The sequence below is a fragment of the Tiliqua scincoides genome, chromosome 2 (genome assembly GCF_035046505.1).
Source record: "Tiliqua scincoides isolate rTilSci1 chromosome 2, rTilSci1.hap2, whole genome shotgun sequence".
In the NCBI taxonomy this organism is placed as follows: Eukaryota; Metazoa; Chordata; class Lepidosauria; order Squamata; family Scincidae; genus Tiliqua; species Tiliqua scincoides.
Window position 1 is genome coordinate 264,337,070 of NC_089822.1, and position 133,167 is coordinate 264,470,236.

Genomic DNA, 133,167 nt, shown 5'->3' on the forward strand with positions numbered 1-133,167 from the left:
GTTCCATCCCTCCTGATGCAGTATCATCATCCTTATCAGTATCCCTCCTTATCAGTATCATCATGCTTCGAATTACAAAGTAACAGCAAAAGAGAGGTCCCTGCCCCAAGGAGCTTACAATTTCATATACATTTGCCTTTTAAAAAAACATTCAAATAATTCATGATACGTAATCAGCACACTGGATGGTATGCAGATATAGGCTCCAAGTTGATGTTATAGACCCCATACGAAGTGTGTGCTAAGCCCCCTGCTTCCCACTGGCTTCCCACTCAAGGCAGCTCCTGTCCCTGTTGCACCTTCCCTGGTCTTCCTGCGCCTGAGTCCCCTTGGGGTGCTTGCAAGACTCCCTGCAAAGACCTTCCAGCCCCTCCACTCAGGGATAGGAAAAGAGACCCTGGAAAGAGTTTTGGTCCGAAGTGGCCACTTGCAGCTTTCGAGGAGAGGAGAGGAGAAGCTCATCAGCCCCAGGAAAAGTAGCAGAGTCTGTGCTGAGCATGTTGCATGAGATGCTGCATTGGGGAAGAGGAGGAGGGAATGCCGGGCTGGAGGAGATCAGCTTGGGAATTGGAGGGTCCAAGACTTGGATCCTCTGCAGGGAGTTTCCTCTTGCCTGACTGGCACTCAAGGGGTTAATAGGAGCGACTCCAGATTCCTAGAGGGGTGACGGGGGAGGAGTAAGAGAGTGGGGAAGCCACTTCCTGCTCTGCCCCTTTCCATTTCCTTCCCCCAGCTGTTGGTGGAGGAAAGGAATACAGAGGTGAGTCCCCCAGGTGGGCAGACAGCCAGGCTCAAATACAGCCAGGGGAGGGGCCGAGAAGAGGAATTGTGACAATCCTCCCCTTACATGCTAAGCTTTGGGTCTGCCCTTAAAGGACTTGGTTTCTGTGGTGGGGTTTTTGACAGAGACAGTGTAAGAGCTGGAATAGGGGGGGCAGGAAGGGGCCATGCAGCACTGAAGTCCATGCCAAAAACAGGATTGTGGAAAGGACTCTGGAGAACATCATTTTAGGCTCCTGCTGTAAACAGAGGTGGGTGGCATAAAAGTTGTAAGAAAGAGCTGGAGTTTGAGGCGGATAAAGATCCTTGCAGTGTTCAGGCCTGATCCAGGGAGCTTGTTAGGGAGCTGATCCCTTCAGAAGAAGGAGCTGAGGAGGAAAGACAAAGCCCCAAGTGTCTGCCCTTCCTTTACACAGCCTGCATCAAAGCATCTGCATCATTCCACCACCTGCATTTGCAAATCAGAGTCCCTACCCCACCTCAACTCAAATGGTCTGAGTTACAGGACATTACCTAGAATCAGTACAGCACCTGTCTTGCATGTTGCTAAAATTCCGTCTTAGTGACAGGACTTCCTGAAATAACAGAGACAGGAGGGCTGGGTGATGCAGAAATTACAGTGGGTCTTGGTGTGCCTGACATATGTGGAAGGAATAAGTATTGTAATTAGATTCCAAGGAGAAGAGGGAGGTACCTGGAGAGGGGAAGGAACAGGAGCAAAGGAAGGAAGGAAGAAGTGGCAGAAGGAAGAAGTGGAGAAAGGGAATGAGGATGTGTGGGAGTCACCCACTAAGGCATTCCTGTTTCAGAACCAGAGGTATGGAGCAAACATGACAATACAGGGGGCCCCTGTATCTGCAGATCCTGTATCTGCGGTTACACTTAACCATGGATGTGGGAGGAAAGTGACTATTTTTTTTGCCTAGATAGCCATTTTGAGACCGACAGAGGCAGCAGGCAAATGTGCATGGCCTCTGCAGGGCTCAGAAGACCCTCCAGAGGCAAGGGGAACACAGTTCCAGGGAGGCGTCCCCGGTATCAGCAGATTCACGTATCCGTGGGGGGGGTGTTCTCGAATGGAACCCCCGTGGATACCAGGGTATGTTTGTAGTGTCAAATTGCATAAGAAAGTCAAGCTTGAAGAGGGCATGAAGTCTTCCTTTCACATTTGTACCCCTCACAGGCAGTGGGATGGCATCAGGGTCACCTTCTCGACCGTTCCCTCTTTTCCATGGAGCAGAACTGACAACCATGCAGCCTGCTCAGGTAAGGGGCAGATCATCAGGGCAACATGGAAGAAGGAGCTTGGCTGTCTTCTTGAAGAGACACTTTTGTTTCTGTTGTTGTGAGATCTCTTATTTGGCCACTCAGAAGAAAAGTGTGTGCAAACACTGGAGAACTCCAGGGGTCAGAGTGCCGGTCAGTTGATCAATAGAATCTTGTAGTTTGCCCTCTATACTTCAACCTCTCTTGCATATTCTGAGATGTTCCTTGGAGTCGAGAATTCCATTCTCTTCCTTTCTCAAAGCGACAGGGGCTGTTCGATTTCACTGGCTGGAGTGAGGAGAGGCAGGATTCAAAGTCACACGCAACTCCCTAACCTTAGCAATCGTTTTTTGTTTCTGGCCTTCCAGGTTACTACTGTTGGTGTGATCACTCAATGAGCGATTTGGTATTTTATTTCAGGACCCCAAATGTCAAGTAGGGGGCATTTATCCTGTCAGAAAAAGCCCAGGCAACTGGCTGGTCTGATTTGCCAAATATACTGCAGGAAAATTCAGTCTGTGGGCAAAAGAGGTGGAAGGTGTTGTATCAAAAGAGTGGGACATTATTTATAAGACTACCTTTTCCTTGCAGGGTCTGGTGTCCTTTTTGGAGGTGGTTGTGTGCTTCACAGAGGAGGAGTGGGCTCTGCTGGACCCAAGCCAAAAGGCTCTGTACAGAGAAGTCATGCTGGAGAATTATGGGATCGTGTCTTCTCTGGGTAAGGATGTTCTTTCTCCCCGTGGGTAGGAACAAAAGGGATGAGCTGTTCTTCTAATTTCACACAGTCAGGATTGCAGTATAGAAGTGGGACATGTGGAATCTGGAACATATGCCCTTGGTGTGCCAGCTGTGCCTTGCTGTTACAGAACTGAGCCTGGCCTCACTTGGCCTCGCTCATTGCTTGTTGCACAGACCAACCCTATTGTCACAGGTTCGTTGCACAGGAGTGCGCACTGTTCCAAAGGTGCTCTGGGTTTTATACTTTCACCTGTATCCATCCCTCCACCTTCTTTGGAATATAATTGTTAAATAAAAATAAGCTTATGCAGTGAGCTTCCCCCCCCCCCAAATTCTTGTTATAGAAGATTTGACATGCATAACAAGCATGTTTTTTAATTTTCATTTCTCTAGGTGAGTTTTAAGCATAAACTGAACTGTGCAATATATCATGCCAAAATGTTAGGAGAAAGTCAAAGCACGTTCTCTTCAGTAGAGAAAGCATTTTCAACTAACAGGTATCCCTTTTCAAGTTTGTAACAAGAAAATAGTTAAAGATAGAATTTACAGATTTTACAATGCACTGGAAAAGTTTATGACATATCATATACACTCATTTGTAGATTCATGTCTAGAATTTAGCCATTTTAGGGTCACTAAGGTCACAGTATAGGTGCAGCCTATTTATCCTTGAAGTTTTTTATCTGTGAATTTATCTCAACCCGAATGGGGTGGGGGGAACTGAAAGTCACACACACCTTTGCCCTGCACTGGCATCTCTCTCCTTTTCCAGGCAGCCCAAAACACTGCAAAAAGGCTCTGCCTCAACCAGGCAGGGAAATAACCCTGGAGCCATGGAAGAGGTTCCCCTTTCGAAGGAACAGTAAGATTCCTGAGCCGGGGAAGAGGGGGCAGAAAACCTCTGTAGCCAGAGCATGTGCAGCAAGCTGGAGCTCTCTCTCTCTCTCTCTCTCACTCGCACACACACACACGCGCACACACACGCAGGCAGTTGCAGTAGCAACAGAGGGGATTACTTTAAAAAAACCAGGGAGTGTTTGCCCAATTCCCCCCACCCCCATGGTGCAGGCTCTCCTGCTCCAGCCTATGAAAACAAAACAGCAAGGCTACAATCCTCTCCACACTTTCCTGGGAATAAGCCCCATTGACTAGAATGGGACTTACTTCTGAGTAGAAACGCATAGGACTGGACTCTTAAAGGTCACCATCCCACCTGTGAAAGAAGCAGGGACAGCTGGCAATGGGAGGGCTGAGTACAGAGGAGGGGAGGGGATTGAGAACAACTGCCTTAGTTTCCTTCCATTCGGAAGTGTCAGGCTGTAGCGTGTTTGCTCTATGGACTCTATGGAATTTAGCACAACGTGTTTTTTGTTAATCACGCCGAGTCACAAAACGGAACTAACACAGATAAATAGACTCCACCTGTACTACCCTTGCTTTCTTTAACCTTCATTTCCATGACAGCCCAATGTTGTTCTCATCCGGTTACTCACATGGGAGGTTTTACATTTAAGTAGAAGTAGAAACAGCAGTTTATTTGTATCTTCTTCTGCTACCAAAAGACACGCCCGTTTGCCAGATCACCTCCAGGGCCTGGCAAAATTCTCGAGTCAAGTCTCAAGTCAGAACCCCTCAAGTTGCGAGTATCAAGTCTGAGCCTTAAATGTATAGAATAAAGGGAGGTGGTGGTATTTGAGGAGGGGAGAGGTAAATAATTGGATTTTGACACAAGGTCAGCTAGAGGTTAATCCAACAGAGTTATCCAAAGCTCCACCCAAATTTTACAGAACAGCAGCAAAAACAGTAATGGAACTTTATTGGGCAGGATTTTTTCAAAGGAATGCTTCTGCTTGTTTTGTTTAATGCAGAGTAGAGAGACTGTTACTTTCTCTACCATGGTATTTGGAGCAGCATCCTTGCATTTGATTTCCCTTCCGTTTTATCCCTCACTCTCTTGGTAACTTGCTTCTTCCTCCTAGAATTGTAGGTTTATTGAGTTTCCCCATTAATATACGTTATAGTTGAACCACTGCACCCATGTCCCATACATGCTCTAATAGGTTATACTGAGCCCATGGTGTACTTATACTTTGCCTTTGGAATTGTGAATCAGTTAGTTTCTGATAAATGGAGCCAACATATACAATTAACATTGTTAGGAATATTTATATACTGCTTTTCAGCTAAAACTAGTTCAAAGTGATTTACATAAATGGTTCATGTTCTCAAAGGGTTCACAATCAAATAAAATATGGGGGGGAAAAATCACCAGCTGATGGACACAGGTTGGAGTACAGACTATTCCTTCCTGAAGTACAGTCCTTTGGAACGTACTTCCCCCCCCACCTGCATCCCCATTAGAATTATCTTTGATTTTTGCAGTCACTGCAAGCACAAGTGCATCTTGCTAAACTGAAGAACAGAGCATGCAGGGCAATGCTGCAGAAAGGAAACTGCCTGAACATTCTTCTGCTTCCTGGTCACGTTCAGTTAGTTGTCCTCTAGTGTTCAGGCTGGTTGCCTGCCTTCTGTTCTTCAGTTTAGCAAGAAAGTAAAGCAAGATACACTCACAGCTTCTCCTGTGTGCCTGCTCCTCACTGCCTAGCTGATTGGTGGTGATTAAAGAAAAAGGTAAGCAAGCACAAACATGAACATACACACTATAGATAGGGACTCTGAGCTGAAATGGTTCCAAGTCGATAGCTGAGTTGCGAGGCCCTGACTTCAAGTCATAAGTGGAGTCTGGTTCTTTGACGGCTGCGACTTAAGTGCAACATAGGGATGAATCCTGTGAGTTGTGCCCACCCCTGCTGTATTCCCAGCCTGTTTGCAGAATTGCCTCAGAAGAAGGAGGGGGAATGTTGGCCTTCTGGCTGAGGCTTCCCTTCCATGTGTTGAGAGGTGAGTGGAAGAAACATGGCTAGTTTTACCCTCATAGCTGGATGCTCAACTGGTCATTCATTACAGCTGTGCAGTGAGCCTGCACCCACATAAGCCAGACTGGCACTTTGGGGTCCATGCAGTTGGTCCTGCAGCACATCCATGTGTGAGAGTTCTGCAAGGTCCCTGATTGTCCTTTCATGTCCCCTTTTGGTGATTAAGGGGCAATTCAGAGTCAGGTTGCTTTGGAAAGCCTTGATATATTGTAGTTGGAAGGATCTCATCTCTTGTTTATTTCTTAGAGGATGTTCCCAAACCTGCCTTCATTTCCCAGCTGGAACAAGGGGAGTGTGCATTTTTCCAGGATCTCCAGGACTTGGCAGGTAACCTGCTTATGCACAATACTACTTAACACAGCAGTAGCTTCAGACTAGAGGGTGCTAGGTGAATTGGAACTCTTCACAACAGACACTCCCCTCCTTTCTGGGGAGACTTGGCACTGGTTAGGATGATGAGTCAGCAAAGTACATCTCTGCCATTCTGACCTCAGCTTGCAAGCCATGACCGCAACTTGGTTGAGCTCTAGACTGAAAGTGCCATTGTGACCTGAGTGAATGATGCTTTGGCCCTCCCTCTTCCACTGTACATCACAACCTCCTCAAAGAGTCTTGCAGAGGGGTCAAAAGGATTTAAATCCCCTTTTCCCTCTGAAGCCTTCTGATTTGCCCACCCCCCCTACAACACACTCCTCTGGCACAGCTGCACAAGTGGTTTGGGAACTGGGGGGCTTCTGGCAGCAGCAACCTTTCCAGCCCCTAAGCCATCCCAAGAGCAAAAAAAGGGTAGTTTCTATTTAGAGCATGGTCTGTAAACCCACCTTGGATGTGACTGAAGCATGTGTAACACTGCCCAGATTGGATTCCACTGCAAGGAGTTGGCACCTCAGCCAAAGAATTGCAAGAACCCATCCCACTTGCTCTTGTGCCCTCAGAAATGTCATCCAGTTGTTTTGTCTCAAATCTGCCCTGCCTTTTCTGCTACAAATCTCATGTGGGAGCTACAAGTGCTTGGCTCTGGGTGAGAGTGTGTTGGAGTAGATGGACATAAAGTGCCGAGATGTTGCAGTCAGAAGTAACGATTCTCTTTATTTTCTCTAAAGAATTTCCCAAAGCTGACTTTGTCTCCTGGCTAGAAGTTGGCAAGAGAACTTCATTAGTGGATATGAATGGGACTCATTTCAGCTGATATGGATAGACTAGCAGCAAGTCAAAATGAGACTGAAAATCATTTTTGAAATGAGATGGGAAATCTCATAGGCAAATTTCTGTTTGCCAGCACATACTATCATACCTGCTTCCCCTGCCAGTCAAGAGATTGCAGAAAAACAATGCCATCAATCTGGTTTTTCTCCAGTTTATGCCTGGGACATGTTTGGTCTGTGCCAGAGATTCACTACCCCAAGATGGGTGTTTAAAAGAGCCAGTGGAAATCTGCTCCTGATGTTTGCTGTGCCACTGAGCTCTGTACCATCTATGTGCCATTGAAACAAGAATCGGTGCCAGTGAATCTACAGGGGTTTACTTATGAGTATACAGTGGACCTTTAGCATCCCTCAGAGGATCTGTTCCAGGACCACCTGCAGATTCCAAATTCTGTGGATAATTAAATCCATGGAGAGGCCTGACTGGAAAAACCAGAAGTGCCTTTCAGAAGCCTCCATATGCTCCAGTAGGTGTGACCTCCCTGCACCTCAGAAGATTTCCCAGACCCAACTAGAAGGTACTTCTGATCATGTCCAGAGGTCCACTGAGGCCCTCCAGCTGTGGAGTCAACAGCCACAGTTGGTCAAATCCACAGATGCCAAACTCATGGATAAGGAGGGCCTGCTGTATACGCCCAGGTGTATGTGCTGGAGATCCCATTTCTCTACTGCACTGCTAATCAGCTTTTTCCTCTCTGTTCTAGGAAACGAAAAACAAGACAATGAGGGTCAGAGGGAGCCTTGTGGGGTGTTCCCGGAATCAACAATTTTTGGTGTAGAAGAACAGACTTTTAGAGACCAGGACAGATCAGGGAGACAGGAGGGAATCACAGAACCTGTGTGCAGGACCACATCTGTTGATTCTCAGGGTTATGACCTCCCTGATATCCCAATTCAACAGGAATATCCTGAAGGGAATAGAAGGAAGAAGCAGAGTTTGAACATGGACACAATCAAATGTAAATCCAGCATTACCAACCAAATCCGCATAGGGAAGAAATGGCTTAAATGCTCTTGGACGAAAGGCTTCAGTGCAAGCACAAATCTTACATCCCACAAAAAGAGCTCAATTCTGACTTTACATCAAAGAACTCACTCAGGGGAGAAACAATATAAATGCCTGGAGTGCGGAAAGAGCTTCAGTGACAGGAAAAGTCTGACTGTGCATCAAAGAACCCACACAAGAGAGAAACCGTATAAATGCTTAGAGTGTGGAAAGAGCTTCAATAGGAGTGATAGCCTGATCTTGCATCATAGAACCCATACAGGGGAGAAGCCATACAAATGTCTGGAGTGTGGAAAGAGCTTCAGTCGTAGCTCACACCTGACTGAGCATCAAAGAACCCACACAGGGGAGAAACCATATAAGTGCTTGGAGTGTGGAAGGAGCTTCAGTAACAGTTCAAGCCTGACCATTCATCAAACAACCCACTCAGAGGAGAAACCATACAAATGCTTGGAGTGTGGAAAGAGCTTCATTCGGTGCTGGTCCCTGACCTATCATCAAAGAACTCACACAGGGGAGAAACCATACAAATGCTTGGAGTGTGGAAAAAGCTTTGTTCGGAGCTGGGACCTGACCTATCATCAAAGAATCCACACAGGGGAGAAACCATACAAATGTTTGGAGTGTGGGAAGAGCTTCATTCGGAGGTGGTCCCTGACTTCTCATCAAAGAACCCACACAGGGGAGAAACCATATAAATGCTTGGTGTGTGGAAAGAGCTTCAATCGGAGGTTAAACCTTACTGTACATCAAAAAACCCACCCAGTTGAGATGCCATATATATGCTTGGAGTGTGGAATGAGATTCATTCAGAGCACAAACCTGGCTGTGCATCAAACATCCCATACAGGGGAAAAACCATATAAAGAATCCACACAGGAAGAGAAACCACCTAAATGCTTGGAATGTGGAAGAAGCTTCAGTAACCGCTCAAGCCTGACTTTTCATCAAAGAACCCACACAGGAGAGAAACCCTACAAATGTTTGCAGTGTGGCAAGGGTTTCATTCGGAGCTCAGACCTGATTGCACATCTCAGAACCCACACAGGGGAGAAACCATTTAAATGCTTGGAATGTGGAAAGAGCTTTAGCCAGAACTCACACCTGACTTCACATCAAAAATCCCACACAGGTGAGAAACCATTTAAATGCTTGGAATGTGGAAAGAGCTTTGTTAGGAGGTGTCACCTGACTACTCATCAAAGAACCCACACAGGCGAGAGACCATATAAATGCTTGGAGTGTGGGAAGAGCTTCACTGTGAGCATAAACCTGACTGTGCATCAAAGAACCCACACAGGGGAGAAGCCGTATAAATGCTTGGAGTGTGGGAAGTGTTTCAGTAGGAGTGACAGTCTGAGTTTGCATCAAAGAACCCACACAGGGGAGAAACTGCCTAAATGCTTGGAGTGTGGAAAGGGTTTCATTAGCAGCTCACACCTGACTATGCATCAAAGAACCCACACAGGAGAGAAACCATACAAATGTTTGCAGTGTGGCAAGGGTTTTATTCGGAGCGCAGACCTGATTGCACATCACAGAACCCATTCAGGGGAGAAACCATTTCAATGCTTAGAGTGTGGAAAGAGCTTCAGCCAGAACTCACACCTGACTTCGCATCAAAAATCCCACACGGGTGAGAAACCATTTCAATGCTTGGACTGTGGAAAGAGCTTTGTGCGGAGGAGTCACCTGACTACTCATCAAAGAACCCACACAGGCGAGAGACCATATAAATGCTTGGAGTGTGGGAAGAGCTTCGCTGTGAGCATAAACCTGACTGCCCATCAAAGAACCCACACAGGGGAGAAACCGTATAAATGCTTAGAATGTGGAAAGAGCTTCAGTCGGAGTTCAAACCTGAGTGCACATCAAAGAACCCACACAGGTGAGAAACTATATAAATGCTTGGAGTGTGAAAAGAGCTTCATTTCAAGCTCAGAGCTGACAAGGCATCAAAGAACCCACACAGGAGAGAAGGCATATAATTGATTGGAGGGTGGAAGAAGCTTATGTTGGATCTCTTATCCAGTGTTTGTCATTGCGCTCTCTCATCCTCATCCTGGTTATTGTGGCCTCTTGCATCTTAGAAATATTTTCAAGATATGCATATTTTTTCTTCTGTTATTTACACAATGAGTTCCTACTTGATAGCAAAGTGCTTGTTTCTGTCCATCCTCTGATGCCAATGTCACTTCCTGCTTATGTTGTTACTTTCATCCCTCAACCTATTCCATAATTGCTATTTGGCGTGCTGTATGAAACGAGTATGATATACCGGTTACAGATGGATCATCTCTTTCCCCCACCCATGTTTTTTCTTGTTAAGCGCACTCTGCCCCTCCTGCATTATTTCCCTTTTTCGTTATGTCCTCACATTTTAATATAGAGCAATATGGACCTTGATACTGAGCAACAGAGCTTCAGATGCCAACGTCAGTGGATGGCAGCGCACAAGATGAACTGTTTTCCCAGAACTTCTGTACACAAAATGGATAGTAAAGATACAACTTTTCTGACATACAAATCATGCTTCTAGAGGAATGGTAAAGCCTCAAATTCTTTGTGTACATATGTCCCTACCTCCACCACCACCAGAATTGCATATCCTGGGAGGAAGAGGATAATTTCACTTTGTATCTCCAGCTAAATGCAATTTTTCAGTCTTTTTTCTACATCTTCTGCCTGTATTTACATTTTGTATTTGCCCATCTTGAATCCAGCTTCAGTATTCTTTGTTTTGTGTACTAACACATATGCGTTTTGCCTGTTGTATTGTACCTGGAACTTGCACATAGCTGTGTAAACCTCATTTCAAGATGCCAGACATCTCCCCCCTGGCCCCACTGTGTGGTGACCATTGTGTATTTGCATTTTAATTGACAGTTATAAGCTTTTGACCTACATCTTTCCTGAATTCCCTTCCCTTTTGCACTCAAAGCTACACATTTGTACATTATTAAACAGCCCTCCTGATCACCCCCAAATCCCTGATAATTAGTCTGCCCCCAGTTCTGCACTTAGCAGCAACTCCAAGAATCCATAAATGATAAGGGATTTTGCTCAGTAATGGGTCACTCTACTCCAGGGGTCTCTAAACTTTTCAACCAAAGGACTGCATCAAATATCTGGCACAGTGTCTAGGGCTGGAAAAAAAATATAAAATTTAAATAAATACATTAGAGATGGAACTTAGATGAATGAGTAAATGAATGGGCTCAAATGCCCAGGATTTCTCCAAGCACCAACAGAGCCCAAGAAATAAATCACATACTTAAATGGACCCCCATTCCCCCACCCCACAAGCACAACTCTGGTTGTGTTTGGTCAACTGGCCAGAGGCTCTCAGTAGATAGAGACTGGCCGCGGGCTGCATTTGGCCCCCGGGCTGGGGTTTGGAGACCCCTGCTCTACTCTAATACAACATTCCCATGTTGTGTCCTGTGACACAAGATTTAACACAAGCTGCTCAAAGGATCTCCGTATCCTTTTCAGGAACTCAGGTAGCTCAATTACAAAACTCCTCCATTCCTTATCTCTCCCCCCCTTTCACTTCTCTCTCCTCATCTCTAGTGGCCAGCAGCTGGGGTGGAAGAGCAGGGATTCCTAAAGCTCCTTTCCCTTACAGTGACCTTTTTGCCTGACTTCTGATGTACCAAGTATGCTGCAACACAAGGGATCTCCACCTTAAGGTAGGAACACAGTACAGGTGGAGCCTATTTATCCACATTAGTTCTGTTCCATGACTCTCAAGTTGTGCTAAATTCCATAGAGTTATGCGAATATGCTGCTGCCTGACACTTCCAGATGGAAGGAAACTAAGGCAGCTGTTCTCAATCCTCTTCCCTCTGCCATACTCGGCCCTCCCGTTGCCAGCTGTCCCTGCTTCTTTCACAGGTGGGATGCTGAACTTTTGAGAGTCCAGTCCTATGCCTGCCTATTCAGAAGAAAGCCCCGTTGTAGTCAGTGGGGCTTACTCCCAGGAAAGTGTGGATCATTTTGTTTGTGTCTGATGGAGCAGGAGATCCTGCACCATCTGGGGGTGGGGGGTGGGAATTGGGCAAACACTCCCTGGGTTTTTTAAAGCAATCCCCTCTGTTGCTACTGCACCTGCCTGCCTCTCTCTCTCTCTCTCTCTCTGTCTGTCTGTCTGTCTGTGTGTGTGTGTGAGAGAGAGAGAGAGAGAGAGAGAGTGCACATACTCCGCTGCACGTGCTCTGACTACAGAGGTTTTCTGCCCCCCCTTCCCCTCTTCAGCCTCTTTGCTGGCTCAGGTGCTCCAGGAGTCTTACTGTTCCGTTCCAAGGGGAACCTCTTCCAGGACTCCAGGGCTATTTCCCTGCCTGGTCTAGGCAGAGCCTTTTTGCAGTGTTTTGGGCTGCCTGGAAAAGGAGAAAGATACCAGTGGAGGCAAAGGTGTGTGTGACTTTCAGTTCCCCCACCCCATTCTCCTCTGTGGATAAATAGGCTGCACCTGTAAGCTATTTCTGGTCAGTGAAACATATCACTTATTTGCATGCAACCTTTTTATCTATTTTACAGTAAAACTGTAATCTTTGAGTGAGGTCATCTCAGTCTCTTCTTGGAGGGAAGGAGATTCTCTGCATTACCCCGATCTATCCAGACTATAAAGATGGTGCTGTGCAACACGTTGTGCTCCCTGTAATCTGTTTTTCTGGTGCCCCCAAAGTTTCTCTGCATTCTTCTTGTGTGACCATCTCACCTGTTTTTTCAGAGGACACTCCTGTCTTCCAAGGGTTAAACAGAAGGAGTCCAGGTTCAGGTGACTGCAGAGGCCTCTTGAGGGAAGCCCAGGAAGGAGTTGGGGTGGTCATTTGCCTTCCGCACCCCTTGTGCGAAAGTTACCTTCGAAATTCCCACACAGGAGTGTCATGGAAGTGGGTTTCCCCCCTTCTTCTTTGTCAGTTTGTTACAGAGGAAACAGGAGATGGTGCTGTGGAAGGTAAAATTTGGAACGTTTGGATAAAGAATATTTTGTAATGCCTTACAAAATAAATGTAAATGTACAAAATAAATGCACTAAATGTAACATCTATTATTAAGAACATAAGAACAGCCCCACTGGATCAGGCCATAGGCCCATCTAGTCCAGCTTCCTGTATCTCACAGCGGCCCACCAAGTGCCCCAGGGAGCACACCAGATAACAAGTCTGCATCCTGCATCCTGGTGCCCTCCCTTGCATCTGACACAGCCCATTTCTAAAATCAGGAGGTCACACATACACATCATGGCTTGTAACCCATAGTGGATTATCCTGGAATATGGGGGGAGACCTTGAAATAGAGCAGTGGTCTCCAAACTGCAGACTGCTGTGTGCTGGGAAAGGCGTCCCCAGTGTGGTTCTGCTGGGGATTCTCCTTTCCCCACCACCAGTCTCCCTCGAACTGTGCCTCAGCCAGCTGTGCCTGCCTGGAAATCCAGGTACAATGGTTGTTGGGGCGACAGAACCTGGAAGTGGCTGGCCAGAGCACAGTTTGGGGGAGATTGGTGGCAGGGAAAGGAGGCTCCCCCATGGAAGAGCAGCATGTAAGTGCTGCTCACACAAGGGAGAGTAGACAGGGCACCGGATCCAGACTGCGGGCTGGAGGGCCCTGAAATAGAGCTTAGAGACAGTGGCATCACTAGGATTGGCGTCACCCGGTGTGGGAGGCCTGCACTTCACCCCATGCAGTGGGCGGGGCAACTCCCCAGGTGGTGGGTGTGGTGATGTACCATCGCCCTGCCCCCACTGGTTTTTTGACTGTATCTTTTGTTAGAACACAGATATTTCAGTGTGGTTTGTTCCATTGCATTCTGCATGAAATTACGCATTGATTGATATATAACATGATGGGATTATTCCTCCAAACTGATTTTAGTGATTTTGAAAACTTGTAGAGCAGCGGTTTTCATCCACTGTGCCGCGGCACACTGGTGTGCCGTGAAGCTGCCTCAGGTGTGTCGCGGGACCAAGGAGTCAGGCAGCAGCGGCAGCAGTGGTGATGGCGGCGGCGGCAGCAGCTGCGCATGTGGGAGAAGCCACTGCTTGGAGCCTCGCAGCAGGAGAAAAAGGGGCAGCCCGTGGAATGCTCCTGCTGTTGCTGGCCTGAAAGAGCTCCCAGCCTGCAGGAACGTGGAGGGAGTGAGGGCCAGCAGCGAGAGCGAGGAGGGAGTACGGGCAAGCCAGAGGGTAGAATAGGGTCCAGAGCCAGAAGCAGCTGGCTGGAAAAGGATCCCTGAGTGACCCTCTTCCTTGCCTGCAACGCCCCAAAGTGACCCTGCAAGCGTTACCTCCACTGGCAGGGCTTGGGCAGTAAGGGCGCTGGGCCACAATCCTGTCCACACTTACCTAGGAGTAAGCCCCATTGACTATAATGGGGCTTACTTCCAAGTAGGTGTACAAGGCTTGGTCACACTCTTTCTTGAATACATGAGCAGGCAAGTGATACTTTTCTCTTCCCCCACCCCACCTCCTTCTCTCCTGCACACACATCCCCCCATCATAACTGCAGTTAATTCCTCTCTTTCCGCCCTGTCCTGCCCTGCCCTCCCTCTTCCCCACCTTCCAACGTCCAGTTGCCTCTTAGTTATATTAATTAAATTAATTGTAACATAATAATGTAATTAAAAACTAGTAGTGTGCCTTGACAACTTTAGTGCCTTGTCAGTGTGCAGTGAGCTGAAAAAGGTTGAAATGGCTGTTGTAGAGTTACACACACACCCTGTCAACCTACTAACACCTTATTGCAGCAGTTCTCAAACTTTTAGCGCCAGGACCCACTTTTTAGAATGACAATCTGTCCAGGACCCATTAGAAGTAATGTTGTGGCCAGAAGTGACATCATCAAGCAAATTAAAATAATTGTGACTAATTAAATTAAAATAAAAGAACTAATTAAATAAGGGGGAGCCAGTCCTGTTCCACCAAGTGAATCTACTCTGAAGTAAGTCCCATAGTGGTCAATGGGGCTTACTCTCAGGAAAGTGTGGGTAGAATTGCAGCCTGTGAGCCCAATCCTATGCATGTCTACTCAGAAGTAAGTCCCACAGTGGTCAATGGAGCTTACTCTGTAATCTGCCTACAATAACAACCCCCCCAAAAAGAATCAGTGAGATTTCCAGCCCTCCCCGGTGCCCAGTTTAAAGTTCTTCTATTTCAGGCTTATCAATACAAAGACCCACCTGGCTTTGCAAGTGCAAAATAGAAAACTTCCCCTTACCAGCTGAAGCCTCTTTTTGGTCCTTTTTAGTGGGGGGGCGGGGGGGGGCTGCCTTCTGTTGCAGTCCAGCTCCATCTGATCAGGACCCCTCTGGTGTCCTCGCATTCCCCTTTGCCTGGCCTGACCACCAGCCAAGGCACGCCTGCCTACTCATGAGTAAACATGACAGTGAAGCTGCTTTGCTTTCCATAAGGCCCCATAGACTGCAGCTGGGAGGGAGGAACCCCCTTCTCCGGTGTTTTTGGGCACTGCACTCATTGGATCAGGACCATTCTGACGTTCTTGGAGTCCTCTCAGCCTGCCCTTTCTGATGGACTAAGGCAAGTACGCCTACTCACGAGTAAACATGCGATACGGCTCACTTTCCATAGGGATCCATTCATTTTTTCTTCTGGTTTTTTGGCCATAACCTTTGAGCAAAAGGAGTGATTTCAATTCAGCTTTTTGCACTACACTCTGCTGGACATTCCGCATCCAACGGTGTATGGCACGATGGGGTAGCTCCTATGGCCCCGCGAAGTTAGCGCATCCTCCCCCCAGGGCGCCTCACCCCCCCAGGCGCGTCACCTGGTGCAGCCTGCACCGCCCTAGCAATGCCAGTGCTTAGAGAAGCATACTTTCCTTTGGATAGCAGTGGGTGATTTCAAGTGTGAATTGTGCTGAAGTTGGTTGAGAATGGAGAGGGAAGCGAGTGATGGGTGCAGGGAATTACAGGGCTGTCTGATCTACCAAGCAAAAAGAAGAACTTCCCCAGATGGAATTAATGATATTTAGGTCAAGGTATCTTAAGTGTGAATTAGGGCACAAGCCTAACCAGGTCTACTCAGAAGTAATCCTATTTTATTCAGTGGAGCTTACTCTCAGGAAAGTGTGGTTAGGATTGCAGCCTCAGGGCCCAATCCTATTCAATTTTCCAGTGCTGGTGCAGCCTTGCCAATGGGGCATGGATTGCATCCTGTGGTGGGGAGGCAGTCACAGAGGCCTCCTCAAGGTATGGGAACATTTGTTCCCTTATCCCGGGGCTGCATTGTAGTTGCATCAGTGCTAGAAAGTTGGATAGGATTGGGCTCTCAGTTATCTTATGGGTCAGTGTAAGTTCAGTAACTTGCTGATGCATTGTAATTGGGTAAAAACTCCATAAGGGAAGGATTTCTGGGTATATAAGAGAGCCAGGATATGTCCGTTGCTTGAGCAGCAGGCTGTTAAAATGGCCATTCTAGCCATATGGTGGGGCTTAGAGCTGTGCAAGTAAATGGTTTGTGGATTAGCTAGTGTTGTTGTTCTCTTTCCTTCCTATTATGCCTTGTTCCTGTGGGAAATCTTCCTTTTTGGTTTATTTAATTTTACTCTTAAATAAATGGTCTTTTAAGGTTACGTTGGAGTGCATATTTTTCACTTGACCTGGAGGTAGTGAGTTGCCTCAAGGGACCTGGAGAGTTTGGATAAACACCCACAAGTTGAACAATCTTGTCTTCCACCACCACGATGTTTCTGTTGCTGAGCTTCTGGGTAACTTGAAAGGCACATAGTGGAAGGGACATGTGTGTGATTGAAAGGTGCTTGTGGGTTAGGGTTAGGTGGACCATGCCGCCAGAGGATCTGGGTGAGCTGAACTAATTGGGGGATTGCAGATTATGTGCCCTTGGGGATTGCAGACTCTTAAGGTGACTGGCCCCTCAGCAGAACAAGTATGAGTACAAGAGTGTGACAGCAGAGGACTGGCTGGGTGTAAGCTGAGGTTGTGCAGGGGGAGCTCCACCTGCATGCAGATGGAGTACGAAGAAAGCTCAGACGCAGCAGGACTCTTCAGAGTGGGGTGGCACAGCTCTGAGACAGGGAAGGGACTGAGGACTAGATCCCACTCACAGGTTACATGGCGGCTGATCCAGGCACTCAAGCTGAAGGCCATCCTGGGTTAGTGGACACGTTTCACAGCTGTCCGTTGCAGTAGCTAAGAGCAGAGCCTTTGCGGTTGCTAGAAGGCTGCCCCTGAATTTCTGCATGTTGGGGGGGAATCCAATCAAGGGTGAGGCTGTTGCTGTTGGTGGTGTGTTAGAGAGAGGTACGTTTGGGGTGAAATATACCTCAAATCCACTGCTCCCTTGGATCCTTTGCTAAGGGCCATTGATGCAACCCATGTCAGCTGTCCTTATGGATGGGCTGGCCCTGTAAGGGGAAAGAGGGAGACAAGGCAGAGCCATTAAAGAGACAGAAGTGAGTTTGGTGCTTTTCCACTGTATAGGCAGGTGTGTTCCTTTTCACCACAACATTTCCTGGGATTGGAAGTGACATGGGGCTGTCCTTCTCCTTGTGCCGGGAAAGCGTTGTGCGAATTCTCTGGGATGTTTTCCCCTCAGTTCAAGCTAGGTTAAGGCTTTGTAGGATTAGGACAAAAGCACAACAAACAGCTTTGCTTTCTCAGCTGAATCAACAGACTGCTAAGGGTATCCTCCCACCCGCTTCATTTTATGTCTCCATCTCCCCTTCTTCTCCGCCGGCCTCTCCCCATTTGAGCAGCTGCATAGAAAGGAAAGAAAACAAATACGCTGAAAAAGACCATGAGGCAAAAAAAAGAGACAGGTGAGGAGGAGAAGGTGGTAGAGAGGGAAGGCAATGAGCAAGGTCACGAAGAGGTGTGCCACACCACACTCATCCCCACATGTTGTGGCAAGGAGTTCCACGGATTAATCCAGGAGTGGCTGACCTTTCCACTTGAGGGCTCCTGGACTCTTAACAATTGTAGGTGAGGGAATTTCAGCAAATGCCGCTTGTCTGCACCTGCTGAAATTCCCCCCTCTGCACAAGTGTTAAAGTCCAGGAGCCCTAAAGTGGAAAGGTTGGCTACCCCTGAATTACTCGTTGGGTCAAAATACATTTCTCACTTGCCCGCCACTTCATTTAGTGAATGACCCCTGGTTCTGGTGTTGTACAAATTTGAAAATAACGTCCCTTTTTCCACTCTCTGCATCCCAAGCATCATTTTATACATCTTGGTCATGATCCCCCTCAGTTGCCTTCTTTTTAGACTGAACAGCCCCAAATGTTGTGGACTTTCCTCATAAGGAAGGTGCCGCAGCCCACTCACCCTTTTGGTCACTCTCCTCTATACCTTTTTCACTATATCCTTTTGTGACGTGGCAACTAGAACTGGACACAATCAAATGTGGCCTTACCATCATCCATTCGTGCCATTGACCATTTTATTCTCAATCCCCTTCTTAATTATCCCAAGCATGGAATTGCCCTTCTTCACAGTTGCCAACGCTTTCATTGAGCTGTCCTCCAACTCCCTCATATTTCTCTCCTGATCTGTCAGCCAGCAGCTCAGAGCCCATCAGCATGTATACGCAGTTGTAATTTCTTGTTCCAGTGTGCATTACTTACTGACATGGAGGTACATATGCCATGTTGCTTCCCATTCCCAGTTTGAAGAGATCCTTCTGGAACTCTTCACAATCCATTCTGGACTTTACCATCTGGAAAACAGCAGTGTCATCTTAAAACGTGGCCGCCTTGCTTCTTATCCCCATTACAGAAGTTACTCAGTAGCTAAAGTATTACAACCCCGTTGTGAATCCCATTAGGTGACTTGACACAAACCAGCTTCTGCCATACTCAGTGCCTTCCATCTGTGATACGGTACTGGACTACCTTACAGAGCTGTTTTGTAAGAGACAGTCCATATGTGAAACCAAACAATGAAGAGGATCAGGGATAGCTGTACACTTAGAATAAACATGTATGTAGAACCGTGTAGGAATTGATGCCCCCAAAGTGTTTTGATATGAATTTTGATTCGGCTGCCTTCCAAAGGAGTTACATGGATATTAATCTTTCTCATAGGTGTGCAGGTGGGAGGTTCTCTTGCATCTTTGTGTCAGATGCAAATAGATTGTCTTGTCATTCCCAGTGCGGACATGTAGCAAAATAAGCTGTTGCCCAAGGACGATGATTGGATCTCTGTGAGTCACTGCTCTGGTCTGGCCTGCCCTCTTTACAACCAGCCTCTGCTGGAGACGTGGCAGATTCCCCATATTTTGCATCTGGGGTGATTGGCATCTGGGGTGATTGGCAGAGCCGCCACCTTAGGGGCCACTGGTGCTTCGTTCTGGGCAGGAAGTGCTGCTCTAAGTTGGTCTCCTTTCTAGTCAGGGGCCATGTGCAGATATTAGTGCTTCTACTGTTATACAAGAGCCATTGTTCATCCTCGGCGATTTCAATGCTAGAGTTGTTGCTGATAACAGTTCATGGCCCACTTGCTTAGGTCAGTTTGGCACTGGGAAGATGAACGAAAATGGCCAACGCCTGCTAGAGTTTTGCTGTCATCACGGTCTCTGTGTCAGCAACACGTTCTTCAACACAAAGCCCCAACATAGAGTCTCTTGGAGACATCCAAGATCAAAGCACTGGCACCAGCTCGACCTGATCCTCACCAGACGCTCCGGCCTTCCCAGCATCAAGATCACACGCAGTTATCATGGTGCTGCCTGCGACACTGACCACTCCCTGGTGTGCAGCAGAGTGAAACTGCAAACAAAGCGACTGCATCACACGAAAAAGGAAGGAAGACCTCGCATTGATACCAGCAAGACCCGGGATCAGAGAAAAGTGGAGGAATTTGCACAAGCGCTTGAGGAATCTCTTCCAGGCCCGGCCGACGCAAATGCATCCAACAGATGGGAACATTTCAAGAATACTGTTTACAACACCGCCTTGTCCATATTCGGCAAGAAGACCAACAAGGCGGCAGACTGGTTTGAAGCCCACTCTGAGGAGTTGACACCAGTCATTGAGGAAAAGAGGAGAGCTCAAGCAGCATACAAGGCCTGTCCCAGTGAGCGCAACCTGCAGGTCCTCCGAACTGCTCGCAGCAAAGTCCAACAGACTGCCAGGAGATGTGCTAACGACTACTGGCTCCAGCTATGTTCTGAGATACAGATAGCAGCTGACACGGGCAACATCAAGGGGATGTATGATGGTATCAAGCAGGCCCTAGGTCCAACACAGAGGAAAATTGCCCCTCTGAAGTCTGCCACAGGCGAGGTCATCCAGGATCGGGCACAGCAGATGGAACGCTGGGTGCAGCACTACTCTGAGCTATATTCCAGAGAAAATGTAGTCACCGAAGAAGCACTGAACAACATTGAGTGCCTGCCTGTGCTGGAAGAGCTTGACAGTGAACCAACCCTAGAAGAACTTCACGTGGCCCTGGACTCCCTTGCCTTTGGCAAGGCACCTGGAAAAGACAGCATCCCTGCTGAAGTCCTAAAATGCTGCAAAGAGATCATCGTCACTGAGCTGCATGAAATCCTCTGTCTCTGCTGGAGAGAAGGTGGAGTACCTCAAGACATGAGGGATGCAAACATCATCACGCTGTACAAGAACAAAGGTGACAGGGGTGACTGCAACAACTACCGCGGCATCTCTCTCCTTAGCGTTGTAGGAAAGCTGTTTGCCCGAGTTGTACTAAAGAGGCTCCAGGTACTTGCAGAGAGCGTCTATCCAGAATCGCAGTGTGGATTCCGAGCCAACAGGTCCACCACTGATATGGTATTCTCCCTTAGACAACTGCAGGAGAAATGCAGGGAACAACGACAGCCACTCTTTATAGCCTTCATAGATCTCACAAAGGCTTTCGACCTGGTCAGCAGGGACGGCCTCTTCAAGATTCTCCCCAAGATTGGATGTCCACCCAGGCTCCTCAGCATCATCAGATCTTTCCACAAGGACATGAAGGGCACTGTTGTCTTCGATGGCTCCACATCAGACCCTTTTGACATCCGAAGCGGAGTGAAGCAGGGCTGTGTTCTTGCACCAACCTTGTTTGGGATTTTCTTCGCTGTCCTGCTGAAGCAGGCCTTTGGAACTGCAACAGAAGGCATCTATCTCCGGACCAGATCAGATGGAAAGCTCTTCAACCTCTCCAGACTGAGAGCAAAATCCAAAGTCCAGCTGAAATGTCTGCGTGACTTCCTCTTTGCCGACGATGCAGCTGTCACTACCCATTCTGCCAAAGATCTCCAGCAGCTCATGGATCGTTTTAGCAAGGCCTGCCAAGATTTTGGACTGACAATCAGCCTGAAGAAAACACAGGTCATGGTTCAGGATGTGGACTCACCTCCCTGCATTACAATCTCTGCACATGAACTGGAGGTTGTCCATGACTTTGTGTACCTTGGCTCAACGATCTCCGACACTCATTCTCTCGATACCGAGCTAAACAAGCGCATCGGTAAAGCAGCTACCACGTTTTCCAGACTCACAAAGAGAGTCTGGTCCAACAAGAAGCTGACGGAACATACCAAGATCCAGGTCTACAGAGCTTGCGTCCTGAGTACACTTCTGTACTGCAGCGAGTCATGGACTCTTCGCTCACAACAGGAGAGGAAACTGAGCGCTTTCCACATGCGCTGCCTCCGACGCATCCTCGGCATCACCTGGCAGGACAAAGTTCCAAACAACACAGTCCTGGAACGTGCTGGAATCCCTAGCATGTATTCACTGCTGAAACAGAGACGCCTGCGTTGGCTTGGTCATGTCGTGAGAATGGATGATGGCCGGATCCCAAAGGATCTCCTCTATGGAGAACTCGTGCAAGGAAAGCGCCCTACAGGTAGACCACAGCTGCGATACAAGGACATCTGCAAGAGGGATCTGAAGGCCTTAGGGATGGACCTCAACAAGTGGGAAACCCTGGCCTCTGAGCGGCCCGCTTGGAGGCAGGCTGTGCAGCATGGCCTTTCCCAGTTTGAAGAGACACTTTGCCAACAGTCTGAGGCTAAGAGGCAAAGAAGGAAGGCCCATAGCCAGGGAGACAGACCAGGGACAGACTGCACTTGCTCCCGGTGTGGAAGGGATTGTCACTCCCGGATTGGCCTTTTCAGCCACACTAGACGCTGTGCCGGAACCACCTTTCAGAGCGCGATACCATAGTCTTTCGAGACTGAAGGTTGCCAATACAATACTGTTATACATCAATTACTATCTTCATACTTGGTGCTTTATAAATTAACAGTCAACGAGAGGTCGCTGCTCCAAGAAGCTTACAATATTCAATACCTCTGCTTTTTGAGGGGGGGGGATTCAAATAGTTAATTGTGTCTGCACACTAGATTAAGTGTGTCAAATATAAGGCTCATGGACTGGATGTGGCCTGCAGAAGCTCTTTATTTGGCCCACGTGTTAGTTGGGCTCTCCCAGCACCGCCATCAGCTGCTGAGCTACAAAGTGGTGTTTTGGCAGAAGTGGCACTGTCATGAATATGTACAGTTTAGGCCTAGTAGCATGTAAAGCCTGTAACCAGTAACAAGCTAAACCAGTAACAAAGAAGTGGCTTGCAGTTCCTAGCTGCAAGGAATTTACAATTCAATGGAAGGTGATAATGTAGCACCTAAGCAGACAGAGAGGCGCCCATGAATCTCCAGGGGGAGGGGAAGAGCTAGGAGGACTAGCATCCAGCCCCACTTGGGAAGATTCCGGCCCCAAGGGTCTCTGATTGGACAGTTTAAAAGAGCACAGAGTCACCTCAGACCTGTTAGCATGAGAAGTATAAGAACAAAGCCCAAAGGGTGTGTCTGAGTCTTTGTCTTTTGTCTGTTTGGTGGAAAAGGTTGTGAGTGCAACATCCTGGAGGGAGAGCCTAATCCCAGGGCCATGTGGCCTGTTAGGTAACTGGGACCTGAAAGATCTACAAAGAAAGCTGCCCCAGGTGAGAGTTAGGGAAAAATAGAGATAGCCAGTTAGCTTTGTTATTTTAATGCTGATACATTTCCTAGATGTTTTATGCCTCTAGCATTTGCTGCCTTTTGTAACTTTATGTAGCCCTATGTATTTAATAAAGTAAAAATCCTTTTACTAAGTTGTTTATTGTCTGTTGGGGACAAAGGTTCAGAATCCTGCCTAGCCGTTCAGCAAGCTAGCAAATACTCATTGAGGACTAGTAACTTGAGGACTGAGGCTTTAATAAAAGAAAGTGCTCAGTGCCTGCAAGGGATAGAATTAAGCCTAGAGGGTCTCAGTGTCCCTGGACTGAGACACTGGCACATACAGGGTGGTGGCAGTACTACCGAACAAGGGTCCTTGAGGGCTCTAGGGTTCAAGAACCAAGAACTCTGAGCACCCCAAAACCCTGGCAGTTTACGACAGGTACTGCTGAAAGGGTGGTGCTGGGAGAGCTCAGTTTTCATTCAGGTCACCCTTTTAGCAGTGCTGAGTCAGTGCTAAGTCACTGCTGAAAGGGGGCTCCCCATGTGATAGTTGGGCTCTCCCAGCGCAGCCCTTTCAGCAGTGCCGCTTCTGCCAAGGTGCTGGGCATGAGAGATGGAAGGAGGCCTCAAAAGATGAGGAACTGTCCTGGAGGGGGGGGGCAGATCAAGAGGGGTGAGAAAGAGAGATGCTGTGGGTGCTCTGGGTGAACCCAATTCTCTTGTGGACGGTCTTTAACAGCACTGCTTCTGTCCTAGGCATGACTTTGCAGAGCATCTCTCAGCTGCTGAGCTGGAAGTGATGCCTCTTGAGTGGTATTCAGCCTGCTGTGTGAAAGGAGTGTGATCCCCCCCTGCACCTAGATGTTGTTAGGCGGGTTCCAGCTTGATGTTATATACTCCATACAAGCTAGTGCTGAGCCCCTCCTCTCCACTGGCTTCCCACTCAAGTCAGCTCCTGTCCCTGTTGCACCTTTGGGGTGCTCTGAAGACTCCCTGCAAAGACCTTCCAGCCCCTCCACTCAGAGACAGTATCTCACTGTCTCTTCAGTAACCCACTGAAGGCGGCTCCTGTCCCTGTTGCACCTGCCCTGGTCCTCCTTCACCTGAGTCCCCCTAGGGTGCTTGCAAGAGTCCCTGCAAAGACCCCAGCCCCTCCCTCCCAGCCCCTCCACTCATCCCTCCTGCAGGCTTAGAAGAACCTCTGCTGCAATCTTTCCTCTCGGCTCTCTAAGGGTTAAGAGAAGCAACTCCATATTCCTAGAGGAGTGAATGGGAAGGGGGGGAATGGGTGGGAAGCCACTTCCTGCTCTCCCTTCCTTTACTTTCTTTACTAGAAGAAGCAGCCTTCTCTGGTGAGTCCATTTGGGGGGCAGAGTGGGTGGAAGGGAAAGGAAGGAGGGGGAAAGTAAAGGGAGGGTAGGAGAGAAGCCCATAGAGGAGTAGGCAGAGGATTGGGCTCAAAGCCCAGCCAGTGGGGGTGGGGGGCAACTGAGAAGACAGACAGTGACACTCCCCATTTGCATGGAGGCAAATGGGGGTCCCAGGCTGAAGTGGGTGGAAAAGAAGAGGGAGGGGAGAAGCCCCCGGGGGGGGGAGACAGACAGGCTCAGAGCCCAGCTGGTGAAGGACAGCAGGGAGAAGGCTGAGAAGAGGAGCTGTGACGAACTCCCTCCCCTAATTGCATGCCAGGCTTTGGGTCTGCTCTGGAATGGCTTCATTTCTATGATGGGGGTTTTGACAGGGACTCTGTAAGAGCCAGAACAGTGAGGGCCAGAAGGGGCCATTCAGTACTGAAATCCGTGCAAAAAAACAGCTGGATGTAGGAGGGACGCTGGAGGACAATGTTTTAGGCCTGGGACTGTTCCTGAAACAGAGTCAGTGAGTACTTTTAACTGTGTTTTTAACCTATGCTGAATTGTTGATTCTGTTTATTGTTTGAACTGTTGTCACTTGCTTGTTCCAGGTTTTAAAAGAGGCAGGTGGGATAAACATCATAGGAAGGAGAGCTGGAGTTTGCCGCTAAAAAGGATCCTTCCAGCATCCACGTCTAATACAGGGAGCTTATTAGAGAGCTGATCACTTCAGAAATAGGAACTGAAGAAGACAAAGCAAGGTGAGGCCCCCCAGTAAGTAAGCAGATAAAGATTAAAAGCCTCAAATGTCTGCCCTGCAGAGAATGACATCCTTACATAGCCAGTGTCAAAACATCTGCATTGTTCAAGGTGTGTGTGTGTATGTTTTTTTTTTTGGGGGGGGGGGGTTTCTTGGAAGATGAACTTCCACCCAGGACTGAAGCATTTGTTCCAGGAAACAGTCCTGCCGGATGCCCCCATTGCATAGGACTCCCAGCCCCTGCATCTGCATATCAGAATTTTCCCCAACATTAGCTCACATGGTCTGAGTGACAGGACATCACCTGGAATTGACACAGCACCTGCCTTGCATGCTGCTAAACTTTGTCTTAGGGACTGGGCTTCATGCAAGGGTATGAATAGGAGGAAGGAACTGAGGCAGAGAATGCAGCAGGAAAGGCAGATCCTGGCAGGCCTGGAAAGGAGAGGGTGGACAAGAGAGCCACCCAAGAGAGGGTGGACCCCTAGATGGGCAGAGGGGGGAATAAACAGGGACAAAGTGGTCAAAGGATTTGAAGAACGTGAATGAAGATGTGTGGGACTCGTCCCACTGGGGCATTTCTGAATCAGAACCTGAGCTATGGAGCAAATAAGGAAACTGCGAAATTGCACATGGAAGGGAAGTTGGACACTAAAGATTAAAGTCTTCCCATTGTGTTTGTCTCCCCCACAGGTAGTGGGATGGCATCAGGGTCATGTTCCCGACCGTCTCCTCTTTCCTGTGGAGCGGAATTGGCAGCTAAGCAGCCTGTTCAGGTAAGAGGCAGATCACCGGAGCAACATGTAAGAAACGGCTTGGCTGCCTCCTCCTTTCTTTTAGGCCTTGAAAGAAACCTTTTTATCTGGGACTGAAAGAAATCATATTTGACCCTTCAGAAGAATAGTGTGTGTGAACACCAAAAAAACTCCAATGCTGGTCAGTTGACCAAATCAATCTTGTAATTTGTCCCCTGTTATTAAACTAGCCTCACATATTGTCAGATGTTCCAGAATTTATGTAAGGTGCCTGGCATGAAGGAGTCCAGAATTCCTTTCTCTACGTGGCACGCTCCCCTTTTCAGGACATCAAAGGGTCCTGCGATTGCACTGGCTGGAGTAAGGAGAGGCAGGGAGCCTTTTCTCCCCAGCCTTTCTGGAGTCACACACAACACTGATGGTTTGTTAAGGAACAGAAATATGATTTCATGAACAAGGAAAGCATTTAGGGTTGAATCCAATCCAACTTTCCAGCACCAATGTGGCCGTGCCAACGAGGCCTGTGCTGTGTCCTGCGATGGAGAAGCAGTCATGGAGACCTCCTCAAGGTAAAGGAACATTTGTTGCCTTTCCTCAGGGCTGCATTGTGGTTTGCAGGATTCTGGAAAGTTGGATAGGATCAGGCCCTTTGTTACTTAAGAGAATGAATACAGTTCACACACAGTGTCAGAACCGTAAAGCTACTCCTAACGCTCACCTGACTCCTGAGCATAGGCAAAGGGAGATTCTTCCACCCATCTTACCAACAGTGATACAGACAGGGATCCTTGATGGAATGGTCAAAGGCCAACCTCTCTCCTGCCCCAGCAATAGGCTTATGTACCTGAAAGGTAATTTCTGACCAACCAGAGGGTCAGAATGAATGAATCTTCTAGAAGATGACCTCATTGGCTGATGCAATCCTGCTCCCCCCCCCAAAAACTGGAGAATCACAGCTGCACATTGTTCTTAACTGGGTAGTTCACTGCCCAGCGCGACAGCTGACTTCTCTGACTTCTAAGTTCAGCTACTAGAAGACCAGTAAGGCTCTTTGCACTGTCTCCAAGCAGCACTACTTTTCCAGGGCAGACTAAAATGGCTTCTGGTCTAACAAAATGGTACCCAGCCTGACCATTCTTTTTACCCTGTTCACCACAACTATTTGAGATGGGTGCCTGCAAGAGGATGCTTGCACAGAGACAAATCAACAACATGAATTTTATTTTTTTCTGTAATGAACAATAAAGCTTCTTTGCAGCATCAAAGTTGGCACCAAGAGAGGCTGCAATAGAGCATCCCTTCATGTCCCCCACTTGGCCAGAGGAATTGCCAGGGCTGCAGGGATGCCAGCTGCTCACTCTCCTGGTTCTCTGCTGCTGCCCCCCCCCCTGCAAGCTGGGATCTGGCTGCAATCGCCTGCCCCCCTCCGTCAGGCAAGAATCCAATTCAGGGATTCCAGGATTTATAGAAATTTCATCGTAAAGGAGTGGAGAAAAAACTCAGGCAAACCACTGGTCTGATATGCCAAATATGCAGCAAGAAAATACCCATTGATCCCAACTTAATTCCTCTTTTCAGACTTTGGGCAAAAGAACAGGGGGATGTTATGTCAAAAGCATGGGGCATTATTTGTGAGGGCAGACTGCCTTTTCCTTCCAGGCTCTGGTTTCCTTCGAGGAGGTGGCTGTGCTCTTCACCGTGGAGGAATGGGCTCTACTGAATCCAAGCCAAAAGGCTCTGTACAGGGAAGTCATGCTGGAGAATTATGGGACTGTGACCTCTCTGAAGGGTAAGGATGCCCTTCTTTGTTGCCAGGCACCAAAGGCATGAGCTGCTCCTCTTCATTTTGTTTCCCACATTCAGGATTGCACCATAGAAGTGGGGTCTGTGGGTTCTGAGCTGTCTGAGACAGACAGGAGAGAGATTTTGGGGTGCTTGTGGACAGCTCGATGAAAGTGTCAACCCAATGTGCAGCAGCAGTGAAGAGGGCTAATTCCATGCTTGGGATCATTAGGAAAGGCATTGAGAAGACAGCTAATATTGTAATACCGCTATACAAATCGATGGAAAGGCCACACCTGGAGTATTGCGTCCAGTTCTGGTCGGCACATCTCAAAAAGGATATAGTGGAGATGGAAAAGGTGCAAAAGAGAGCAACCAAAATGATTACTGGGCTGGGGCACCTTCCCTATGAGGAAAGGCTGCAGTGTTTGGGCCTCTTCAGTCTAGAAAAGAGGTGCCTGAGGGGGGACATGATTAAGACATACAAAATCATGCAGGGGATGGACAGAGTAGATAGAGAGATGCTCTTTTCCCTCTCTCATAACACCAGAACCAGGGGACATCCACTAAAATTGAATGTTGGGAGAGTTGACAGACAATAGAAAATATTGCTTCACCCAGCGTGTAATTAGTTTGCGGAACTCTTTGCCACAGCAAGTAGTGATGGCATCTTGCCTGGATGCCTTTAAGAGGGGATTGGACAAATTTCTGGAGGAGAAGTTCATTACGGGTTACACGGCATAGTAGGTATGTGCAAGCTCTTGGGTTTAGAGGCAGGCTGCCTCTGATTGCCAGATGCAGGGGAGGGCACCATCACACGGGTTGTGCCTGTTTTCTTGGGTGCTCCCTGGTGCATTTGGTGGGCCACTGTGAGATACAGGAAGCTGGACTAGATGGGCCTTTGGCCTGATCCAGAGGGGCTCTTCTTATGTACACTGATTGATAGCAGCTCTCTAGGGGTACAGGCAGGGACATTTGCTGCCAGGGAAGGATCCAGGGGTCTCTTACATGCAGAAGCAGGCTCTTGACCACTGTGCTACGGTTATTCTGGACTGCTGTGATTGCCTGGCTTTCCAATCTCTTTATATAGAGGGAATTGCTGGAGAAGGAGGCTGAGTGGGCCTTCTGGTTGAGGCTTCCCTTTCATGTGCTGAGAAGTGGGTGGAAGAAATGTGGCTGGTTTCGCCCACACAGCTGGATTCCCAACTTGTCGTTCATTCCAGCTGTCACGAGCAGTGAACCTGAACTAACCAGACTGATGCTTTGGAATCCATGAAGCTGGTCCTGCAGCACATTCACCTCTTGTCCTCTCCCACTTTGTTCTTTTTTGGGGATTGGGAGCAACCCAGAGTCAGGTGGCTTTGGAAAGTTTTGATGTGATGTAGATAGAAGGATCTCATCTCCTTTTTTCTTTCTCAGAGGCATTTTCCGAACCTGCCTTTGTTGCTCAGCTGGAACAAGGGGAGTGCGCATTTTTCCAGGATCTCAAGGAAAAGGAGGAATCGACAGGTAACTTGCTTATGCACAGGACTGGTTAACACAGTAGGACATAGCACATATGTTAACACAGTTAACATAGCAGCAGCAGAGTGTGCTGGGTGAATGGGGACCCTTCACCACAATGGAAACTCTCCTCCCCTGTGGGATAGCCTGGCACTGGTTAGGATGAGCAAATACATCCCTGCAAGTGTGCTCTTGTCATCTGCAGGCCACTATAGAAGCTAGACTGAGCTCTAGCTGAAAGTGCGCCTGAGATCAGACTGAGTGATGCGCTGGACCTGCACCTTCCTCTCTGCATCACACCTTTCTTGAAGGACACCAGACTCTAAAGGAAGGAAGTCACAAATCAGCCCCACCCAGCAAATGCAGAAGCTAAACTGCTATCCTGGCTTGCAGGTGATGAGATCGGAATGACAGAGCTGTACTGTGCTGACTCACCTAGCCAGTGCCAAGTCTCACCATAAAGCTGTGATGTCCCATAAGTTGCCCATTGGAACTGATGAGCACTGTGGGGTGGGGGCCCTTCCCATTGTGAGTGCTCCAAGACGTCTTAGAGGGAATTTCCTCTCAATCCTGGGAGGACCCTTGACTTTTATCCTTCTCCCAGATCTTGTCTTTTGTCCTTTTCTGTCTTCTGTCTCTGTCACCTTTCATGTACATGGAACAGCTTCTTGGTTAAAGCCAAGGTTTGGCTGAGCATATCCTGACATCAGCACGAAAACTCTCAAGGCACAAGAAACCCTCAAGCGTTTCCACAGATGTGACCTGACTGGTCTCCAGCCTGTCTCAAACTGGGCTTATTTGTTTGTGTGGATGCTCATTTAGTATTTATTGCTCTCACACATGTGTTCCTAGTCCTTCACACAGATCCTAGCTCCCTTCCACACAGTTCTGATGCCAGGGCCTAGGTGTCTTGCCACAACTGCTCCCCACTGGGTATCGTGCACGCTTAAGGCTGGTTATTTTCCTTGTTTAACTCACCAGGGCAGCAAGCACAGAGTCAGGTCCCAGTCCAATAAATGAAGGTTGCCAAATCAGAGTCCAAAGTCAATATGCCAGCTCACAGTCCAGGGTCAGATTCCAGGTAAGCCAGTTGGTCAGTGCAAGGTGCCAAATCAGAGTCCAGAAACAATAAGCCAGGTCACAGTCCAAAGTCAGATTCCAAGTCAGTCTTGTCTCTTCTCCTTCAAACATTCACTCCTCCTACAACCCACAGCCCTTCCTTTCTCAGGTGCTCCTTATATCCTGAGGGATCTCATTGCCTCTAGTGGCTGCAGCTGTGCAGCACATCCTTTGCAGAAAGGCCAGGCCTTAGCACGTAAAGGGGCCACTGCAGGCACCACATTCTATCTCTTCGCCAGATCTTCTGTGGTTCCCATACACTAGGAGAGGGGGGTAAAGGGGGTAATTTTTAACTGGGCCCAGGAGCCAAAGGAAGGGGCCCAGAAATTTCCTGGGATCTTACATTTTCCTATCTACTCAGACTTGTTGCCCACATAGGATGCTAGGGACACTACTGATGCCACATGGGTGGGTAGACCTCAGCTCCAAAGACTTTTCCAGCTGTCTCTACCCTCCCTCCCTCCTTTTTTGCCTTTCCCTGCCCCTATTCTGCTCACCTGTCACCACCCTCCCCCACTCTGTTTCACCCCTCCCCCTCTGCAAAGGGGCCCAAAAGAAGCTTTGTACCCCCTGATAAATTCCTCTCAGAGGCCCTGTCTGATGCAGCAAAACAAGATGCAGGTCAGTCATGGTTTCTTGTGGCACTGCTTTGGAACTCATACAGAAAAGAGGAGGCAGGTTGCATTATGGGATGCATTTGGGAAAAGAGAGCCCAAACAGCAACTGCTGCAGCTCTTGTAACTTTAAATTGACCCAAGTGTCCCACTCACTGATCCTCCTTTGCTTCTTATCCACTTTCTCAGCCCGTGATTGGCGATCAGTTTTGGGCCAGGCTCCCTATCAAACTGGGGTTCTCCTTTCAAAGGATGCTTGTTAGATTTGCCTGGAGGTCACACAGCTATGTGCCTCACAGCCCAATCCTATGCAGGACTGGACCGTGCTATGGAGGGTTTTGCAAAAGTGGAAGACATTTCCACTGTCTCGCAATAGTAGCCCATGGAGTGCTTGGCGTTCTGTTGGAAGCCATTTTGATCATGCAGCCCCGTCTGTTGCTGGATCTTTCCACAGACATCAGAGCAGGTAAGTCTGCGGAGGGGGAAAAACTGGGTGGCGAGGAGGCTGTACAGGGCGGTGAGGCATTGGGGGGGGGGAACTGGTGGCCAGATCCTAATCCCTCTTTTTGCAGCCTCCCTGCCCTCTTTCGCTCTTTGGCCTTACATCGGTGAAATCACTGGCTCAGGTCTGAGGAGATCCATTGTGGGGCAGGATGCTTATTGAGTAGTTAGTGGGATTTAAATCCCCTTTTCCCCCCAATGCACCTGGTATGCCCCCCCGCCTGCCGTGGGTCTGTCTGGGCATGACAGGGCTGTTTCCAAACATGCCCTCAGCTTCCACAAAATAGGTCCCCTTGTTTGGAGGGAGGGACAGTTGCAAGAGAACTGGCAAGGCAGGGAAGGGTTAATGTTTTGCTTTTGCATCAAGCAGGAGGGGGAATCTCTCTTGTCCATCTCTGAAGGAACCAGTGATCATTGGAAGAAAATTTTTTCCTTGAACAAGTGAAAGGAGAAGGTGTGTGTGGGGGGGGGGGAGTGGCTCCCAGCCACCTACAAGAGAAACTCATGGCAAGCATCAAGACACAGGGATCCTGCTATCTTGTGTGTTCTCCGAAGCATCTGTGGGCCAGTGTGAGACCCAGGAAGGCTGCATAAGTTCCTCAGCAAAGCATATCAAGTTGCATTCCTTGCAAAGGTCAAACCACCAGGCTGAGACTCGGAGGCAGAGGGGCCCTTTTGCTGACTGTGCTGTGCTCCTTTTGTTACTAGACATGCTGCTTACACAAGGCCCAACAGATCTTAGTGTTATAGTGAAATACCGTCATCAAGACACAAGTGTCCTGTTCTTCTGTGTGTTCTCAGGAGTATCTGTGGGCCAGTGTGAGACCCAGGAAGCCTGTTCAGATGGGACTCTCACCTGAGCCAGCCCAATAAACGTCATGTATCATGGTTTTAATAAAGCTAAGCAATTCTGTTCACTTAATGTTAGTCATGCCACTAATTCCCACATCTCCAAAATTGTGCCAATTCTCCCCAACAGCTGAGAACTGGTCACTGAGCAGTCCTGTGCATCCTTTCCTGGGAGTAAGTACCAATTAATCCACTCGGGTCTACTGATGACTATATACCTGCCTAGGTGTGTGCATTAGAGGTCCATTTCCCTATTTCGGTGCCAAACCAGTTTTTCTTTCTGTTCCAGGAAGCAATGGAGAAGACAGTGAGGACTGGAGGAATCCACATGGGGTGTCACTGAAAATGAACATCCTTGATGTACAGAAAGAGACTTTTAGAGACCAAAGGAAGATCAGATCAGGAAGGCAGGAGGAGAGCAAGGCACCTGTTTGGATGACCAAATCTGTTCTTTGTCAAAGTTATGACCTCCACCAGACAGAGAAAGAGAGAAACAAATCTGATACCCATCAGGGTGGAGATTTCAGCCTCATCACAGTTCATCCAGAAACCAACAACGTAAACAGGAAGGAAAAATGTACTCAGTGTCCAAAGACCATCAGCAGTAAATCAAAACTTAAGAGATATCAAAGAACCCACACAGGGGAGAAACCATATAAATACATGGAATGTGGAAAGAGCTTCCATGACAACAAAGTCCTTACTGTGCATCAAAGAACCCATGCAGGGGAGAAGCCATATCAATGCTTGGAGTGTGGAAGGAGCTTCAGTAGGAACTATAGCCTGACTGATCATCAAAGAACCCATACAGGGGAGAAACCACACAAGTGCCTGGAGTGTGGAAGGAGCTTCAGTCGGAGAGGGAACTTGACTGTACATCAAAGAAATCACAGAGAGGAGAAACCATACAAATGCTTGGAGTGTGGAAGAAGCTTCAGTACCAGCTCCAGCCTGACTTTTCATCAAACAGTCCACACAGGGGAAAAACCACACAAGTGCTTGGAGTGTGGAAAGAGCTTCATTCGTAGCTGGGGCCTGACCTGTCATCAAAGAACCCATGCAGGGGAGAAACCATATAAATGCCTGGAGTGTGGGAAGAGCTTCATTCGTAGCTGGGACCTGACCTTTCATCAAAGAACCCACACAGGGCTGAAACCATATAAATGCTTGGAGTGTGGGAAGAGCTTTATTCGGAGCTCAGAACTAACTGTGCATCAAAGAACCCACACAGGGGAGAAACCATATAAATGCTTGAACTGTGGAATGAGCTTTAGCCGGAGCTCAAACCTGAACCAGCATCAAAGAATCCACACAGGGGAGAAACCCCACAAGTGCTTGGAGTGTGGAAAAAGCTTCATTCGTAGCTGGGCTCTGACCTATCATCAAAGAACCCATGCAGGGGAGAAACCATATAAATGCCTGGAGTGTGGGAAGAGCTTCATTCGTGGCTGGGACCTGACCTTTCATCAAAGAACCCACACAGGGCTGAAACCATATAAATGCTTGGAGTGTGGAAAAAGCTTCATTCAGAACTCACACCTGACTGAGCATCAAAGAATCCACACAGGGGAGAAACCATATAAATGCTTGGAGTGTGGAATGAGCTTTAGCCGGAGCTCAAACCTGAGCCAGCATCTAAGAATCCACACAGGGGAGAAACGATATAAATGTTTTGAATGTGGGAAGTGCTTCAGTGACAGTGGAGCACTGACTGTGCATCAAAGAATCCACACACAGGAGAAGCCATATAAATGTTTGGAGTGTGGAAGAAGCTTCAGTGTGAATTCAAGTCTGACTTTGCACCAAAGAACCCATACAGGAGAGAAGCCATATAAATGCTTGAACTGTGGAATGAGTTTTAGCGTGAGCTCAAACCTGAGCCGGCATCAAAGAACCCACACAGGAGAGGAACCTTATAAGTTGCAGGAGTGTGAGTAAAGCTTCCATTGGAGCTTAGGTGGAAAAGTCAGAAAGAGCAGTCCATGTGACTATTGGGCTCTCTCAGTGTGACAGTTGGGGTCTCCCATATCTGGAAGATATGCTCAAGATATTTGTATTTTTTCTTCTTCTGTCATTTGTGGTTAATTACCTTAAATACTGGCCCCTAGTACATAAAATTTTTGCCAAGTAATCAAGCTCCAATTATCACTTCACCTTATCTCTGGTCAATCAGAGGGCAGAGCTTTTCAACTCTGAAAAGTTTCCTTTCTTGCTGGGTCATTAGAAGCAATGCAGAGATTAGTTTCTATAGTAACTTTGCTGGGAAATTCTAGCCAAAGTTAACCTTTTATTCTCTTCTGTACCATGTTGCAAATGCTGCTGCAGCCTGGTTCTGTTTAGCAGAGATCTGTTTTTTTTTCAACACCAGAACACCTCTTTCCCAGGCTACAATTCTGTGCACCATTACTTCAGAATAACACCCATGGAAGGCAGTGGGTCTACTTCTGAGTAAAAAGGGTTGCAAATATATGCAGCTGCATCTCTCTGCTGTGAATTGAATTGCACACTCCCAGTGATGTGTTGTGAATTGTATGTAGAGCTTCTGGCTTAACACACCAGACACCTTAAAGGTGGACTTGATTCATGGTTCAACCTTTTTCACTGGCATATCCCTTGGCAGCCCATTTTCATAAATTGTACCCTTCCTATTAGCAAAATGTTTGTAATAATACAAGCCCTCAAAGAAAAAGTGTTTCTCTTTTTATCTGTTTGAAGAACAGAAGACTCTGCCTTTGCACTGTTTTGCACCAGAAGTGTGCTGAGAAATTCTGGGTGATTGTTCACTTTCCATATTATGTTTCAGCTTTTTTACTTCGCTGGTTTTCAATCACTGGTTCATAGATGAATTGATAACCCAAAACTAGCTATTGGTGGGGCTTTCACAGCCAGCTAGCTGCCTCCCCTCCTGCCTTGCTGGCCCTGCAAAGCATTCTGGAGCATGACCTGCCTTTTTCTGCCATTATGCCATTCTTTTTCAAGTACCCCTAAAGGTCCTGTTGAGTGCCCCTGGGGGGTATATGAACCCCCGGTCGGGAACCACTGTTCTACTGGTATGTGTCATTTTACTCTGGTACAACACTCCTGTATTGAGTCCACACAGCGCTTCCACATGCTGCTCAAAGGACCTCCAGATTCCCACAAGACTAACCAACCTCTTCAGGAACTCAGCTATATTGCAAAGCTCTGTTGCTGCCCATCTCTCCACCTTTCACTTCTCTCTCCCCCTCTCTAGTGGCTGCAGCTGGGGTGGACAAGCATGGCCTCCTAAAGCTCCTTTCCCTTAAAGTGGCTCCTTTTCCTAACTTCTTCTCGTGCACCAAATACACTGCATTACAAGGAACCACCACCATAAGACAGGAACACTGTACACAATTTTAGGGCAAAGAATTTTGTAGTATGCAATGTTTCTATTTTTATTCTTTTATAATAAAACTGTGGTCTTGGAGTGAGGTCATCTCTCTGTTCTTGGAGGGAAGGGGATTCTCTGTATTACCCTGATCTATCCAGTCTAAAGATCCCTCTCCCAAGCAGAGCTGTGTGCTTCCAACTAGCTCACCAAAGACTGTTAAGAAAACTCCAAACACAGTCTGGGAATTAGAGGGCAGGTCCTCTCATGGATTAGGAACTGGTTGACGACCAGGAAACAAAGAGTGGGCTGTTTTCACAATGGAGAGAGGTGAAAAGCGGTGTGCCCCAGAAGTGGTCTCCCCAGCACCTGAGACTGGTGCTTTTCATCCTGTTCATAAATGACCTAGAGACAGGGAGAAGCAACATGGTAGCCAAGTTTGCAGACATCACTAAATTGTTCTGGGTGGTGAAAACCAGAAGCAATTGTGAAGAGTTCCAGAAGGATCTCCAAACTGGGAGAATGGGCAGCAGGATGGCAGATGCACTTCAAAGTGAGTAAATGTAAAGTAGTACACAGTGAGGCAAGAAATCAAAACATCACATACAGGCTAATGTGTTCTGAGCTGTCTGACAGATCAGGAACAAGATCTTGGGATGCTGGTGGACAGCTTGATGAAAGTGTCGACTCAATGAGCGACACTTGGTGATCGGAATCGGTGAAGAAAGCCAATTCCATGCTGGGAATCATTTACAAAGGGATTGGTAATAAAATGGCCAACATTATAATGCCCTTGTACAAATCAATAGTAAGGCCACACCTGGAGTTTTGTGTCCAGTTCTGGTCACCACATCTCAAAAAAGAATATAGTGCTAATGGAAACGGTGCAGAAGAGAGTGACCAAAATGATTACTGGGCTGGAGCACTTCCCTTACGAGAAAACGCCAGGACTAGGGGAGAGTCTCTGAAATTGAGTGTTGGGAGAGTTACAACAGACAAAAGAAAATACTTCTTTGCCCAGTATGTAATCTGTGGAACTCCTTGCCAGAGGATGACTTGTCTGGCATTGATGCCTTTAAAAGGGAATTGGACAGAATTATGGAAGAAACACCCATTGCAGGTTTCAAGCCATGAGAGGTAGAATGCCAGATGCAAAAAAGGGGGTGCAATGGCCATGACAGAGTTAACCCTCCTGCAAGGGGACTGAAAGGGGGTGCTGGGGCCATGCCAGGGTCACCCTCCTGCAGGGGGGCAGAAAGGGGGTGCTGGGGCCATGCCAGGGTCACCCTCCTGCAGGGGGCAAAAGGGGCGTGGGCAGCGGGGAGGGCTCTCTGCCGGGTCCCTCTGCCAGGCTCTCACTGGGCTCCAGCTCGCAACGGGACTGGGGCGCTGGCGGTGCGCAACCAGCCGTGGGGACACCGGACTCGAACTCGCAGATCCCATCAAGGCAGATTCTGGCGGACCAAACAAGTGGAAACTCAGACAGAGCCGCTTTCGAACCGTCCGGACAGGGCGGGGCGTCGCTCCCCCCCTCCGATGCTCCCATTGGCTGCTTCCTCCGAACATGCAAATCAGCTCCCGGCCAACCAGGGAGAGGCAGCTCCAGCCTGGTCGCATCACACCCGAACCCTCAGCACTGCCATTGGAGGGACAGCCAATGGCAGAGGGCAACAGCGGGCAGGGGCGGGACCTCTCTGAGCATCCTCCAATCACCATCGCCTTTGGTCTCGGCGCCCGCGGGAAGGTCCGACGAGTGACAGGTACAGTGGCCTGAACCAACCAATGGGATAGAGGCGGGGGCAGGTCTTTCTAGACTCCCTCCAAATGTCTTCGGGATGGTCTCCGCTGGGGGAACTGAAGGCGGAGCGGCCAAGCGAAGCTTTTGGGGGAAGCGTGACCCTCTGCAGCTGCCGTACACTGCCGGTTAGTGCTGGCTGAGGGGCGCTCGAGGGGAGAGGCCGGGACTCCGATCGCTGTAGCTGCTCCCTGGCAGGCCCGCAGGAGGGGGGCACGAGGAGAGGAGCGCGGTTCCTAGAGTGGCTCCAGGGCTCTCTGTCCTCCTCACGCCAGCTTCCGGTTTGCCCCTGCTCCTCCTCCACACTTCCTGTCTGGCCCCCCTCTTCTGGGCCTGGCAGGTGGGGCTGCAGAGGCAGGAAGGAGAACCAGCAGGTCTTTCTGCAGCTCCAGGGCACTTTCCCTCCTCTGCACACCCACTTCCTGTCTGCCCCCCCTCTTCTGGGCCTAGCAGGTGGTGCTGCAGAGGCAGGAAGGGGAACAAACAGGGCCTTCTGGGGCTCCAGGGCGCTCTCCCTCCACACACCCACTTCCTGTCTGCCCCTCCTCCACACTTCCTGTCTGGCCCCACTCTTTTGGGCCTAGCAGGTGGGGCTGCAGAGGCCAGCAGGGGAACCAACAGGCCCTTCTGGGGCTCCAGGGCGCTCTCCCTCCTCCACACACCCACTTCCTGTCTGCCCCTGGCAGGTGGGGCTGTAGGCAGGTGGGGCTGCAGAGGCAGGAAGGAGAACCAGCAGGGCCTTCTGGGACTCCAGGGCGCTCTCATTTGGCTTGGGATTCTTCTGAGGTAGGTAGCTAAAGCAGTAAGAATACATATGTTTCCAATGATCACAGGTGTCGCTATCTGAGGGAAACCACCACTGCAGCAGTGGCACAATCACCAGCTGTTCTCAGAGCCTACTTTCCTCAGAGCGGAACTGCCCATACAGCCCTTGGCCCTGCTCTTTCTGTCTTTTCCTCCAAAGGTTCTAGAAGAGCTAAACCCCTGTATGGAGTCCCTAGGCTGGCTGGGCTTGAGCTGAGAAGTCTTCAGGGACATTCGGTGGGTGGGGAGGCTGGGGAGGCAGAGCCTCCCCACTGGAGTCCTTTGAAAAGTGCCACCGTGGGAGGCACCCAAGCGCACTCAACCTCAGCAAAGCATGGGGTGCCTTGTGTGCCTCCCACACTGTGCAAAACATGGGTTGAGAGTGCTTGGGTGCCTCCCAAGGCAGGGGTGTTTTTCAAGGGACACTGGTGGTAAGGCCCTGCCTCCCCACCCACCACACATCCCTGGAAGTCTTCCCTCTGGTCCTGCATTCAGGCAGGAAGTCTGTCAGTCCAAAGTTCCTACAGTGATCAGGTGCCTGTTATAGCAGGCAGCATAGACTTAACAGAGTCTTTTGTTCCAACACAGGCATTGTGTTCACATATCACATCACATCACCCATCACAACATCACATATAGGCTAATGTGTTCTGAGCTGTCTGACAGATCAGGATTGAGATCTTGGGATGCTTGATGAAAGTGTCAACCCAATGTGTGACACTTGGTGATTGGAATTGATGAAGAAAACCAGTTCCTTGCTGGGAATCATTTAAAAAGGGATTGATAATAAAATGGCCTTGTACAAATCAATAATAAGGCCACACCTGGAGTATTGTGTTCAGTTCTGTTCACCACATCTCAAAAAGATTATAGTGATAATGGAAATGGTGCGGAAGAGAGTGACCAAAACTATTACTGGGCTGGAGCACTTCCCTTACGAGAAAAGGCGTTTGGGGCTCCAGTATAAAAGGTGCCGGGGGGGGGGGGGCATGACTGAGATGTATAAAATTATGCAGGGTGTGGATAGAGAGATTTTCTCACACAACACCAGGACCAGGGGACAGTCTCTGAAATTGAGCGTTGGGAGAGTTAGAACAGACAAAAGAAAATACTTCTTTGCCCAGCGTGTGATCTGTGGAACTCCTTTCCACAGGATGTCTTGTGTGGCCTTGATGCCTTTAAAAGGGAATTGGACATGTCCCCAAAATGCCCAGCTCACAATACTGAAATACCCACAAGGCCTGGCTCCCAAAATCAGGCTTCTCTGGTTTAGGCCTTTATCTGACCCTTGTCCAGAAATGCTACTAGTCAGCATCTCCCATCTTCCTTCTCAAAGAAAATCTGGCTAAACAAGATAAGCCAAGTACACAAAATATGGGCCTCCAGGGAAGGACAGGTGGTAATAAACAAATAGACAAAGGGTGTGAGATGAAAGGACTAGAGTAAAGTGATGTGATGTGATTACCAAACCTTCAGTAATGAACATCCTGTATGTAAACACCCGGTCAATACACATTGTACTGTGCTTCCTACAGAACATTCCAAACTGATGCTGATTTTTCTTTCTGTCTGATTGCTTGGTAATTTTCCAAGGATGTTTACCGCTCTTTCTTTGTGCCCTTGTGTACCCCTCCTCTATTCAGAAGGCTCTATAAAAACTGTATCATTGTGACCCATTCTTGGTCCATCACCTCCTTTGTGGTGATCCCGTTTGCAAACGTAGTAAAAGCTTTTCCAAAGCCCTTTGAATTCTCCTATCTGTTTGTTTGCCTCTCCACTATCCAACATACAGTGCCCACGTTTGGGAACAGACAGAATTCTGGAAGAAACATCCATCACAGGTTACAAGCCATGAGAGGTAGAATGCCAGATGTTAGGGAACGACAATAGGATGCAGGTATGGTGTTGGGTGCTCCCTGAGGCATCTGGTGGGCCACTGTGAGATACAGGAAGCTGGAATAGATAGGCCTTTGGCCTGATTCAGTGGGGCTCTTGTGTTCTTATCTTGTATTCTCCCCCCTTCCTTCCTCACCCTCTGAGCCTTATAGTAATGGTAATGGCCTCGTCCCCCCATGCCTTGAAGAGAGAGGCAAATTCGTTAATAATCCCTGTTGCCAGCTGTTTTGGTAATACCCCAGGGTGAGACTGTTCTAAAACCCTCCGAGTGTCTCCCCCTGCTACTCTTATATTATCTGTCAGATATTAGCAATGTGAAATGCTGCATTGAAGAGCACCTCCTCCTATCTCATTTTTGAGTCTGGCCTCCATGAATCCTTGTTTTCTGGAGTGGACAAATAGGACGCTGTGAGGAGGGTTAGACCTGTTCATGGAGGTCAGGCTTGTTAATGGCTACTAGCCCTGATGACTGAGTGGGATCTCTGGGTCCAGTGTAGCGCTGAATCCCATAAATTATATATAGCAGTATAAAAGTTTAAAAAGTTAAAGGGTCCCTAAGGAGTACCTCCCTCCCCAAAGGTCAAGTGACACAAATAGGTCTTCAAACCCGCTGGAAACCCTGTACCAAATAAGCTCCTCTCAGATCTGGCAGCTGGTTCCAGAGGTGTGGTGCAGCAACCAGAAAGGCCCTACACCTTGCTGCCATCCCCATGGCTTCAGATGGCAGTGGTATCCTAAGAAGGGCCCTCTCTGATGACTGCAGGGGATGCTCAGGAATGTATGTAGGAAGGAGGTCCCTGAGGTATCCTGGTCCTATGTCATATAGGGCTTTAAAGGTAATCACCAACACCTTGAATTGGGCTTGGAAAGGAATGGAAATCCTCAGAAGGGAATTATCCACTAATACTGTGCTGGTACCACATCAAATGGGCAAAAAGATGCATGGAGGAGAGGGGGGTGGTAGGTTACAGAGTCAAGTGCTCCCCGTCCACGCTCCTCTCTGCCATCTCCATCCTTCTCTTCCAATTCAGGGAACAGGAGGATGAGAGTCTGGCAATCACTAGGAAAAGTGGAAGCATCTGACAGCATCTGGCATGGAGATCCTTGGACAGCCCTATGTACACTTCCCTACTGCATGGTGCCATTATGTAGTGGGAGTCTGGAGAATTGCCGGACACATTTCTGTCCACTTCCAGACTTGCCCCACCATCTTGGGCACCATCTCGGGAACTCTAGCTGAATCTTCACAACCCCGGCAATGATGAGAGGCTGATGATGAAAGGTCTCTGGAAGCCTACCTGAGGGTTGCTCTGGGGCTGGGGCTGGGGCAAGCCAAGGGAAGGAGCCAAGAGATAGGTGGAGAAGGAGGACAGGTGACGCAATCCCCTCCCCACTGCTGACCTCCAACACCTTGTTGTTGGACCAGTAATATTTGATGAGCTGGGGGATAGCCAGCACAGAAAAATTGCCCTTTCAGGAGTGCCACTTCTGCTGAGGCTCTGGGAGGGAGAGACAGAAGGAAGCCACAGAAGGCAAGAAACACTGTAGGAGAAGAGGCATGAGAGACAGAAACACTGCTGAGGTGTCATAGCTATATAGACATACACGTGTGCACACTGGTCGGAATACCAAACCAGGATTGTGAAGAATGGATTCAAACCTGCACTCAACCAAGAAGCTGCCTGATTTTGTTGACCAGTCACATCTCGGGTAAACCTACCTCACAGGGTCGTTGTGAGGAACTCATGGGAGTGTAAACCATGTACACTGTCCTAAGCAGCTTAGGTGGGATACAAATGATATTGATCACTGGAATCACACACAAACAAAATGCCCAGTCTTTATTTTTAAGAGTACAACTTGTGGCTCCATCATGGAGGCCTCAAGACAGCTAACAACTCTCTTAAAAAAATACAATCTAAAAACTAAAGCGAATGTGCAGCGGTTCTCAAACTGTGGGCCGGGACCCACTAGGTGGGTTGCAAGCCAATTACAGGTGGGTTGTATAGCCAGCACTGAAAATACAAAGCTGAAAATACAGGGTACGGAGCTGCTGGGATGTGGAGGCTCCTGGGGGGGGGAGAGAGGTCTGGTGCTTTGCCCTGAAGAGGTGGGAAGATGGGACACTGGAAAGGGGTGAGGACTGTGTGGTTGGAGAAGGATCCAAGTGTAGGTGCTGCTTTGACTTCCGAGCTGGAATGTTTGAATTCTGAGCTATGCAAACTAGCAGCGTGATCATGCTGTGTAATGGGACCTTTGACTGACTGCATTTTAGGTTTGAAGCCTAAATGGATGATGTCACTTCCAGCCATGACATCACTTCGAGGGTAATGACATCACTTGCGGTGGGTCCTGACAGAATTCTAAAAAGTGGGTTCTGGTGCTAACAAGTTTGAGAACCCCTGCTCTACATTATAAAAAGAGGCAACTTACAAAACAGCAAATCAAATCAAGATACACCCAACAAAAACACAGGCCAACGAAGTTGGCAACACAGCAATTTGGCTGTGATCAAGAAAACATCTCCCCTTAGCCATCCCTGCTGCATTCTGAAGTGACTGACCCACTTTCAGAGCACCCCGCAGGGCCCACAAAGGGGACCGGTCTGGACTTATCTAAGACTTCTGTTTGCTGTTTGCTCAGACACCAATTCTGAGCTCTTAGTACCGGTGCAGACATAAGGCACGTCTGCTGCCCTCAGCACTGGCTGGTGCTGGGCTACTGCCAGTGGACTGCCACTGCTCCACCACTCTGGTTGCGCAGACTGCTGGGCAGTGGAGAGGTGAGTGGGGGCAGGGAGGAGGCATTCCGGCAGGGGGAGAGGGCGGGGAGAAGATGTGCAGGGGGAGGGAGCGGGGCCAGAGGGAGACAGGACCGGTGGAGCTGAGCGGTGCTGCATCCAGAGCCTCTGTGTTGGCCCAAGGGCGGCAGCTCAAGGGCTGCTGCAGAATCGAATAGCTCCACAGCTGGGCTACTTGCCTTACCTGGGGGAAGGACACGAAAGTCCCCTTCTCCTGAGGAAACACCAGTGCTGCCCAGTAGCACATTAGGATACCGAGGCAGCCATTTTGGCACCACGGTAGTCCTGGTGCTCCGGGCAGCATAGGATTGGGCTGTAAATCAGCAATCGCAACAGTTAAATCAAGTGGCTACAGTGATCCAGGAGGTGCGAGACTCACTGCCTGCCCTGCAGATGAATGTCGGAGAGATGGAAAGTACAATAAAAATTCTGGCCGAGTGGGGGTTCCGTTTCCAGACCCCGCTCCCCTGGGGATACCAAAAACTGTGGATAATGAAATCTGCAGTTTTCAGAGCCCACCTTTGCTCTGAACCTGACTGGAGCCTTGCTCCTATCGTGTTCAGAGCCATTCTAAGCCTCGTAGAGGGCATGCACCACATTGTCTCTACTCAGTGTGTGGTTGGTCTGTGGAACTCCTTGCCACAGCATGTGGTGATGGCATCTGGCCTAGATGCCTTTAAAAGGGGATTGGACAAGTTTCTGGAGGAAAAATCCAGGGGTTCAGCTTTCATGATGGAGTAATTCTGGGGATGCTGACTCCGTGGATAAAGAGGCCTCCCCTCTGTATTTGGAAGCCCATCTGCTACAGTTACATATAATTTGCAAATGGCAACAGAATTCAGAACGGATATTGGTTAAACGCTTTCAAGAGTCAGCTAAAATGCAAGCGTACAAATGATCAACAAACAGTGGAGGGCAATGTCTGGCATCCTGAAATGAGATTTACAGAGGCTACGTGCAAAATGGAGGTACAACACAATGCAACAGGTAAAATGCAGATGTGTTGGTACATAATAAAAAGACTGGTGAGGCTGCTTTCACTATGGGCAAATACCAAATGTAAATACAGACACAAGATGGATAAAAAGGTTTGCAAGGTTGCATTCAGCTGGAGACACAAAATGTGATCATCTCCTTTCCTCCTAGGTGGTGTGACTGTGGTGCTGGTGTAAGGGGGGGGAAGAGATCACATGTGCCAAGAGATTACAGCGTCACCAAAGTCCTTCAGAGTCAGTGAAGTTGTGTTTACTATTTTGTGCACAGACGTTCTGGGAAAACAGTTTGTTTGTGTTCTGGCATCTGCCAGTCTTCTTGTATGAAACTGGTAGTACGGATACTAGGTATCAGAAACCGTATTGCCTGGTATCCATATTGAGTCTTGGAGTCCATGTTGCCTGGAGTCCACGTTGGGAGAACATCACTAGGAAGGTAAAGAAAAATGAAGAAGAAAAAGGAGGTCTGACATGAAAAAAAGATGGGTGGAATTCCATCGTAACCGGTACATGGTATGTCATATTTGTTTCAAACAGTGCGCTACATAGCATGCATGGCACAGACTAAAGGCCCAAAGTAGCAACATTAAACAGGAAGTGACATCATTAAGCAAAGGATGGACAGAAATAAGCACTTTGCTCTCACATAGGAACTCATTAACTGCAAATGAATGAAGAAAAATGCAAATCCTGAGCGTATTTCCAAGATATGAGTCCAATTATTACACTGAGGAAGTTCAATTGTGGTACAAGCTGTCCTTTTCGACTTTCTTATCTGAGCTCCAACTGCAGCCTTTATCACAATCCAATCATTTACGTGATTTCTCTCCTTTGTGGCCTCTTTGATGCCGGATCAGGCTTGAGCTCCAGCTAAAGATCTTTCCACATTGCAAGCATTTATAAGGTTTTTCCCCTGTGTGGGTTATTTGATGCACACTCAGGGCAGAGCTCCGGGTGAAACTCTTTCCACACTTGGAGCATTTATATGGTTTCTCTCCTGTGTGGATTCTTTGATGGGAAGTCAGGTCAGAGCTCTGAATGAAGCTCTTTCCACACTCCAAGCATGTATATGGTTTCTCACCTGTGTGGGTTCTTTGATGTGAAGTAAGGACAGAGCTCCGAACAAAGCTCTTTCCACACTGCAAGCATTTATAGGGTTTCTCCCCTGTGTGGGTTCTTTGATGCAAAGTCAGGCTTGAGGTCCAACTAAAACTCTTTCCACACTCCAAGCACTGATACGGTTTCTCCCCTGTGTGGGTTTTTTGATGCATAGTCAGACTTTTGTGCACACTGAAGCTCTTCCCACACTGCAAACATTTATATGATTTTTCCCCTGTGTGGGTTCTTTGATGTACAGTCAGGCTTCTACTCTCACTGAAGCTCTTTCCACACTCCAGGCACTTACATGGTTTCTCCTTTGTGTGGGTTATTTGATGCATATTCAGGTTATCTTTCCTACTGAAGCTCTTTCCACATTCCAAGCATTTGTATGGTTTCTCCCCTGTGTGGGTCCTTTGATGAACTCTCAGGTTTGAACTCTGGTTGAAGCTCTTTCCACACTCCATGCATTTAAATAATTTCTCCCCTGTGTGTGTTCTTTGATGCACAGGCAGATCCCAGCTCCGAATGAAACTCTTTCCACATTCCAAGCATTTGTATGGCTTCTCCCCTGTGTGGGTTCTTTGATGATAGGTCAGTTGACATCTCCGTATGAAGCTCTTTCCACAGTCCAAGCATTTGTATGGTTTCTCCTTTGTGTGGGTTCTTTGATGAGCAATAAGTTTTGAATTCTTGATGAAGCTCTTTCCACACTCCAAGCATTTGTACGGTTTCTCCCCTGTGTGAGTCCTTTGGTGCACAGTCAGGTCCCAGCTCCGAACGTAGCTCTTTCCACACTTCAAGCACTTGTATGGCCTTTCCCCTGTGTGGGTTGTTTGATGAAATGTCAGGCTTGAGCCATCACTGAAACTCTTTCCACACTCCAAGCATTTGTATGGTTTCTCTCCTGTGTGGGTTCTTTCATGCACAGTCAGATTCCAGCCCTGACTGTAGCTCTTTCCACACTCCAAGCATTTGTATGGTTTCTCCCCTTTATGGTTTCTTTGATGCACAGTCAGATTCCAGCCCCGAATGAAGCTTTTTCCGCACTCAAAGCAGTGATGTGATTTCTCCCCTTGGTGACTTCTTTGATGAAAAGTCCAACTTGATTTCTGACTAAAGCATTTATACTGTTTCTCTCCTTTGTGGGTCTTTTGATGCAAAGTCAGACTTGAGTTCACACTGAAGCTCTTTCCACACTCCAAGCATTTATATGGTTTCTCCCCTGTGTGGATTCTTTGATGTATGGTCAGGTTTGCATTCTGACTGAAGCACTTTCCACACTCCAAGCATTGATATGGCTTCTCGCCTGTATGAGTTCTTTGATGTAAAGTCAGCTTTGAGCTCCAACTAAAGCTCTTTCCACACTCCAGGCATTTGTACGGTTTCTCCCCTGTGTGGGATCTTTGATGTGCAGTCAGGCTTATTTTCTGACTGAAGCTCTTTCCACACTCCAGGCATTGATACGGTTTCTCCCCTGTGTGGGTTCTTTGATGCAGCTTTAAGTGAGAACTGCAACTAAAGCTCTTTCCACACTCCAAGCATTTATATGATTTCTCCCTTGTGTGGGTTCCTTGATGTCTTCTAAGTTTTGATTTACTGTTGAATGTTTTTTCATGAGGGCATTTTTCCTCTGCCTTTCCATGATCCTTGTCTGGATCCACCGTGACAACACTGAAATCTCCACCCTGATGAGTATCAGATTTATTTCTTCTTTTCTTTGTCTTGCTTCCTTCCTGCAGCATTGATTTTTCTTGATGCACTGCTTTCTCCCTTGACACACAGCTTTCATTGTCTTGTCTGCTGCTTCCTGGAGCAGAGAGAGTCTTAATTAGCAATGGAATTGACAAATGAAGACTTTAAAGTACACTCCGAGGCATATATACTCAGAAATAAACCGCGGGGCATTCAGTGGCACTGACGCCCAGGAAAGACTAGGACTAGGGCCCTGCTCAGTGGCTAACTCTCAATGAGCGGCTGTCGAGAAGTGGAGCATTCATGGGAGCTTAGCCTGTTGCAACCTGTCCCAGTCCAGTGATGAGGGCAATAGCCCTGGGGGACAATGTTTCTGTGGAGAAGTCACAAATGGGCCCTTCCCAGGATCCCCTTCGATCTCACAGCAGCTTCATGTTCACTTTATTCTCTGCTAAAACATGTTATTTTTTTTTGAGTTGGCCTTTTCAATGTATGTTTTCATTCTTGATTCTAACAGCCCCTGGATGGCACTCAGCCCAGCCACACTGCAAAGGACAGGTGCAAATTTCCACAGGTTCCTTTTTAACACACATCTTGTTTAATCTTATACTGGGTAGTCTTTGTGGCGGTAAAGATTTGGCACAAACCAAACATGCCAGTCAAAAACTGGAGGAAGAAAAAGAGATCAATGCCACCATTTTACTGCAGGGGGAGGAGCTTAGTCTGGGAGGGGGGCCCATCCCATTCTGCCTCTGATGAGGAAAAGAGGGCCAAAGGAACAAAACGTTGTGAGGTATCAGTGTGATTGGAGAGCACAAAGCCACAACAATGTCTACTGGAGAACTTGCCACAAGGTCTCTTTCCTTGAAGAGAGTAAACAACACCCCAAAGGACGGGATCCACAAGACAGCTAAGCAGCTACCTGCTGATCTCCTTCTTGGAGAGTCTCCTTCTTGGAGTCCAAGGCAGAGGGAGTGCCCCCTTCTTCTTGCCAGGAGACATGGTCAAGTTTGGGAGAATGGAGATTTCTGACTTTCGCCAGTGGTATGTGCAGGAGATATATTTCAGGACACACCCCCCATGCGGACACCAAATTTCTCAGATAACTGAAACGGGGGAGGGGGGCTTCAGCAGCACTGCATCAACTTACTGGGGGCTGTGCTTGGCCTTCTGGAGGTTGCGCATGGCTCCCAGCCTCCTCAGAAGGTCTCCCAGTCATGCCCAGGAGGTCTCTAAGGCCCTCCAGTCAAGAGCTTGGCATCCCCAGATATTCAAATCTGCAGGTGCTGTGCCCACAGATAAGGAGGGATGCACTGTGCAACATATCTGGGAATTTTACTTCCCTTCACTCCAATGCACTCTCACCCAGTGTCACGGGGTGGGGCAAGTGCCTTTCCCCTTAAGATGGATTAAGGTGGTTGTTGGCTACCCAGGAGTAGTGTATTAGAGAATAAAACCTGGGCGTGGGTGCCTGAAAAGACCAGTCAGCACACAGCAGGAGGAAGGGAGCTGGAGGTTTGGTTGTTGTTGGCAACCTTCAGTCTCGAAAGACTCTGGTATCGCGCTCTGAAAGGTGGTTCTGGCACAGCGTCTAGTGTGGCTGAAAAGGCCAATCCGGGAGTGACAATCCCTTCCCCACCGGGAGCAAGTGCAGTCTGTCCCTGGTCTGTCTCCCTGGCTATGGGCCTTCCTTCTTTGCCTCTTAGCCTCAGACTGTTGGCCAAGTGTCTCTTCAAACTGGGAAAGGCCATGCTGCACAGCCTGCCTCCAAGCGGGCCGCTCAGAGGCCAGGGTTTCCCACCTGTTTCATCTGTTTCAGCTGGAGGTTTACAGTTTTTACATTGGAAGAAATGCTGAGAGACTTGTAGTGGTAATTTTTGCCTCTTTGAGCTTATGATCTTTCCTTGTTTTTAGCTACTGTAATGCATGTAAATATGTTTTTGGGAGCAACTTGAAGCTCCCTTAAAGTTATAATAAAAATCTGTTACATGAAAATTGAGTGCAATAATTAACCAAGGACATGTATGTTAATAGGACCTGGTGCTTGAAGTAAGCAAATAGAGAACATTGCCCTTGGGGGCTGGTGGAGGATGGTGTAGGTGGAGGAGGGTTAAATCCTGGTTGACTTGGGAATCTCCCCTGGTCCTTCCCTACCCCAAGGGTGATGTTTGTGACACCCAGAGCTAAGCTCTTGCAGCAGCCCATCCTCATGTAGATTTATAGCAAAAATGGCAGGGCATTAGAACAGAAGCATCGTGTGACACCTCTGAGGGCACAAGAGCAAAGTGGGAAGAGTATTTGGAATTCTTTGGCTGGGGTGCCAGCCCTTTGCAGGGGAAGCCAATCTGGTCGGTGTTACACATGCTTTAGTCACAAAAAAGTGGGTTTTTGCACCGTGCTCTATGTAAAAGCTACCCTTTTTTACTAAAGGGGTGGTGGTTTGGGGGCTGGAAAAGTCACTGCCACCAGGTTCCCCCCAGCCCCCAAATCACTGCCATGTGAGAAAGTGGCATTTAACAGAAACTGCTGCATGGCTCAAAAAAGCCACCCATCCTGCACTTGTGAATTGAGCAAGATGTGCACAGAACTTGGACTGAAATGCCAGCTGGGGATGCACATGGAAGGGACCTCCCAGCCAGGTAGTCCTCCTCTTCCAAAAGTGACTCCCCCATTTTAAAGAGATCTGGGATTCTGCCTGGGTGTGCAGAGGTGGGTGTGGGGTTCACCACCTCTTTGTCCACTGGGAAATCTCTTGTAGGAGCAAACACCCTGCCACACTTAGCAGGAGTTGGATCAGAGACCAGGGTCTGTCTCTCAGCAGCTGTAACCAGCAAGGGGTTGTGGCTTGACTATATGTATTTCCCCCCTCCCTGCAACAAGCAAACTCTTTTATTGATAATATATTAAGATCTGTTCACAAAGAGAAAATGCTGGGTTGGTAAAGGCAAAACAGTTGCTCTTACTCTGGTCCTGTCACTTTATAAACATAGGCCAAACCAGATGCCCGAGTCCAGAAGGCAACAGGCCAATCAGAAACCAGAGTGTCACTAGTTAGATCAAACACTGAGAGCCCAATCCTAGCTTTCCCCATTGGGGCGTCCACAACAGAGTAGAATGTGCTGGTATCCAGCAAAAGTGTCTTCTGCTATTGCAAAACCCAGCCATCTTGCAAGAGCAAAAGCGTAGGGCAGCCCAGTCCTGCACAGCATTGGGCTGTGAGCCACATAACCACGTCTCCTCCAGGCAAACGTAACTAGCATCCTCTGAAGCGAGAACCCTAATTGGATAGGGAGCCTGGCCCAAAGTTGGTCACAAATAATAGGCTGAGAAAATGGATTAACAGGCAAAGGAGGATCAATGAGAGGGGCACTTGAGTCAAGAGAAAGTGACAATAGTTGCAGTAGTTGCGGTTCACTGAACATTGGTCAGTCTTTTTCCCAACTGTTTTCCATAATCAAATCTGCCTTCTTTTTTTCTGTACAACAGGGGTGCCCAACCCTGGCCCAGGGGCCACTTGTGGCCCTCGGGGACTCCCAATCCAGCCCGCAGGGAACCCCCACTCTTCAATGAGACTCTGGCCCTCTGGACACCTGCATTGAGCCAACACAGGCTCCAGCAACTTCCCTCAGCGTGAGGGCAACTGTTGGACCTCTCGCGTGAGCTTTCGGACGAGGGCTCCCTCCACTGCTAGCTGTTTCATGTCTGTGATGCAGCAGCGGCAGCAAAGGAAAGGTCGGCCTTGCTTTGTGCAAGGCCTTTTATAGGCCTTGAGCTATTGCAAGACCTTTATTCATTCATATGTTCCACCTCTAATATATTCATTTATGTAAATTTATTCAAATTTGAAATGTAAATTAATTCTTTTTTTTCCCCGGGCCCCCGACACAGTGTCAGAGAGATGATGTGGCCCACTTGCCAAGAAGTTTGGACACACCTGCTGTACAAGCCCCAAAGCAGCACCACAAGGAACCATGACTGACCTGCTTCTCTATATCAAAACTGTGGAGCACGTGTGGGAGCAATAAAGACTAAATGAGCATCTGCACAAACAAACAAGTCCAGAGGAGCAGCTTGGTACAGCCTGGAGATCAGTCTGGCCAGAACTGTGGAAAACCTGCCATGAAGTTTCTCTTGCTGGCATCAGGACACGCTCAGCTCAACCTCAGTTTTGACCAAGAAGCTCTTGCGTGTATATGAAAGGAGACAGGGGCACAAGACAGTGAAGGACAAAAGACAAGTTCTGGCAGAAGGATAAAAACCAAGGGGTCCAGGAGAATTACAACATCTTGGAGCACTTGTGATAGGCAGGACCCCTGCTCTATGCCCAATTTGCACTGACCGATCATCAGTAGCAACTGGGCAACTTTGGGGCACTATCGGAGACTCGAAACGTGTGTGTGTATGTATGTACATGTACAGGTATGTGCACATCAACCTTGTCATAAATCAACCTGGTATTGCACCCTATCCCCCACACTTGGCCACTGCACATAGTTCCCACAGCCTGTGTGATCCACTCCTCTGCTGCAATGGCTCCAGACTGAGCAGCACAGGATATGACAGAAGTCCCCTTACACCAACGATGCTGTTTCACTAGGCAGGTCTGTCGTGGAATTTCAACTGCAACTTGGTCTCTGAGCCACTGGCATAACTCCACCAGTGTGGAGCTACAATGGGAGACAGGTACAAGGCCGAGGGACAGTTGAGGTGATACATCAAACCTTAAGCCCCAACTCCAACTGTGCCCTAAACATGAACTGACTTCAGAGGTGGTGCAAGTCAACACATTCTCATTGGAGTCAATGGAGAGCAAAACATCCCTACTCTCCCTCCCTAGTCCCCAGCAGTGTCCCCAGCTATTGGGAGGAATGCCCTGTGAGAGCCCTTCCTAAAGGTGGCATGCAGAATGAGGACCCTTCACCATCATGGAGACTCCCCTCCTTTCTGGGTAGCTCAGTACTGGTTAGGATGACTCAACCCAGCACAGCCTTGCAGTTCTGATCTCATCACCTGGAAGGCCACAACAGCAGCTTGGCTTTTGTGTTTCTGGGTGGGGCTCATCTGTGACTTCCTTCCTTAGAGTCTGGTGTCCTTTGAAGAAGTTCTGGTGTGGAAAGAGGCAGGCCAGAGCATCAGTCTCTCAGATCGCAGCAGCACTTTCAGTCTAGAGCAGGCGTGTCAAACAGAAGGCCTGCGGAACTCTTTATTCGGCCTTCAGGCTCTCTCAGCACCACCATCAGCTCCTCTGAGCGCTGAGCTGGGCTGATGTGTCACTGCTAAAGGGCAGTGCACATGGTAATTGAAAATATGCTTAGGATTTCTGTATTTTCTCTTCTGTAATTTGCAGCTGAGTTTCTAATTAAGAAAAAGTGCCTATTCCTGGCCATAACCTGCTTAATGACATCACTTCCGGCCCTCATAAGAACAGCCCCACTGGATCAGGCCATAGGCCCATCTAGTCCAGCTTCCTGTATCTCACAGCCGCCCACCAAATGTCCCAGGAGCACACCAGATAACAAGAGACCTGCATCCTGGTGCCCTCCCTTGCATCTGGCATTCTGACATAGCCCATTTCTAAAATCAGGAGGTTGCACATACACATCATGCCTTGTAAGCCGTAATGGCTTTTTCCTCCAGAAACTTGTCCAATCCCCTTTTAAAGGCATCCAGGCCAGATGCTGTCACCACATCCTGCGGCAAGGAGTTCCACACACCAACCACACACTGAGTAAAGAAATATTTTCTTTTGTCTGTCCTAACCCTCCCAACACTCAATTTTAGTGGATGTCCCCTGGTTCTGGTATTATGTGAGAGTGTAAAGAGCATCTCCCTATCCACTCTGTCCATCCCCTGCATAATTTTGTATGACTCAATCATATCCCCCCTCAGGCGCCTCTTTTCTAGGCTGAAGAGGCCCAAACGCCATAGCCTTTCCTCATAAGGAAGGTGCCCCAGCCCAGTAATCATCTTAGTCGCTCTCTTTTGCACCTATTCCATTTCCACTATGTCTTTTTTGAGATGCAGCAACCAGAACTGAATACTCCAGGTGTGGCCTTACCATCAATTTGTACAACTACATTATAATATTAGCTGTTTTGTTCTCAGTACCTTTTCTAATTATCCCAAGCATAGAACTGGCCTTCTTTACTGCCACTGCACATTGGGTCGACACTTTTATCGACCTGTCCACCAGCCCCCCCCCCCAAGATCTCTCTCCTGATCTGTCACAGAAGCTCAGAACCCATCAGCCTATATGTGAATTTTTGATTTTTTGCCCCAATGTGCATGACTTTACACTTACTTACATTGAAACGCATCTGGCATTTTGCTGCATTCTGCCAGTTTGGAGAGATCCTTCTGGAGCTCCACACAGTCGCTTCTGGTCTTCACCACTTGGAAAAGTTTGGTGCCATCTGCAAACTTTGCCACCTCACTGCTCACCCCTGTCTCCAGGTCATTTATGAAGAGGTTGAAGAGCACCGGTTCCAGGACAGAGCCTTGGGGCACACTGCTTTTCACCTCTCTCCCTTGTGAAAATTGCCCATTGATACCCACTTTCTGTTTCCTGGTCTTCAACCAGGTCTCAATCCAGGAGAGGACCTGCCCTCTAATTCCCTGACTATGGAGCTTTTTTAGTAGCCTTTGGTGAGGGACCGTGTCAAACGCCTTCTGAAAGTCCAGATATATAATGTCTACGAGTTCTCCCGCATCCACATGCCTGTTGACCTTTTCAAAGAATTCTAAAAGGTTTGTGAGGCAAGACTTACCCTTACAGAAGCCAGGCTGATTCTCCCTCAGCAAGGCCTGTTCATCTATGTGTTTTGAGATTCTATCTTTGATGAGGCATTCCACCATCTTACCCGGTATGGATGTTAGGCTGACCGGCCTATAGTTTCCCGGGTCCCCCCTCTTTCCCTTTTTAAAGATAGGCGTGACATTTGCTATCCTCCAATTCTCTGGCACTATGGCCATTTTGAGGGACAAGTTGCATATTTTAGTCAAGAGCTAAGCAACTTCATTCTTCAATTCCTTAATAACTCTTGGGTGGATGCCATCAGGGCCCGGTGACTTATTGATCTTTAATTTATCAATGAGATCTGAAACATCTTCTCTTTTAACCTCTATCTGACTTAATTCCTTGGTCAGGAGGGGCCATTCAGGCAGCAGTATCTGCCCGAGGTCTTCTGCCATGAAGACAGATGCAAAGAACTTATTTAATTTCTCTGCCATCTCTTAAGTCTCCTTTTATCTCCCCTTTCCCTCCCTCACCATCCAGAGGGTCAACCGCTTCTCTGGCGGATTTCCACCTTCAATCTCTACTTTGCTGGATTCTATCCCTTCCTTAACATAAACAGCCACCCCACCTCCAACACGCCCCTGCCTGTCCCTCCTGTAGAGTTTATAGCCCGGGATTGTGGTATCCCACTGATTCTCCGCATTCCACTAGGTTTCCGTTATGCCCACTATGCTAATGTTTTTCCTGGTCACCAGACATTGCAGTTCTCCCATCTTTGCTCGGAGACTGCGGGCATTTGCATGAAAGCATTTGTACATGGAATGCCCTAGGATGGGCTGCTTATTAGCTCCTTTGTCCCCGCATCCTCTCATTGTGCCAAACTGTCTATCACATCACATCACGCTACCATTCCCAATTTCTTCTCCTACTCTGCCTTTGTCTTGTTGTTCTCTAACCTCCCCATCCTCGTCCCATAGGGATCAGGAGTTCCGAACCAGATGCCCCTCGGCTCCTGTTGGCCTTCCCCCAGGGATCAGTTTAAAAGCTGCTCTGCCACCTTTTTAATGTTATGCGCCAGCAGTCTGGTTCCATTCTGGTTCAAGTGAAGCCAGTCCCTCTTGTTCATGCCCCGCTTGTCCCAAAACGTTCCCCAGTGCCTAACGAATCTAAACCCCTCCTCCCTACACCACCGTCTCATCCACACATCGAGACCCCTGATCTCTGCTTGCCTAGCTGGCCCTGCACATGGAATAGGTAGCACTTCCGAGAACACTACCTTTGAGGTCCTGGCTTTCAGCTTCCTACCTAATAGCCTGAATTTGGCCTCCAGGACCTCCCTCAGCAGGCATCATGCATGCTATTCGGCCGGCTGTATGAAATGAGTTTGATACCGCTGGTCTACAGTTGTTGTGGCCTTCAGGTGATGAGAGCAGAAGGGCAGAGATGTACGTTGCAGGCTCAACCTAAACAGCTCCAACATGCCCAGAAAGGAGGGGAGTTTCTATTGTGGTGAAGGGTCCCCATTCATCCAGCACCCTCTGGTCCAAAGCTGTTAAGTAGTTCTGTGCATAAGCAAGTTACCTGCCCATTCCTCTTCTTCCTGGTGCTCCTGGAAAAATGCACACGCCCCTTCTTCAAGCTGGGAAATGAAGGCAGGTTTGGGAAATTCCTCTGAGAAAGAAATAAGGAGATGATATCCTTCTATCTACATCATATCAAAACTTTCCAAAGCCACCTGACTCTGGGTTGCCACCAGTCCCTAAATAGGAACGAAGTGGGAGAGGACAAGAGGTGAATGTGCTGCAGGACCAGCTTCATGTATCGGTCTGGCTGATGGGAGTGCAGGCTCACTGCTCGTGATAGCTGGAATGAATGACAAGCTGGGAATCCAGCTGTGTGGGCGAAGCCAGCCACATTGCAGCTCATGGATCCAAAGCTCTGCCTTATGGAAGTGCAGGTTCACTGCTCATGAAAGCTGGAATTAAAGACCAGCTGGGAATCCAGCTCTGAGAGTGAAACCATCCACATTTCTTTCACCCAGCTCTCAGCACATGGAAGGGAAACCTCAACCTCAAGGCCAATTGTCTCCCTCCTCCTCGGGCAATTCGCTCTATATAAAGAGCAACAGGCCAAGCTCAGTACTGCAACATGTCCAGGGCACATGATCCGGACTCACACACTCCATTTCTATGGTGTAAGCCTGATTGTGAGAAACAAGAGCAGCAGCTCATGCCTTTGGTGCCTGCCAATTGAGAAGAAAGGGAGTCCTTACCCAGGGAGGCCATGATTTTGTAATTCTCCAACATGACTTCCCTATACAGGGCCTTCTGGCCTGAATCCAGCAGAGCCCACTCCTCCTCCGTGAAGTGCACAGTCACCTCCTCGAAGGACACTGGACTCTGAAACGCAAAACAACCTCTCCTCACAAATAATGTCTCACCCTTGTGACAGAACATCCCCTCCTTGCTCCTTTGCCCAGTCTGAAAAAAAAAATTAGTTGGGATCAACTGGGTGTTTTCCTGCAGTATATTTGGCAAACCAGATCAGTTGTTTACCTGGGATTTTTCTCCTTTCTTTTCTGACAGAACGAATGCCAATCCTGCATGATGCTTCGGGTCCTGAAGGAAAACACCACATCACTCATTGAGTGAGCAATTATCAGGGATCCCTGTATGTGCTAGTATGATAGTTGGAAGAGTCCCCTTACGAGTACACTCAGGAGCTATTTGGTCAGGTGAGCATTAGGAGCAGCTTTACTGTTTTGGCAATGCATGTTGTCTTGTGTGCTCCCTGAATAATTTGGTGGGCCACAGTGAGATACAGGAAGCTGGACTAGATAGGCCTTTGGCCTGATGCAGTGGGGCACTATGTTCATGTGAACAGTATTTTTTCTCTTAAGTAACTAAGGGCCTGATCCTATCCAACTTTCCAGCACCGATGCAGCTGTGCCAATGTGGCGTGCATTACATTCTGAGGTGGGGGGGGGGGCTGCTTGTTCCCAGCTGCAATGCGGCTGTATTGGTGCTAGCATGTTGGTTCAGATTGGGCCTTGAATGTCTTTCTTATTGCTGTAACTATATTTCTGTTCTTTAACAGAGCACCAGTTTTGTGTGTGACTCCAGGAAGGCTGGGGAGAAAAGCCTCCCTTCTTCTCCTTACTCCAGCCAGTGCAATCAAAGGGCCCCTTGATCTCATGAAAAGGGGAGTGTACTGCAGAGAGAAAGGGATTCTGGACTCCATGGAACATCAGGCATAATGCAAGACTGGCTTAATAATAGGGGACAAATTCCAAGATTGATGTGGTCAGCTGACCAGCATTCAAAGCCTTGGAGTTTTTTTGGTGCTCACACACACTCTTCTTTTGAGGGATCAAATATGATTTCTTTCAGCCCCAGAAAAAAAGGTTTCCTTCAAGGCCTGAAAGAAAAAAGGAGGCATTCAAGCAATTTCTTGCACGTTGCCCTGATGATCTGCCCCTTACCTTATTAGGCCGCATAGCTGCCAATTTCGGTCCTCTGAAAAGAGGAGATGGTCGAGAATGTGTCCCTGACGCCATCACACTACCTGTGGGGAGACAAGCACAATGGGAAGACTTTCACCCTTCAGGCTCAACTTCTTTTCCGTGTGCAATTTCACACTATTTCCTTATTTGCTCCACAGCTCAGGGTTCTGACCCAGAAATGCCCCAGTGGGGTGAGTCCCACACATCTTCATTCATGTTCTTCAAATAAATTCTTCCTTCTGCCACTTTGTCCCTGTTTCTTCCCTTCTCTGCCCATCTCTGCCATCCCTCCTCTCCTTGACATCTCCTTGCAAAATGCAGAGCCTTTCCAAGCCTGCCAGGATCTGCCATACCTGCTGTCTTTTCTGCATCAATACCGTTCCTCCCCTTTCAGGAGGCCCAGCCCCTAAGGCTGAATTCTAGCTGCATAAAAGACAGGTGCTGTATCGATTCCAGGTTACGTCCTATAAGGAGAGTTGAGGTGGGGGAAATCCCTATTTATGGATGCGGGGGGCTGAAGGGAGCCACGGGGGCATCCTGATTCCTGAAACAGTCCTGGATGGAAGCTCAGTTTTCTCCCTATGTGGAAAGACAGCTTCCTGAGAGACACACCTTGAATACTGCAGACGTTTTGATACTAGCTATGTAAGGAGGCCATTTGCAGCAGAGCAGACATGGGGCTTTTACTTGCTGCGGGGGTATGGGGGACCACCCTGCTTTGCCCTCCTCAGGCTCTTCCTCTGAAGTTATTAGCTGTCTAACAAACCCCCTTGATTAGGCTTGGACTCAGGAAGAATCCTTTTTCGGCTGCAATCTCCAGCTCTAGTTTCCAAAATTTTTATCGTGCTTGTTAGAACCAGGAACAGAGTGTACAACAGTTCAAACAATGAAACAATATCAGCGATAATAAGAATACAACACAGCACCCACCCTCTCTGTTTCAGGAACAATCCCTGGCCAAAAACAGCATGCCCCAGCATCCTTCCTACCTCTCAGTGGCTTAGTATGCAACGGGGGGGGGGGGAATTCTCACTGTTTAAGAACATAAGAACAGCCCCACTGGATCAGGCCATAGGCCCATCTGGTCTAGCTTCGTGTATCTCACAGCGGCCCACCAAATGCCCTAGGGAGCACACCAGAACAAGAGATCTCATCCTGGTGCCCTCCCTTGCATCTGGCCTTCTGACATAGCCCATTTCTAAAATCAGGAGGTTGCGCATACACCTCATGGCTTGTACCCCTTAATGTATTTTTCCTCTAGAAACTTGTCCAATCCCCGTTTAAAGGCATCTCCCAGCCCCTTGCTGTCTTTGAGCCTGGCCCTCTCTGCCCCCCTGGGGGCTCCTGTCCCCCCTCCCTCTTCAGCCTGGGACCCCCATTCACCCCCATGCAGACAGGAGGTGCCACTGTTTTGTTGGTTCAGGCAAAAACTCTTCTATCTACTCTTCTAAAAGTCTTCTACCCAGGCTGCGTGCAAACCAAGGCACAAAAAAAATTTAAGACCAAAGGCAGTTTACTCACAATCTGATGCAGACTTATACAAACTTTTTCTCACGTCAAGATTCTTAAAACTGGAAGACCAGGAGCCCTAAAAAGCTGCCCCTGGATGCATGTAAGTATAATAAAACAACACTTAAAAAACAAATTAAAATACACTCTCCTGTTCTGCAAAGGTCAGCAAACAAGAAGCTATATATACATAAGGAGAAATCAGCAGGGGGACACACCCTTTAGAAAGACCCTTAAAGGGACCACATACAATTTCAATTTTAAAGAACCAGATACTCAACCGATAACCACGAACAGCTAATATTATAATGCCATTGTACAAATCTATGGTAAGGCCACACCTGGAGTATTGTGTCCAGTTCTGGTCGCCACATCTCAAAAAAGACATAGTGGAAATGGAAAAGGTGCAAAAGAGAGCGACTAAGATGATTACGGGGCTGGGGCACCTTCCTTATGAGGAAAGGCTACGGCGCGTTCGGGCCTCTTCAGCCTAGAAAAGAGACGCCTGAGGGGGGACATGATTGAGACATACAAAATTATGCAGGGGATGGACAGAGTGGATAGGGAGATGCTCTTTACACTCTCACATAATACCAGAACCAGGGGACATCCACTAAAATTGAGTGTTGGGCGGGTTAGGACAGACAAAAGAAAATATTTCTTTACTCAGCGTGTGGTCGGTCTGTGGAACTCCTTGCCACTGGATGTGGTGCTGGCGTCTAGCCTAGATGCCTTTAAAAGGGGAATGGACAAGTTTCTGGAGGAAAAATCCATTATGGGGTACAAGCCATGATGTGTATGTGCAACCTCCTGATTTTAGAAATGGGCTATGTCAGAATGACAGATGCAGGGGAGGGCACCAGGATGAGGTCTCTTGTTATCTGGTGTGCTCCCTGGGGCATTTGGTGGGCTGCTGTGAGATACAGGAAGCTGGACTAGATGGGCCTATGGCCTGATCCAGTGGGGCTGTTCTTATGTTCAAATGTTTGTCTTCCCAGCCCCCTCCCTGTCCCTCCCCTGGCTGTCTCTAAGCCTGGCCCTCTCTGCCCCCCTGGGGGCTCCTGTCCCCCTCCCTCTTCAGCCTGGGACCCCCATTCAGATGGGGGTGCCACTGTTTGTCTTCCCAGCCCCCTCCCTGTCCCTCCCCTGGCTGCCTCTGAGCCTGGCCCTCTCTGCCCCCCTGGGGGCTCCTGTCCCCCTCCCTCTTCAGCCTGGGACCCCCATTCAGATGGGGGTGCCACTGTTTGTCTTCCCAGCCCCCTCCCTGTCCCTCCCCTGGCTGCCTCTGAGCCTGGCCCTCTCTGCCCCCCTGGGGGCTCCTGTCCCCCTCCCTCTTCAGCCTGGGACCCCCATTCAGACGGGGGTGCCACTGTTTGTCTTCCCAGCCCCCTCCCTGTCCCTCCCCTGGCTGTCTCTAAGCCTGGCCCTCTCTGCCCCCCTGGGGGCTCCTGTCCCCCTCCCTCTTCAGCCTGGGACCCCCATTCAGATGGGGGTGCCACTGTTTGTCTTCCCAGCCCCCTCCCTGTCCCTCCCCTGGCTGCCTCTGAGCCTGGCCCTCTCTGCCCCCCTGGGGGCTCCTGTCCCCCTCCCTCTTCAGCCTAGGACCCCCATTCAGACGGGGGTGCCACTGTTTGTCTTCCCCAGCTCCCTCCCTGTCCCTCCCCTGGCTGTCTCTGAGCCTGGCCCTCCCTGGCCCCCTGGGGGCTCCTGTCATGTCTCTCTCTTCAGCCTGGGACCCCCCATTCACCCCCATTCAGACGGGGGTGCCACTGTTTGTCTTCCCAGCCCCCTCCCCGTCCCTCCCCTGGCTGTCTCTGAGCCTGGCCCTCCCTGGCCCCCTGGGGGCTCCTGTCCCCCTCCCTCTTCAGCCTGGACCCCCATTCAGATGGGGGTGCCACTGTTTGTCTTCCCAGCCCCCTCCCTGTCCCTCCCCTGGCTGTCTCTGAGCCTGGCCCTCCCTGGCCCCCTGGGGGCTCCTGTCATGTCTCTCTCTTCAGCCTGGGACCCCCATTCACCCCCATTCAGACGGGGGTGCCACTGTTTGTCTTCCCAGCCCCCTCCCCGTCCCTCCCCTGGCTGTCTCTGAGCCTGGCCCTCCCTGGCCCCCTGGGGGCTCCTGTCCTCCTCCCTCTTCCACCCACCACTGCACAGGGAACCCCTTCGCCCCAGCCGGGCTGGGGACTCACCAGAGGGGCTGCTGACACTTCCAGAGAGGCGAGAGAGAAAGGAAGGGGCGGAGGAGGAAGAGGAGTCCCCGTTCACTCCCCTCCCCCGATCGCCTCTGTAGGACACCGGAGTGGCTCCTGTTAACTCTCGCAGTGCCGGTCAGCGGAGCTGGCGGCCTCTTCTGGACCCTCCAGCTGCGGGCGCGCCTCCTCCGGCCGGGCATCCTCTCCCCTCCTCCCCGACGCAGCAGACGCATCGTGCGGGCGCAGACTCTGCGGCTCCTTCTGGGCTGCGGAGCTTTTCCTGTCCCCCGAAGGCTGCAAGGGGCCCCCTCGCACCGAGGCTGTGCCCATCCCGGGAGTCTCTGCTCGTCCCCCCGCCTGGTGCTTGCGATGGGGCGGGCGAGGGGCGTCCTCGGAGGGGGCTTCGCGTCTCCCTCCTGCCTGGTCTCTCTGCAGCACTGCCGGGCAGGCCTGGAAGACCCTCCGGGCGCCCCTTCCCCCTGCTGTCCTCCCACCAGGCTCAGGTCTTGATGCAGCATCCCATTCCCTGCATCCAGGTCCTTCCCACTTGTGCGCATTCCCCCTCTGGGGGTCGACCTGGGACGCCTCCCAGGCAGGCCCTGGTGGCTTCTGGATGCTGCTGCCCACCTGCTTGTCCTCCTACTTGGGTCTTCCACTGACCAGGGATAGTCCTACTAGGACGCGGCATCAGGCCCTGGTGGCACTGCTCTCTCTTCCCCACACCTCCAGCTGCACAGGGTGGGAAGCCTCTGAAGCTGAGAGGTGGGGGCTTCAAGCCCACCGCCCTGCCACAGGCCGACTCCCAACCCAAAGCACACTATAGGAGTCGTTCCCAAACTGCCACTCAAGTCTCTGTGGTTATAATGGGGATGGGCAGCAGTGCACCCCTCCAAGTAGCGGGGATGTGTGTCTGCAGTTCAAAGTGCCCTTAAAAGTGTCTCGATCTGGCTGTTCAGTTACAATCAAGCTTTTCAGCACTACAAACAGGGTACATATTGCCAATGGTTTTATAATATCAGGCTATTGGCTGCAATCCTATGCATGGGAGTGAGGCCCATTGAATTCCATGGAACTAGCTTCTGAGTAGCCATGCCTGGGATTCCACAGTGAGTCTGCTTCTTCTCGCAACCTGGGACAATAGCAGACCCAGCAAAGCACGGTTGCTTCCAGTTCTTCACTGGGATTCCCTTCTTTTTGGCCATCACTGGATCCGGCAAAGGTCTTCTACTACTGAGAAGATCAATAAAGCTCTTTGCACTGTCTCCAAGCAGCACTACTTTTCCAGGGCAGGCTAAAATGGCTTCTGCCCTCACAAAATGGTATCTCACCTGACCATTCTTTTTACCTGTTCCCCCAGCTATTTGAGATGGGTGCTTGCAAGAGGATGCTTGCAGAGGGACAAATCAACAAAATGAATTTTATTTCTTTTCTGTAATGAACAATAAAGCTTCTTTATAACGTCACAGTTGGCACCAAGAGAGGCTGCAATAGAGCATCCTTTTGTTGCAGGTTCAGGCAAGGATGGAAGTGGATACCCGGAGGTTTCAAGTAAAAACAAGCTTTTATTCTCAGCCGGCTAATGGTCACAGAGGAATAGCTTCCAAAGTCCGTGACCCCGATTTTTTCGGGGCTCTGCGTTGATATGCAAACAAACTTCCATTGTAAAGCATTGGCTGGACTTCTGATTGGCAAACAGCATATTACGTGACGCTTTGTCCCTGCCTACACAGCCCACTACTCAAATTCCGCGCTGCATGCTCTACCATATATGGCACTTTAAATATGTGAAATCTTTCTAGCTGCAAAAAGTCCCATCTCCCCTCTCCCTGCATTGGCTAATAGCTCGCTGGCAAGAGTCTTGTTTCTCTTCTAACCACCTTTCTGTTGCGGTTAGCTAGCTGTTTCCTGTTTTTGAGGTACTAGCTGCAACACGACTTCCTTTTTAACACAGGCACAAAAGGGCATTCAAGGGGCATCTTTTAAAATGACCTAAGCAGCTAAGTATAGGGCCTACTTTGGCCAAAACACCCTGCTTATGCTCACAACTAGGCCCAAACAGGGGCCTGAATGGGTTCAACCACTCTAAATTCTGGGGGTTCCTCACACTTTCATGTCTCCCACTTGGCCAAAGGGATTGCCAGGGCTGCAGGGTTGCCAGCATGGCTGCTCAATCTCCTGGTTCACTGCTGCTACCCCCTCTGCAAGCTGGGATCTGGCTGCAACCGCCTGCCCCCCTCCATGAGGCATGAATACATTTTAGGGATTTTTGGAATTTCATCATAAAGGAGTGGAGAAAAAACCCAGGCAAACCACTGGTCTGATTTGCCAAATATGCTGCAGGAAAAAAAAACCCCATTGATCCCAACTTAATACCCTTTTCAGTTTGTGGGTTCAAGAGCAGGAAGATGCTATGTCAAAAGCCTGGGACATCATTAATGAGGAGAGACTTGTCTTTTCCTTCCAGGGTCTGGTGTCTTTTGAGGAAGTGTCTGTGCGCTTCACTGTGGCAGAGTGGGCTCTGCTGGATCCAAGCCAAACAGCTCTGTACAGGGAAGTCATGCTGGAGAATTATGGGACTGTGGCCTCTCTGAAAGATAAGAATGCCCTTCTATCTCTATTGACAGACACCAAAGGCCTAACTGCTCCTCTTCTTTTTGTTTCCCACCATAGAAGAGGGTGTGGAGTGTGTGGGGCTGGAACTTGTGCCTTGGACGTGCCTGCTGCGCCTTGGTGCTGCTGAGTGAGCTTGACCTGGCTAATGCCACAGGGAAGCCCAAGGATGTCTTAGCCCTTAAAGCAGCTGTTCCTCTCAGCCTGAGCTTGTCCATGGTGGCATTTACAGAGTTCGAGACCAGAGGGAAACCACCTTCCCCTGAGCCAGACGCTTGGCCTTCTGGCTCAGTCCTGTCTACACTGATTGACAGCAGCTCTTCAGGGGTTCAGACAGCAACATTTCCCAGACCTACCCGAGTTGCTGCCAGGGATGGATCCAGGGGTCTCTTGCATGCAGAGCAGGTTATTGACCACTGTGCTATGGCTGTTCTGGACTTCTGTGATGCTCCAGTGAGAGTCGTGCTCAGACGATGCAAAGGCAGGAGAAGGTCACATCCCTTTTCTGCTTGCCTGGATTCCCAGTCCCTTCATATAGAGGGAATTGCTGGAGAAGGAGGGGGAGGCTGAATGGGGAGGCTGAGTGGTTGAGGCTTCCCTTCCATGTGCTGGGAGGTGGGTGGAAGATATGTGGCTGGTTTTGACCCACACAGCTGGATTCCCAACTAGTCATTCATTCCAGCTGTCAAGAGCAGTGAGCCTAAACTCCCATCAGCCAGGCCGATACTTTGGGATCCATGAAGCTGGTCTTACAGCACATTTGCCCTCTCCCATTGAGTTCCCTTTTAGGGACTGGGGGCAACCCAAGGTCAGGTGGTTTTGGGATATGATGTAGTTGGAAGGATCACATCTCCTTGTTTCTTCTTGTTTCAGAGGCATTTTCCAAGCCTGCCTTCATTGCCCAGCTGGAAGAAGGGAAGTGTGCATTTTCCCACCATCTCCAGGAAGAAGAGGAATCGGCAGGTAACTTGCTTATGCACAGGACTGCTTAATGTAGCAGGAGCTTCATAGCAGCAGAGCAATAGAGTGTGCTTGCTGAATGGGGAACCTTCACCACAGTGGAAACTCTCCTCCCCTGTGGAATATCTTGTCTCTGGTTAGGATGAGCAAAGTACATCCCTGCCAGTCTGCTCTCATCACCTGTGGCCCGCTAGAGCATCTAGGCCAGGGGTGCTCAATACATCGATCGCGATCGACTGGTCAATCGCCAGGCAAAATGAGTCGATCGCAGGCTTCTCTCCCGTCCACGCATTCCTGGGAGTGAGCCCCTTTGACTCTACTGGGGCTGACTCGTAAGTAGACCTGGAGAGGAGCCGCTCGCAGGCTTCTCTCCTGTCCACACATCCCTGGGAGTGAGCCCCTGGCAGGCTTGTGAGCCCAGGGAGTGAGCCCAGGGAGCGAATCCAGGGAGCCCAGGGAGTGAGCCCAGGGAGTGAGCCCCTGGCAGTCTCCTCCCTGGGAGAGGAGCCGCTGGCAGGCTTCTCTCCTGTCCACGCATCCCTGGGAGTGAGCCCCGTTGACTCTACTGGGGCTGACTCATGAGTAGACCTGGAGAGGAGCCGCTGGCAGGCTTCTCTCCCGTCCACGCATCCCTGGGAGGGAGCCCCGTTGACTCTACTGGGGCTGACTTACCTTTCCCCTGTTTTTGCTCTGGTATGTATGGAGATCTGCCCCCCCCCAACTTCCATCTGTTGGTTCTCTGTGCAAGGGGTTTTGCACTGGTCTTGCTGTGATGTCTATACAGAGATCTTCCCTTCCCCACACCTTTCCCCTGTTTTTGCACTGGTATGTATGGAGAGCTGCCCCCCCCCCCCAACTTCCATCTGTTGGTTCTGTGTGCAAGGGATTTTACACTGGTCTTGCACTGGTCTTGCTGTGATGTCTATATAGAGATCTTCCCTTCCCCACACCTTTCCCCTGTTTTTGCACTGGTATGTATGGAGATCTGCCCCCCCCCCCCAACTTCCATCTGTTGGTTCTGTGTGCAAGGGGTTTTGCACTGGTCTTGCTGTGATGTCTATATAGAGATCTTCCCTCCCCCACACCTTTCCCCTGTTTTTGCACTGGTCTGTATAGAGATCTGCTCCCCCCCCCACTTGTATTGGAATCCAGGAAGATCTGGTGAGGAGGTAGATGTGGTGTCAGCAGTGGCCCCTTTAAGGGTAAGGCCTGGGCATCCAGCAGAGTGTGCTGCACAGCTGCAGCCACTTGAAGGCAATAGGGCCCTCAGGGATATAAGAGCACCTGAGGCAGGAAGGGCTCCACTTATTTATGTGAGTCAGCCTTTTCCTACATGAAGATCATTAAGTTCCTCCATGACTGATGAACATTTGGAAGTGTGCTTGAGGCTGGCTGTCAGCAGCTACTGTCCGGACTATGCATCCTTGGCTGATTCACTTCAGTGCAAGTCATCAAAGTAAACTCAAGTAATTACAAAAATGTTTATAGTTAATTATGTTGTGTTGTGCAATATTGGCTCATGCGGTTATGCAGGGTACACCAACATACATTGTACACATAAATGTTATATGTTATGATGGCGTGAACATTGTAAAAAAACTCTGGTAGATCTCTGGGTCTTGCTGGGTTTCAAAGTAGCTCTCGAGCCAAAAAAGTGTGAGCACCCCTGATCTAGGCTGACCTCCAGCTGAAAGTGCCACTGTGATTGGAGTGAGTGATGCTTTGGGCCTCCCTCCCTGCATCACAGCTTCCTCAAGGGCATCAGACTCTAAACCAAGAAAGTCACAAATGAGCCCCATCCAGCAAATGCAGAAGCCAGCTGCTATCATGGCTTGCAGGTGATGAGATCAGAATGACAGAGCTGTACTCATCCTAACCAGTGCCAAGTCTCCCCAGACAGCTCTGATAGGACCCAAAAATGGCCACTTGTACTGATGACCAGTCATTGTAATTTGGGTGGTAATTTTGGGTGGTAATATAATTTGGGTGGTAATGGTAATTTCGGTGTGGGGTGGGGTCCTTCCCACTGTGAGTGCTCCAAGATGTTTTAGAGGTAATTTCCTCTCAATCCTGACAGGACCCTTGGCTTTTATCCTTCTCCCAGATCTTTTCTTTTGTCCTTTTCCATCTGGTGCCTCTGTCACCTTTCATGTACATGGAATAGCTTCTTGGTCAAAGCCAAGGTGTGGCTGAGCAGATCCTGACATCAGCACAAAAACCCCCAAGGCACAAGAAACCCTCAAAGGTTTCCACAGACGTGACCTGACTGGTCTCCAGCCTGCCCCAAACTGTTCCTCTGGGCTTATTTGTTTGTGTGGATGCTCATTTAGCATTTATTGCTCTCACATGAATGATCTAGCCCTTCATACGTGCTCCCTTCCACACAGTCTGATGCAGCAAAACAAGAGACATAAGAACAGCCCCACTGGATCAGGCCATAGGCCCATCCAGTCCAGCTTCCTGTATCTCACAGCAGCCCACCAAATGCCCTAGGGAGCACAACTGATAATAAGAGACCTGCATCCTGGTGCCCTCCTTTGCACCTGGCATTTTAACTTAGCCCATTTCTAAAATCAGGAGGTTGCACATACACATTATGGCTTGTAACCCATAATGGATTTTTCCTCCAGAAACTTGTCCAATCCCCTTTTAAAGGCATCCAGGCCATATGCCGTCACCACATCCTGTGGCAAGTTGTTCCACAGACCAACCACACACTGAGTAAAGAAATATTTTCTTTTGTCTGTCCTAACCCTCCCAACACTCAATTTTAGTGGATGTCCCCTGGCCTTGGTGTTATGTGAGAGTGTAAACATCTCTCTATCCACTTTATCCTTCCCATGCATAATTTTATATGTCTCAATCATGTCCCCCCTCAGGCATCTCTTTTCTAGTCTGAAGAGGCCCAAACGCTGTAGCCTTTCCTCATAAGGAAAATTCTCCATCCCATTAATCATCTGAGTCACTCTCTTTTGCACCATTTCCATCTCCACTATGTCCTTTTTGAGATGTGGCAACCAGAACTGGACGCAATACTCCAGGTGTGGCCTTTTCTAATGATCCCAAGCATAGAAGTGACCTTCTTCACTGCCGCCACACATTGGGTCGACACTCTCGAGCTGTCCACCAGCACCCCACGACCTCTCTCCTGATCTGTCTCAGACAGCTCAGAACCCATTAGCCTATATGTGAAGTTTTGATTCTTTGCCCCAATGTGCATGACTTCACATTTACTTACATTGAAACGCATCTGCCATTTTGCTGCCCATTATGCCAGTTTGGAGAGATCCTTCTGAGCACCTCACAGTCGCTTCTGGTCTTAACCACTCAGAAAAGTTTGGTGTCGTCTGCAAACTTAACCACCTCACTGCTCAACCCTGTCTCCAGGCCATTTATGAAGAGGTTGAAAAGCACTGGTCCCAGGACAGATCCCTGAGGCACACTGCTTTTCACCTCTCTCCATTGTGAAAATTGCCCATTGAGACCCACTCTCTGTTTCCTGGTCTTCAACCAGTTCTCAATCCATGAGAGGACCTGTCCTCTAATTCCCTGACTGGAGTTTTCTCAGTAGCCTTTGGTGAGGGACCGTGTTGAACGCCTTCTGAAAGTCCAGATATATAATGTCTATGGGTTCTCCCACATCCACATGCCTGTTGACCTTTTCAAAGAATTCTAAAATGTTTGTGAGGGAAGACTTACCCTGGTGTGCTCCCTGGGGCATTTGGTGGGCCGCTGTGAGATACAGGAAGCTGGACTAGATGGGCCTATGGCCTGATCCAGTGGGGCTGTTCTTATGTTCAGAGTTGGTGACACCATCTCAAAAGCATGCCTCCAAATTGCTCAGTAAGCTTTATTCCCTGCTTCAGAACACTCTGCAAACCTTGAAGGTCCCCACAGTTGACAAGAATGCCAAGGATAAGTTGAAGAAAATGGCTCTGTCGGTAGCCTTTTCCACAGATGCCTCTCTTGATTCTTTTCAATTTACTGCAAGGTCCATGGTCTCCGCCTTAGTGGCTAGCAGAAATGTCTGGCTCTAACATTGGAACATTGACGCAGCCTCCCAGATCAGATGGGTCGTCCTCCCCTTTGAGGGGAATAAACTTTTGGGGAAGGCACTACATCCCATTCAAGTTGAGGACAGGGAAAAGAGAAAGGTTTTGCTCACCCTTGAAAAGGACAATTCCAAATATAAACAATACCAGTCCTTTCATGGTCACAAGCAATCCTTTCATCCCAAGGGTCAATTCAAGTTTAGACTGGTCCAAATTTAAACCCTATCCTCCCTCATTAGGTGCCTTTTGCCCCAAGTGCACTGGGAGACTACTTGTGGGGGGGGGGGGTCAGCTTGGCTGGGATCAAAACACTGCATCCTTCAGGGCCCAAAGTCTGCAAGGGGATGCAATGCCCAACACTGGGCCTATCTTGGAGTTGCCCAAGTAGTCAGTAGGACCCCATCACAGGTGGTCTTGTAGAGATGGGGGAAACAGAGATTAACATGTAAATGAGTCTTCTGATGGCAATAAATGGGGAGCTTAGGCAGTTTTTCCAGTGCATCAGGAGGCACTTCAGCACCTTCCTGTCCTTCAGCCATTCAGGCTGCTGACAGAAAAAGAATGGGCTTCCCACCCCCCCACCCAAAAGCAAAGCAGACTGCCTGAGTTGCCAGAATGGCAACTGCATCCCCAGCTGTTCTCATTGCTGAACAGGAGGTTCCCACCACTGATGTTGGACCCGTTTGTGAGCTAGTCCTACAAGCTGCTGAGATTCTTTTCCAAGGGGAGATGCAAAGACCCAAAGTCGATGAACGCCCTTCATTTCCCTTGGCCCAGAGGCGCTCTGTATGCCTTCCCATCAGACTTATTTCAAAGGTGTTAATAAAGCTAATAAAAGCTGGATTATGCCAAAGGCGGCTCATCCAATTCACCATCCTGTTTCCTATGGTGGCCCACCACCTGCCCCTGGGATGCCCCAAACCCAGACAGAAAGGCCTGTATCTCTCATGCCGCTGATCATGTGCAACTGGGATTCAAGGCAGAAATGATGACAGAGGAGTGGCAGAGATGGTAAAGGGGTGCCCTTCAATGAAGGGATTCATTTTGCTAATGTCTAATAGGCAAAGTAACAGTAGCAGGGCGGCCCTTCTAGAGGGAAACAATATAGCCAAATCATAGGGAGAAGGCCATTGGCAAAGCCACCCCTCAGGGCTACATCCCCCTTGGGGTTGATGTATCCAGTTCAGAATCTGGTCCTTTCAGTGGCACCATGTCTTCAAACCCCCAAGAATGGACAGCCAGGGGGTCTCAGGGCTCAGTCTTCATGTCGCTTCAGGAGCATGTTGGGACCCTGGACTGCAGGATCCTACCAGCTGCAGGGAGGAGGAGTTGGTACGAGGACCTGCTCCGGTGCTTGCTGGAATCCAGGATCATGCAGAGACCAGGCCCCCACTCTCAGTGCCCATCCCCTATCCCTGGGGATAGGAAACACTGCAGAAAAATGTCGCCTGAGCTTCTTTTTGCATCACAATTAAAATAAAAAGTTTTTAAAAGTAAAGCTTTATCATATTTCCTAGATATAAAATAAGATTCTAGGGGTTGAAAACATATGTTTAAGGAAGTAAATATGTAGTTAATGGTAAGTAAATCTTTTTTCAAATTTAAATACCTCTTAAATATTGTAGTTCTCAAACTTCTGAAGTCTATTGTATGTGGCTCTCACGTAAAGCAAGTTTGATGATCCCTGATTTATATGATTTCTTTTTTATGTGGGTTCTTTGATGCCGGATCAGGTGATAGTTCCTACTGAAGCTCTTTCCACATTCCAAGCATTTATATGGTTTCTCCCCTGTGTGGGTTCTTTGATGACTAGTCAGATGTGAGCTCACACTGAAGCTCTTGCCACACTCCAAGCATCGATATGGTTTCTCTCCTGTGTGTGTCCTGTGATGCAAAATCAGGTCCCTGCTCTGAATGAAGCTCTTTCCACAGTCCAAGCATTTATATGGTTTCTCTCCTGTGTGGCTTCTTTGATGACTAGTCAGGCTTGAGCTCCCACTGAAGCTCTTTCCACACTCCAAGCATTTAAATGGTTTCTGGCCTGTGTGGCTTCTTTGATGCAATGATAGGACTGAACTTTGACTAAAGCTCTTTCCACACACCAAGCATTTATATGGTTTCTCTCCTGTGTGGCTTCTTTGATGCACAGTCAGGTGTGAGTTCTGACTGAAGCTTTTTCCACACTCCAAACATTCATATGGTTTCTCCCCTGTGTGGATTCCTTGATGCGAAGTCAGGATTGAGCTCTGACTGAACCTCTTTCCACACTCCAAGCACTTATATGGTTTCTCCCCTGTGTGAGTTCTTTGATGCACAGTCAGGTGTGAACTGCGACTGTAGCTCTTCCCACACTTCAGGCATTTATATGGTTTTTCTCTTTTACAGTTTGTGTGATGCGTTCCATGTTCCGATTTACTGCTGATGGTTTTTACCAATTGAGGGTGGTTTTCCCCACTCATTCCAGTTTCTGTTTCAGGATTGACTGGGATGACGTTGAAATCCCTCCCATGAAGAACATCACCTTCATTGCTCCATTCCTCTTTCTCACTTCCATGATGCTTCCTTGATCCATCATGATGCACAGCTTTCTCCCTTATGTGGGTCTTTTTATGGAACATAAGATCTGTGCTGGTGCTGAAGCTCTCTCTCATCCCAGACAATATAAATGCTGGCCTTCCCTCTTGCCTCCTTGAGCCATCCTGGTCTCTAAAAGTTACTTCCTGAGCATCATTCATGGTTGTTTCTGGTGACAGTCCATGTGGTTCCCTCTTCTCCTCTTCTCCATTGCTTCCTGGAACAGAGAGAGAAGCTTGATGAGCATTGCAATAGAGAAATGGGACCTAATGCCCACACCTTAGCAGGAAACCCCAGTAGGTTCAGTGGCACTGACTCCCATGAAGGTATTTATTAATTCATTTCCAGTATTTTTTTTTTGTGCCTTTCTCCTGGAAGGGCCCCAAGGCAGCAATCCAAAGTATGGCAACCAACTGCAGCCTTCTCCGTAAACTACTCATGATTAGCTGTTGTGCAAGCGTAACAAATTATGGCTGTCTGTCCTGTTGCCACCTGACTCACCCTGGGATTGGGGCAAATTTTCTATCCCTTGTAGACAGTGTTTCCTTGGATAAGTCACAAGAGAGGTCCTCCCTCTGCATTTTCTCAGGTTTCACAGCAGTTTTAATGTCACATTATCTTCTTATACAAGATTCTCATTAATGTTCAAGCCTCCTAAAAAAAAAAGAAGCCTGCTCCTCCTCCATCCCCCAGCTCTGATAAATGGACAGCTGTTCCAGCTGCTAGAGATACCGATCAATGAGACACATTAGCTGTGTTCTTTACATCAACACGTGGCCATATCTCACCACAGATAACTCAGCAATCTCAATACCCATTTCAAGTAGTTGGAGTGATTCAACAGCTGCAAGACTCTGTCTGCCCCACAGAGCCAGGTTGGAGAGATGGAAAGTCGAATTGGAAATTTACAAGATCAGGTAAACTATCAAGATGTTACTATGAAAGGGAAGAGCCAAGGAATGAAGAAAGTATTTGCCAGAGGAAAAATAATCTCTTTTGGATAGAGTTGCTACAAGTAAATAAGAGGGTAAGTTAATTGGTGGGGACATACGAGTTCCATATTAGACAGCCAGGATGGTGTAGTGCAGGATTGTCAAACTCATTTCATACAGTGGGCTAACATAGCATTCATGGTGACTGCTGTGGGCACAGGGACCAGGTTTACAACTGCTGTCCCCTTAGGGGACATGTGGCCAAAATTTTGCTTACAGTAGTGAGTGGTCGCCATTCAGCCAGCACCTTCTGGTCAAAAGCTTTAGAATTACTATGCCTAAAAAAGTTACCTGCCAATTTCTTTTTTTTCTGGAGCTCCTGGAAAAATGCACACTCCCCTTCCTCCAGCTGGGTAACAAATGCTGATTTGGGAAGTGCCTCTGAGAAAGAAACAAGAGAATGAGTTATTTCTGGTTACAAGATATCAAGCCTTTCCAAAGCAAACCCCCCCCCCCACCTCCAAAATGGATCAGAATGGGACAGGACAAGAGGTGACCTTGCTGAACTCTTGCACATGAATGAGCTGCTTGGATCGGAAAGTGTCAGTCTGGTTTATGTAAGTACAGGCTCACGACTCATAAGAGCTGGAACAACTGACCAGTTGGGAATCCAGTTGTGTGGGTGAAACCAGCCATGCTTCTCTCATTGACTTTTCAGCACATGGAAGGGAAACCTCAACCAGAAGGCCAGTTGTCACCCTTCTCTTCAGGCAATTTCCTTTTTGCAAAGAGACTGGGAATTTAGGCAAAATGAGAAAGGAGATGGCCTTTTCCTGCCTTTTCATCGGTGGATGAGTTTTACATGCAAAAGACCCAGAATAGATCCTGGCATCAAGGAAGAGCTGGGAGAAGTTCCTGCTTGAACCCCTTAGAGACGTGCCATCAATCAATGTAGACAGTACTGAACCAGATGGGCCAAGGGTCATGCTCGGGAGTAGGCAGATTCCCTCTGTCCCAGAAAACCATGAAGGTATCAAGATCTAGTCACTAAAGAGAACCAGGAGGAGGACTGCAGTGGCTGGTTCCTCTATTTGGGTCTAATGTCCAAATAGGGCTGGCAAAGTGGCAGGTTCCAAAACACTTTGTTGACCCCGCCACAGACCAAGTCCAAGATGGTGTCAGCTACAAGCCCTGGAGGTGATCTGGAAAACATATGCAGGAATCAGGAGAAGACAACAATAACTTGAATCCTGGCCCCTTTCACCTTTGACATAAAACTTCCCATAAAGGAACCAGACCAAACCCAGGTCATGTCCCCTGCACAATAGGCCAGTGTCTCGCTAGAGATATCAGGCACAGGTCACAGTCCCTTCAGTCAGTATGAGAAACCCCACATTCCCTGGAGGCAATCACACAAATTGCCTCCAGCAGCAGCACCTGGTCCTTGACAAATCACCAGTTCCTGGGGTAAGAAGTTGAACAATACAGGAGGAGAACAGAATGAGGCATGACACCACTGTCAGGTACAAGTAAGTGAGTAAGTGGTGCACTTTGCAGATCCAAAGAGTATCAGTCAGGCCAAGCTCAGCTCTGTAACAGACAGAAATATCAGGCATGACTAGGACACAAGTTCCAGCCCCATATGCCCCATTCTGTGGTGCAATCCTAACAGCAGGAAACAAGAAGAGCAGCGCATGCCTTTGGTTCCTACGCACCAAGAATGAAGGACACCCTTACCAAGAGTGGCCACCATCCCATCATTCTTCAGCATGACTTTCCTGTACAGAGCCTTTTGGCCTGGATCCAGCAGAGTCCACTCCTCCTCTGTGAAGCGTACAGCCACCTCCTCGAAGGACACCAGACCCTGGAAGGAAAAAAAAAGTTATACTCCCAAAGGTAACATCCCACCCTTGTGATATAACATTCCCTGCTCTTTTGCCCACAGACTGAAAGTTGGATCAACTGGTAATTTTCTGCAGTATGTTTAGCAAATCAGACCAGTTGTTTGCATGTGCTCCTCTCTTTTATAACAGAACAGGCGCAATTCGTGTATGACACACGTGGTCCTGAAGAAAAATACCACATCGCTTGAGTGACCTAGAACTTGGCAACCTTCAGTCTCAAAAGACTATGGTATCGCGCTCTGAAAGGTGGTTCTGGAACAGCGTCTAGTGTGGCTGAAAAGGCCAATTCGGGAGTGACAATCCCTTCCACACTGGGAGTAAGTGCAGTCTGTCCCTGGTCTGTCTCCCTGGCTATGGGCCTTCCTTCTTTGCCTCTTAGCCTCAGACTGTTGGCCAAGTGTCTCTTCAAACTGGGAAAGGCCATGCTGCACAGCCTGCCTCCAAGCGGGCCGCTCAGAGGCCAGTTTTCCCACTTGTTGAGGTCCAGTCCTAAGGCCTTCAGATCCCTCTTGCAGATGTCCTTGTATCACAGCTGTGGTCTACCTGTAGGGCGCTTTCCTTGCGCGAGTTCTCCATAGAGGAGATCCTTTGGGATCCAGCCATCATCCATTCTCACGACATGACCGAGCCAACGCAGACATCTCTGTTTCAGCAGTGCATACATGTTAGGGATTCCAGCACGTTCCAGAACTTTGTTGTTTGGAACTTTGTCCTGCCAGGTGATGCCGAGAATGCATCGGAGGCAGCGCATGTGGAAAGCGTTCAGTTTCCTCTCCTGTTGTAAGTGAAGAGTCCATGACTCACTGCAGTACAGAGGTGTACTCAGGACACAAGCTCTTTAGACCTGGATCTTGGTATGTTCTGTCAGCTTCTTGTTGGACCAGACTCTCTTTGTGAATCTGGAAAACGTGGTAGCTGCTTTACCGATGCGTTTGTTTAGCTCGGTATCGAGAGAAAGAGTGTCGGAGTGTCGGAGATTGAGTGACCACATCTATGGTATTCAGTGACAACATCTATAGTATTAGACTGGTAGATGGAACAACCTACCAGTAATTGAAACATTCACAGACTGCATCACTGTTTCAACACAGGATTTGCTCCAATAGAAAACATGGGACACAGAACATGGTTTAACATTCCCTTCAGAAGTTGATATTCCTAAAGGTCTCTTTCTGTACCATTCCTTGAATTCCTGAATTCTATTGATGCCTGAAGGAAGGATGCAGGTGGTTGAAGACACATCCCAGCTTGCAGAGAGGGCAGCAGCCACACTGGCATCCTTACAGACCTGGCAATCCCTCTGTCCCAGCAGGGGCCAGACAGGGATGCCAAGGTGTGGCCTCCCTTGGAGGGACTGCTGCCCCCTATGATCATGCAAAGAAGCGGCATTCTTGCTTACACAGAAACACAAAACTCCTTACATTACTGTGCTGCATGTAACAGGAATAGCTGACTCCAGCATAGCAGGCCAGAGTTTGGACATGCACATGCTCAGCCTGTCCTGAGTGAGCAACCTCCATTGTGCCACTGTGCTAAGTCTCTCTTTGACCCTCCCACTCTGGTCGATGAAAGTGTTGACCCAATGTGTGGCGGCAGTGAAGAAGACCAATTCTATGCTTGGGATCATTAGGAAAGGTATTGAGAACAAAACGGCTAATATTATAATGCCGTTGTACAAATCTATGTCGTGAGAATGGATGATGGCCGGATCCCAAAGGATTTCCTCTATGGAAAACTCGTGCAAGGAAAGCACCCTACAGGTAGACCACAGCTGCGATACAAGGACATCTGCAAGAGGGATCTGAAGGCCTTAGGGATGGACCTCAACAAGTGGGAAACCCTGGCCTCTGAGCGGCCCACTTGGAGGCAGGCTGTGCAGCATGGCCTTTCCCAGTTTGAAGAGACACTTGGCCAACAGACTGAGGCAAAGAGGCAAAGAAGGAAGGCCTATAGCCAGGGAGACAGACCAGGGACAGACTGCACTTGCTCCCAGTGTGGAAGGGATTGTCACTCCCGAATTGGCCTTTTCAGCCACACTAGACGCTGTGCCAGAACCACCTTTCAGAGCGCGATACCAGAGTCTTTCGAGACTGAAGGTTGCCAATACATACAAATCTATGGTAAGGCCACACCTGGAGTATTGTGTCCAGTTCTGGTCGCCGCATCTCAAAAAAGACATAGTGGAAATGGAAAAGATGCCAAAGAGAGCAACTAATATGATTACGGGGCTGGGGCACCTTCCTTATGAGGAAAGGCTACGGCGTTTGGGCCTCTTCAGCCTAGAAAAGAGACGCCTGAGGGGGGACATGATTGAGACATACAAAATTATGCAGTGGATGGACAGAGTGGATAGGGAGATGCTCTTTACACTCTCACATAACAACAGAACCAGGGGACATCCACGAAAATTGAGTGTTGGGAGAGTTAGAACAGACAAAAGAAAATATTTCTCCTCCAGAAACTTGTCCAATCCCCTTTTAAAGGCATCCAGGCCAGATGCCGTCACCGCATCCTGCGGCAAGGAGTTCCACAGACCAACCACACGCTGAGTAAAGAAATATTTTCTTTTGTCTGTCCTAACCCTCCCAACACTCAATTTTAGTGGATGTCCCCTGGCCTTGGTGTTATGTGAGAGTGTAAAGAGCATCTCTCTATCAACTTTATCCTTCCCCTGCATAATTTTATATGTCTCAATCATGTCCCCCCTCAGGCATCTCTTTTCTAGTCTGAAGAGGCCCAAACGCTGTAGCCTTTCCTCATAAGGAAGATTCTCCATCCCATTAATCATCTGAGTCGCTCTCTTTTGCACCATTTCCATCTCCACTATGTCCTTTTTGAGATGTGGCAACCAGAACTCTGCCACTGCCCGCTCAGCACTGCACTGCTCTCATGGCCTCTTCTTGTGGGCAGAGTTCATTCTTAACACGCGCATGGGACCCTCAGATGCCTATTGACTGGCTGTGAGGGCAGCAACACAACACAACAGATGGTGGTAGGAGGTTTTCCTGGGTGGCAAGAGCTTCCATACTTCAAAAAGCACTCCCATCCACCCAGAGCCTCTTACTGGTGTTTGTCACATCACATCTGGCCTCCCAGTCTGGATGTAACTGGTGATGATGCCATCACCAGTTACTTCAAGTGATACTTCCAATAGATGCACCATATCAAGTGGTGGGGCAGATAACAAACATTGAGAAACACTGTATGAGTGGAATGAAACCCCCACTGCCACCCGCCCCACTGAGACACACACCTGGAATGATGCAGATGTTTTAACGCAGGCTACGGAAGGGCAGGGCAGAGACTTGGGGCTTTCTCTTCTCTGGGTCAGGCCTGGATGCTGGAAGGATCCTTTTCAGCTGCAAACTCCAGCTCTCTTGGGAAAGAGTTTTGTTCCACCTGCCTCTGTTCACTCCAGGAGCAAAGAAGCAACAGAGGATGATCGTAAAGATGTAACGTACAACAAAAATACACTAACATGTGAGGAAAGCCCCCAGAATTTAGAGCGTATGGACCCATTCAGGCCCCCGTTTGGGCCTAGCTGTGAGCATAAGCAGAGTGCTTTGGCCAAAGTAGGCCCTATACTTAGCTGCTTGGGTCAGCAGGACATTTTAAAGGATGCCCCTTGAATGCCCTTTCGTGTCTGTGTTAAAAAAAGCAAGCTGTGTTGCAGCTAGTACCTCAAAAACAGGAAACAGCTAGCTAACCACAACAGACAGGTGGTGAGAAGAGAAAAGAGACTTTATCCAGCATGCTATTAGCCATTACAGGGAGGGGAAGAAGGGGATTTTTACACTAAGAAGGATTTCACATGTTTCTAAAGTGCTATATTTAGTAAGAGCATGCTGGGCAGGACTTGAGTAAGGGGCTGTGTAGGCAGGGACAAAGCCTCACGTGATATGCTGTTTGCCAATCAAAAGAGTATCCAAGGCTCTGCAGATCTGCATCTAACCAATCAAAAGTGTAACCAATGCTTTGAAATGATATATGCTTAGTATATCAACTCACACCCCAAGAGAATCAGGGTCACAGACTTTGGAAATGATTCCTCTGTGACCAGCAGCAAATTGCAAAAAATAAAGCTTGTTTTCCTTGAAACCTCCTGGTGTCCACCTTTATCGTTGCTCAAACACAATTGAGAAGCCCCCACCCCCTTCCCTTTCAGGGACTGTCCCAGGGCTCCAACATGGTTCTCGGGCATCCCTCCTGCGCCCGGCTCTTCCTGCCACTCTTCCAGCTCTGACACTGCTCCCCCTTTGGCCTTGTCCCTGTCACACAAACCCCAGCACAGAAGCAGAGCCCTCTAAGGCAGCCCCAGAGGGTAGCATGCAGCTGGGGGGGGCAGGAGTGTCACAGTTCCTCTCCAGCCCCCCTTCCCTTCCCTGGCTGGCCTTTGAGCCCGGCTGTCTCTCCCCTCTGGGGCTTCTCTCCCACCCACCCCAGGAGCCCTGGGACCCACTCACCGCCCCAAAGGGACCCACCAGGGAGGACTGGAGGAGGGAGGCAGAGGAAGGGGCGGAGCAGGGACTGGCTTCCTTCACTCCTCTAGGAATCCAGAGTCGCTCCTGTTAACCCTCGCAGTGCCTACGCAGAGAGGAAGGGCTCCTGGCAGAGCATCTATGTCTCTTCCTGCCCTCGTCTACCTGCATGGAATCGATGGCTCCAAAGGCAGTTTTGGAATGGGAGCCCAGGTCACCCAGCAGGTAGATCTGGGCTCCAAGTCTGGGCAGGAGCCCAGGCCTACCCACCTGGTTGACCTGGGCTCTGGAGTTAAGGTAGTGCTCATGGTCCGTCCCCCCCAAACACAGCCCCTTTGTCACCCCCCTAAGCGAGTCAGCTTACTAGCACCTTATGGGTTCCACGCTTTGTCATAGTAACATCTCATTGACTCTTCAAATCATGCATCTCATTGGTCCATTTGAGTTAAGGAAATCTCCTTTTCATTGCAAAGAGCTGTATTTTTGTTCTCTGGTTTTTTGGCCGTAACGTTTGACAGAATGGAGATATTTCACTCTAGTTTGTTTAACTGTATTCTGCTGCAAATTGCACATCAAATGGTATATAACTTGATGGTATTATTCCTACAAAAGGCCTTTTTTGTCATTTTGGTCACTAGTGGTATCACCCCCGGGGCTGGCAACCAGGGCAGACTGCCTCCCGCTAGCTTCTCCACTGCCAGGGTGTCTGGGGCTAGCCCTACAAACAGGGTACATATCATGAGTTGTATGACCTTAATATCGAGCTATTATGGCTGCAATCTTATGTACACTTACATGGGAGTAAGACCCACTGAATTCCATGGAACTAGCTTCTGAGTAACCATGCCTTGGATTGCACAGTGAGTCTGCTTCTTTTTACCCCAGGAGAGTAAGAGAACCAGCGAGGCACTGGTCGCTTCCAGTTCTTCACTGGGATCCCCCTCCTTGCCAGACACCACTGTTGCCATCCTGGCTTTCTCTGCTTCTCCAGACACTGACCACACCTGTCCAAGCCTCTTTTTGGCATAATAAGAGCTAGAAACTTGCTTTAGTGTTATGAAAGAAAAGAGAAGGAAGGGTCCAGATCCTCAGTCTGCAGAAGTCAGAGTCCAGACTCATTCTGTGCCTTTGGGATCAGAGCTCTGTTCATATTGCTTCTTGCCTGGCTGTGTTCCTTCATGCCCACTGCAGCCTGGTCTCAGAGACCTGAACTGGACGTTGAGCACAGAAGGTGCAATTTGGGGGCAGAAGCGAACCAGAGGAGGGGGTGTTGACAGATGACTTTCAGGGCAGGCTCCTCCCAGATGATTCCCAGTTCATCTCCTGCCACTAGAGACATGCACAGGAAAAAGGCCCCTCACAAACGCATGCACACACAATAGTGTCAGAAACACACACACACAGCGTACCAAGGGTCAGGTAGGGTGGGGTGGGGGATGGTCAAATGCATGGCAGTGAAAAGGGCTAGTCAGTAGCACACTTAATTATCGTATAGCCCAGGGGTCTCCAAACCCCAGCCCGGGGGCCAGATGAGGCCCGCAGCAAGCCTCTTTCCGGTCCGCGGCCAACCTCTTGTCCCCTGAAAGCCTCTGGCCCACTCAACTGAACATGACAAGAACTGTACTCTGATTGTGTCTGGAGGGTGTTCTGAGGGCCAGAGAGGTTGAATGAATGAACCCATTCATTCATTTGTTCACTCATCTAAGTTCCATCTCTAATTTATTTATTTAAATTTTATATTTAAATGTTTTTTCCAGCCCTTCACACCAATTTCAGGTACGTCCCTATTCGTTTGAAGGGCAGGAAAAAACATTTAAATATGTTAAATGCGTCCCTATTCGCTCAGGTTGATGTCCCCCCCAAAGCTTGTTGCCTGGTGCATTTGCCATCCCCTGCACCCCCGTTAGCTATGCCACTGGGGCTAGTCATCCCAGCATCCATTAATGGCAGCCTTTGCTGAAGTGGGGGGACAGGGCTGCTGAGTGCAGCTTCAAAGAGAGGTGGAATCCAAATGAAATCAGTCCTCAGAGAGGCACACGCAAAGTGCCCAGCCTTTACTTATTTATAACAGTGTAACTCAGTGTTTCTCAAACTGTGGGTCGGGACCCACTAGGTGGGTCACAATCCAATTTCAGGTGTGTCCCTATTTGTTTCAATATTTTATTTTTAATAGATTGGACTTGATGCTACCATGGTATGTGATGGCATTTGGGGAAATGTTACAAAAATGTTATAACTGATCCAGAGCCCACTTCCATTACGCAGGGAGAGCCTTGAATTTCTACTGTCACCTGTATCTTTTCCTTGGTTGGCAACCGGATGCTGATGGGGTAGGGTGTACTGAAGTAGTGTAGATCTCTTCCTGGCTGACAGACCCCTGAAGAACTTTCTGGCTCCAAGCCTGAGAAGGCTTACTGTGACAAGCGCAGGCAATATGGCCCCTCTTTCCACAGGCCCGACAAGTCACATCATGGAACTGGCAACTCTGACATTCATGTGGTTCCCCACAGCGGGCACAAGGGCCCTGGCTGGAGACATCGGAGGTCTGCCGAACCCTGGGTCTAGGTGCTTGTGGTTCCTGGCGATCATTGCGTCTTGACATACCTCAATTAATTCGTAGCACCTCCCCTTCTTCCAAATGGTCTGCAGCCGTGTCCTCATGGTGGACTGCCTCGGTTTTTTGAGTTGTGGCTGGGCTGCGAGAGGCACAAATCTCCCTTTCTGCATCTTCTGCTTTTTCAAACGCCAGCATCTCCTTGACAGCCTCTTGAAAGGTCAGCTCTTCCTTCGCAAAGCGCTTCCTCTGAATCCTTTCATCCTGGAGGCTGCATACGAACTGGTCGAGAAGCATTTCTTCCAGGTCTTGGAATTCACATCTTCTTGCAAGATGACAAAGCGTGGACACGTAAGCTGGAACAGACTCACTGGCAGCCTGATCTCGCTTGTAGAAGGCATGGCGGCATGCAGTATGGGACGGCTGGGGTGAGAAGTGATTCTGCAGAAGGCCCACGATATCCTTATAGCTGGAATCCCTTAATTCTGCTGGTGCCACAAGATTCTGGGCAATTTCAAAAGTGGCAGAGCCACAGACGCTGAGCAAGGTGGCCTGCTTTAGGGCAACATCTTTAACTTCGTTGTCCTCCAGGAAGAACTCAAGACATTCTGCGTAAGTGTCCCATAGCTCTGGGGACACTGGATCGAATTCCCCAATGTGACCTTGGGTGGTCATGGTAGTAGCTCAACAGACATATGGAAGCCGGTCTTCTTTCTTTGTCTGGGGTGACAATTCCCCAGTGGTGAATCAGCTCTGAGTGAATCAGCTTTGGGTTCTAGCGTTGTTCAGCATGGAGGAATAGGATCCCACCTTCGTCGCCAGTGTTATATAGTGGGTCCATGCAAAAAAGGAAGGCATAGTGATAACAGCTCAGTATGGAATAAAAGTAAATAAAATACGTTTATTCCATCTTCAGAACAGAACATAGCTAAATACAAAGCAAACCCCTGGCTTTTTATAGCCTTTAACTCCGCCCACACTGGTGATTGGTGCAATGAAACCTTATTAGAGGGCCAATCGGATGGTAGAATTTCGATCCATCACCCGATTGGCCAGAACTTACATTAACTAGAGAGCCAATCAGATGGTAGGATTTCGATCCATCACCCGATTGGCCAGCCAGAAGTCTGGACCAATCAGTTATGCAGGATTTTGATCCTGCATAACTTACATACATAACAAGCATGTTCTCAGATCATGTGCAAAGTTCAGCTGGACTCAGCCAGTCTTTTATACTCAGTTCAAAGCAACACAATTCAACAGGCAGAAGCTCAGAAAATTTCCACCCCTGCCTCAACCAAATGCCCCTCAATCCCTCCTTCTGGTACTGAAGTCCTTCCTCCAAATACATTTTGCTGCTCTAGCAAGATAACAGAGCATTTACACAGACTGGCCCTGTGGTTATCGTCAAGGATCAAGGCACTTAAAGCACCAGGTGAGGGCATGAAGCTGTCTCACTAACCTGGCAAGCAAAAGCATTTAGTTTTACTCGTCTCTAATGGAGTCACAGTTGTCAAAGTATAACAGCTCGCCCCCCCCCACTTGTGGTATTCCATGTCCTGACCTAGACTAACGGGAGCCCTTAGCCTGTGGCTTAATTTCATTGTTTGAATCTTACATCCATTCCATGTCTGAACAACTCCACCTTTGGAACTAATCTGGGATGATGCACAAGTGAGGGCTTCTTAATGTGGCTCCCAGTGCTTTTCTGTGCTGCTCTTATGTGGGGCTCCCACTGACCTGGTCTACCCTTACCGGCTACATCATTCTCTGGACTCAGCAGATCCTCTTGGAGAACCGTTTACCCTTCTCGCTCTGCACGAAGTTTGAGAGTCTGCAGTACCAAAGGGGCTGTGTGTGTGTGGGAGAGAGAGAGAGATGGGGGAGGGCAGCACATTGGAAGCCCCACCAAGCAAATCACACATCCTTGGTAACCAATCGGGAGGAAAGGGGTGTCCAATGCCAGTATGTGGATACCTTACAATTAACTACTTGCATTTTAAAACAAAGCAAATGTATAGAAGATTGTTACTCCATTGCAAAGACATGTGGAATAATTGCCACATTTTCCACAGTCAGCAGAGGCTGATTGAAAGGTTGAATTTCAGGTGGGTCCCCATTCATTTCAATATTTTATTTTTAATATGTTAGACTTGACAGCATTTGGGGAAACGTGACAGACCTGTGCTTTTAACAGGCTGCTATGTATATTCTTTAACAATGATAGTAAATGGGACTTACTCCTGGGTAAGTGTGGGTAGGGTGCAGCCTAGGATTGTTAAAAATTTTGCTGCTTGATGATGTCACTTCCAGTCATGACATCACTTCTGGTGGGTCCTGACAGATTCTCATTCTAAAAAGTGGGTCCTGGTGCTAAATGTGTGAGAACCACTGGGATAAGGTATCAAAGTGCTTTGTTGTGTGCTTCTCGAAATTATAGCCAAAATAATCTTGAATGGAGAAAAATAATTCCAGAGAACAAGGGAAGACCATTCAGACTTGCCATGTTCCCTGCAATGGAAGGAGGGCAGCCTTCCCTCCCAGGAAGCATTCTGGAAAATACCGATTGCACATTTGTATACACAATGGAAAAGGTTGCTAAACACAAACCTGGGAATTCTGGCTGGGAAACAGCACCGGAGGTGGACGAAGAAGCAATCCCTATTATCTGGGCTCCACCTTGTTATGCCCAACTCCATGTTGTGGGTCTGGGAGGCTGCACCGTACCAGAGAGGGACCTTCTGCCCTCCGGGAGGGTGGTAGAACTACTGTCCTTATGTGCGCATGACTCTGGAACCTTCTAAGGGGGCATAAAAGGCGCAGGTCGTGCTGATGGGAATCCTCGCACTCCTAACATCAAAAACAGTACAGCGGTGGTTGGCCTCTTGGGCTGAGACTGAGCCGGGAGGCGAGACACAGCCTGGGAGGGCGATATCTGTAATCCGTGTGGGTATGTTTACATGCTTACACGCTACTTATCTCATCCTTATTCTTAGCTTAAAGGAATCTGTTTTGCTGTCACCTCCACGTGTCGTTGCGTTGCCACCTCGTAGGGCCTACTATCCTGAGGGGACACACACACCCTGGTGCTTCTGGGAGTGATTTTTCCAACACTAAACAGAAACTGGATGATACAGCTGTGACTTTCAGGGTTGGAGGGGGAAAGGATTGTGTCAGCTGATGAGGTCAGAGTTCCTGAAGGTCTGGTACCCTCGTGCCTGGATTGGACCAAAGAGCATCATTCAGGCATACATTCTATTTGCTAAGGACCTTCCAAGTCCTCCCGTTCCTCTCCATCATAGATCCCTGCCAGTGCTGCATCTGCCACTGGTGGGAAGGCTGCACTCCACTTAAGTTCAACGGTTAATTCTCCAAGAATGAGCATTAGGATGAGTAACTCGAGGAGTCAATACAAATTTAGGTTGGTCAAACTTTAAACCCCATCGTCCCTCATTAGGAGGCTGTGACCCCAGAGGCAATGGGAGATTGGCTTGGAGGGGGGTCAGCCTGGCTGGGATCCAAACACTGGGATCCTGGCTGGGATCTTTCAGGGCCTGAAGTCTGACAAAGGACACAACACCTGATGTTAGGCTTACCTTGGAGTCTACCCGAGTAGATTTCCAGCACTTCCAGGAGGCACTTCAGGGCTTTCCTGTCCCTCAGCTGTTCAGGCTGCTGATAGAAGAGAAGTGGGCTACTCCCTCTAGAAGCAAAGTGGGCTGCCTGAGTCACCAGAGATAGATCAAGCCGAATGGCAACTTCAGCCCCACATGTTCTCACTGCTGGAGGTCCACGCCACTGATGCTAGACCTGTTTGTGAGCCAGCACTACAACCAGCTGCTGAGATTCTTTTTCGGGGGAGATGCCAAGACTCAGAGGCAATGGACACCTTTCATCTCCCTTGGCCCAGAAGTGTTCTGTATACCTTCTTGTTACCAAAAAGGGCTGTTATGTTTTAAGGGGAATTATATTACCCTTTTGGAAACTTCAGGATCGCAGGCTAGATAACAAGGCAGCGTAATGCAAAGAAATTCCTTTTTAGCTTGAAAAGAGACTGGGAGAAAGATAACTTTCAATCAAATATTATATTTTTATTACAAAAACACACAGGTATACATAATGCACATGGAAAATAGTAAGTATATGTTTCTTGGTTCACAGTACTTGGATCCTGTGTACCTAGCTTTATGGTGGTTGCATGTGCCGTGTATTTGGTGCAGCCGAAGAAATTAGAAAAGGATAGGTTGTAGGGAAGGATTTAAGGGGTCCCTGGTCTGCATAGAACCACCACCATAGCCAGAACCACCATCCAGAGCGCGATACCATAGTCTTCCGAAACTGAAGGTTGCCAACATCCCGGTCTGCATAACCCAGTTGCTAACTAAGATGGGGAGAGAAGGGGAGAAATAGGTAGAATAGAAGGGAGAGAGTTCCAGATGCAAGATATAGTTACCTGTCCTGAGAAGCAGTTGGGGGGGAGGGGGGAAGAGTCCTATGGAGGACCTGTGCCTTGGAGGCCAGCCAGAGAGAGAGAGAGAGCACACATGGCAGCCTTTCTCTTTTAAGGGTTTTTGCTGACCTGAAATGACCTGGATGTGGCCTCCTGGATGTGCATGCTCACTACACACACTGGGACACATGCAAGAAAAAACAGGATGATCAAGGAGTCAGCTATCAGCAAAGGCTGGCCTCCTGGGGGGGGGGGGTAGCTGGCTGTACAAATCTGCATACAGTGATTAAGCTACAATAGGAGCTATGCCAGACTCCTTGTAGTCATTGTGAGCTTGACTTGACTTGATTGTCCTGTGTGTTGAGGTTTAATGGGTTTGCATAACAGTGATTGGATCAGGAGACACTTTGCATAGAAACAATGCAATGCGTACATTGACCTGTAAGGAAGTGGGGGTTGTGTAATTCATGTGCTTGTGGCTTGACCAGGGCCTTTGGAAACATGTGCTGAGGGAGATGTGGCCTGCATGATGTTTTTGAAACATAACTAGATATAAAAATTACAACTTAAAAGGAAAAAGGGGATTTTCACATAACATTCTGTCCCACCAGACTTCTTTCAAAGGTGTCACTAAATATAAGGCTAGAAGGGGCGAAGGTCCTTCTTGTGGCACCCCATTGGCCCTGTCGCTCCTGGTTTTCCAACCTCACAAAGGCTCTTAGTACACCAGCCTTTCCCTGAGGCTGGACCTGCTCACTCAGGGTCCAATCATCCATCCTCAGATAGCAATGCTGCAACTAACTGCATGGAGATTTGAGTGATACTGTTGAAATTAGGATATTCAGAGTCAGTTCTCAAGACCCTGCCTTCCTTCCCCCGGTTAATTCCTCATTTCATCCCATCCTTTTGTCCCACTCCCTCAATCGACAGGGAGAGGGAGCGACACAACCTAGGCTTGTGCAGAGCAATAAGCTTCTTCCCCTTCCGTACCTCTTCCTTCCACCACCCTGAGGACTTGTTCATATCCTTTAGGTCTCCCAGTCAGAGTACCAGGGTCTCCACTTCTGCCACATCCAGGTGGGTCCGAGAGGCCACTGTGGAAGCTTACAGGGCACGAGGTGTCTACCCCACAGGGGATTGTTTGCCCATCCCCGCAGAGGCGCTGCTACCACTGCAGTGCTCCGTGCCTTCCCTTCTCTAGAGTCTGTGTGCAGGGCAGCCGCCTGGAGCTTGCCTCATACTTCCATCAAACATTATAAAATTGACTCCTATGCTTTGTGAGACGGAGCCTTTGCCAGGCACGTTTTGCAGAGTGTGCAGAGTGTGGTTGCTAGTGACTCAGGTTCTTCCCACCCATGAAGTTGTATGGTTTGGGCTTTACCCACTCATAGGACTGACCCTGCCATGGAGCCAGTGGAGAATGGGAGGGTTTGAGCTTACCTGTGAACTTCCCTTCTCAGTAGTGCCATGGCAGGATCAGTCCACCTGCCTGATTGACACTCAATTCACTGCAAAAAAAAAAAAAGAGAGAGAAAGAAAAAAAAAGAGAAATGAGGAAACAGATCAGGGAGGTGACAAGGAAGGACAGGGTTGTAATCATGGGGGACTTCAATTATCCTCATATTGACTGGGTCAATTTGTGTTCTGGTCACGATAAGGAAACCGGATTTCTTGACGTGCTAAATGACTGTGGCTTAGATCAGCTAGTCACGGAGCCCACCAGAGGACAGGTGACTCTGGATTTAATTTTGTGCGGTACGCAGGACCTGGTTAGAGATGTAAACGTTACTGAGCCATTGGGGAACAGTGATCATGCTGCGATCCGTTTTGACGTGCACGTTGGGGGAAGAATACCAGGCAAATCTCTAACAAAAACCCTTGACTTCCGACGGGCGGACTTCCCTCAAATGAGGAGGCTGGTTAGAAGGAGGTTGAAAGGGAGGGTAAAAAGAGTCCAGTCTCTCCAGAGTGCATGGAGGCTGCTTAAAACAACAGTAATAGAGGCCCAGCAGAGGTGTATACCGCAAAGAAAGAAGGGTTCCACTAAATCCAGGAGGGTGCCCGCATGGCTAACCAGCCAAGTTAGAGAGGCTGTGAAGGGCAAGGAAGCTTCCTTCCGTAAATGGAAGTCTTGCCCTAATGAAGAGAATAAAAAGGAACATAAACTGTGGCAAAAGAAATGTAAGAAGGTGATAGGGGAGGCCAAGCGAGACTATGAGGAACGCATGGCCAGCAACATTAAGGGGAATAATAAAAGCTTCAAATATGTTAGAAGCAGGAAACCCGCCAGAGAAGCGGTTGGCCCTCTGGATGGTGAGGGAGGGAAAGGGGAGATAAAAGGAGACTTAGAGATGGCAGAGAAATTAAATGAGTTCTTTGCATCTGTCTTCACGGCAGAAGACCTCGGGCAGATACCGCTACCCGAACGGCCCCTCCTAACCGAGGAGTTAAGTCAGATAGAGGTTAAAAGAGAAGATGTTTCAGACCTCATTGATAAATTAAAGATCAATAAGTCACCGGGCCCTGATGGCATACACCCAAGGGTTATTAAGGAATTGAAGAATGAAGTTGCAGATCTCTTGACTAAGGTATGCAACTTGTCCCTCAAAACGGCCACGGTACCAGAAGATTGGAGGATAGCAAATGTCACGCCTATTTTTAAAAAGGGAAAGAGGGGGGACCCGGGAAACTATAGGCCGGTCAGCCTAACATCCATACCGGGTAAGATGGTGGAATGCCTCATCAAAGATAGGATCTCAAAACACATAGACGGACAGGCCTTGCTGAGGGAGAGTCAGCATGGCTTCTGTAAGGGTAAGTCTTGCCTCACAAACCTTATAGAATTCTTTGAAAAGGTCAACAGGCATGTGGATGCGGGAGAACCCATGGACATTATATATCTGGACTTTCAGAAGGCGTTTGACACGGTCCCTCACCAAAGGCTACTGAAAAAACTCCACAGTCAGGGAATTAGAGGACAGGTCCTCTCCTGGATTGAGAACTGGTTGGAGGCCAGGAAGCAGAGAGTGGGTGTCAATGGGCAATTTTCACAATGGAGAGAGGTGAAAAGCGGTGTGCCCCAAGGATCTGTCCTGGGACCGGTGCTTTTCAACCTCTTCATAAATGACCTGGAGACAGGATTGAGCAGTGAAGTGGCTAAGTTTGCAGATGACACCAAACTTTTCCGAGTGGTAAAGACCAGAAGTGCTTGTGAGGAGCTCCAGAAGGATCTCTCCAGACTGGCAGAATGGGCAGCAAAATGGCAGATGCGCTTCAATGTCAGTAAGTGTAAAGTCATGCACATTGGGGCAAAAAATCAAAACTTTAGATATAGGCTGATGGGTTCTGAGCTGTCTGTGACAGATCAGGAGAGAGATCTTGGGGTGGTGGTGGACAGGTCGATGAAAGTGTCGACCCAATGTGCGGCGGCAGTGAAGAAGGCCAATTCTATGCTTGGGATCATTAGGAAGGGTATTGAGAACAAAACGGTTAGTATTATAATGCCGTTGTACAAATCTATGGTAAGGCCACACCTGGAGTATTGTGTCCAGTTCTGGTCGCCGCATCTCAAAAAACATAGTGGAAAGACATCTCAAAAAGACATAGTGGAAATGGAAAAGGTGCAAAAGAGAGCAACTAAGATGATTACGGGGCTGGGGCACCTTCCTTATGAGGAAAGGCTACGGCGTTTGGGCCTCTTCAGCCTAGAAAAGAGACGCTTGAGGGGGGACATGATTGAGACATACAAAATTATGCAGGGGATGGACAGAGCGGATAGGGAGATGCTCTTTACACTCTCACATAATACCAGAACCAGGGGACATCCACTAAAATTGAGTGTTGGGCGGGTTAGGACAGACAAAAGAAAATATTTCTTTACTCAGCGCGTGGTCGGTCTGTGGAACTCCTTGCCACAGGATGTGGTGCTGGCGTCTAGCCTAGACGCCTTTAAAAGGGGATTGGATGAGTTTCTGGAGGAAAAATCCATTATGGGGTACAAGCCATGATGTGTATGCGCAACCTCCTGATTTTAGGAATGGGTTAAGTCAGAATGCCAGATGTAGGGGAGAGCACCAGGATGAGGTCTCTTGTTATCTGGTGTGCTCCCTGGGGCATTTGGTGGGCCGCTGTGAGATACAGGAAGCTGGACTAGATGGGCCTATGGCCTGATCCAGTGGGGCTGTTCTTATGTTCTTATGTTCTTAAAGAGAAAGAAATAGGACAGAACAGGTTTAGGAGTTTGGGGTTTTCTGTGAAGGTACAGCTGGGAGCCACAGAAGGAGGAGGTCCCTTAGTGCCCCTATCCCTAGGTCTGAGCCCTGCTCTTTGTAGGCCTAGGCTGCTCTTTTCTAGTGCCAACAGCTGAATTCTGTGCATGGAGGCAATTGTATCCAGTTCCAGAATGGACATTCCAGAGGACTCTTTTCTCATGGACTATGTATTACACCAGGGAGGTGTAATGGAAGATCAGAAGATCATCAGGTGGATGATGTGGTGTTGACAGTGATTCCCTGTTTTGACAGCTGTTTGACAGCTCTGGGAAGGGCAGGGCTGGCTCCACAGCTGTAATCAATCAAGGCCAATGGGACTCTGATGGACACCTGAGCTTCATTTGACCTTGATGGGACTTTGAATGGACATGGACTGAAGGGAATGCTCACTTGAGCCTAATTTGGAGCTAATGAGGTAGCTCACAGCTGGGCTGCATTTGGATCATGAGACATCCAAGGATAAAAGGCAGCTTTGGAAGGAGACAGAGCTACCCTGACCCAGGACCAAGAGCGGGACGCTGACCCAGCCGGAAGCTGGACCCTGACCCAGAGCGAGGAGCAGGACACTGACCAGAGGGAGGACCCAGAGCCAGAAGTTGGACGCTGACCCAGAAGAAGCTGGACGCTGACCCAGAGGGAAACCTGGATGGACCCACACTGGGAGAAGGGGACTGCCAGAACTCTACTGGAGGACACAGAAGAGAGGACTGCCAGGACCCTGCTGGAGGAGACACTCTGCTGGAGAGAACACTGCTGGAGAGGAGGAACTCTACTGCAGAAGATTGGACTGGGAATACTGGACTGGGAAGACTGGACTGTGCTTTGGAGACTGGATTGGACTTCGACTGGAGGCTTCAGACCTCTACCCACTAAGTTAAGTGGAGTTTTGGGGAGGGAAAGCCTCTGGACAAGAGGACTTGCAGGAGTGTATGTGTTTGTAGCAATAAATTCTTGTTAATTGCTATAGATAAGAAGTTCTGTGTTTATTCCTTTGCACACCACAGCTGTTGTTCTTGGGAAAGGCGGTTGTTAATTAGCCAAAAAGCAGGCATTAGAAAGGAGTTGAGATATTTGGCAGAACAGGAGGCGACATACAGTTTGGGGAATCATGGAAGCCCCACCCATTCAGGAAGACTTGGATAACTGAACTGCCTGTCTGTTTCCCATTTGTAGTACTGACCCTTTCATAGCACCACTGAGAAGGGGAGTACACCAGCATGCTCAAACCCTCCCGTTATATGCTGGACATAAACTGAGAGTCAAGTGGATTAAAACATATGTTCAAGTAAGTAAATATTTAGTTCATGATAAGTAAACCTTTTTACAAATTAAAATGCTTCTTCAATATCGTGGCTCTCAGACTTCTGAAGTCTATTGTATGTGGCTCGTGCATAAAGCAAGTTTGGCGATCCCCGATTTATATGGTTTCTCTTCTGTGTGGGTCCTCTGATGCCGGATCAGTTGTGAACTCGGAATGTAGCTCTTCCTACACTCCAGACATTTATACGGTTACTCCCCTGTGTGGGTTATTTGATGCAATGTCAGGATATTTCTTGCAGTGAAGCACTTTCCACACTCCAAGCATTGATATGGTTTTTCACCTGTGTGGTTTCGTTGATGCACAATCAGGCCTCTGCTCTCACTGAAGCTCTTTCCACACTCCAAGCATTTGTATGGTTTCTCCCCCATGTGGGTTCTTTGATGCACAGTCAGGTGCGAACTCTGACTGAAGCTCTTCCCGCACTCCAAGCATTGATATGGTTACTCCCCTGTGTGGGTTCTTTGATGCACAGTCAGGATATTTCTTGCAGTGAAGCACTTTCCACACTCCAAGCATTGATATGGTTTCTCCCCTGTGTGGGTTCTTTGATGCAAAGTCAGGTGTGAGCTCGTACTGAAGCTCTTTCCACACTCCAAGCATTTGTATGGTTTCTCCTCCATGTGGGTTCTTTGATGCACAATCAGGCCTCTGCTCTCACTGAAGCTCTTTCCACACTCCAAACATTTATATGGTTTCTGCCCTGTGTGGGTTCTTTGATGCACAGACAGGTGTGAGCTATCAATGAAGCGCTTTCCACACTCCAAGCATTGATATGGTTTCTCCCCCGTGTGTGTTCTTTGATGCACAGTCAAGCTTGAGCTCACAGTGAAGCTCTTTCCACACTCCAAACATTTATATGGTTTCTGCCCTGTGTGGGTTCTTTGATGTACAATCAGGTTTCTGCTCTCACTGAAGCTCTTTCCACACTCCAGGCATTTATATCGCTTTTCTCTTTTACAGTTTGTATGATGTGTTCCAAGTTCTGATTTACAGCTGATGGTTTTTGCCAATCGAGGATGTTCTTTCCCCCTCATTCCAGTTTCTTTTTCTGAATCAACTGGGGTGACATTGAAATCCCACCCTTGAGGAAAATCACCATTATTACTCCATTCCTCTGTCTCACTTCCATGCCATTCTTCTGGTCTGTTGTAATGTACTCCTTTCTCCTTTGTGTGGGTCTTTTTATGGAAGATAAGATCTGTGATGGTGCTGAAGCTCTTTCTTGTCTCAGACAATATAAATGCTGGCCTTCCCTCCTTGATCCATCCTGGTCTCTAAAAGTTACTTCCTGTACATCATGCGTGGTTGTTCCTGGTGACACCCCCCGTGGTTCTCTTTCATCCTCTTCTCTATTGCTTCCTGGAACAAAGAGAGAAGCATGATGAGCAGTCCAATAGAGAAATGGGACCTCTAATGTCCACACCTTAGCATATTTTCTGAGAAGGAAACGCCAGCGGTTCAGTGGCACCCAGGAAGGCATTAATTTACTTCTGGTATTTTTCTTCTTCCTTTCTCCCAAAGGGTCCCAAGGCAACAATTCAAAGCATTGCTTAGGATTATAGCCCTCTCAATAATCCATTCATAGTTAGCTGTTGTGCAGGAACAAAAAATTACAACTACTTGGCTTGTTGCAACCTGACTCATCCTGGGATTGGAGCAGTTTTTTTTATTGCTTGTAGATAATGGCTGCAATCCTAACCACACTTTCCTGAGAGTAAGCCCCATTGAACAAAATAGGACTTACTTCTAAGCAGACATGGTTAGGATTGTGCCCAATGTTTTATTGGAAAAGTCACAAGAGGGGTCATCCCTCTGGATTTTCTAAGGCCATATTATCTGTGCCACAGGGTGACACAGGAGTCAGGTATGCAACTGCTATCCCTTAGGGGATATGTGGCCAAAATTTTGCTTATAGTGGTGAGGTGTCCCCGGTCAGCCAGAACACACTGATCCAAAGCTACTGCTGTATTCAGCTGTGTTGTGTGTAATAGAATTACCTGCTGATTGCTCTTCTTCCTGGTGCTCCTGGAAAAATGCACACTCTCCTTCCTCCAGCTGGGTAACAAAGGCAGGTTTGGGAAACTCCTCTGAGAAACAAACAAGAGAATGAGTTCCTTCTGCTTACAAAATATCCAGCCTTTCCAAAACAACTGCCCCACACCTCCAAAATGGCTCTGAATGGGACAGGACAAGAGGTGACCTCGTTGAACACCTGCTTATGAATGAGCTGCATGGTCAGTTCTGAAAGTGTCAGTCTGGTTTATGTAAGTACAGGCTCACTGCTCATGAGTGCTGGAATCATGGACCCGTTGGGAATCCAGTTGCAAATGTGAAACCAGCCACGCTTCTCTCATCAACCTCTGAGCACATGCAAAGAAAGCCTTAACCAAAAGGCCAGCTGTCCCCCTCCTCTTCTGGCAATTCCCTCTCTGCAAGGAGACTGGAATATAAGCAAGCAGAGAAAAGAGGTGGCCTTCTCCTGCCTTTTCATCTCCTCAGCAAGACTCTCACTAGAGCACCAGATTCTCACTGTGGAGCAGCCATAGCTCAGTGACTGAGTACTTGTTTTGCACACAAAAGACCCAGAAAACATCCCTGGCATTAACTCAAGTGAAAGCTGGGAGATATCCCTGCTTGAACCCCTGGACAGCTGCTGTCAATCAGTGTAGACAGTACTGAACCAAATGGGTCTGACTCAGAAGGCAGATTCTGTCTGTCCCAGAACACCATGAATGCCTCCCCAGACAAACCCAGACTGAGGAGGAAGAGCTGCTTAAAGGGCCAAGACACCCCTTGTCTTCCCCTTGGCTCATAATGTTCTTCTTCAGCAAACCCATTTTTCATAACAGGAGAAAGTGCTAAGATCTGTCACTGAAGAAGACCAGAAGAAAGAGGACTGAAGTTGGCAGTTTCTCCACTCGGATCCGATGCCCAAATAGAGCTGGCAAATCAGCACTTTCCAAAGACTTTGCTCATGCGAAAACAGACAACGTCAAAGACGGCATCAGCCACAAGTCCTGGAGGTGGTCTGGCAAACATACATGGCTCTTGGAATCAGAAAGAGATGAAAATAATCTCGATTCCTCATTCCTGCTTAAATGAAAACCTCCCACATGCTGGAGAAGGAGTGGCTTTATGGGCCAAGACAGCCCTGGGCTATCCTGTGACTCATAATGGCAGTTAAACCTTCTCCCGTACAAAGCCATTTCTCCTAACAAGAAAAAGTATCAAGATCTGGTCACTAAAGAAAACCAAGAGAAGGACGACTCCAGTGGCCTGTTTGGCTCTTATGCCCAAATAGGACTTGCAAAGTGGCATGTTCCAAAAGCCTTTCTTGGTGCCAAGACAGACCAAGTCCAAGGTGACATCAGCCACAAGCCCTAGAGGTGATCTGGAAAACGTATGTGGGAGTCGGGAGAAATAATCTTCAATCCTGGCCCCCTTCAATTTAGACATCAAACCTCCCATAGAGGGAACCAGAGCAGACCCATGTCATGACCCCAGTGCAACAGTTCAGTGTTTCCCTGGAGACATGAGGTACAGGTCATAGATCTACCACAGCCCCTTCAGTCAGCCTGAGAAATCCCACTTTCCCCTGGTGATAGGACCAACAGGCAGGTCATGCAAAGTCCCCCCAGCAGCAACACCTAGTCCTCTACACACCACCAATTCATGGAGTGAAAAGCTGAACAATACAGAAGAAGGACTGGAGGAGGCGTGACCAGCACTGTCAGGTACAAGTGGTGCATTTGCAGGTCTAGAGAGCATCAGTCAGGCCATGATCAGCTCTATAACAGCCAGGAACATCAGGCATGTTCAGAACACAAGTTCCAACCCTAAATGCCCCATTTTATTGTGCAATTTTAACAGTGGGAAACAAGAATAGCAGCTCATGTCTTTGGTTCCTACACACCAAGAATGAAGGACACCCTTACCCAGAGAGGACACCATCTAATAATTCTCCAGCATGACATCCCTGTACAGAGCTTTTTGGCCCGACTCCAGCAGAATCCACTCCTCTACTGTGAAGCGCACAGTCACCTCCTGGAAGGACACCAGACCCTGAAAGGAAATAATAAAAACAGTTCTGTTCCCAGAGAGAACGTCCCACCCTTTCGTAGAACATCTCCCAGCTCTTTTGCCCTCAGCCTGAAAGAGAAAGTAAGTTGGGATCAACTGGTATTTTCCTACAGTATATTTAGCAAATCAGACCAGTTCTTTGCACGTAATTTTCTCCTCTCTTTTCTAACGTAACAGGCACCATCCATGCATGACACACGTGGTCCTGATGAAAAATATCACATTGCTTGAGTGACCACATCTATGGTATTCAGTGACCACATCAATGGTATTAGACTGGGAGGCAGGACGACTTACCAGTAATTGAAAAGTGGTCCAGGAAACATTCAGACTCCATCACTGTTTCATCACACACACAATATACAGAACATGATTTAACCTTCCTTTCAATAGTTGGTATTCCTAAAGATCTCTTTCTTTACCATTCCTTGAGTTCCAGAATTCTATTGATGCCCAAAGGAAGGATTCAGGTGGTTGGAGACAGACCCTAACTTGCAGAGAGGGCAGTAGCCACAGTGGCATCCTCACAGCCCTGGCAATGCCTCTGTCCCTGTGCACACCAGACAGGGATGCCCAGGTGTGGCCTTCGTTGGAGAGACTGCTGCCCACTTTGATGGTGCAAAGAAGCTGCATTGTTGCTTACACAGAAGCACAAAACTCTTTACGTTACTGTGTTGCATGTAACAGGAATAGCCGACTCCAGTATAGCAGGCCAGAGTTTGGACATGCACACGCTCAGCCTGTCCTGAGTGAGCAACCTCCATCGTGCTGCTGGCTGTGCCCCTTTTTGACCCCCCCCAGCCATAGTGCCTCCCCAGGTCCTCCTCCCCATTGTCACTGCCCACTCAGCACTGCACTGCTTTCATGGCCTCTTCCTGGGGGCAGAGTTTGTTCTTAACACAGAGCCTGCCATTCCAGGTTCTGAAGCTGTCTGCTTGCTCTGCTCAGCTGCTCACACAGAAGGTGTGCCTAGAAAAGGAGGGCAGCCAATGTTCTCTGAGCTGCTCTTGTTCTGAGCCACAATCTGTTGGGTTTGGCCACGTCACAACTTCAGCCTGTCTTCAGCCACCTTCTCTTGCTCACACTCACACACAAGCAAACGTCCATCTGGCATTCAATCAAAACCCCAAATCTAAAACAAATCACGATGAAGCGAAAGGCCAACAGCAGCAGCTGGGCCACGGTGTCCAACTGGCAGAGGGGGCAGAGGCTCCCTGGTGAGACTCGCAGGACACTTAAAACTGTTTGGAAGGACAGTGCAGAGTGTGAAGGACTCCTGAAGGGCTGGGGAGAAAAGGCTCCAGGCCGCTCCTCACTCCAGCCACCATGATTGAGGGCCCCCCACCTATGCAGTGGAAAAGGGAGAGAGCTGCTTAGAGACACAGATTCTGAACTCAAAGGAACATCTGAGAACATGCGAGGGCATCCTAATAAATAGAGACCAATTACAGGATTTTACTGGTCAACCGACATGCCACCTGTTGGAGTTCTCTGGAGTTCACATGCACTCTTCTGAGTGGTCAAATGCACTATTTTACAGCACCAGACAAAAAGGCTTCCTTCAAGGCCTGGGAGACAGGAGGAGGACAAGCATTTTCTTGCACGTTGCTCTGGGGATCCCCCCTTACCTGAGCAGGCTGCAGAGGTGCTGATTCTGCTCCATGCGAAAGAGGAGACGGTCCGCAAGGTGGCCCTGATGCCATCCCACTGCCTGTGAGGGAGACAAACCTGATAGGAAGTCATTGAATCTTCGTGCCCTCTTCCTTCTGCAACTTGACACGATTTCCCCAACCCAGAAATGCCTCCGTTGGGTGAGACACTCACATCCTCATTCCCTTGCTTCACATTCTTCCTTCTGCCACCTGGTCCCTGTTTCTTCCCCTCCCTGCCTGTCTAGTCACCTCCATCCTCTCCTTGCAGTCCTTGCTCCTTCCAAGAGTCACAGGTCCACCAAGACCCACATTTCCTGCTGCATTGTCTGCCTCCAGCCAGTTCTCCTGCAGCTGTTCTTTCACAAAGCCCAGTGTCTAGGAGTGACCTTGAGCAGCACACAAGACAGGTGCTGTATCCATTCCAGGTGATGTCCTGCAACTCAGGCGATTAGCTTGGGGCGAAACCCTGATTTGCCAATGCACAGAGCAGGAGGAAGTCAGATGTAATGGGGGCATCTTGGCAGGGCTGTTTTCCAGAACAGTCATGGGTGGAAGTTCAGTTATGTCTCTAAGGGTTCAGCTCTAAGGGCCAATAGTGCTGGAGCTCAGTTTGTAAATGTGCCATAAAGCACATTTGTGGCACTCTTGGAGTAAGAAGTGCTGGCTCTGGGCTAGCACCTGTCAGTGCTGGACCCAGTACTTGGAGGTGCAGAGTTTTGGGGAGAGATATTCTGGGGTGGGGGAGGGCGGAGCAGAGGGAAGAACTGGCCTGGGAGGGGGTGGGACCAGCAAAGGCCTCCTCTGCCAGATCCTAACTTCCATGTTCGGCTGAAAGCCCAAACCAAAGCTTCTCCAATCTCCGCTGGCAAAATAGCCAGCACAGACTTGAGGAAGCTCATTGTGGGATTTGCACCCTTACTCAGGGGAAGAGGACAAACGTCCCATGAGAAGACCTCAGCAGCCTCCATGGGGCCACTGGATGCAGCAATAGCCCTTTAGCTGCACCCAGTGCCACCGTGGTCCTTCAGACTGTGTTTGTCAACCAGTGATACAGGTACCACTGGTGGTACCTGACATAGTGTCTGGTGGTTTGCACAGGACCCCTGGACACCTACTGCCTGGCTCTGAGACCAGCAACGCAACATAGCAAATGGCGGTAGGAGGTTCTGCTTGCCATCACCAGTTACTTCCAGTGATACTTCCAATAGGTGCACCATGTCAAGTGGTAAGGTAGATGACAAACGTTACTGTATAAGTGGAATGGAACCCACCTGCCCCACTGAGACACACACCTGGAATGATGCAGCTGTCTTGACGCAGGCTATGGAAGGGCAGGGCAGAGATTTGGGGCTTCATTTTCTCTGGGTCAGGCTTGGATGCTGGAAAGATCCTTTTAGGTTGCAAACTCCTAGGAAAGAGTTTTATTCCACCTGCCTCTGTACATGCCAGGAGCAAAGAAGCTGAAAACAGTCCAAGCAAGAAGGGAGGATCTGAAGGACATGCAATTAAAAGACAAGGCACTTGAGAAGCCCCCACCCCCTTCCTTTCCAGGGACAGTCCCAGGACTCAAACATGGTTCTCAGGTGTCCCTCCTTCGCCCGGCTCCTCCTGCCACTCTTCCAGCTCTGACACTGCTCCCCCTTTGGCCTTGTCCCTGTCACACACACCCCAGCACAGAAGCAGAGCCGTCTAAGGCAGCCCCAGAGGGTAGCATGCAGCTGGGGGGGGGCAGGAGTGTCACAGTTCCTCTCCAGCCCCCCTTCCCTTCCCTGGCTGGCCTTTGAGCCCAGCTGTCTCTCCCCTCTGGGGCTTCTCTCCCACCCACCCCAGGAGCCTTGGGACCCACTCACTGCCCCAAATGAACCCACCAGGGGAGACTGCCTGCCTGGAGGAGGGAGGCAGAGGAATGGGCGGAGCAGGAACTGGCTTCCCATTCGTTCCTCCTGTTAACCCTCGCGGTGCCTGTGCAGAGGAAGGACTCCTGGCATAGCATCCAGGCTGGAGCCTCCGCTCCCAGGAGGCGCATCTCCTGCAGGGCTCCCCCCCCCCCACGCAGCATCCGATGCGCAGAAGGGCAAGACGGGGGTCTCTGCTGGTCCCCCGCCTGGTGCTTGCAGCGGGGCGGGCGAGGGGCGTCTTGGGGGGGGGCTTCCCATCTCCCTCCTGCCTGGTCTCTCTGCAGCACTGCCAGGCAGGCCTGGAAGACCCTCCGGGCGCCCCTTCCCCCTGCTGTCCTCCCACCTGGCTCCGGTCCTGATGCCGCATCCCATTCCCTGCATCCAGGTCCTTCCCACTTGTGCGCAGCCCCCTCTGGGGATTGTCTTGGGATGCCTCCCAGGCAGGTCCTGGTGGCTTCTGAATGCTGCTGCCCACCTGTTCTCCTGCCTGCTCCTACCTGTGCCCTCCACCGACCAGGGCTGGTTCTACTAGGATGCGGCATCAGGCCCTGGAGGCGCTGCTCTTTCTGTCCCACACCTCCAGCTGCTCAGAGTGGGAAACCTCTGAAGCCTAGAGGTGGGGGCTTCAAGCCTGCTGCCCTGCCACAGGCTTGACTCCCAACCAAAAGCACATCATATGACTGGGACCCACCTGAAAAAAGGTTTCACTTTATCAGACTCAGTGGCTATAATGGTGTTTGGGTTGCACTGCTCCCCACAAGTAGCAGGGGGTCAGTGGTGTAACTAGACCGTGGAGTCCATAAATTTTTGACACCCTCATATGACAAAATTATTTAATTATATCAATATATTATTATATCAATATTATATCAATTGATTGATTGATTAAAATATCAATTAATTAATATTTTTCACATTTTTATATCACCCTTCCTCTAAGGAGCTCAGGGTGGTGTGCATGGTTCTTCCCCTTCTTTTGTCCTCACAACGACTCTGTGAGGTAGGTGAGGCTGAGAGATAGTAATCATTTCAGCCGGGAGTCCTCATCTACCTGCATGGATGGGATGGCTCCAGAGGCAGTCTTGGAATGGGAGCCCAGGTTTACCCAGCACGTAGATCTGGGCTTCAAGTCTGGACGGTAGCCCATGTCTAACCACTTGGAAGCAGCAGCTCCAGAGAGCAGTCTCACAATGGGAGCCCAGGTCACCCAGCAGGTAGATCTGGGCTCCAAGTCCGGGCAGCAGCCCAGGCCTACCCACCTGGTTGACCTGGGCTCTGGAGTTAAGATAGTGCTCATGGTTATCCCCCCAGACAAAGCCCCTGTGTCACCCCCCCCCTCCGAGCGTGTCACCTTACTAATACCTTTTGGTTCCACTCTGTCATAATATATCTCATTGACTCTTCGAATCATCAGTCTCATTGGTCCATCTGAGTTAAGGAAATCTCCTTTTTATTGAAAAAGAGCTGTATTTTTGTTTTCTGGGTTTTGGGCCATAACTTTTGATAGAATGGAGCTATTTCATTCCGGTTTAATTGTATTCTGCTGTAAATTACACATCAAATGGTATATAACAGGGGTGTCCAAACTTTTTGGTAGGAGGGCCACATCATCTCTGTGTCAGGGGCTAGGAAAAAAGTAATTAATTTACATTTCAAATTTGAATAAATTTACATAAATGAATATATTGGAAATGGAACTTATATGAATAAATAAAGGTCTAGCAATAGCTCAAGGCCTATTAAAGCCCTTGCACAAAGCAAGGCCAGCCTTTCTGTCACTGCCACTGCTGCATCACAGACGTGAAACAGTGGAGGGTGCCCTTGTCCCACAGCTCAGGTGAGAGGTTGAACAGTTGTTCTCACACAGAGAACAGTTGCGTCAGGCCAGCATGGGCTCCAGCAAGTCTCTGGGGGGCCAGAGACTCATTGGAGACTGGGGGCTCCCTGCGGGCCAGATTGGGAGTCCCCGAGGGCTGCAATTGGCCCCTGGGAAAGATTGGGAGTCCCCTACAAACAGGGTATATGTCATGAGTTGTATCACCTTAATATTGAGCTATTATGGCTGCAATCTTCATGCAATCTTATGTACTCTTACTCTTCCTGCCACTGAATTCCATGGAACTAGCTTCTGAGTAGACATGCCTGGGATTGCACAGTGAGTAAGTTCCTTTTCACCACCTGGGAGAGTAAGAGATCCAGAGAGGCACTGGTTGCTTCCAATTCTTCACTGGGATTCCCCTCTTTCTCGGCCATCACTGTTGGCATCCTGGCTTTCTCTGCTTCGCCAGACACTGACCACACCTGTCCAAGCCCCTTTTGGCATAATAAGAGCTAGAAACTTGCTTTAGTGTCATGAAAGAAAAGGAAGATTCCAGATCCTCAGTCTGCAAAACTCAAAGTCCAGAATCAACTTCTGTGCCTAACAGGGCTGGCTGTGAGGAAGCTGGCCTTGGAGCCGGATTCAGGCTTGCAACTGACTTACGAGGAGGGCTCAGCTTGCAATTCACTCTCCCAAGTTAGATTTTAGTGGAACTGGAAAAAGAGAGCAACCAAAATGATGAATGGATTGGGACACAAACACACACCCCGTATAAGGAAAGGCTACAACAATTGGGGCTCTTCAGACTAGAAATTAGACGATATGCATATGACAGTGTATGATTGAGACATAGAAAATTATGCATGGGATGAATAGAGGGAAGTTCTTTACTCTTGTACAACACCAGAACCTGGAGGCATCCGCTAAAGCTGAGTGGTGGCAGAGTTAGAACAGACAAAAGAAAATATTTCTTTGCCAGCATGTAATTAACCTGTGGAACTCCTTGCCACAGTATGTGGTGAAGGCATCTGGCACAGATGACAGGGCTAGAACCAGCAGGGCTGGAAATGGAGGGGGAAAGGAGGAGAGCTTTCCTCTGTGGAAAACACCAAACAATTACTTCAGCTAGAACTTGCTTCCTGAGCGAAGGGGACTGCCAATCGGCAGGATTGCAAGACACAGGGTTACACACATCCTCAAGGTTACACAGCCATGTTGCTCCCTTCGCTCAGGAAGCAGGTTCTAGCTGAAGTAATTGTTTGGTGTTTTCCACAGAGGAAAGTTTTCCTCCTTTCCCCCTCCATTTCTTTAATTAAGTGCCAAGACCCTCAACATCAGGGGGGAGAATTTTTACCTCAGAAACTGCTGCTGCAGTTAGAGGATTGCTCAGCTCCTGCCCAGGCACGTTCTGCCCTCAGCTCCTCAGCTGAGGGGGCTTTCTGACTGTGCCGTGGGGCATGGAGGCAGCAGACCTACGAAGTCACAAGGCTGCTGACCCAGTTGCCCTGATGCACCAAGTCCTGGTTGGGACTGTGTTACTCCTTCCTGCCTCTACACAGGGAGGCGGTGGGTTCATGAGCTCACAGGGCTCCTGTTGGCCATGCTCCTTGCTTTGGCACACTGCAAAACGAAGAATGATTAGGAAGTCAGCTATCAGCCATGGCTGGCCTCCTGGGGGGGGGGGAGCTTGCTTTCTGTCGCCCCTGAGGGGAATTTGGAGTCAGGGAATTTTCCCTTATCAGCAAAATTCAATGGGTCTAATGGCTGGCTTCCCAGCTGGGGGAAAACCAGGAAGGCAGTTCGAATTTGCATAGAGTACTTAAACAGTGATTGAGTTAAAGTAATGTAGAAACAATGATTTAGACTTCTTCCTCCCCTAAGGTGTTTGCATAAACAGTGATTGGATTAGGAGACTCTCCTGCATACAGTTCTTAAAATATACAGCAATGTAGGAGACACACAAACAATGATTTACTCTTCCAGACTCCTTGAACCTAGAAAGGTGGATGTTGTAACCTTATGACTTGACCTGATTGTGGCCTGTTTGCAGAGGTTTGGCCTGTATGACATTTTAGTCCATAATAACAACCAGATATAAAATCACAACTAAAAATGCAAAAGGAGATTTTCATGTAACATTACTTCCAGGTAAGTGTGGATAGGATTGGGCTGTTAGTGGCCAGGAGAAACTTCTGGCTCCAACATTGGGATGTCAACACACGCTTTTAGGCCAGATTGGTCATTGTCCCCTTTGAGGGAAATAAACTTTTGGGGGAGGCACTAGATCCCATTCTCATTGAGAACAGGGATAAGAGAAAGGTTTTGCCCACCCACAGTCCTTTCAAGGTCACAAGCAATCTTTTGATGCAGAATTTCATCCATTGCTTGTGGGGAAATATTCACTGCATTTATTTTCTGGCCATTATTATTATTCATTTAAAATCCTGACCTGCTTAGTGACTGATCCACACTTAAAGCATCCTACAGGAGCCCAAGGAAGGGACCATTCTGCCCACAACACAGAGATCTGGTCAAAGAAGTGCATAACCTAGTAAATAAGAAAAGCCCAGCTGGATCACGCCAAAGAGGGTTCATCTAGTCCACCATCCTGTTTTCCAGAGTGGCCCACCACCTGCCTCTGGGAAGCCCCAAAGCAGGGCCCAATCCTGAGCATGCACCACCGGTGCTTTACTGGTGTGAGTGTCGCAAACGTGCCGAAAAGCATGTTCACAGCCCTCAGCACCGGTCCAGTGCCGGTGCTAGCCCAGCACTGGCTGGATCACTGGCAGATCACCAGTGCTTCACTACTTGGCGGTTGCACAGACCACCGTGCGAGAGAGAAGTGAGTGGAGGCATGAGGGGAGGTGGGGAGAAGGCGTTCAGGGGTGGGATTAGGTGAGGGGAGGGGAGGGAGGAGGCATGCCATGGGCCCAACATGGAGGCTCTCAATTCTATAGCAGCCCAAGGGCTGCCACAGAATTGAGTAGCTCCATTACGGGTCTGCTTGCCTTACACGGAGGGGCCGCCACTCCCGCCCGCCTGCACCATCGACACGTGTGCATCCATGAGGGATCTTTCCCTCATGGATCCTTTCATGATTCAGAAGATGCGAGCGGAATAGAAAGCTTTCCCCACAGTCTGAGCATTGAAATGGTTCCTTGTTTGCATGAATCATCCAATGCCTCTTCAAGGATGTCACATCATTAAATTGCCTCCTAGGAGCACTGATAGAGTTTTTCTTCTATGTGGATTCTCCTATGCCTCTTAAAAGAGAATGCGTTACTCAGACTTTTCCCACAGACCGTGCACTGATAGAACTTTTCTTCCTTGTGGATTCTCCAATGCTCAATAAGACTGCCTCGCTGACTAAAGTCTTTCCCACATTCAGAGCACACAAACACTTCCTCTCCTTCCACGCTCACTAAGGTACATTTTGCAATGGTGGCTCTGCTGCCCCCGAGGCTCTCACATTTCTCTGTAGTATTGGTCATTTCATACGCAAGAAGCTGTGTTTCATAAGGGGAGCCTTCTGGATACTGTTGATGCTCATGCTGCTCACTAGTGTGGATTTTCATGTGATTAGTAAAGGACTTTGGCTGTCTGAAGTCTTGCTGACAAATGGCACACTGGTATATTATTTCTCCTAAGGGCATTTGCTTGCGCTTCTGTCTTTTCACATGGATTCTGCTGTGGATAATCAGGGACTGCAGTTTACTGAAGCTTTGATCACAAGCTGAGCATCGATACGGTTTGTCCCCGGGGTGCATCTGCTCGTGATTTAGAAGCTGCAGGAGGTACAAAAAGCTCTGCCCACAGTCTGCGCATTTGTAGGGCTTCTCACCCGTATGGAGCATCCTGTGTCTCTTGAAGGCCGTTCTGTCATTGAAATTCCGTCCACAATCCGTGCACTGGTAGGGTTTCTCACCTGTGTGGACTCTCCAGTGCCTCTTCAAGGAGGCGCTAACGGCAAAACTCTTCTCGCACAGCCTGCACTTAAAGGGCCTCTCTCCTGTGTGGGTTCTCTGATGGCACCGAAGGTGCCCCTGCCTCCTGAAACTCTTCTCACAGTGTGTGCATGCAAATGGTTTCTCCCCTGTGTGGATTACTTTGTGTGCAATAAGTCTGGCCTTGTTCTTAAAGCTCTTCCAACACCCTGAGCACTTATGTGGCTTCTCTAGTGCAAAAGGTTCCTGATGTTCAGTAAGGCTGGGTCTCTGACCAAAGGCTCTCTCACTTTGCAGCCCTTCCTCAACCTTTGCACTGGCCCTGTGCCCCAAGCTTTCAGCAGATGCCTTGTACCCTTCCAAGGAATTAATGATTGGTTTGTCATGTGGGCGACACCTTGGCCACTTCTCAGAGCCTTTTTCCAAAGAGCTACCAAGCGCAGTCTTCGGTTTCACCCTGCTCCACCACATCCCGTATGGGTCTGCTTCTTGGGAACTTTCTGGCTGCTTCTGCTCTCTCACACACATCCACATTTCACCTGCTTGAATAAGCAGAAAATCCAGCCATAAATTCCTTCCCTTTGAGCAGGAAACACGGCCCACAAATGAGTTTAGCACTTGGGGAGGACATGGGCTGAGACTTACAGAGAAGATAACAATTCAGAATATTTATAAATATTACTGAGCCACTGTTCTTCAAGAATGGGGGGAGCTCAAATTTGGGGGTTCCTGAATCCATGCCACCACCACCACATTTTTCACTGTGGCTTCTGGCCAGTCGCTGTCCCCACTGCTGCTAGATGCCGTTTTCCCCAAAGTTCCTTCTTCTGACCTCACTTTGATGGTGTCACAGTGAAGCCAGTTCTAAGTAAGGGCAGAAGAAGGAAGCAATGCTTTCTGTTTGGAGAGGAAGGAACAGAAGGGACCTTGGAACTTGGAAATTTAAGAAAATATTAATCAACAAAACTACCAGCCATTGTAAAAAGGAATTTTTTTTTCATTCTCTCATAGTAGCATTCCAGAAAAGAGCATCAAAAATGCCAAACCAGAGTGCCTGGAGTGGTTGGAGTGCAAGAATAGAACCAAGGTTCAAATCTGCACTTACTCATGGAGCTCAGTGAGTAACCTTGGGCTATTCCTTAACCTGACCTCACTGAGATACTGTGAAAATGGAAAAGATGAAGTGAACCATATGCTGCCCAGAACTGCTTGGAAAAAGGGAAGGATACATGCAGTGGCATAGCTAGAGGGGGTGCAAAGCACTAAGTTTTGCAGGGAACCTCACCGTGGCACGCCTCTTAATGCTCCCAGAGAAATAGCTGTGTGTGTTATTTATGAATTTTGTGATAAAAGGCTAAATGTGCTGTAGCAGAAGGCCATGCTCCAGTAAGTGTGTTAATCTTAACAGTACCGCAAGTCTTTTTGCCATATAAAGCTTGCAGCTCTGGATAAAAACAACTCTCTGCTGGAGTCCCATAATTCTCAGAGCCATTCCCAACAGGACATACATCATACCTATATACATCATACACCAACACACATCAGGAGCCCCATAATTCCCAGGACCATCAGAGCCATACCCAAGAAGCCATCTCTTGAGCTCTGCTCTTCTTCAGAGTTCTGGAAAAACAGGTCTTCTCCTTCTTCCTCCAGGCGAAAGGTGAGATCAGGATTGAGAATTAAAAGCCACTCTAAGAAACAAAAGAAAATGGCACTTTTGAGTAGAGGCAACTGCCCCCTTCAGGCAGCTGATTGATGGTGAACATCAAATTCCCTCCCTCCCTCCCTCACTGATCCATGCCATCATCCACCCCTCACTGTAAGCCCTGGCAAGGGTCATGCTCCAGGAAGGCCTGTCCATCCATCCAAGTGGGCCAGAAGCAAGAGAGTGATCTGAAACAGGCAGACAGAGTTAAGTACCAAGGCAACAAAGAAATTGCACCCCCCCCCCCCACAAGCAAGTGCTGTGACAGGGACTCTATAGGGCAGTGATTTTCAACAGGTGTGCCATGGCACACTGGTGTGTCAAGAAAGGCTCGCAGATCCGATGCGGGAGTCTGGAGCACAGCAACTGAAAATTGCTGAAAAACTCCTCTAGGTTCTGCAACTCTGTTTATAGGGTGACTGTGGGCGCAATCCTAACCCCTTATGTCAGTGCTTTCCAGCACTGGCATAGCGGTGCCAATGGGACATGTGCTGCATCCTGCAGCTGGGTGTCGCTCACGGAGGCCTCCTCAAAGTAAGGGAATGTTTGTTCCCTTACCTCATAGTTGCATTGCCCTTATTTCAGTGCTGGAAAGCACTGACATAAGGGGTTAGGATTGCGCCCTGTGTGTAGTAATGTATTGTCTGGCCCTCTAAGGAGCCAGCAGAGGAAGAAGGACAGACAGTTTGTTACTACAGACAGATGCCCTAGAGCCACAGAACCCGGAAAAGTATCTCAGAAGTGAGAAATGACATCACAGGAAATACATACAGAAGACCATAGAGGCCAGTGTGCCATAAGAAGAAAAATGCTGAAAATCACTGCTATAAGCCCTAGTAAGACAGTCATCTGTAGAGAAGGACAGGCAGGGCTGTCACCTGGGTCCCACAGGTAAGGCACTCCAGCACTTGATGCCCCTCAAGAGTCTCTTGCAGGGAATTGGGCGTATACAGCATCAGTGCTAGGTTCACAGGGGTCCTTGGCTTGGAAGAACGGCAGTAGAGGGCAAAATGATGGCAATGCTAAATAACACTTTGGGCTACTACCACAATGGTATATCTCCACAAGGTTTTGGGGGAAGCAACCCCTTAGCGGGGGTGCCACCTTCAGAGCTGCCATCTGCTTCAAGCCCCATCAGGGGAGTCTCATGTCCCAGGGGGCCCAGAGGAGCTCCCCCAACATGTCTTTTCACCCAAGGTCACAGGAAAGCAAGCGATGGCCCTTCCTGGTGGACAGGAATGGATTCTTGGGGTGGGGTGATGCACAGCCTAGACAGTGCCCTTGAACCAAAGGCCAGCTCCACTACCACACTTTACAAGAAACAGAGCACAGGGATGTGGGTGGTAAGGTGCCCACACCTGGTTAGGGACCCCCCCACCCCTGGCACCTTGTAACAACTGCCTAATATGTCAGGACACAGTCTGAGACATCAGTGTTGTAGAGAGGCCAGTGCAGCAAGCAAGTAAATGCAGGGAAGGGGGGAGTCAAAAGGGGGAGACAACTAATGGATGACAAACACTCCCCCCCTATAATCAGGGAGGACACCCCAGAATTGCAACCCGGTGGTTAAAACGCCCAGAGCTGACCTACAGTACAGCAACAACAAGCACAAAGGAGTCCCTGCTTTGTGCCTGCACAAACCTTACCCAGCAAGATCACATTCCTGTAATTCTCCAGCATGACCTCCCTATACAGGGCTCTCTGAGAGGCATCCAGCAGGCTCCACTCCCCTTCGGAGAAATCCACTGCCACATCTCTAAAGGTCACCAGCTTCTGAAACATGAAACACAACTGTGATCACAGAGAGTCCACCCCTCCGTTTGCTGCACAAGTGTGCAGAGCAGGAAGGAGGCGAGGACTCCACCTGTTCGTTCATAGGTGGTTGGACAAGATCCCTTCATATATCCAGTAGCCTACTAATGACTTTTCAAATAGGCAATTACTACTTCTCAGCTACACAGTGGGCCCTCCTCCTTTGAGTATCCCCAGATGCTGGGCCTGCAAGCTTGTTGGTGGAGCAGAAAGACTTGGAAAGTGAAGACATCTCTGCAATATTAAGAAAGGCTGTGTAGTATATGCATACCTGGGACTGCCTTCCAGGACATCTCCGCCAAGACGCATCTCTTATTTCTTTTACATCTCTCCCGAAAACCCAGACTTCCCATGAAATTTTTGGCCCAACTCTCTACTCTCTGTACTGTACCTAAGCCTATGTAAACAAAATAACAGATATTCTTCCCCCATTTACCCTGCCATCATCCCCCCCCCTTGTGTCTATCTAGAGTTCTATCTAACCATTCTAGACCAGTGGTTCCCAACCTTTACACAAAGGGAAGGGAAACACTGATTACCTGCAGGGCCAGCATAGGGGGTGGAGACTCAGCAGCAATGGCACTTCCAGGTTCGTGCCTCTGTTGCAGTAAAAAAGGGGTTTTCACACATACCCAGCTGCCACTGGGTAAGTGCGAAACCCCCCTTTTTTTACTTCAGCGGTTCTGCAAATCCAGAAGTGCAGTCACTGCTATCCTCCCACATCCGCTGGTCACCACTTCCCTTAAGGGGGAATGCAGTACTTCCAGTTGCCCTGGGGAGTCACAACCCCCCTGGTGGGGAAACACTGATCTAGCCAGTGGTTCTCAAGCTTTTAGTGCCGGGACTCACTTTTTAGAATGAGAATCTGTCGGGACCCACTAGAAGTGACGTCATGACTGGAAGTGACATCATCAAGCAGGAAGAGTTTTAACAATCCTAGGCTGCAATCCTAACCACACTTACCCAGGAGTAAGCCCCATTGGCTTCTATCATTGTTAGAAGAATATACACAGTAGCCTGTTCAAAGTAGAGATCTGTAACATTTCCCCGAATGCAGTCACATGCCCTGGCAGTATCAAGTCTAATGTATTAAAACTAAAATATTGAAATGAATGGGGACCCACTCAAAATGGACTCACAACCCACCTAGTGGGTCCCAACCCACAGTCTGAGAAACACTGATCTAGACTGTAAGCTCTTCACTAGACTGCTTGCTAGTATAATCCTCAATATACCACTTCTTAATTTAAATAGCACCATCCATGTAGATGGAGTTTTATACAGAATGGGAGAGTGGATCCCTGCCCCAAAAGGCTTACAGTCTAGATAGGTACAAGGAAGACAACAGAAGAAGGGGACAGAAATGGAGGCACTGAGAGGCAGAGGGATGCTATTATTTCACAGTGAGACATGTTTAAGCTTAATTACAGTGGAACTGTATTTAAATAGAAGTAAAGTTTTATCCTTGCCCCCACACTCTCAGCTTCTTGAAATAACCAGGTATGAAGCATTCTTACCTTCTTTTCTAGTTTTTCAACACTTGGTTGCCCCACCAGGTCGTCTCCTGAGACCACAGTCTGTCCATTGGTCTCCAGGTCTTCTTCTCTGACCAAGCTCTTCATTTCCAAGGATGGAAGGGCTAGGGACTGCTTGAAGAGAACCAGCTCTAAGATTTGCTCCTTGGTGTATCTCTGGGGTTTCAACCACCTGGAGTGGGGGGGGGGGGCGCGCAAACTTTTTGAAGCCACTCAGCTTACTATAATAACACAATGGCCAGAAATTGGGTGCTTCACATCCAAATAGCTGATTTCTTTATGCCCAACATTCCCAGCCAGAAAGCCACAAAGATCTTTGCTGCAGCCTTCCTTGTTCACTAGCCTGCCAGCCCTTGTTCAACCCTTTTTATTCTCTGTACCTAGAAATGAACCCAGTGGTGGCCCATAGCCATCAATGACAGCACTGACAGGCTTGTCTTCCATGACTTTGTCCAGTCCCCTTTTAAAGCCATCCAGGCTAGCGGCCACCATCACATCTTGTGGCAAGGAATTCCACAGACACGCCAAATGAAGAAGTACCTCTTTTCACTTGCTCTGTATCTCTCACCCCCCAAACACTGGAGTTGTAGCCTCTGCCTGGATGATACTCCCTGGAAACACTTTCCAATTTTTGTTGGTGCTGTTGGGAAGCCATCCTTTTATGACTTGCTGCTGCTCTATGCTCTTTTTACCTATTTTTACTCTGACTGCTGTTTTTAGTATGTGTTAATATGTTTTTATTTGCTTTTAAATTGTTTTTAATATGTTGTAAGCCGCCTTGAGTCCCTTCGGGGAGAAAGGCGGGGTAGAAATAAAGTTATTATTATTATTATTATTATTATTATTATTATTATTATTATTATCCTTTGTTAGGGTAATCCCTTGCTAATGGCTCAGGATGGTGGGCTGATGGTTCCTTAGTTCTCCTTCAGTGTTTGGGGTTTTGTGTTTTTAATGAGTGGAGAGTCAGCTCTGAGTGTGCTGAACAGGACGGCCCCCAGAGCTTGGGGGAAAAGAGGATATACCCCACAACCCAGCTAATAGGAAGCACAGGTAGTTTCTGAGCCTGGAAGGCCCTTCATGGGTGACATCTGGATGCAATCCTTGTAACAACAACCCTGTACTGCTAAGAATTATTATCCCCATTTTGCAGCTGGGGAAGGCTGAGAGGGATCAGCTTACCTATGGCTACTTGTGAACTTATGAGGGCAGTGGTGTAGCTAGAGTGGGGTGCAAAGCACTAAGTTTTGCAGGGATCCTCACCATGGCATGCAAAGTGCTAAGTTTTGCAGGGAGCCTCACTGGTGTGCAAAGAACTATTGGTATTGGTATTGGCAACCTTCAGTCTCGAAAGACTATGGTATCGCGCTCTGAAAGGTGGTTCTGGCACAGCGTTTTGCAGGGAACCTCACAGCAGTGTACAGTATTGGCAACCTTCAGTCTCGAAAGACTATGGTATCGCGCTCTGAAAGGTGGTTCTGGCACAGCGTCTAGTGTGGCTGAAAAGGCCAATCCGGGAGTGACAATCCCTTCCACACCGGGAGCAAGTGCAGTCTGTCCCTGGTCTGTCTCCCTGGCTATGGGCCTTCCTTCTTTGCCTCTTAGCCTCAGACTGTTGGCAAAGTGTCTCTTCAAACTGGGAAAGGCCATGCTGCACAGCCTGCCTCCAAGCGGGCCGCTCAGAGGCCAGAGTTTCCCACTTGTTGAGGTCCATCCCTAAGGCCTTCAGATCCCTCTTGCAGATGTCCTTGTATCGCAGCTGTGGTCTACCTGTAGGGCGCTTTCCTTGCACGAGTTCTCCATAGAGGAGATCCTTTGGGATCCGGCCATCATCCATTCTCACGACATGACCAAGCCAACGCAGGCGTCTCTGTTTCAGCAGCGCATACATGCTAGGGATTCCAGCACGTTCCAGGACTGTGTTGTTTGGAACTTTGTCCTGCCAGGTGATGCCGAGGATGCGTCGGAGGCAGCGCATGTGGAAAGCGCTCAGTTTCCTCTCCTGTTGTGAGCGAAGAGTCCATGACTCGCTGCAGTACAGAAGTGTACTCAGGACGCAAGAAGTTTTGCAGGGAGCCTCACTGTGCTGTGAGGCTTCCCCTTTGGAGCCATTCCCCTTCCCCTTTGGAGCCATTCTGGGTGGTGTGGTGCAGAGCACTAAGTTTTGCAGGGAAAAACTTGGCACTTCGCATGCCAGGGTGAGGCTCCCTGCATAACCCCCTCTAGCTACGCCACTGATGGAGGGGAAGGATTTAAAGCAGAGACTCTGGTCCATAGTGGCTCCAGGGAGGTGATGTGTGCATGTGTGTGTACACACATAAAAGAAACAGTGATGTGACACAAGGAGGAATGGAAGCAAGGCTGGTAACCCCTTGCAGGCTGCAGACCCCCTCCCTGGAGGTCCCATATGGGGCATGGAGTTTGGGCCTGGGTCCTGCTGGTCGATCTGTGCAGAAAAAGCCTGATTCCTGTAGCCCAATCCTATCCACACTTTCCTGGGAGTAAGCCCCATTGACTCTAATGGAACTTACCTCTGAGTAGACATGCCTGGGATTGGGCTGAGAGTTTCTCCATCCAAGGAGGGCTGAACGGAGGTAGCGCAATCCCCCCCCCATAAAATTAGCCCCACTGGATCAAGCCATAGGCCCATCTAGTCCAGCTTCCTGTATCTCACAGTCGCCCACCAAATGTCCCAGGGAGCACACCAGATAACAAGAGACCTCATTCTGGTGCCCTCCCTTGCATCTGGCATTCTGACATAGCCCATTTCTAAAATCAGGAGGTTGCACATACACATCATGGCTTGTAATCATCTTAGTCACTCTCTTTTGCACCTTTTCCATTTCCACTATGTCTTTTTTGAGATGCGGCGACCAGAACTGGGCACAGTACTCCAGGTGTGGCCTTACCATTGATTTGTACAATGGCATTATAATATTAGCCGTTTTGTTCTCAATACCCTTCCCAAGCATAGAATTGGCCTTCTTCACTGCCGCTGCACACTGGGTCGACACTTTCATCGACCTGTCCACCACCCCCTGGTCTGTCACAGACAGCTCAGAACCCATCAGCCTATATGTGAAGTTTTGATTTTTTGCCCCAATGTGCATGATCGTACGCTTACTGACATTGAAGCGCATCTGCCATTTTTGGAGCTCCTCACAATCACTTCTGGTCTTCACCACTCGGAAAAGTTTGATGTCGTCTGCAAACTTTGCCACCTCACTGCTCACCCCTGTCTCCAGGTCATTTATGAAGAGGTTGAAAAGCACCAGTCCCAGGACAGATCCTTGGGGCACACTGCTATACCCGAACTTTACCCGGCATAAGGATGGGGGCAACCACTTGCCCCCACCAGACAGAGGGCCAGCAGGCTGCGATCCGGCAAGGGGGCCCGAGCACCCCCCAAGAGACCTCTGAGGGACTCTGCGCCTTTTCTAGTGCCCAAGAAGAGGCTCCACTCACCAGCATCCCCCCAGACTGACCGCCTGGGAAACTCCAGAGGCATTTGCCTACATTTTGCTCCCCCCGCCCGGAATGGCTGTGAAGGGGAGGGGGCCCGCTTGTATGCTCCAGTGAGGCTCCCTGCAAAACTAAGCTCTTTGCCCTCCCACTAGCTATGCCACTGATATAGCCGGACTGGTCCTCCATACACCGCCGGGATCTTTTGGAGCCATCAGTGAAGACACTTGCCAACAGCCCACATTCTGCAGCATCCAGTCCTCAAGTGCACCCCACACTGCGGGGGGGGGGCAGCCCTTTCCCCCCCCAATCATTTTCATGGGGTGACCCCAAGTTCTCGTGTCAGGAGCGGGGGGCAAAACTTCTCTCTGTCCACTTCCAACACAGGAGGTACTGTATAATGCTCTCTTGACCCCCTCTCCTGCCCCCTCCCTCTTGTCTCCAAGGTCAGAAGCCCCAAACTTGTTGACCCTTCATCAGTTTGATGTGATGCAGACACAGGCTCCAACTGGATGCTCTAAAAAAAAACCCTTCTCCCTCCCCATTGATTTCCCACTGAAGGAAGCTTCTGTGTCCCTGTTGTACATCCCTTGGTCCGCCTGCACCTGAGTCCCCTTGGGATGCTTGCAAGACTCCCTGCAAAGATCTTCCAGACCCCTCCATTCAGGGACAGGATGCCAGGCTCTGGAAAGGGACCTGGTAGGGAAGAGCCTCCCATGGGAGTCTGAGTGTGCCCCATGCAACCTGTGGGGAGAGGAGAAGCTCATCAACCCAGGAGAAGCTGCAGAGTCTGGGCAGAAGCCATGCTGATTTGCCCTCAGAAAGGCATGTTCTTCTATGTGTTTTAAGATTCTACCTTTGATGAGGCCTTCCACCATTTTACCTGGAACAGACATCAGGTTGACTGGCCTACGGGTTTCCCCGATCCCCTCTCCTTCCCTTTTTAAAGATCTGTGCTGTTACATTGTGTGAACCAACCCTCACAAATGGGAGTTCGGGAAAGGGGTGGTTGAGAGCGGAAGGCTGTTTGGGTAGCAGTGACTCAGTCTGGGCTCTTGTGCTTTGTGTGTCACCAGCATCTTGGAGGCAATGTACAATGTACAATTTTTTTTTTTGTCCTCTGTAGCTCCTCTGACCATCCTCAACAGCTCCACTGCCACACTGCCATCTTCCCAACCAGAGCCTGCTGGTGGCACTGTGCCATTCTACCATATGGCTCTGTCCTCTGTGGTCCCCCAGGGCCTGGTTTTCCATAATACCAGAACCAGGGGACATCCACTAAAATTGAGTGTTGGGCGGGTTAGGACAGACAAAAGAAAATATTTCTTTACTCAGCGTGTGGTCGTTCTGTGGAACTCCTTGCCACAGGATGTGGTGATGGCATCTAGCCTAGACGCCTTTAAAAGGGGATTGGACAAGTTTCTGGAGGAAAAATCCATTATGGGGTACAAGCCATGATGTGTATGCGCAACCTCCTGATTTTAGAAATGGGTTATGTCAGAATGCCAGATGCAAGGGAGGGCACTAGGATGAGGTCTCTTGTTATCTGGTGTGCTCCCTGGGGCATTTGGTGGGCCGCTGTGAGATACAGGAAGCTGGACTAGATGGGCCTATGGCCTGATCCAGTGGGGCTGTTCTTATGTTCTTATACCTGAGCAGCCCCCTGTGTACCTGGGGACAGCTGTGCCACCAGCAGACCCACCACTTCAGCCTAAGGATCTTCAGCCACAGAGCAGATCAACCTGGAAGCAGGTTTGATCCTTCAAGCAGAACTAAGGGATGCTTATCAGGTGGGATGTCAGGTGAGATGCAGCTGGATGAAGACCCTCTGAGCCTGGGAGTAGCCGCTTGTGCTGAGGCCATGCAAAGTTAAACCCTCAGGCAAGGGGGCAGAAAAGGGGGTGCTGGGGTCATGCGAGGGTCAACCCTCCTGCGAGGGGGCGGAAAAGGGGTGCTGGGGCCATTCGAGGGTCAACCCTCCTGCGAGGGGGCAGAAAGGGGGTACTGGGGCCCTGCTAGAGTCAGCCCTCCTGCAGGGGGGCAAAAAGGGGGTGCTGGGGCCATGCGAGGGTCAACCCTCCTGGAGGTGCTGGAGCCCTGCAAGGGTCAACCCTCCTGCAGGGGGCAAAAGGTGGCAGGGAGGCAGTGTGGAGGGGTCTTTGCCGGGTCCCTCTGCCAGGCTCTCACTGGGCTCCAGTTCGCAACGGGACTGGGGCGCTGAGGGTTTGCAGCCCAGCCAGGGGGACGTCACGGGACTCGAACGCGCAGGTCCTGCCAAGGCAGCTACTGGGAGGGCTCCAGGTGGAAACTCAGACAGAGCCACCCGCTCCCCGCCTCCAGTAGCTCCTCCCAGCCCCTCCTTAACTCCGCCTCGGGCGGGGCTGTCCCTGCAGAGCGGAGCTTCGCTCCCCTCCTCCGATGCGCTCATTGGCCGCCTCCTCCGAACATGCAAATCAGCTCCCAGCCAACCAGGGAGAGGCAGCCTTCGTGCGCGTGCCCAGAACACTCTCGCGGGACACACCCTAACCCTCAGCACTGCCATTGGAGACAGCCAATGGCAGAGGGCGGCAGCGGGCAGGGGCGGGGCCTGTGAGAATCCTCCAATCGCCATCCCGAGGGCGGGATGAGGACAGGCGCAGGGCTGCCTAGAGGGGCTCCAGGTGGCTAGAGGAGAGGAGTAGGGTGCTTAAGGTGGTTCCAGGCTCTCTGTCTTCCATATGCCCACTTCCAAGTCTGTCCTTGCTCCTCCTCCACACTTCCTGTCTGGCCCCTCCTCTTCTGGGCCTGGGAGTCAGGGTGGGGGGAAGGGATTGCTGGACTGAGAAGGCAGGTTGGGCTGCAGAGGCAGGGAGGGGAACCAGCAGGGTCCTTCTGGGGCTCTAGGGCGCTCTCCCTCCTCCACACACCCACTTCCGGTCTGCCCCTGCTCCTCCTCCACACTTCCTGTCTGGCCCCTCCTCTTCTGAGAGTTGGAGGCAGGTGCGGAGGAGATGGGGCTGCAGAAGCAGGAAGGGGAACCAGCAGTGCCCTTCTGGGACCTTTGTGGGGCATTGGGGGGGGGTGTCATTTGGGGGCTTTTATTCTGCATGTGGAGAAGGAAGGAAGGAGGAGAAAACTGAGACCCAAATCAGTCCTTGGATCAGCACCACGATCTGCACTGAAGCAGCCCGAACCCTCTGCTTCTCCCAATACTGAACCCCTTCAATACTGCAGCGGTTGGAGCAGGAAATGGAGACTCTTGGCTTCTGAACCTCCCTGTGTCTGTCTCTGCTGCTCAGGACCCCTGAATCCCTGCAAGGCTCACCCTCCACTGGACAGTCTGTGATATGCCTGCACTCTTTCTCCTCCTCTAATGTCCCATCCCTCTGTCCTTCCCCAGTCCTGGCTCAGGGACTGGGGCAAGAAGAAGGCTTCTCAAAACACCACCCCTAGACATACACACGTTGTCCTCCTGTTTTCCGTTTTTCTGGAGGCACCAACTACAACACAGATACCACTCACCACAATTGGGCAGATACACACACGCATTGGGATCTATTGCCATTTCTTTATTTATGTTTGGTGAAAAGGGTGTTTTTAGGGTCATAACGAACCTGAAACCTTTGGACTGGAAGGCGTTTCTCTCTTGGGCTCTTCTGCATCCAAGATCAAACAGAGCTGCGTACTTCTTTTCTGGTTCTGTTTTCTCTGGAAGCTGCAGACAGGCTGCACCCCCCTCCCCCCAACATGCCTTTCGGAGAGAAGTATTTGTGACTTTCCCCAGGCCATCTCCTTTGCTAACTGTTGCTGATAGGCTATGCTTGTGCCCAGTAAGCCTTGTCAGAGACAGCCACCACTTTCCAAATGTAGCTCCAGGGCCCCTGTGTGGAATAGGGCTGCTCTCAGACTTGGTGTTAGAAAAGCCTTCAGCTAAGTTTGACAGAGGCAGTAATTGGGAGAGGATGTGCAGGGTTTGGTCAGGGCCAGACAGGAGGAAGCTGAGAACAAGGTGGTGAAAGGAGGCCACTGCATGACCAGCCCAGGGTTGTGGGGCAGGAAACAGGGTTCCCCCCAGGAGTAGGAGAACAGTCAGTTCTCCCTGAGCTGCACTCTACAAACCAAGGATGTGCCCTAGAAGGGGTCCAGGGCTCTCCTTGTCAGCTGGGCGTTGTCGTGTGCCTCTGGAATGAGGGGAGACCACAGCACTCAGAACTGGACATCAGGGAAATAGATAATGCCAGCTGAACGCGATCACAGACCAGCCCTCCCTTGAGTTGGTGCCAGGGATAGATCTGGGGGTTTGCATGCAAAGCAGGTTCTTTGCCTCTGAGCTGCGGCTGCTCCGGAGTGATGTGATGCTTCAATCAGAGTTCTGCAGGAGACAGTCACACCCTGTCCCTACTTGCCTGAATTCCCAGTATCCTTATATAATTGCCTGAGAAGGAGGAAGAGGGAGATAGTTGGTTGAAGCTTCTCTTCCATGTGCTGAGAGGTGGATGAGAGAAATGTGGCTGTTTCACCTTCACAACTGGATTCCCAACTAATGATTCATTCCAGCTATCATAAGCAGTGAGCTTGTATTGCAATAAGCCAGACCAATGTCACGTTGGTATTCATGCAGCTGTTTCTGGTGCATGTTCATGTGTGAGAGTTCAAAGAGCTTCCCCTTTTCCTGTTACACGTCCTTTTCAGGGTAGGAGTCAGCCTAGGAGTAGGTCGCTTTGGAAAGCTTTAATATGTTGTAGACTGAAGCATCCCATCTCCTTGTTTCTTTCCCAGAGGAATTTCCCAAACCTGCCTTTGTTTCCCAACTGGAAGAAAGGGACTATGCATTTTTCCTGGATCTCCAGGAAGAAGAGAAATCAGCAGGTAACTGAAATAGTGTGGAGAAATTTTTTTCTCCTAAGCCATGATGTGTATGTGCAACCTCCCGATTTTAGAAATGCGCTATGTCAGAATGCCAATGCAAGGGAGGGCACCAGAATGCAGGTCTCTTGTTATCTGGTGTGCTCCTGGGACATTTGGTGGGCCGCTGTGAGATACAGGAAGCTGGACTAGATGGGCCTATGGCCTGATCCAGTGGGGCTGTTCTTATGTTATTGGGCCACAACTTGGATCTTAGAAGCAACCATTCTGTATCTGTAAAAGTTCTTATGGTCAAATTTCAGTTGCATCTCAGTCAGACTTGCCATCTTTTCTGTAAAAACTGCACTCGGTTGCCAACATTTGGTATAGTCTAAACCAGACTTACATATTCTCTCCTTTGCCAATGCCATGGCATGCAGCTTCTTCACTGGTTCTGATTCCCCCTGCTCCACTGGTTGCCTCCAGTTTGCAGAATCAGACACATCCATTCCAGATGTCACTTTTGGTAACTCCAATATATCATTAATTGGTTCTATCTCTCTTTCTTGCCATTGCAACTGTGGGAAAGTAGCTTTGGCAAATTTCCGCCACTGGACTAGCATTTGAATTTGATTTTTCAGCATCTGCCTCAGAATTTGTACTCTAGCCTCAATTGGAAAAAATGGTCCAAATGCAATTTGCTGTACAAGTCTGAGGTTTTGAAGGATGGTTTCACCAAACTGACACACCAACTTTCCAGTGCTGATGAAGCCATGCCAATGGCTCATGCACTGCATGCCGCAGAGGGTTGGTGGTGGTCATGGAGGCCTTCTCAAGGTAAGTAAGGTGCTTGAGTAATATGAGAAACCTGATTATGCATCAAAGAACCCACACAGGGGAGAAGCCATACAAATGCATGGAATGTGGAAAGAGCTTCAGTTGGAATACACACCTGGCTGTGCATCAAAGAACCCACACAAGGGAGAAACCATATAAATGCTTGGATAGTGGCAAGAGCCTCAGTCAGAGCAAACACCTGCCTGTGCATCAAAGACCCAAACAGGGGAGAAAACATATCAATATCTGGAGTGTGGAAAGAGTTTCAATCCTAGCGGGAGCTTGACTGTGCATCGAAGAATACACACATGGCAGAAACCATATCAATGCTTGGAATGTGGAAAGAGCTTCAGTCGGAGTTCACACCTGACTGTGCACACAGGGGAGAAGCCATATAAATGCTTGCATTGTGGAAAGAGCTTCAGTATGAAATCAAGCCTGACTTTGCATCAAAGAATCCACACAGGGGAGAAGCCATATAAATGCTTGGAGTGTGGAAAGAGCTTCAGGATGAATTCAAGCCTGACTGTGCATTGAAGAACCCACCTGGCGCAAAAAACATCAGTGCTTGGAGTGTGGAAGGAGCTTCAGAGATAGCAGATAACTGACTGTGCATCAAAGAACCCCCACAGGGGGTGAAACCTTATAAATATGAGTGTGGAAAGCGTTTCCCTGGAAAATAAGCCTGTCAGTGCATCAAAGCATTAAAGAACTCAGAATGGGAAGAATCCATATCGCCATACATCAGTTGGGGCTCCAATCTGATCATATCAAACAATCCTTAAAGGAGAGCAGCCACATAAATGCTTGGAGCCTGTAAGAAGTTTCGCTCATTCCTTTATAGTACAGGTCGGGTCCTCTGCTTCTGTTGTGGGTAGCTTTTGCAGCAAGCAGCTGGCCGGCAGCACAGTCTGCCTATCTCTCAAGGCCAGAGCGTAGACACTCCCGGGAACAAAGACGACACGCGGCAGATGTCCTCCACCAAACGTCCCTTTACTATGTACAATATATACAGCAAACAGTCCAGATAGCACACAATTCATGGATCACACTGACGTAGCCTTCGGCACCAAATCCACTTCGCTTCTCCCACAATCCAGCTTGCCCTGGCCGGAGTATATACTTGCTACAGGAAATCAGAGTGAGCTAGAAAGTGCTAAGTCACTCTGATGGCACATGGGGTGACACACCAGGTGACTGCCTCTGCCTGGTGTTGCATCAGCCTTTCCCACGATGCTCTGTTTAGTCAGGCCAAGGCTTCAGGGCCTGATACTATCCAGCCTGCAAATTACCTGCAGGCCCGGGGATGATCCCTTGACACCCCTCCTAATTTCAGGATAGATAGTTACATTTTACAGGTTTTAGGTATACAGGTTACACCTTTGGCACAGCTACATTTCACAGTGGGTGCCTTCATGTTACATGTCACATACATTACACAGATTGCATTCCCAGTTTGTGTAGCATACCATAATGTTTAGTGGCGCCTAATGGTTTTGTGATTATGTCCACTAGCATTTGCTCTGAGGGGCAGTACTGTAGCGTAATCAACCCTTCCTTTATTGCCTCCTTTACATTGGCGTATCGTATGCCAATGTGCTTGGTTCTGGCTTTGACCTTTTCAGATGCAGCCATGCTGATGCAGGCTTGGCTGTCTTCATGGACAGTGATTGGCTGTTCACTGTCCATGCCTAGGTCCCTGGCTAGCTGTTGGTACCATATTAATTCAGTACACAATTCAGACAAGGCCCCATATTCAGCCTCAGCACTTGAAAGTGCTATGTAGTTTTGCTTGATGGATTTCCATCCTATCAGGACACCTGCGTATCGTATCACCATTCCTGATGTGGACTTCCTTGTCTGCACATCAGTGCCCCAGCCTGCATCTACATAGGCTGACATTTCTGTCTCCCCCTTTGGTTGGATAGTTAAGACATAGTTTTTGGTTTCATTTAGGTACCGCATTACTCTCTTTACAGCCGCCCAATGCGCTTGTCTGGGCTGCGATACATGTCTACTTAGTATCGATATTGCGTTTGCCACATTGGGTCTAGATGTCTGCGCTAGGTACAAAAGACTTCCGATCGCTGATTGGTATACTTCTCCATCGCATTCTGGGCTGTCCTCGTACGCTGCCTTTTGGAACTCCTGTATCATCTGTGTTTTGGCCCCTTTACACAACTCCATATTAAATTTGCGCAGGAGTTGTTCTATCTTGGGCCTTTGGTGCCAGAAATAGCCTCCTCCTGGTGCCTTTTCAATACACACACCTAGGTATTGGTGGACCTCACCTAGATCTTTCAGTTTAAATTTCTGGCTCAGTTGCTGAACAGTCCTGTTTACCTGCCCTTCCTGGCCCAGCAATAACAAGTCATCCACAAAGCATAGCAGTGTTATGTGTTGATCATTTGCCCCCCTTTGGTAGATGCAGGGATCTGCCCTGGCAGCTTTGTACCCCAGTAGATTTAAGGTGGCATCCAGGCATTCATGCCATTCATGGCCAGCTTGCTTTAGGCCATAGAGGGCCTTCTTTAACTCCCAGACTGTCCCTGGTATCTGGCTAAAGAACCCTCGCGCTTCGGCCATGTGTAACGTTTGTTTCAAAGGGGCGTTCAAAAATGCAGTATCAAAATCTAAATGCCTTGCATAAGCCCCCTGGCTTGCTGCCAGAGCCAAGCATAACCGTATGCATTGGCTCCTAAGGGTTGGGGTAAAGGTTTCATCATAATCAGCATTCTGTCTTTGGGAAAATCCCTGTGCAACTAAACGGGCACGGTAAATGTCTCCATTTGGAGATGGTTTGATTTTGTAAATCCATCGTGAACTTATGACACGCTGTTCTCTAGGCAACTGTGTTCTGCAGAACACTCCTTTCTTTGAGGGCTTGATATTCCTTGTTCATGGCTTCTTGCCATTTTGCTCTTTCCCTTTGCGGTAACTCTAGCATTTCCTCATATAAGTTTGGTACCGTCACATTGCACACCATAACACACTCTGCTGCAGCTTCAAACCCATACCTTTTTGGAGGAATTCCCTTGCTTGCTCTCTGGGAGTGTCTGGGTATTTCTACCGAGATTTCAGCCTGAGCCTCTGGCTCACTTTTCGGCTGTTCAGGGGTTAATCTGCCATTCTCCCCTCCTCGGCTCTCCACCTCCTTCACCTTCGGCAGTGAAATCTGGCAAGAGTACTGCACTTTCCTCCCCCATTCTGTTCCACCCTTCTTGTTCATTGAACACTGCCGATCGAGATAGCGTTAGCTTGTGGCTTTTGTCACAGAACAGGTAAGATTTTGCCCCTGGTTCGTACCCTAGAAACGTCAGTTTCAGAGACTTATCATGGCGTTTTCGTCTAAATTTTTTAGGCACGTTAACCCAGGCGGACACCCCAAAGACATGCATATGTTTCAAGGACGGGGGTCGTCCGTACAAAGCTTCATACGGTGTTTTGTTTAATGCTGACGTCCAGAGACGATTTAAAATGTAATTTGCTATCAGCATCGCCTCTGCCCAATATCGCCTTCCCAGGCCTGAGTCAGCCAGCAGAGCACGCATTTTAGTTTGGAGTAAATCATTTCTCTTCTCTACCAAACCCTTCTCGGCTGGCACGCCTCTGTTAATTAACCTCTGATGGATACCTTGTTCCCTCAGCCAATCCTTTAACTTTGTACACGTGAACTCCGTCCCTCGGTCTGTTTGTATTTGACCAACCTTATGCACATATTTGCGCTCCACAAATCTCACCCACTCACAGATACGTTGGCAGGTTTGAGATTTTGCTTGTAGCAGATAACAGTAGCTAAATCTGCTGTAGTGATCTATCAGGACCAAAACATACCTCGCGCCCCCATATGATTCCTCAAAAGGGCCAATTAAATCTGCAAAGACCAGTTCAAACGGTCAGGATGTTTGCCTGTCACTCTTTTGGTTCACTGGGCATGCCTTTGACTTCACTCTTTTACAGGTTGCACAGTCTAGGTAATTTGGACATTCCTCCAACTTTACCCCACAGACATTTTGCACTGTTTTCTCTAACACATTGTACGAAGGGTGGCCAAGCTTCCTGTGCCAGAGATGGGCACATCTAGCATGGGCCCCTTTGTTTCTGAACAACTTGGTGGTGTTTACAGAGGTGGCTTCCTCTAATACATACAACCCACCTTTCTCAGTGCCCTGCGCACACACCCTGTCACCCCTTTGGATAGTGCACTGCCCATTGGCAAACTTCACGCAGAATCCATCTCTGTCCAAGGCAGCAACACTTAACAAATTGTGCTGCAATTGAGGGACATAGAGTACATTGGTTAAGGACTCATCAAACCCTGGCACTGAAACCGTGCCCTCCCCCTCAACTGGGGAGCTGAGTCCGTTCGCCAAATTTACCGTGGCTCTCACAGCTGGCTTCAAGGTCGTGAACAGTTCTCGGTCTTGGGCGACATGCTGACTTGCCCCACTGTCGACCAGCCACTGGTGCTCGCCACTCTGTTCCACCACTTGGACCACCGAGACGTTGGTGCTTTTGTAGCCCCTCCTGCGCCTCGTGTCCTTCCTCCCCGTACCTTTGCCCTTTAGGGAAGGACAGGAACGTCGCAGATGCGATGCGGAACCGCACTCAAAGCATCTTTTAACGATGTGCACGCCAGGAATGTCAACATCTTTCTTGTCAGCAGCCTTGTTTGTCCCACTCACTCGGGATTCCTTGGCACCTTGCCCCCATTCTTGCCGGTTGTCAACTCACTTCTGTTCCTCCTCCACAAGCCGGCCGGTCAGATAAGTGAGGGTTAGCTGACGCTCCGGGAGAGCTTCCAATGTTGTCATGAGCATGTCGTAGGATTTGTCCAATGAAGATAACACAATGAAAACTTTGTGCAGTTCAGGAAACGCCACTCCTCTCTCATCCAGCTTGGTAAACATTTGCCGCATGGCACGGAGATACTCGGCAACACTGGTGCCGGGTTCCAACCGTTTACGATACAACCTACGAGTCAGGCTGATCTTTGATATGGCAGAGTCACTAACATATACTTGCCGCAGTGCATTCCAGCACTCGTGGGCTGACTCTATGCTGCAAACGTGGATTAGCTGGCTATCCTCCAAGCCTAAAATAATCGTTGCCAAGGCTTGCTCATCTGCAATGTCCATCTCCGGGCTCTCATCCAGCTGCGCGGTTTGAACAACCGCCCACAGCGATTGTTTGATGAGATACATATGCATCTTCACAGACCAGCCCATGTAATTGCTCTCATTGAGCTGGGTCAGCAGATAAGCTGTTGCTGCTGCCATCATTCAGGAATGTACACAGTCCCCGCAGATAAACTTTTCCTGCAGACTCACTGGGGTGCTCACAGACGGGCTCAGCACAGCAGACTCAAGCAACCAGGCAGAGGGGCAGCCGGACAGCAGCTGGGCCCATAACCTGTTGCGGGTAGCTTTCACAGCAAGCAGCTGGCCGGCAGCACAGTCTGCCTGTCTCTCAAGGTCAGAGCGTAGACACTCCCAGGAACAAAGACGATACATGGCAGATGTCCTCCACCAAACGTCCCTTTACTATGTACAATATATACAGCAAACAGTCCAGATAGCACACAATTCACGGATCACACTGACAGCCTAAAGAAAACACAGGTCATGGTTCAGGATGTGAACTCACCTCCCTGCATTACAATCTCTGCGCATGAACTGGAGGTTGTCCATGACTTTGTGTACCTTGGCTCAACGATCTCCGACACTCTTTCTCTTGATACTGAGCTAAACAAACGCATTGGTAAAGCAGCTACCACGTTTTCCAGACTCACAAAGAGAGTCTGGTCCAACAAGAAGCTGACGGAACATACCAAGATCCAGGTCTACAGAGCTTGCATCCTGAGTACACTTCTGTACTGCAGCGAGTCATGGACTCTCTGCTCACAACAGGAGAGGAAACTGAACACTTTCAACATGCGCTGCCTCCGATGCATTCTCGGCATCACCTGGCAGGACAAAGTTCCTAACAACACAGTCCTGGAACGTGCTGGAATCCCTAGCATGTATGCACTGCTGAAACAGAGACGCCTGCGTTGGCTCGGTCATGTCGTGAGAATGGATGATGGCTGGATCCCAAAGGATCTCCTCTATGGAGAACTCGCGCAAGGAAAGCACCCTACAGGTAGACCACAGCTGTGATACAAGGACATTTGCAAGAGGGATCTGAAGGCCTTAAGAGTGGACCTCAACAAGTGGGAAACCCTGACCTCTGAGCGGCCCGCTTGGAGGCAGGCTGTGCAGCATGGCCTTTCCCAGTTTGAAGAGACACTTGGCCAACAGTCTGAGGCTAAGAGGCAAAGAAGGAAGTCCCATAGCCAGGGAGACAGACCAGGGACACACTACACTTGCTCCCGGTGTGGAAGGGATTGTCACTCCCGAATTGGCCTTTTCAGCCACACTAGACGCTGTGCCAGAACCACCTTTCAGAGCGCGATACCATAGTCTTTCGAGACTGAAGGTTGCCAATACAATACATACATAGCCTTCAGCACCAAATCTACCTCGCTTCTCCCACAATCCAGCTTGCCCTGGCAGGAGTATATACTTGCTACAGCCAATCAGAGTGAGCTAGAAAGTGCTAAGTCACTCTGATGGCACATGGGGTGACACACCAGGTGACTGCCTCTGCCTGGTGTTGCATCAGCCTTTCCCATGATGCTCTGTTTAGTCAGGCCAAGGCTTCAGGGCCTGATACTATCCAGCCTGCAAATTACCTGCAGGCCTGGGGATGATCCCTTGACAGCTTCCCAAACCCCCGCAGATACTGAAACACACAGATAACCAATTCTGTGGGTTGGGGCCCTCACCTGACCTCCGGATGTGACAGGAAGGGCCTTCCGGTGATAACTGGATGTATTTGGAGGGCTCAGAAACCTCCCAGATTCAACCAAAGGGCACTTCTATTCTTATCCAGGAGGTTCTTTGTGAGTCCTCCAGCCAGAGGTTCTAAATCCGCTGATAAAGAGGACCCACAGTGCATTAACTAATCCACACAGTCAAGAACCACAAAAATGCTTAGGTTGTGGGTGGGGAGTTCCTTCTGTCTCATGTAAAGCTTTAAACACTTCAGAGTGGGATGAAAAGAGACAAAGTAGAAAGGAAGGGGGATTACTGGGAAGGAAGCAGGACCTAGCAGTGGAAAAAGCCGCAGAGAGATTCAAGTGAGAAAAGGTTACGGGGTACAGTGTACTGAGGAGAGGGGAGGAACGGGCACCAAGGAAGATTCTGGGTCACGTCCCAAAGGGTAGGAGAGGACTGTGCATAGTGGAGACTTGGTATCTAAGAGCCTTTTCACTGCTCCAGGGCAAGCCGTCCTGCCAACTCTCTGCTGCAGGTGCGAGGACCCTGCAGCTCAATGTCTGTTCTGCTCCTGCAGCACCTGGCTCTATAGACACTCTCTGCAGCCCATCAGTTTGATTTCGGGGACTGTAAGATTTACTTTAAAAAGGGAGCCGAAACTAAGCCACAGATCAGGCTCCACCCTATAATTTATCCAGGGTCCTCTCTGCCTGGGCTGAGATAGAAGTTTAGGTGGGTCACGAGCCAATTTCAGGTGGGTCCCCTTTCATTTCAATGTTTTATTTTTAATAGATTAGACTTGATGCCCCCCTGGTATGTGACTGCATTTGGGGAAATGTTACAGACCTGTACTTTCAACAAACTGCTATGTGTATTCTTTTAACCATGACAGTCAATGGGACTTACTCCTGGGTAAGCGTGGGTAGGATTTGCAGCCTAGGATTGTTAAAAATTTTCCTGCTTGATGATGTCACTTTTGGTTGTTACGCAGGACCAACGAGACCACTGACACCAACGAAAGGTTTAAGGCCTTTATTGTTAGGAATGGAACCTTAACCAAAATAATAATAATAATAATAATAATAATAATAATAATAATAATAATAATAATAAAAAACTTTATTTTTATCCCGCCCTTCTCCCTAACGGGACCCAAAAAACGGGACCCAAAATAAAAACACAACCTAGTTCCAAATTCCCTGAGGACCTGAGGCAGGCAGGCACTATGCAGGCAGGAGGCAGCAGGACTTGAGGCAAAGGGGCTGGGTAATTGCTCCCTGGTTCTCTGTGTAGCTCTTCCAGGGGCTCCTTGCTGCAACTCTCTCCTCAGCTCAGGTTTCAGCTCTCAGCAGCATGGTCTCTCCCAGCTCAGCCTTGAAGCTCCTCTCAGCAAGGCTTCCCTGGTGGTCTAATCAAGCCCAGTCTTGTGCAGCCCCTTTTATAGGCCTCTGCATGCAGCAGCCTCTATCTTCCCTCCACGGGTACTGCAGCCTCCTCTCATGCAGCAGTTTTCCCTCAGGTCCTCCTCAGTCAAACTCAACTTTTTTACACATAACACTCCCCCCTCTTGAACATCATTCTTCCCTTAGAAGAATTGTGTTCAGAACGTTAACAAACCCAGTAAGAGGAAGATTCCTTCCCCCTTATCTTAAAACAGTTCAAACTGTAACCAAACCATTGAACAGATCAATGCATTAGCCTCCTCACTCAGTCCGGTTTCCTCTCAGGTCTTTCACCTGAGACCTCCTTCTCAACCTCAGTGGGCTTTCTTTTAAACAAGAATTTTAGTCCATCCAGAGGTTTAGCTTCCCAGCTGTTTGAAGCTTTTTCCAAGTCTCTTTCCTGTGAGGTGGCTTCTTCTTGAACAATGACTGCTTTTTTCACCCGTGTATGGTGAATCCACGACGATCTTTCTTGAACTTTGATCACTGTTTGTGTGGTTAGCAGTACCTGGAATGGTCCTTCCCACTTTGGAGTCAGAGGGGTATTTCTCCAATCTTTAATATACACAAAGTCTCCCGGTTGAATCTGATGACATGGGACGTCAGTGGGCAGACTCTGTGCTATCACAGCACGCTCCTGTATAGATGACAGAACATGTTGAAGGTCCGACACATACCTTCTCAGCAATTCATCTCCTACAGTCACTATTTGGTTAGATGAGCAAGGTCTAAAAGTTGGGTAAGGTTGACCAAATAACAGCTCATGCGGTGACAATCCCAATTTTCCTCTGGGTACAGCTCTTATCCTCAACAGAGCTAAAGATAAGGCTTTTATCCATGTTAGCTTTGTTTCAGTGCAGATTTTTGTAATCTGTGCCTTCAAAGTCCTGTTCATTCTCTCCACTTGTCCACTTGATTGGGGATGCCAAGGTGTATGGTATCTCCAGTCAATTCCTACTGCCTCAGTTATTTCTTTCATCAGTTGGGCAGTGAAATGGGTTCCTTGGTCACTCTCCACAACTCGAGGGGGTCCAAACCTAGGTATAACTTCTTGTAGCAGAATCTTTGCTGCAGCACTGGCTGTTGCCTTTCTTGTTGGAAAAGCCTCTGGCCATCTGGTCAGTTGGCAAACAATCACTAACATGTGGCAATACCCTCCAACTTTAGGCATATCAGCATAGTCAATTTGTATGCGCTCAAATGGGGTATAAGCCCAAGGTCTTGCTCCCATACCTAGATAGGTGGGTTTCTGTGCATTGATCTTTTGGCATGTAGAACACACTGAAGTCACATGCTGAGCTTCTTGGAAAACTCCAGGTGCATAGTAGTCTTGGTTGATGATTCCTGCCATTGCCAGTGCTCTAACATGCGTAGTTTGATGGAGTGTTTTGATGAGTGGCCTCAAAATGGCTCTTGGAACTGCAGGTCTTCCATCTGGCATGATCATCCTTCCTTCTTCCTCTTTGGCTCCCATGAGCTCAAATTTCTGCTTCTCTACAGGGTCCATTTGGAAAGGTGGCAAGGAGCAATGAGGGATAGACACAGGTGCCAGTACGTCTAGAGGTTTCAAGCCTGCCTCTTTTGCTGCTTTATCTGCTCTATTGTTCCCTTTTGCAATCTTCTCCTCTCCTTTTTGATGTCCTTTGCAATGAATCATAGCTACCTTTTCTGGTAATTGGATGGCTGACAGCAGTTTTTCAATATGTGGACCATTAGCCACACGCTTCCCCATAGATGTCACGTATCCTCTTTCTGCCCATAGCTTTCCTGTGGCATGACAAATGCCAAAGGCATACTTAGAGTCTGTGTAGATGTTACAGATTTTGCCATTTGACAGTTCCAAGGCACGAGTCAAAGCGGTCAATTCAACAGCTTGGGCTGACAGATTAGGAGGTAAGGGCTTGGCTTCCACATTCTCAAATAAAGTTGTTATTGCATAGCCAGTGTGCCTTTTCCCATTCACCATGTATGAGGATCCATCTGCAAACAATTCTAAGTCCACATTCTCCAAAGCAACATCAGTAAGATCTGTTCTGAGTGGTGTCTCAGAACCTCTAAACAGGAATGATGAGGTTCTCCGTAATCTAATTCAGGTAAGAGTGTAGCAGGGTTTAGCATATGACAAACCACTAAGCTAACACTTGGATTTCCGATGATCAGAGTCTCATATTGTGTGGTTCGAGCAGGTGTTAAGAACTGTGCAGCTTTCTGTGTCAAGATGGTATGGACTTCGTGAGGCACTTGGATGGTTACCAGGTAGCCCATTGTCACCTACTGAGCCTCCTTTAAAATGTTTGCTGTAGCTGCCACGGCCCTCAAACATGCTGGAAATCCAGCTGCTACTGGATCAAGGTGCCCACAGGTCTATATGTAGGTCCAAGTTTCTGAGCCAAAACTCCTGAGGCAACTCCACCTTTTTCATGTATGAACAAAGTGAATGGTTTTTCATAATTGGGCATCCTGAAAGCAGGTGCAGACTTGATAGCACTCTTTAACAGTTCAAATGCTCTCCTTTCTTCTTTTCCCCCCAAACTATTGGCTCACTATATTCTGTGGTCAGTAACTTGTATAGGGGCTTGGCTAATTCCCCATAGGCTGGGATCCAAGGATGACAATACTCTGTCATTCCCAAAAATCCTCTCAAACCTCTCTTGGTAGTGGGCAAGGAGAGATCTTTGATCACCTTGACTCTTCCCTGAGAAAGTCCTCTCTCTCCTTGTCTCAACACATGTCCTAGATACGTGACTTCTTGCTGACAATACTGCAATTTGTCAGGGGAAGCACGGTAACCACAAGTAGCAAGATGATTCAGCAGTTGTATTGTCCCTTCTATACAAGTCATTTCACTCTGTCCTGTTACCAGTAAATCATCAACATATTGCAAGAGATTACTTCCTTCTGGCATCTCTAATAAGTCCAAGTGTGCTCCCAACACTCTAGCAAAGATTGTGGGTGAGTGGAAAAAACCTTGCGGCAGGACTGTCCATCTCAGCTGTGATGACCTCTTGGTGTGAGGGTCAGTCCACTCAAAGGAAAACAGAAATCTGCTTTCCTCCTCCACAGGTACAGAGAAATAAGCATCTTTTAAATCAATTACTGAAAAATGTGAGGCTGTCACAGGTATTCCATTGAATATGGTTAATGGATTAGGAACTACTGCATACATCCCTTCCACAATGGCATTTATGGCTCTTAGATCATGTACAAATCTGTAAACAGGTGAACCATCTGGATTCCTCTTAGGTTTTGGTACTGCCAAAATTGGGGTGTTGCAAGGTGATATACAGGGTTCCAGCAGTTCATTCTCAAGGTATTTCTTTATCATTGGTTCCAGTCCTTTGACAATCTGATCTGATAATGGTCGTTGCTTTATCTTTGGAAGCAGGGCCCCCCTCTTGACTCTGATGTTAATAGGCACCAAGGGAGTTACCTTCTTTGGGTTTTCAATGTCCCATACTTCTGAATTCACTCTCTCCTTCAAAGTGTTAGGCAATGAGTAAGCAAGCATTTGGTAGGCTCCTTTCTCTTTCCACTCCCCCAGTAAGTACATGCGTTGTATAGGTACTACCAGTTCTATTTTGTCTGGGGTGAACTTGACTGTAGCTCTCAGCTTGCAGAGCATGTCTCTCCCCATCAAAATCACTGGACACCGGGGTGTGTATAAGAACGAATGGTTCAGGTTATATTGTCCCTCTAAACTTATACATTTCGGTTCCAAAAACTGACAAGTTTCCACTTGTCCCTTGATTCCTGCCACATCTACCTGATTTCCAATCACTTCTGTATGTGGTGGAGGAGCGTTCAATGCAGAATAAGTTGCTCCGGAATCAATGAGGCAATTGAAGTTCTTTCCTTCAATACTCAAAACAACCTGAGGGTCTTGAGGTGAGCATTCCACAGTGACATCTGTAGCAGTCCTTGTGCTCTTGTTCCTCAGCCCTTGGTTCGTCTGGCGTCATTGTGTTCGTGCTGTCTGAGACATTTGGTGTTGGGATGCCCTCCCAAATTGCTGCTGCTGATGTTCTAGCACCCGCTCAGGGCAGTCCCATCTCCAATGTCCCCTTTTGTGACACCAGGAGCACTCGTCACGGTCCAGTCTTCTTCGGGGTTCCTGGAAAGGAGTCTCGACCCTCCTCCGGGGAGTCTCAACTTCCCTACCCTCATAAGCCATGTTCCAAGGTCTGTCTCTGCCTCGCCAGTTGGTTCTCTTGTCTCTGGGTGGCGGTTCTTGAGATCTCCTGTTAACAAAGACACGAGTGGCAATTGTCAACAGTTCACTTAAACTCTTGCTTTCAAAGCCCTCTATGTTTTGTATCCTTGTCTTTATATCTGGTGCTGACTGGGCTGCACAGACTTGGCTAACAAGCTTGTGGTTCCCTGCCAAGTGAGGATCAGTACTTGTGTGTCTCTCAAATGATGTAAGCAGCCTGGATAAAAAGTCAGAGGGGTGTTCATATGGTTCCTGCAGACAACCATGGACCTTATCCCAATTTAAGGTCTTGCCCACAGCATTCTTTAGTCCATTGAGGATGGCCTCTCTCATGTTGCTCAGGGCTTCCCTTCCTGAAGAAGTCTCACAGTCCCAGTGAGGTTCCCTTTCAGGCAGGGCCTCAGCCAAGTCCCATCTCCGTTCTTCCATGTATTTCCGTGCAGCATCCATGACCAATCTTCTCTCGTCAGGTGCTAACAGGTTCTCAAGGAGAGTCTGGCAGTCACTCCACGTGCTGAAAATGTTCTGAAAATGTTTGAAACCCTTTCAGGATCATCCCTTAACCATGGTGTTGTCTCCTGCCAGTTGAAGATGTCTGTGGTGGAAAAGGGCACATAAACCATCTTGGTTTGTATCTGTCCTTCAACAGCAATAGGCACAGTCCTCATTGGAGCCTGCAATACTGTGCACCTAGTTACCCTTCTCTGAGGCTGGTATGGGCTGGCAGGTGTTCTGGCTATTGCCTCTGCTACGATGTTCTCTAGCCTTCTCAGCTCAGTTAGTGTCTGTTCAGGTGAGCCATTTCCCAAATGCAAAATCGCCCTGTTCGCTTTCTCCAAGGGGTCCTCTTCTTTTGCTGCCTTGTCCAGGAGCTGTGGTTCTCTTGTCCTCTGTGGCGGCTGTGGAGCTTGTCCTTTCCTCTGGGCTGAAGATGTCACAGGATGTGAAGAGATGAACAAAGCCTCGTCCACAGGGTCCCATTCATCTGTTCTGCGGTTCTTGACCCGGCACAGCATCTGTTTTCCTGCCTGCTCTGCTTCTTGTTTTCCTGCCTGCTCCCAATAGTCAGCATAACGGTGCTGTCCCCATTTGCCTTTTCCCCTTAATTTTGCTTTTAATTTAGTTATTTGGTTCAGGTCAAAGGTTCCATTCCTCGGCCACCCAGTATCAAGTTTAGGCCACTTTTCCACACATAACTTGACCATTTTTGCCCTCTGTGCATCCTTAGAATAGCTGGTAAGCATTCCCCAACTCTCAAACATTTTCCCCACAGGTGTCTCTGAGGAAATTTGCTTGCGGGAGAATCCTCCACCCATGTTTAAATTTTCAGGCTTTAACCTTGTACCTTTTAAAACTCTGCCTTTCCCCAGCACCCACTCTTATCCCAGAGCACGCCTGGCAGACCAAGGTCTTCCTGCTTCCACCCTTTTCCAGAGCTCGCTAAGACCAACGACTATGGCCTTCCTGGCTGTGGGTAAGCCAACGATACCCGTCCTTCAGCAATCGTTCCTGGCTTCCACCCCAACAACCAACCACTTCCCAGTCGTTAAACCAACACTCTGTTCCCGGCTCCCAGGTCCACGAATTCCCAGCCCTCCCTGGCTATCGTTCCCGACCTCTGCCCACAGAGCAATGTAATAGGTACAGCCTGACTATACAAGGATTTTCACTGGACACAATGGCCTAATATGCCTCCATTCTCTCAGCTTTTGTTCTTTTGCTTCAGCTTCTGCTTGCCCTTCTTGGTAAGTGATCAGCTCTTTGTGAGGCAAGGGAAGAAAGGGAACTGACCCCACTTGCTTTCGGTAGCCTGGTCTCAGGGTTTCCCCTCCTCGCAGGTTCCCGGGGCGTCTTGAATCGGAGGGGAGAAGGGAATAAGGGTTTTGCCTTGGCTTTCAGTGATCAGCACACACAGTCCCCCTTTCAGGTTCCCTGTGAAGTGCTTCCAGTCCAATCATGCACCTCGCCTTGCAGCCTGTCCTTAAGTCACACCGGCCTAGGAGACCAAGCGTGCTTTGGCATCCACCTCAGCCAGCCTTTGGACCTTGCTCGGACCAACAGACCTTCCAGTGCCTGCTAACTCCTCGCCCTCTCGAGCCAAGCTCTCAGCAGGAGCGCAAGCACTGTGCCAATTAGGACACCCACACTGGCACCAACACTGGGCTTATGGCAGAATTTCGCTGGGACAAGGACTGGTTCACAGCCTGGCAGCACTTAAAACAGGACAGGGAGGAAGGAGGGAATTGGAGGATTAGGGATGGTGGGGCGATGCAGCCTGCTTCACACCTCTGGGGCAATCAGCCACCCGTAGCGCTGCTTAAGCCTCACCCAGTCATGGCATCACTTCTGATGGGTCCTGACAGATTCTCATTCTAAAAACTGGGTGCTGGTGCTCAATGTGTGAGAACCACTGCCTTACTCAACAAGGAAGTCTTTGGAACACAAGGCAGGATTCTGCATGGACTCAGTCCCCCCTCAATGCTCACAAATAAACTGGCTTGAGAGCTCAATTGGTTTTATTTAAACACATAAGTAGTTCTGGTCACATCTCTTTTAAGGAAAGGCATG

At 48.9% G+C, this 133,167-nt stretch overlaps 3 protein-coding genes across 5 annotated transcripts; 1 reads left to right on the top strand and 2 right to left on the bottom strand.

Annotated features, from left to right (window-relative positions):
* The first annotated feature begins 743 nt into the window (after nt 1–743).
* LOC136640348 (zinc finger protein 850-like) lies at nt 744–35,526 on the top strand. 2 transcript variants are annotated; one of them, XM_066615408.1, is made up of 7 exons: nt 744–760; nt 1,964–2,046; nt 2,638–2,764; nt 5,967–6,047; nt 7,630–9,911; nt 14,011–14,013; nt 32,664–35,526. In XM_066615408.1, exons 2-7 carry the CDS (start codon nt 1,972–1,974, stop codon nt 34,029–34,031), a joined length of 3,936 nt encoding a protein of 1,311 aa, XP_066471505.1. In that variant the 5' UTR covers nt 744–760; nt 1,964–1,971; the 3' UTR covers nt 34,032–35,526. The 2 variants fall into 2 exon arrangements, 1 of the variants encoding a protein (XP_066471505.1); XR_010793781.1 differs by lacking the exons at nt 14,011–14,013; nt 32,664–35,526 and adding an exon at nt 24,822–24,862 and having other exon boundaries at nt 7,630–11,623.
* A 6,223-nt stretch (nt 35,527–41,749) lies between these two features.
* On the bottom strand, nt 41,750–92,643 carry LOC136640358 (zinc finger protein 91-like). Of its 2 annotated transcripts, XM_066615423.1 has the most exons (6): nt 92,559–92,643; nt 91,220–91,920; nt 73,786–73,798; nt 69,825–70,405; nt 55,963–55,969; nt 41,750–46,336 (listed from the first exon to the last, which is right to left on the bottom strand). In XM_066615423.1, the coding sequence occupies exons 2-6, from the start codon at nt 91,593–91,595 to the stop codon at nt 44,536–44,538; spliced, it is 2,778 nt and encodes a 925-aa protein (XP_066471520.1). In that variant the 5' UTR covers nt 91,596–91,920; nt 92,559–92,643; the 3' UTR covers nt 41,750–44,535. The 2 variants fall into 2 exon arrangements, with proteins under 2 accessions (XP_066471520.1, XP_066471519.1); XM_066615422.1 differs by lacking the exons at nt 55,963–55,969; nt 69,825–70,405; nt 73,786–73,798; nt 91,220–91,920; nt 92,559–92,643 and adding exons at nt 54,837–54,926; nt 55,528–55,654; nt 56,737–56,819; nt 60,453–60,527 and having other exon boundaries at nt 41,750–46,634.
* Nucleotides 92,644–103,225: 10,582 nt separating this feature from the next.
* LOC136639151 (zinc finger protein 420-like) lies at nt 103,226–107,441 on the bottom strand. Its single transcript, XM_066613162.1, has 3 exons — nt 107,306–107,441; nt 105,535–105,645; nt 103,226–104,310 (listed from the first exon to the last, which is right to left on the bottom strand). The coding sequence occupies exons 1-3, from the start codon at nt 107,439–107,441 to the stop codon at nt 103,226–103,228; spliced, it is 1,332 nt and encodes a 443-aa protein (XP_066469259.1).
* Between the last annotated feature and the right edge of the window lie 25,726 nt (nt 107,442–133,167).

Coding starts and splice junctions, on each gene's coding strand:
- LOC136640348 (XM_066615408.1), top strand. CDS start 1,972: ATGGCATCAGGGTCACCTTCTCGACCGTTCCCTCTTTTCCATGGAGCA. Junction 2,047..2,637: donor CAACCATGCAGCCTGCTCAG/GTAAGGGGCAGA, acceptor TTTTCCTTGCAG/GGTCTGGTGTCCTTTTTGGA. Junction 6,048..7,629: donor GGATCTCCAGGACTTGGCAG/GTAACCTGCTTA, acceptor TCTCTGTTCTAG/GAAACGAAAAACAAGACAAT.
- LOC136639151 (XM_066613162.1), bottom strand. CDS start 107,441: ATGTTTCAGAAGCTGGTGACCTTTAGAGATGTGGCAGTGGATTTCTCC. Junction 105,646..107,305: donor CAGGAATGTGATCTTGCTGG/GTAAGGTTTGTG, acceptor TTTGTTTCTTAG/AGTGGCTTTTAATTCTCAAT. Junction 104,311..105,534: donor CTCAAGAGATGGCTTCTTGG/GTATGGCTCTGA, acceptor ATTCCTTGGAAG/GGTACAAGGCATCTGCTGAA.
- LOC136640358 (XM_066615423.1), bottom strand. CDS start 91,595: ATGAGGGGGAAAGAACATCCTCGATTGGCAAAAACCATCAGCTGTAAA.